This window comes from Heterodontus francisci, chromosome 29 (genome assembly GCF_036365525.1).
Source record: "Heterodontus francisci isolate sHetFra1 chromosome 29, sHetFra1.hap1, whole genome shotgun sequence".
In the NCBI taxonomy this organism is placed as follows: domain Eukaryota; kingdom Metazoa; phylum Chordata; class Chondrichthyes; order Heterodontiformes; family Heterodontidae; genus Heterodontus; species Heterodontus francisci.
In genome coordinates this window covers 14,711,470-14,812,726 of record NC_090399.1, presented here as the reverse complement: position 1 = coordinate 14,812,726, position 101,257 = coordinate 14,711,470, and the positions used below count along the sequence as shown (strand labels likewise).

The 101,257-nt window shown below is 47.1% G+C and overlaps 1 protein-coding gene across 1 annotated transcript; it reads right to left on the bottom strand.

Annotated features, from left to right (window-relative positions):
- Nucleotides 1-2,663: 2,663 nt before the first annotated feature.
- LOC137346150 (N(G),N(G)-dimethylarginine dimethylaminohydrolase 1-like) lies at nt 2,664-78,185 on the bottom strand. Its single transcript, XM_068009487.1, has 6 exons — nt 76,929-78,185; nt 14,760-14,859; nt 12,689-12,762; nt 11,875-11,994; nt 9,337-9,480; nt 2,664-5,346 (listed from the first exon to the last, which is right to left on the bottom strand). Exons 1-6 carry the CDS (start codon nt 77,229-77,231, stop codon nt 5,230-5,232), a joined length of 858 nt encoding a protein of 285 aa, XP_067865588.1. The 5' UTR covers nt 77,232-78,185; the 3' UTR covers nt 2,664-5,229.
- Nucleotides 78,186-101,257: the final 23,072 nt, after the last annotated feature.

Sequence of the window (101,257 nt, the reverse complement as noted above, 5' to 3'; positions counted from 1 at the left end):
CACTCAACACCTGCCGTGCGTTTGTTACTAGAACAGGCACAAAGGACTGATCACTTGGATAGATATGAACAAATCAAATAGAGCTAGTATGGATTAATGAAGGCTAAAGCATGGAAACTAACTTAGCTTTTTAAAAAAAACCTATTTGTGGGATGTGGGAGTTGCTGGCTAGGCCTGCATTTATTGCCCATTCCGTAATGCCCTTGAGAAGGTTTCGGTGAACCGCCTTCTTAAATCGCTGCAGTCCAGGTCATGTGGGATGTCCACAGTGCTGTCAGGGAGGCAGTTCCAGGATTTTGACTCAGTGGACGGCGAAGGAGTGATGATTTATTTCCAAGTCAGGAGGGGAGTGTGGCTTGGAGGGGAACTTGTAGGTGGTGTTCTCCTGCATCAGCTGCCATCGACCCTCTAAGCGGTAGAAGTCACTGGCTTGAAAGGTGGCCTCCAAGGAACTTAGGTGACTTGTTGCAGTGCATCTTGTAGATGGTACACACTGGTGGGCCAGTGGTGGATGGGGCACTGATCAAGTGAGCTGCTTTGTCCTGGATGGTGTCAAGCTTCCCAAACATTGCTGAAGCTAAACACATCCAGGCAAGTGGAGAGTTTCCATCACACTCTTCCCTTGTGCCTTGTAGCTGGTGGACAGGCTTTGGGGAAGTCAGGTGGTGAGTTACCACAGAATTCCAAGCCTCTGACCTGCTCTTGCAGCCACAGTGTTTTGGGGGCTGGTCCAGTTAAATATTTGGTCAATGGTAACCCTCCAGGATGTTGGTATTGAATTTGAAGCAGTTATGAACAGGGTGGATAAGTGAGGGTCAATGGCTGTTATTGATATGGACTTCCAGAAGGCATTCAATAAGGTCCCATACAGGAATCAGTTGGCAGAATGAAAATGTATTGAATTGACAACCAATTGACATGAGTAGGGAATTAGGAGACGGGAGAGAGAGTGTAATATGTACTCAATTGGCAGGAGTCCCCTTAAAATCTGTACAGGGCCTCAGCTTTTTAAATGCATTTATGGAAAATGCAGATGAGGGAATACAAAGCTGTGCACTCAACATTGCTTAGGGCACCAAGTTAAGTGGCACAGCAAGTAATGTAAATGGGAGTCGAAAGTTACAAAGGGTTATTGACAGATTAAGCAAGTGGCCAAAGGTGTAATAGAGCCCATCATGGGAAAGTGATCATCCACTTTTTTGCTCAAGATGAGAGCATTTTCGAAATGGTGAGAACTTAGGAATTGTGGAGGAGCAGAGGAGAGTTTAGGACATGCACAGAAATCGCCAACGAAAGTAGATGATGCAAAATAAAAAAAAGCTGACTGGCATTTTAAAAAAGGGTGTAAGTGATAGTACAGTTGTAGGTCACATCTAGGAGTGGCAGAGTGGCACAGTGGTTAGCACCGCAGACTCACAGCTCCAGCGACCCGGGTTCAGTTCTGGGTACTGCCTGTGACTGTGTGGGTTTCCTCCCACCTCCAAAAGACTTGCAGGTTGATAGGTAAATTGGCCATTGTAAATTGCCCCTAGTGTAGAAGAATGGTGGGGATGTGGTAGAGAATATGGGTTTAATGTAGGATTAGTGGTTGTTGGTCAGCACAGACTTGGTGGGCTGAAGGGCCTGTTTCAGTGCTGTATCTCTAAATAAATAAAAATAAGTACTGCATTCAATTCTGGGCATCGTACCCGAGGAAGGATATACTGGCCTTGGAGAGGTTACCATCCAGGCTAAAAGGGTTAAAATTAACAAATTGCAGAGACAAGGGCTGGAATTTTACATTGCAGCGGTGGCCCAGCCTACTAGCTGAAATGTTGAGCGTGAGCCCGCCTCCGGCAGGCCTGGAAGCCATGCTGCAATTTTGAGTGGGCCAGGCCCTTAATTGGCATTGGTCGGGACCTCCGCCACTTTGAGGCAGGAAACCCCGCCTCCAAGAGCTGCCGGTCATTCAGAGGGTCAGCAGCTCTTCAGTCCCAGCAGCGCCACCAGGAGCAGTGGCCAGTGCTGGGACTGCACCCAACATGAGGGCGACGATGGATGTCACCCTTCTGTTGGGCTCAAGCCTCACTGGGGACAAGCGGCAGGGCGAGGCGTATGCGGGAGGTGGAGAACAGGGTTCAGGTGTTTTAGTGGGGCGGCCTGTGCTAATGTGGGGGGGGCCTCTGGGGCACAGGGTGCCCAATCAGGAGAGCTCCCCCTCCCCAAGTAGGAGGTCGCCAAGTATTACTGGATAGCCTCCTCAGGTGAAGTGCCCATCCACTGCCAGTAAAATACCAGCAGGGGTGGATAGGCACAGCACCCCCCACCTCCTAGCCCGCTCTTGTATTCCTTTGAGTATTGGTGACTAAGGGGTGATCTAACTCAGGCATGATGGGAAAATTATTTCCACTGGTGAGGAGAGTCCAGAACAAGGGGACAGAACCTTAAAAGAAAAACGCTATACGTTCTTGAGCGATATCAGGATGGACTTCATGCCCTGCCCAAAAGCTCTGGAGGGTCAGGGTCAATTGAAAATTTCTCAACTGAGTGATATGGTTTATGGGATGAAGGTAGATAACTCCCATGACCCATTTGGACAGCAAGGCAGACTCAAAGGGCTAGTGGCCTATTCCTGTAACACACACACACACACAAAAAACACAATCCAAACACTGCACACAGACTTTTGAGGCAGATTCTGAAATTTATTAAGTCAGAAGACTTGCTTACAAAGGAGACGCAGTACAAAAGCTGGATTTCAGGCATCAAGAAGCACCAAGCAATTTGGCTCTTTCACAACGCGTGATTCCAATCCAGAGAGGGACAAGGTAGCACAGCAGAAGTGGATCAAGCTGCATGAAAAGGACAGAGGATCGAAAAGACTGCTGAACTGACGTATTGAACTGCTTTTAGTGTACACGCCTTTGTGGGGGGGGTGGGGGGGGGACTGGGGATAGGGCAAGACGCACACACACACACTCAATCTTTCAATGTACGCATAACCTATCCTTTCTGGGTAGATGTGCAAGGATTGATGAATGTTTTTTTTTCTGTGCACACTGATAATTTCAGCCAGGGCAGTAGTTGGGAGCTCTGCAATTGGTCAAACTAACCAAGTCTGTCAGAGGTCGGGGAAACCATAGATGAACCAAGGTTCCCACACTAGCTCACCTTACAGCTCCCGCTGTAGCACAGTGTGTGAGCTTTCCTGCAAAGCAGCCAGCCACTATTCACTGGCTTAGGATCACAAAGAACGTGGGCACTTGGACTAGACCACTAAAATGAAAGGCCAAGGGGTTACGACTTGGGGATCTGATGCAGAATATACCATGTGGTCCATATTACTGCTGTTGCAAAGATAAAGAAACAAACGGGAAAATTCTGTTTATACTACACACTATTAATTTTCTCTGCACAAGAAACTTATCTGTATCCATATGGAGAGACTGCACCAGGGCAAGTCGAGATAAGGATGCTTTCAATTATATTGAATTGTATTGAGAGACAAAACACAGCAATATGACATGGGCTGAATTAACCCATGCACCACTCAAGTGATTGTTCCCATCAACAGGAAATTTCCTCAGAAGCTAATTACTTTGCAATAGACGATAAAAACAAGTACTCCATTTAAAAAGGGGGTCAAAGAGGGGCAAGAATTGAGCAGAGCTGTGCTTCTGTAACACTACTTTCTAACTCGAGATGGTGCTGTTGCACAGAGTGACAAAGTTAAAGTTGTTAATGTGGGACAGGGGAATGTTGAATTGGGTGTAAAACTGGCATTGCTGATCAGTTGTCAGTTATAGAAGCTGCCCTTTTCATTAAAAAAAAATTAAACCACTTGTACACCCAGACACCGGTTTGAAAACATATGCTCAACTGGAGTAAAAGTTCTAAATGCAATTTGAAGAGGTAACTGCCTCTCTTTACCAGAATAGTAGTCTCACCACCTCCCCCCTCCCCTCAAACCTCACACACTTGATTTATTCTAGAGAGCTTTGAATGCAGAAGGGGCAAAATATGAGCACCACATCTGTCCATTATTTTAGCACTGGGTCTACCCTGCTTCAAATAAACCTGTGCTCAAACAATGCAGAGACACAGGCACACTAATAATCACCAAAGGAGGTTTCCTGTGGGATCCAAACATCATAAAACACTCCCCATTTCCACCCCACCCCCAATTTAAGATAATCTTGCAAGTTTCCAAAAGGCACAAACTGATTCAAAGTGACTTTTCCCCATTCACTGACTTTTTTTTTGGCCAAATATAAAAATCAGCATGATTAGCAACCTACTAAATGACTAATATATTTAAAAAGGGAAGGCTGGACATTGCTTGTGTTCTTCGGGAATGTTAGAACACCATGTTAGTTTTGAAGCATTCTCTGCAGGATTTCGATGCAGTGATGCTGGATTAGCTCAGAGTGGGTTTGACCACAGCTGGGTTTGAGATGACTCCTAGTTTCAGGAATTTGAAATGTTGTCTTTTCATCCCTGGATATTTAACCCAGGTTTCTCCTGACCAGTTGCAAACTAGAAAACATTAAGAAAAACATTGAATACTGGAGTCCTGGGTAAATTGACCCAAAAAGGACCAAACATTTTGGGGAAAGCTGGGATGAGGGCAGAGAGGGAGACAGATAGAGAGAGGGGTGAAGTGTGGTGTACAGGATTGGACAGAGTAAAGCTTCAGCTAGATCTCACTCGAAGATTCATTGATATCAGGATCAGAAATCAAACACCAATCCCAGAAAAACAGACTGGGGGATCCAAAAGCAGGAGTAGAGCCAGGATTTCAGGGACTGTGAGGAGAGGACCACACCCGCTCCCTACTGGGAATATTGGGTGGGAAGTGGAGATGGGAATGTTTGCCCCCCACCCCCACGAGCAGAGCCCGTGTAGCTGCAGTAATACTGATGTTCTACCCCTAGGTGTCGCTGGTACACCTCCCATCTAAAATCTCATACAAATGAAGTTTTGCTCTGTTCAAACTTCCATCTGCTGCATGTTGGACCCTGATTAGGTTGAAGAGGAGCTTGTAGTCTCTAGTCTCAGACATGAAAGAACACAACTTCATTTCTGGTATGGGGGGGTTGGTGGGCAGGGGGGGGCGGGTGCTGTTCCTGATCCAAACATGCCCGTGCGTCCCTCATCTCCCCGGTATCCATCAAATCAGAGCCATTCCTATTCTATTCCACTGTGGAATTAAGGCAGGGGTGGGATAGGGGCCCCGCCCCCCAGTTGATTCTAGTACTCAAATTTCTTGTTGATTAAAATGGAGCAGGAACTCAGGGCTGCCCCCAGTTTGGCCACTTCTGTGCAGGAGGCTGGGATCAGCATGTAGTCCGGAAGCTTCTTGAAGGCCTGGAAATGAAGGTGGAAAAAAAAAATCCTTGTTTAAAAATAAAACGCAAAGCTAGCGGTTTCTAAGCATTCACAGGAACACCGTCCCATGCACAACAAGCACTTGATATCTCTTCCCTCAACAACTTCCATTTAAACAGTGCCTTTAACAGCCAAGTGCCCAAAAGCGGTAAACTAAATTTGACACCGAGCTACATTACTAATGCGCTCATGGGACATGGGACGTAGACGTCATGGGCAATGTTAGCATCCCTTCCAGAAGGTGGTGGTGAGACGCTGTCTTGAACGGCTGCAGTCCATGTGGGGTAGGAACACCCACAGTGCTGTTAGGAAGGGAGTTCCAGGATTTTGACCCAGTGACAGTGAAGGAACGGCGATATAGTTCCAAGTCAGGATGGTGTGTGGCTTGGAGGGGAACTTGCAGGTGGTGGTGTTCCCATGCATCTGCTGCCCTTGTCCTTCTAGCTGGTAGATAAGGAGATATTAGGACAAGTAATAAGGGCAGCACAGTGGCGCAGTGGTTAGCATCGCAGCCTCACAGCTCCAGCGACCCGGGTTCAATTCTGGGTAATGCCTGTGTGGAGTTTGCAAGTTCTCCCTGTGTCTGCGTGCGTTTTCTCCGGGTGCTCCGGTTTCCTCCCACAAGCCAAAAGACTTGCAGGTTGGTAGGTAAATTGGCCATTATAAATTGCCCCTAGTATAGGTAGGTGGTAGGGAAATATAGGGACAGGTGGGAATGTGGTAGGAATATGGGATTAGTGTAGGATTAGTATAAATGGGTGGTTGATGGTCGGCACAGACTCGGTGGGCTGTTTCAGTGCTGTATCTCTAAACTAAAAAACTAAACTAAACTAATCAAAAACTTGGTAAAAGAGAGGTGGGTTTTGAGGAACATCTTAAAAACAAAGAGAGAGAGAGGGAGGAGGGGTTTAAGAAGGGAACTCCAGAGCTATAGGGCCTCAGCAGTTGAAAGTATTGCCCGCAATGATGGACTGAATGAAATCAGGGACGTGCAAGAGGCCAGAATTGGAGGAGCGCAGATATCTTAGAGGACTGTAGGGCCAGAGGAGTTTAAAGAGATAGGGAGGGATGGGGGCCATGGAAGGATTTGAACACAAGGATGAGAACATTAAAAAAAAAAAATTGAGGTGTTGTCAGACTGGGAGCCAATGTAGGTCAGCGAGCACAGTGGGTGATGGGTGAATAGGACTTGGTGCTAGTTAGGCTACGGGTGGCAGAATTTTGGATGAGCTCACAGTTACATCCTCATGGGCAGCTGGTCACCTCCCTCCAGGAGGAAAATACCTAAAATAAAAAAGGTTCAGTCCGTTAAATAGCTATTTCAAATAGGCCCTTACACCTAGACGGACATTGGACTAATGCTTCCACCTGATAGTTGGAGTGAGAAGGGAGCCCAACCTGATCCCAGCTCGGTCCATATCCCATGGCCAGATGCAAGGAAGCGTGGAGTCACAAGCCTAGTGAGTGAAGAAGCTCCTTAACCATTCACCCATACCCCACGCAAGGCAATAACAGCAAGATACAGAGGGCAGCCAGCGGGAGTTTTCAGGAGAGGAGGGAATGAGATGTACCAGTGCAGTATTGAGGGAGTGCCGCACCGTCAGAGGCACCGCCTTTTGGAAGAGGTATTAAATGGAGGCCGCTTCTGCTATCTCAGGTGGACATTTTTAAAAAAAAATCTCATGGTACTATTTTGCTGAAGCGCAGGGGAATTGCCCCCCTGTTGGCCCGGCTCAGTATTTAACCCCTCAAATCAACATCACGAAAAAAAATAAAAAATTAAATCTCGTCATTTACTCATTGTTGCCTGTGGGATCAAATCAGCTGCTGCATTTCCCGACAATCATTGGCTGTAAAGAGTTTTGGGACACAAATGTTTGTGCATCAATGCAAGCTATTTCATGAGATTTGACAGCACAGAGGCCATTCATCCCATCTTACCTATGCTGGCCCTTAGAAAGAGGGACTCTGTTTAATCCCACATGCCAGCTTTATTCCCCCCCCTCCATGGCCCTGCAATTTAATCCTGTTCAAGTACGCATCCAATTGCATTTTTGAAATTGCTTATGGAATTTGATTCCACTGCCATCTCTGGTCGTGTGTTCTCGATCTGAACAACCCTCTGTGAAGATGTGCTTCTCATTTCCTCCCTCGTTCGTTTGCCAATTAATTTAAAATTGCGTCCTCTGGTGAGCAACCTACCCGCCAGGGGGTAAAACAGTTTCTCCCTACTTTCGCGATTAAAACCCCTCGATTTGGAATACCTCGAATGAGTTTTTCCACTTCCCTTTCCCTACACCTCTGCTTCAAACAAAAAAGATCAACTTTAGCGAGGGCTCGGGGGATAATTTACTGCCAGACAGGCAAATGCATTTTGCGCTGGCCTCACCCCTGCTCTGCGGACAGCAGAACATAAGAAAGTAACTAAGATTACAAACATCTTTTTTTTTGCACCTCCCCCCTCCCTATTAGTCATTGCTAGTTCTACAGAGTGACGAAGCCAAGTGCAAAATGATGGCTGACTTGCTTTTACATATTTGATCAAAACTCAGCTCGCTAGATACATCCAAGTGCTGGAATCAGGGAGGGAATTACTTTTAAAAACTCAATCACATCGCCCAATAGCTCAGTGGTTTAAGCACAAACTGTAACTGTTAACCCCTTTCATACATCAGCAAAAAGAATTGTCACTGGGGTTAGATTGTCACCTTAGTGACAGTACTTAGCAGCAGGATAATGATCTCTCAGCCCCGAGGACTGCTAATAGTGCCAGGACATGTTCCTGGCATTCCTCGGCACTTCCCAGGTACAGCGTTTGTTCACACACTGCCACACAGGCGAGCCCTTTTCAAACAGATGCTCTATCAACCAGTCAGCCAACCAGGTGGGCATTAGGAGAAATGTCAGACTTGAAAAGGAGCCGTCCGTGCAGGATAGGCTCAATAGTCTTCAACATTATCATAAATTTCACAACACATGGGAGCAGCAAAAGCACCAAGATAACTTGGGATCATACAATGAGTCACATACTGCCTGTTCACACTTGTGACTGAGTGATCTCCAGAAAAGAGACAGACAGACACAGACAGAGACACAGAGACAGACGTATCTCTACCATGTTCCCGAATAGCTTTCAAACATCTGTGGATATTAACGCAAAGTAGACACGTTGCAGCTGTGGTGCTAATTGAACACTGCATGGGTCACAGCTTTCATTTAATTTATGCTAAAAAAAAACTTAGCAGCCTTTCAGAAAAAGAACAGCCCGTCCTCGCGTCTGAGAGAAGCCAGGGCCAGGAGAACAGTGGGCTCATGCTCCATGGGGTAAAATTGAAGCAGGGAGCTTCTGGGATCCACCTCCTAAATGCACCCTCTTCCCTGGACTGATGCCCTTGCAGTGCTGCTCTGCTACCGCAGGTGTCGACGTTACACTTAAGGAGACTTAGGAAATTTTCAACCACTTAAAGGGGAATGCACATTGCTGTCGATGTACCCCTACCCTGGTTTAAAGGGGAATGCACACTGCTGTCACCGTTCCCCTACCCTGGCATAAAGGGGAATGCACACTGCTGTCACCGTTCCCCTACCCTGGCATAAAGGGGAATGCACACTGCTGTCACTGTTCCCCTACCCTGGCTTAAAGGGGAATGCACGACTGCTGTCACCACACGTCCCAAATCACTGCCACTTTAGAAACATTGCAGGAGGTCCCAATGGTTGTGGTAAAACCACCAAATACTGCTTCTCCTTTTCTAACTATCTGAAGCTTACTCTATTTGTGGTAAAAAGCATCAAAATAATGGAGGAACAGTTCTATCCCCTCTTACCAGCATCTACCCTCCCCCTTCAATTCTCCCTCCAACAACCAAAGACATCCTGACAGGTCAAAGTGGAATAATCCCAGGGAGCGGTCATTATAAATCCACAGCTCTGGTCATTCACCCAGGCAAAGAAGTCAAAATAATTTACTTTGGAACTTTCTGGAAACTCCTCTGCTGTCCGATGGACCAGGGTGTTGCTCTTATTACCAATTCGTGCGTAGATGCAATTGGCTGCGGCATCATCTGGCACACTCAGCTTGTCATATTGATAGTCCGTCAGCTCCTCCATTGCCTGGCAGCAAAGAGAAAAAATTGTGAGCAAAGATGACACATTCTGAAGACCGTGGGCCTGCTTCAGTAATCCTTCAACTACAAGCCTGGTGACACTACTCTGTCTCATCATCTTTCACCCACAGTGCAAGTACAGAGTAAAATTCCCTCTATACTATCCCAAATACTCCCAGGAAAGGTACAGCAAGGGGTTAGATACAGAGTAAAGCTCCCTCTATACTATCTCCACTAATCAGTCCCAGGGCAGGTACAGCACGGGGTTTGCTGCTGCCTGATTGGGACTGCTAAGTGCTGAGTGCAGCAACAAGCCTCAGCTGACAGTGCTGCAGTCAGTTGTAGGTGGTGCAGCTGGGGAGAGGAGCTACCACAGGAGAAGAAAGAGCTGCAATTTTTCAACAACTTTTAATGGAAGAGACTTTGCAATCAGGCTGTGTTTGGAGGCGGGTGGAAAGTACCTGACATTTTCTTTGCTTTGGACTGTTGGGGGAGGTGGAAGAGGCCACCAATTCTAAAAGGATCTGTGCATTTTAAGCACACAGGGAAGCTCCCTCCCCGCCCCATTCGCCCAGCCTGAGTCAGCAGAATCTGCCTGGCTAAGGAAAGAGAAGTAGATAATGCCTGGGCGGCTTTCAGCTGACCCAGGTGAAGATGCCTCCCCTAACCGGAAGAACAGATGGCAGCTCAGAGACTGTTTGAAGGCGTCTGTGCTCACCACAATAGTGCAACCAAGCCATCACTCTCAGCCTGTCTCTTTGTACTACATCAGCCTCTCCCCAATTTATTTAGTTTATTATTATTGCTTATTGTTCTTTTTTTCTCCTCACAAAACTTTGTAATTGGTGGGCCTGCAATTGAGGTTGGGCATAGCTTGAACCCATGGCAAGTCCATCTGTGCCAGTGGCGAGGCCCTCTAACATCTATGCAGCTGCAGCCTCTGTGGCCCCGTCACCCTTTCAATTAAATCACTTCCAGTCATGGTAAAGAGCTATGCCCACACTAACATGTCTATTGATGCCTGTGTAAAGGCAATGGCCAAGATTGTTGGCCCTACAGCCATTGCTGCAGCCTCGAAGATGTATGGAAAGGCAGTGTTTTTCTTGAAGACCAAGTGGGCGGTGTCCCTGGCCCTTAATAGAGGGCTCACCATGGGCAGGACTTTCCTGCCACTGGACCCCCTGGGGGCCACTGCACAGCGCATAATTCTATCCAACGCCCCGCTCTTTATTCCCGGTGAGCTCCTCTCCCCACCTGCACCATGTGGGGGAGGTGAGGTCGGGGATCACCCCAGTCCGGAAACCCCTGTGGAGGTGGCTCTGCACGGGAGTCCTCCCCCTTTACATCGGGGACCTGAGGTGGAGTGCGCTGCACAGGGCAGTCCCGTGCAATAGACTTTTAAGTAAGTTCACGGACTTCCAGGCTGCCTGTAATTTCTGCGGCCTGGACGAGCCCATGTTCCATGTCTATATGGAGTGTGCGAGGTTGCAGCCCCTCTGAGTATTCAAAGGGGCTCCTTCTCAATTTCTGGTTGCAATTCAGCCCCATACTCCTGATCTTTGGGCACCCAGTGAGGAGGGGCGTGGGCCGGGAGGAGGATCTCCTCGTCGGTCCACTCCTGGGCCTGGCCAAGGTGGCAATTCACAGGTCCAGACTGCGGGCCATCGGGGTGTCCATCCTCCCACATTGCCTGCCCCTCCTCCGAGGTTACGTTTATGCCCGGGTGTCCCTGGAGAAGGAGCATGCGGTGTCCGCCGGTACGCTAGAGGCCTTCCGCGACCGGTGGGCACCGCAGGGACTGGAGCGCATCGTCGACGCAGAGAATGGCATTTTAATTTGAGTTATTGTTTATTTCTGTTTTTAATAGTTATTTTAAAAAATATAAGTATGTATATAAAGGGGGCCTGAGCAATAACGGCCCCCTCGACATGAAAAATATAAAAGGGGCCTGGGGTATAAAGACCACCTTATGAAAAAAAAAAAGGGGGTTAGATACAGAGTAAAGCTCCCTCTACACTGTCCCATTAAACACTCCCAGGGCAAAATGAGAAAAAAAAAAGGGGGTTAGATACAGAGTAAAGCTCCCTCTACACTGTCCCATTAAACACTCCCAAGGCAAAATGAGAAAAAAAAAAGGGGTTTGATACAGAGTAAAGTTTCCTCCCACTAAATTGTTCCTCCGACAAATGGCAGCGAAAACCTTCATTAAAAAAAACCAAGTTAGATACAGAGTAAAGCTCTCATCACACTGTGCGATCAAAACACTGCCAGAGAGAGAGAGAGCGAGAACTGGAGAATTACTGAAGGGAGGGGCAAAATAAATGGGCCCTGCTGGAACTGGCAATGAGGGGCTCTGGTCTTGGAGAAGAGGACAGTTGTGTTGGCGAGGGGTACATCTTACCTTGACTGTCTTTCTGGCAGCTTCACTATTGCCGATGACAATGGTGCTGGGACCTCCCATGCTGCAGAAGCTCTTCAAATGATGGGGTTCGGGAATGTGCACGATGGAGACGGTGAAATCCTGGACAGACAAGAACGAGCAAACCATTAACACAAACTTTACCTCGCGAAACAAGAGCCCCACCTGTTACAAATCAGCCCACACACTCTGTCAATTTGATGATTCAATGTCCCAATTACATCCAGATCATCAGTAAATAGATTCCCAATTCCTCTTTACCTCGCACGCCTCCAAAATATATTTCCCCTCCGGGACTGGATTCAGACAGAGACTTCCTGGCAAGGAATAAAACTGGCAGCGATTTGGATTATTTTCATTTAATAATCAATTCTAGAGAGAGAGTGTTTGCTCCAACGTTCACTTTACGCCTGAATAAGTTGAAAATCCACCCCATAGTGGATATTTTCTTTTACACAACTTTTCCACTAACCGAAGAAAAATCCACATGACCTGATCTGGGTTCTGATGAAGGGTCACTGACCTGAAACGTTAACTCTCTGCTTCTCTCTCCACAGATGCTGCCAGACCTGCTGAGTATTTCTAGCACTTTCTTGTTTGGGAGACCCGATCTGGGGTCTCCCCCGCCATTTTCAGACTTCGGTCCCCAGTTTGAGTTTCTCATCCTACATTCCCACAAGTCACCCTCGAGAAAGGTTCATTGGAATGAAACTGAACAGCCTGCACCCCCGACCCCACCCCCCCAAAACACAAAGAGCTACTTGATCCCAGGAGCAGAGGTGGTCTCACGTCTCACCTTGAAAGCATCTGCCACATATTCCGCTCCTTTGCGATTGGTCCATTTCGAGATCCCAACGAAGAATTCACGCCCTGGAACCGAAAGAACGGGAGACGAGTATCCGGGGGTGGGGTGTTGTGGGAAGGATGGGTGGGAGGGGAAAAAACACCAAGAGGAATTAAACAGCACCACATAGGATTGGGAGAGGCAGCAACAACTGGCAGAATAAGCTAAAAGGCCGATGAAATACAGCAAGTTGCAGTGATTTGGAAGGAGGTGTCCGGAGAGGAGGCGGAAGGAGATTCAACAGTCGCTTTGAAAAGGGAATATTGGAAATGGACCAATCTGGGAAAGAGCAGGGGTGTGAAACTAATTTTACAGCTTTTTCACAGAGGAGGCACAGGCCCGACAGGATGAAGAGCCTCTGACCACAATTCTACCATTCTCTGACGACAAACTGGGTGGGAGGGAAACTGGTGGAGGAGAGGGATGACATTTACCCTCCTCCTGCCAACCCGCCCGGGAGCAGGGATGCCAAGTCCGTCAGGATGCCTGCTGTCGACTGCCAGCGAGCAACCCCCCCCCCTGTTGAAAAGGGTGCACAGACACCCAGTCTCTGATCCCCATCATCGAACATGCTGCCAATAACTCAGCATTCAGGCCTGTACAATAAAAGGACGGCGACATGCCAGAGGTACCAGGAAGGCAGACAACACTGCAAGCTGCTTCAATTCGAGGAAGCAAAACCAATTCAGGGATGCCACCTCTTGTACAGAGGGCAGAGACTGTTCCCAAATTCTCCCCACCACCCCCCTCCCCCACCCACAAGAAGGGTCTTCACCCATCCAGTCATGTCAGCATTTCACGCAAACCACTTCCTCATTCTAGTCAGTCCAGAATTGAACTGTAAAAAAAATAGCCTTAGCTAAATGTGCTACTTCCTGAGTGAGTAACAGAGGAGAGAGGTGCAGAGTGGGTGGGGGTGGGGGTGGGGGAGGGGCTCAGTTTATCGATGCAGGACATCACTGATACTATACTATAAAAGGGCTTCAGCAAGTCTCATATGGGACAAGTCCTCTCCGTCGACTAAGGGTCACAAGACAAACAGTCTCAGTATGGTGGTCACGATCCCATTGCACATAAATTTGACAATTTGATTTGAAGAAGCCACAGGCTGAACATGCTGCAATGTCACACGGGTTCACGAGGAGGTGCTAGAGATTGGGGACAAAGCATACTGAACGAGCAGCACACAGGGAGCTTTACTCTGTAACCTGTGCCACACCTACCTTGGGAGTGTTCACAATGGGAACACTATTCCCCAGAACACACATCATTCACCACAAGCGTCAAGGGAAATTACTACTGGAAGGGAGATGGACTACTACTAGCAAAGCATGCAGTGGGTGAAGTACAATGAATTACTGAGCCCAGTGTGGTTTCTGAAAATCAAAACAACTCTGGATTTAATTTTTAAAATGAATAAAAGCAAATGCTGATAACCTCTCCTATTGGCTTTCTGGAGAAGTCACTGCCAGAGAAAGACTGAATTGAGGAGATGAGCGTTCCCATCCCCTTCCTGTGCTGAATTAACTGGCTTGAACCAGGACAACAGAACGAGGCTTTACTGCTGACACGTCGAGGAAAAGGGCAAAGTCAACTTATTTATCACTGTCCAGCAACTGCTGCTGGAAAATGCAAGTGTGGGCAATGGGATGAGAATCATAGGAAATAGGAGTCGTCGGCCTTTCGGCCCGTCCAGCCGCTCCGCCATTCAAACAGATCACGGCTGATCAACGGTGAGGACCACTGAGATGCCCTCACAGTTGAATGGTCAGCCAACACTCACCGCATGGCTGCATACATAGGAGAATGGCCTATGCTTGTGGTATCGAAGAGCTACTGGCATCCAAGAAGCCATCTCCCAAAAAGGTCAGGATATTCTCTGGAGCTGCTCCCATCCAGCTGTGGTTAACTTTGCCACAAGTGCAGTGGAACCTCTGTTTACATACAAATGGAGTTCCCGGCAGTGGAGCACGAGTAATGGTGGGGAGGGGTGGGGGTGAAGAGAGACGTAACCAGCATTAACCTGTGAAGAAGACATCGCTGCCATCGAGTGTGGCTTTCTCGTCCGTCACCTCGAACACACGCAGCTTCAGCTCTTTCAGAACATTCTTCACCGTCTCCACCTGCAACACGGGAAGCTGCCGATCAAAGCCCTGTCCCATACAGAACAAAACTACCCGGATCATCACTGGACAATCCCAGTCACCCTCCCCCCAAGCAGCGTTCTCTTCCAGTCACGTGTAGAACGCTACCAACTACCTCAATGCACAAGACCGAGAAGCAGGAGGCCATTCGGCCCCTCGGCCCAGCTCTGCCATTCGATAAGATCAAGGCTGCTCTGATTGTGGCCTCACTCCCCACTTCCCTGATGCCACCCACAACCCTTCACTCCCTTGTCTTTCAAAAAAAAAATCTAGCTCAGCCATGAATATATTTAATGACCCAGCCTCCACTACTCTGAGAAAGAGGAGAATTTCACAGTCTAACGACCCTCAAAAAGAAAATTCTCCTCATCTCAGTCTTAAATGGAAGACCCCGAATTTTTAAAAACGATGTCCCCTAATTCTAGACCAGGTTTGTTCAGCATATGGCCTGTGGGCCAGAATCCAGCCACCCAAGGGTTTCCATCCAGCTGCAGGTGTAAAACTGTCAGGCACCTCAGCAGGCAGCTATAGGTTTGTTAGGACCCCGCGCCCACACAACATGGTTGTGCCCAGCAGAAAGGAAGTGTTCGCAGCCTCCCTCTAATATCCACATTTATAGTGAGCGGGGAGCGGGCAGCGTGAACTGAGACACACGCGGACGGAAAGCAGGGAGACAGACAGAGGGTGGGGTCCAGGGAGGAAGAGGGAGGGGGAGCAGAGGAGAAAGAGGAAGAAAGAGAGAGGGGGAAGGAGATATCAAGATCACTTCTGACAGGTGGACATCTATCCAAACTACTCTGCATCGCTACATCAAGTGTGCGGCAGAGATTGACTACTTATGCACGCAAAAATAATGCCAGGAATGTCACTAAATCGGTGTTCAATATAGTGACGAGAAAGTAAGTCAATAAATTAATCTTCTCATTTAAAGCTTTTTCACAAAAATGCACATTTATTGTTGTTTTGATAGTAAGATAAATTTTTAATGCCTTTATCTTTCTGAAATTCTCTCACTGGCCCCCCCCCCATGTAGGACGAAGATTGTAATATGCACCCCCCCCCTCCCCACCTACACCACCACGCAAAGAGGTTGGACACCCCTGTTCTAGACTCTCCTACAAGGGGAAACATCCTCTTGGCATCGACCCAGTCAAATCCTCTCAGGATCTCAGATGTTTCAATAAGATCACCTCTCATTCTTCTAACCTCTCATGGATACAGGCCCAACCTGTCCTCATAAGATGACTAATCCCTGGGACGAAGGGGTTGAGTAAAGAAATGATAGAACTGGATTACAAAAAAAAAAGTCACCTTTGTAGAATCATAGAATGATTACAGCACAGAAAGAGCCCATGCGGCCTATTGATCCTGTGCCAGCTCTCTGCAAGAGCAAAACCTTTCCTAAAAAAAAACACACTGAAAATGGATGGTAAGCAACTCCCCAAGTGCTTAGAGGGCAAACACAAATGATCCATAAAACCAGAAGAGGTCAGGATTCAGTCTCCAGTCTGTGTTGCACCACGTGCATCTTTCGGAAGAGACGCTAAACCGAGGCCCCGCCTGTCCTTTCAGATTCTATGGGCATTATTTCAAAGAAGTGCAGAGAACGGTCATCCTTGCCAATATTTATCCATTCACCAACAATTAAAAGACAGCTGAGCTGGTCATTCTCAAAGCAATTTGTGGGACCTTGTTATTTGCAAATTGGCTTCTGCATTTCCTGCATAACAATGGTGATCAATGTCAAAAAAAAACATCGTAAACAGAACTTCATTAGCTGTAGCGCACTTTGGAAAGACTGCAGGTTGTGGCAGATGCTAGCAAGGCTATCTTTATTGTATACAGGCCGTGCACATTAACCATGAATCGAGCTTGACCCCAGTCAAATAAGTCGATAGATATTGCGTTGCTCAGCCACATTTTGGTAAACTTCAGGTCAAATTGACACTGGAACAGCTACACATCTACTTCAACTTCGCACCCCCCACAAAATCCCACCGCACTCCCCAAAAAGCTTCAAGTACAGGGAAGCTATACCACAGTAAAGTCTAAGAGAACCTTAGAGAAGTGGAGATTCAAAAGATAAAGTCCGAGCTAATCCTGCCTCAGTCCAGGCCAGCAGCCAATGGTCACCATGGAGATCAGATATGGCAGCATGAACACAAGTCAACTGTAAGTCAACGACTTTGCGGCATTCCCAGGCATCTGGCCTGGAACACGAGGCCGCAGACAGCAGAGTCAAAAACCTTTCCCAGAAACTGGTACATGGAACTGATCTTTATTGCTGCAATGTATTCAAACAAAGATGGTGGTCAGGCTCAATCGTTGGCTTGGAGTTTTGCGCCCAATTCTGGGCACCACACTTTGGGAAGGACATTGAGGCCTTGGCGAGGGCGCAGGGGATATTTACAAGAATGGCAGCAAGGCGTTTTGACAAGATTAAATGAGAAACTGTTTCAGTGGCAGAAGAGTCAGTAACCAGAGTGGTGCAGATTGAAGGCAGAAGAAGCAGAGGCGACACGAGGAAAATTTTGAAGCACAGCTAGTTTTTCATGATCTGGAATGCACTGCCTGAAAAAGGAGGGGTGGAAACTGATTAAGAACAACTTTCACAAAAGGAATTAGAGTAAGTATTTGTAGAACTGTGGAGAAAGAGCAGGAGGGATTAATTGGATAGCCCTCAAAAACTAGCACAGGAGCAAGTGGGGCAAATGTCCCCCTCCTCCACTGTATCATTCCCTGAAAACCCAAACACACTGAATGCCTACACGTACATACCTACATATACACATATGGGATCAGTCAACCAGTTTCTGCTGCCAAATAAAAGTTTTATTGGAAAGTAAGGAGAGTCCTTTGCTGATGGGGCATAAAAGGAAAAAAAATGGAGAGAAGTTTGGGCAGCAGGGTTGTTTCTCCTCATCCTCCTTCCCTCCCTCCCCCCCCCCACACCCACCCCACTGATCCCACCACGGCAGATGGAGAAAGTAGAGATGCACTGTGAGTTCAACTAGAATCGTGGAAATTTTACAGCACCCGGAGGAGGTCATTCTCCCCCATTATGTCTGTGCCAGCTGTAAAAGAACAATCCAGCCTAATCTCACATTGCAGCTCTTGGTCTGTGACCTTGTATGTTACGGCATTTCATGTGTATATCCGAGTAATTTCTAAATGCGATGAGTGTTTCTGCCTCTACTGCCCTTTCAGACGGCGAGTTCCAGACCCCCCTCACCACCCTCTGGGTGGAAAAATTCTCAGCCTCCCACCAGTTACTTTAAATCTATGCTCCCTGGTTATTGATCTCTCTGTTAGAGTGGATAGGAAGGACTTATTTCCCTTATCCAGGCCTCTCAATTTTATACGCCTCAAATAAATCTCCCCTCGGCCTCCTCTGTTCCAAAGAAAACAACCCCAGCCTGTCCAATCTTTCCTCATAGCTAAAATTCTCCATTCCTGGCAACAGTCTCTGTACCCTCTCGAGTGCAATCACATTCCTCCTGTAATGCTGTGACCAGAACTGCACAGAGTACTCCAACTGTGGCCGAACTAGTGTTTATACAGTTCTCAGCCTCCCTACACATATATGCTCCACCTCAGCCAATAAAAGTATCCCATGTGCCTTCTTACACACCTTGTCTACCGGTCCTGCTACCTTCAAGGACTCCATGTATTTCAAGGTCCCTCTGTTCCTCTACACTTCTCAGTATCCTACCATTTATTGTGTATTTCCTTGCATTTGGAAAGCAGTTACCACCTTTAGCCAACTCGCGAAATGCACATTGTATAACACCAAGCTGACCCTTATGACCCAAGCTCATGGTTTATAAGACCTGTGTTCTCAGCACCTTGCTGTATGGCTGTGAAACATGGGTGACTTACAGCTACCAGGAAAAAAGCTCAATAATTTTCACTGTCTGTGGCACATAATGGTTTATCCTGGAAGGACAAAATCACAAATGTGGCAGTCCTCTCAAAGGCAGAGCTCCCAAGTGTGTTGGCAATAATCAAACAGAGGCAGCTTCGGTGGATCGGACACGCCCACAGGATGGACCACAGTCGCATACCCAAGGATCTTCTGTATGGTGAGGTAGCTGGGGCCAGACGAACAGCGGGGCGTCCAAAGCTCCACTTCAAGGATGCTTATAAGTGAAACATGAAGGCCCTAAATGTCGACTATCGCACGTGGGAACTCCAGCTGGTGAAACAGGGAAATGGCGACATGTCCTGTGGACTGGTGTGCACTACCACGACAACCAGTTGCTGCAGCAGCTTGGCAACAGGCGCCAATGTCAAAAATAACATTCAGCGTCACTTGGCAGCTTCACGTGAGGCACTTGTGGCAGAACCTGCCTCTCAAGGATTGGCCTTCACAGCCATCAGCAAAAGTGCACCAAGAGAAGACACCCCACCTTAATGGATTGGTCGCTGCGTGTCCATCATCTTTCGGAGATGGAAGGATGCCAACTAACTAACCTTGCCTTTGCCCTCCCCGAATGCATTACCTAACACTTCTCTGGATTAGTTTCCATTCAACACTTTTCCATCGACTTGACCAGTCCACTGATAACTTTGTCTAGTCTGATACTTTCTTTCTCATCAAACACATGACCAAATTTCTGTATCTTCTGCAAACTTCTTCAATGTAGAGGGCATGATTAAGTCTAAATAATTGATATACACCACGAAAAGCAAGGGACTCACTACTGAGCCCTGCAGAACCCCACTGCTTTCCAGTCACAAAGACACCAGTCAACCATTACCCTTTGCTTCCTGCCACTGAGTCAAATTTTGGATCCAATTTGTCACTTTCCCTTGGATCCCATGTGCTTTTACTTTTCTGACCAGTCTGCCATGTGGCACCTCATCAAAAGCCTTGCTAAAATCCATGTAGACTACAAACGCACCACCCACTTCGTTACCCCCTCAAAATAATATTTCAATCAAGTTAGTCAGACATAACCTTCCCTAAACAAATACATGCTGACTGTCCTTGATTAATCTGTACCTTTCTAAATGAGTTATACTGTCCCACAGAATTTTTTTCCACTAATTTGCTCACCACTAAAGTTAGGTGGATGGGTTTGTTATTACCCAGTCAATCCCTTTCAACAACATTGGTTCCTCACCTGTTGCCAGAAAATGATAGTCAGAGCCTCTGCTATTTCCTCCCTTGCTTCTCTTAATAGTCAGAGATACATTTCACCTGGACCTGGCACCTTATCTGCTTCCAAAGAGGCTATACCCCTTATTATTTTCTCTCTTGCCAGGTTTATCCCACCCAATATTTCACACTATTATTAGACTAACATTCACACACGCGTTGTGGATGCATTTTAAGCAAGGGTCATTAAATAGTGTTCAGGAGCAGTAACGCTGACCGATTTTCCAGCTCTCTAGCTCCAGTTAACAAAGATACATTACAGAACCTAGCTGACATCAGCCATTGCATCACAGACCAAGGATCAAGCATTGGCTTCACCTATTTGACACCACCAATCTGACCGATGTCTGGAACCGTTTGCTTCTAAACAAACCAGAGAGTGAATACAATAAACTTATATCAAGCAAACAATATTGTCATCACCATGTGGGACAGACAGACAATATCACAAGACATCAGCATGGCAGTGACCGATTCAGCTCGAACCAGCAGCAAAATTCAAAAATCTTTTGAGACAACCTATAAGCCAAATTGTTCTATATTTTTCACCCTCCCATTACCCACAGATTCCAATTTTAGGCCTTCACCAAAGGCCCATTTGCTGATTAGACTAGGCAGGGCTCTCAACCCATCATCTGCTGAAGGCCTCACCAAGAGGTTAGAAAACTGTACCGATTTGGCATACACCTCTCCCTGCTGGGCGGAAGGGAAGGGTTAATCATACAACCCCACCTCTTGATCCTTGAACTTTAACCTTGAGCGATAAGAGTGCTGAAAACAAATGTTAAAATTTAAAGAAGCTTGAACCAGGAACTGGCAGAGGTCATTTAGTTCCTCAAGCCTGTTCCGCCATTCAATGAGATCACGGCTGATTTGTGACACAACTCAATATAACTGCCTTTGCCCATATTCCATAATATCTTTGGTTAATAAAAATCTAAATCTCATATTTAGGAACATAAGAAATAAGAGCAGGAGTAGGCTATTTGACCCCACAATGTCATTCGAGAAGATCACGGCTGATCTGATTGTGGCCTTAACTCCATTTTCCCACCTGCTCTCCCCATAACCTTCGACTCCCTTGTCGATCAAAAATCTGTCCAATTCAGCCTTGAATATATCCAATAACCCAGCCCCCACTTCTCTCTGGGGAAGAGAATTCCAAAGGTTAATGACCCTCAGAAGAAATTCCTCCTCATCTTAAATGGGAGACCCCTTTATTTTGAAACATTGCTGCCCCAAGGGGAAGCATCATCTCAAACGCCCTCAGAATCTTACATGTTTCAATAAGACCACCTCTCAATCTTATAAACTCCAATGAGTATAGGCCCCACCTGCTCATCCTTTCCTCACAAGGCAACCCCTTCACCCCAGGAATCAACTTAGTGAACCTTCTCTGAACTGCTTCCACTTCAAATATATTTCTCCTTAGATAAGGGGACCAAAACAGTAGGCAGTACTCTAGGTGTGGCTTCGCCAACACCCTGTACAGTTGTAGCAAGACTTCCCTACTTTTATACTCCACCCCACTTACAATAAAGGCCATCATTCCACTTGCATTCCGAATTACTTGCTGGACCTGTATGCTAACTTTGTGATTCATGTACGAGAACACCCAGATCTCTTTGTACCGCAGTATTCTGCAGTCTCTCTCCATTTAAGTATTCTGCTTTTCTATTCTTCCCACCAAGTTTGCATCCTCACATTTTCCCACATTGTGATCTAGCATCAAATGCCAATTTCTTGACCTGGCCGATAATTTGCTTTCAGATCCCCCAGTTTCAACCTTAACTACCAGTCTCTTATGGGGGACCTTATTAAAAATGTTTTCTGGGTGTTCATATAAATACCAACCGTAGATATTCCTCTGTCCACTATTTTACTCACCACTTCAAAAAAAAAAATTCAATCGGCGGGTGTGTCAGGCATGACCTACCCTTTACAAATCAATGATCATGGAGACACAGACCTACAATAGGAAACAAAAGGGGAAGGCACAGCAGGGACTTTAAAGATTAGCAATGAGATGACAAACTAGTCAAGGTCACCCATGGAAAGAAATAGCAGGCCATCTCAAGTCAGCACAGCTGGGCAGGGAACCATTCTCCATTCTCCCAAAGCCATGAGTAGGCCGTTTCACTGTGCACTGAATTAACCTCACGAAGAAATGGCCAAAAACATTTGCAGTATTTCCCTAGACTCCCATTTCACGCCAACCATTAATCAACACGTTCTCGAAAAACTTTCCAAAGGCAGTCCAGCATCCTCAAAAAAAAAATTCACCAACTCCCAGAACAGTCCTGCTCGAAAAGTGCTGAGGCCTCAACTTTTTACAATTTAGATAGGGGCCGAATGTATGGTTGCTAAATTTGCTGATGACACAAAGACAGGTAGGAAAGTAAGTTGTGAAGAAGACATAAGGAGGCTACAAAGGGATATAGATAGGTTAAGGTGAGTGGGCAAAGATCTGGCAAATGGAGTATAATGTGGGAAAATGTGAAGTTGTCCCTTTTGGCAGGAAGAATTAAAAAAGCATATTATCTAAATGGTGAGAGATTGCAGAGCTTTGAGATTCAGAGGGATCTGGGTGTCCTAGTGCATGAATTACAAAATGTAAGTATGCAGGTACAGCAAGTAATTAGGAAAGCTAATAGAATGTTATTGTTTATTGCAAGGGGAATTGATTACAAAAAGTAGGGAGGTTATGCTTCAGTTTAGAGGGAATTGGTGAGACCACATCTGGATTACTGTGTACAGTACTGGTCTCCTTAATTAAGGAAGGATGTAAATGCATTGGAAGCAGTACAGAGAAGGTTTGCTAGACTAATACAGGAATGGGCGGGTTGTCTTATGAGGAAAGGTTGGACTTGTATCCGCTGGAGTTTAGAAGAATAAGAGGCGACTTGATTGAAACAAAGAAGATCCTGAGGGGTCTTGACAGGGTGGATGTGGAAAGGATGTTTCCTCTTATGGGAGATTCCAGAACTAGAGGTCACCGTTTAAAAATAAAGGTAAGACAGAGATGAAGAGAAATTTTCTCAAATGGTCGTGAGTTTTTAGAACTCTCTTCCTCAAAAGACAGTAGAAGCAGAATCTTGGAATTGTTTAAGGCAGAGGTAGATAGATTCTTGATAAGCAACAGGGTGAAAGGTTATTGGAGGTAGGCAGGAATGTGGAGTTGAGGTTACAATCAGATCAGCCCATGATCTTGTTGAATGGTGGAGCAGGCTCGAGGGGCCGAGTGGCCTACCCCTGCTCCTAATTGGTATATTCATTTGTAAAAATGACAGATAGCAAGGTTGTGCTCAGTTCACAGGGTGAACGAGGGCACCCAAATGTCTGGATTAGATCACAAGTTACCGCACAGAATTTCCAGTGGAGACTGGCATTTAGCCCTACTTGTCTATGCTCCACATACATCCCCCTCCCAGCTTAGCCCGATCTACTGCAAGATTCACAGTGGATGTGGCAAATCCATCCCATCGCACTTCGAAAGAAGAGGACGTTTGCTCCATTTTAAATGTGAAATGATTCCTCAGTTGCAATGTTGTGGAATTATTTATCTTTGTACTTTAAAAAGTACCCTCCTCAAGGGGGAAAAAAGAGAGAGAGAGATTTGGACCCAATCTGAAGTAACCATGAATTCCAGTCCAGTTTTGACTGGGGGGGTGGGGAGGGGGAGTGGAATTTAGAATTTTAGCAGTCACCCTAAAAATTACTGCCACCACCCACCCCCGAACTGGTGCCACATTTGGTTTTCTGGGGGTGGGGGGGGGGGGGGGGTGGCGTGGGGAAGAGGGGCAAGGGTTGGGTGAATGCTCCCTGTGGAAGTCATTTTTATATATAAACTGCTGGACTTGACCATAAACAAACAAACAGTTATGAGACATCAAAAGGCAGAAATAGACTCAGCTTTCCCAGAGCGAGTTTAAAAAAAAAAGTGACTGGAAAAGACAAAAGCGGCACCACAATAACATTACATCACCAGCAGAGTTATAGCAGCCTCCTCCCTCCAGCAATGAGGAGGATTACAGGCACCGCACCTTTAACTGAACTCTGCAGACCACTGAGCTCAGGGATGCCAACAGTCCCTTTAAATGCACCATCTTCCAGTTAGAGTGTGTGTGTGTCTGTGCTGGAAAACATGCCACCAGTAAGAGAGAGTAAGAGGCTGCAACACATTCCCCAAGGGAAGGCCTGCTGTTTATCAGCTGATTCTTCAATGTGGAGCAGCTGCTTGCAATTCACCCTCAGCTGCCTAGTTGACAGAAATAATATACAGACAATGGAACGCAGGACGACGACTTGGCACCACTGCAGAGAATACCATTTCAGCTCAATCCTTCTGTACTTCTGCACTCAACGTAGTTAGCCAGTCAGCTATAGACTGTCGCTCTCTCTTCCCTCAGTTCTAAAACCATAACCAACATGGCCATTCTGCTGACTTGTCTTTTTGTCTCATCTAAGCTCTTAATGGCCTTTCCCGCAATTTCCTCCTTGCATCATTACTGCATCGAAAGCAAGACTCATTACACTGTCTTCACTTTGGCTCATTCCTCCCCAGGACTTGTGCACTTCGAACACCAGGCTCAATCCACAGGCTTTTAGAAACCGTAAAGCTTCAGTAAGAAAATAACTTGCATTTTTGTAGCACCTTTCACACTCACAGGAAGCACTTTCAGAAGCATAGTCACTGTTGTAATTTAGGGAACACGGCAGCCAATCCGTGCACAGCCAAGCTCCCACGAACAGCAACGTAATAACCAACACATCATCTGTTTTTAAGAGTGATGTTGGTTGAGGGATAAATATCAGCCCAGGACACCGGCGAGACCTCCATCAGCCTCTACTCTTCTTCCAAATAGCAGCCGTGGGATCTGTTGCGTCTAGTCAAGGAGGCGGAGAGGGCCCCTGTTTAACATCTAATCTGGGAGACAGCACTTCTGACTGTGCAGTGCTGAAGTGGGAGTTGAACCCACAAACTGGTGAACAAGAGGTGAGAGTTCTACCAACTGAAACACAGCTGACCCTATTACCCAACTAAACACTGCTTTATTTGACAGATCTACCAGATTCTTTTACTGCCAGAAATTAAGGTGCGCGGGGCAGCGAGAACGTGGGGTCTGTAACACCTGTACACTGCACCCGGCATTAGCCACACCCACCCCTCCGTCCCAATTCAAGATCGAGAGCGCTGTACAAAACAAGCCAGTCGCCCTGAATCCAATTCGAGCGAGACAGGCTGATTACCAGCCTCTCTCGCGGGTCTTCCCAGTAAACGGAGTGCAGAGTTGATTGGTCCTTGGGGACCTGGTGCAAAGTGGAGCTCAGCAAAGCAGATGTGCCCTGTCAGAGCGAAGCATTAAATTGGGCAGAACAATGAAGCCCCAGCTCACCGAAACTCATTAAAAACAGCCACCAGAGGGACAACCAGGCCCCTGGAATTGTCTCTGCATCTTAGGGTAGGGAGGTTATGTAGCCTGTTGACAAGGAATATTCAAAGGGCCCTTGGATGTCAACAGGCAGAAAATCGAAGACAACAAATATCCCGATAAGCCGCTTTGCGTGGATCTGCCAATGACCGGGCGGGCTAGAAAATCTTGCCTTGTGCCACTTAATCAGAAAGACTGACTGCCAGCACATGTGAAACTGTGTCCTAGCAATAACTTACATTAAATGCCCAAGGCGCTTCAGAGATGCAATCAAACAAAGTTTGACATGGAGCCACATAAAAGGAGACATTAGAACAGCGAGCAAAAGATTGGTCAAAGAGGTAGGTTTTGAAAAAAGGTGAACGCTAAAGGAGGAGCAAAGAGGCTTAGGAGGCAGAGCTTAGGGCCTAGGCGGCTGAAGGCACAGCCTCCAGTGCTGGGGGTGAAGGAAGAAGTAGTAGTGAGGGGATGTCCAAGAGAAATGCAGAGTTTTGGGAGGGGAGAGGTCACGGAGGGATTTGAACACAGGGATGAGTATTTTAAATTCAAGGTGCTATTTGACTGGGTGCCAGTGTAGGTCAGCCAGCACAGGAGCGATGGATAAGCACCTCCAGCAGTTTATAAAACACTCCCTCAATAAAAACACAACTGTATGTGTGTTGATGGGCTGAATATCTGGTCAAACAGCTTCGAAACAACACTTTAAAGTCAAGTGGCTTCTCAGGAGGATTTCAGTATTTTAGCCTATAAATGACAGCTTGTTCAATAAACGTCACCGCACAAAGCACGAGCCCTTCTCGGGTCAGGACCTACACCATAAAACATATAATAAATGATGGATCCCTATTACATTCTCCGTACTAGATCAGCCTCCAGCTTGCAGCACTGCACTTCCAAGTTTGAACATGTTCATCGGATAAAGTTGCAGATCAATGCCAAGAATCACTCAAATCGCAGCCAGAGAGTGAGCAGCAGCAGCAAAGAGGGACAATGTGATCTGGGAAGTTACACAGAGAAAAGAACTGCATAGAAATAGACAATAAGCATTTTACTCGTTGTTCTTGATAATCTTAGTGACTAACAAACCATAGAAACAATGGGCTGAATTCAAGTCACGCTGGGAAGAGAGGCAGGCGGGGGGTGGGGGGGGGTGCCAACGTGCTGTTTTCCATACGACATTCCCAGTGCCAGCGAATTTCAGCAGGGCAGTTCAGAAATCCCACCCAATCCATTAACCACGGTAATTAACACTCTATGAGCCATTAGCACTCTCTCTGGACTAATGCTTTGTCTTTTCGTACAACTATTACCCTTCCCTTTGCCATTGCTGTTTGTCATTTTTATAAATGACCTGGAAGAGGGTGTAGAAGGGTGGGTTAGTAAATTTGCAGATGACACTAAGGTCGGTGGAGTTGTGGATAGTGCCGAAGGATGTTTTAGGGTACAGAGGGACATAGATAGGCTGCAGAGCTGGGCTGAGAGATGGCAAATGGAGTTTAATGCGGAAAAGTGTGAGGTGATTCACTTTGGAAGGAGTAACAGGAATGCAGAGTACTGGGCTAATGGGAAGATTCTTGTTAGTGTAGATGAGCAGAGAGATCTTGGTGTCCAGGTGCATAAATCCCTGAAGGTTGCTAACCAGGTTAATAGGGCTGTCAAGAAGGCATATGGTGTGTTAGCTTTTATTAGTAGGGGGGTCGAGTTTCGGAGCCACGAGGTTATGCTGCAGCTGTACAAAACTCTGGCGAGACCGCACCTGGAGTATTGCGTGCAGTTCTGGTCACCGCATTATAGAAAGGATGTGGAAGCTATGGAAAGGGTGCAGAGGAGATTTACTAGGATGTTGCCTGGTATGGAGGGAAGGTCTTACGAGGAAAGGCTGAGGGACTTGAGGTTGTTTTCGTTGGAGAGAAGGAGGAGGAGAGGTGACTTAATAGAGACATATAAGATAATCAGAGGGTTAGATAGGGTGGATAGTGAGCGTCTTTTTCCTCGGATGGTGATGGCAAACACGAGGGGACATAGCTTCAAGTTGAGGGGTGATAGATATAGGACAGATGTGAGAGGTAGTTTCTTTACTCAGAGAGTAGTAAGGGCGTGGAATGCCCTGCCTGCAGCAGTAGTAGATTCGCCAACTTTAAGGGCATTTAAGTGGACATTGGATAGACACATGGATGAAAATGGAATAGTGTAGGTCAGATGGTTTCACAGCTCGGCGCAACATCGAGGGCCGAAGGGCCTGTACTGCGCTGTAATATTCTAATTCTAATTCTTTGATCCGTGACATCACTTGCTCAAAACCTATTCCGTTTCTAACCTTTGCCAGTTCTGATGAAAGGTCACAGACCCGAAACCCGGTTTTGACGGGGAGCGCACGGGCTGCCTGAGGCACACCAGGTGCAGGGAGGTGGGGAGACATTCATGCCCGGCCCAGGGACTTGGGTGGGCCCCATGAAAGGGTGAATGGTGCAGAGTGGGACTTGGCCATTGGCACAGGTCCCATCGGTTCAGCACAGGTTGCGGGGAGAGTGCTAAGTAAGCACTCGGGCAGTGCAGGAGCCATAAGGGAAGGTGGCAAGGTTGCCAAGTACATCAAGGCACCCAGTGAGATTCATTAACAGAAAGGGCTTCCGCTCTCTCAACATTCAACTGGTCTGTGACCACAAGAGCTTTTTGCATGAAGGAGTTTGCTTTCCTGGCAGCTACCACGATTCCTTCATCCTCCGTCAGTCCAGGTTACCTTAACTCTTCACTCCACCACCTCCCCACACCCCGCAAACTTTGTCGATGGATTCTAGGGGGACAAAGGATACCCCTTGAAGAGATGGCTACTCACCCCTCTACGAGAACCAGAAACCGAGGAGCTACAACCAAAACCACTCAGTTGTATTAAACCGTTACGGGAAAAAAAAAAGCACTGTGGGTGTACCTACACCACATGGACTGCAGTGGTCTAAGAAAGCGGCTCACCACCATCTTCTCAAAGGCAATTGGGGATGGGCAATAAATGCTGGCCTTGCCAGCGATGCCCACATCCCTCTGACCCAGATGTGGAACTCACTTTGAGCTGCCTGTAAAAACACTTCCATTGAAGATACAGCCCGGAGCAGCTCAACTCTCATCACTAATGAAGGATGCACGCCAGTCCAGAGGTTTCACGGTCACTGTTCATGGACTTTTTCTCCTCTTCACCACTTCATTCCCCTTCTCTTGAATTACCATTAATAAAAGGTTGCTCACACGGGTGAGTCACCTGTCAATATTTACAGCGTTCCAAAAGTAACAAAGTGCATATTTACAGTCACCCACTCCATACTCTGCCCGACACGGTGGTCTGTATGCTCACACACCTCAACGCGGTGCTGCCCTTGTGCCCTCAGGAGGTGGAAGCAGCCTGCTCACTTATCTCGGCTTGTGTTTGAGGTGCACGTGGCGGTCGTCCTCATCGTGGAGGTGCCAGTGCGGGCACCTCCAGAGGCTGCTGTCCCGGTGTTATTACAGGGGCAGCCTCCATCCCTGGGCATGGGCCTGGGCATGCCTGGGCCCTGACGCACAGATGCTCCTTCAGTCAGAGGGACCAAGGAAGCCGATAATGATGAAGGCATCCCGTGAGGCGTGGCACCTCATGCTCCTCGGACAACAGCCTCAGCCCTTGGCTGGTGCTTCAGATGGCTGGAGGGGGGCCACCAGCTGGGACACAACTGGCATCCCTTCCAGACAGACCTGCGCCAGAGTCAGCATGCTAGATTGTGTGGCCTGCATCCTGCTGATGTCAGTGCGCAGTTCCTGCATGCACTCAGAGTGCTGCCACATATGGCTCTACATGAGGTTGACCATTCGGTCAATGGAGAAACTCGTGCTCAAAACCCTGAGTTATGAAGCACACACACGAGGTGAACAGACTCCTTCATTCTCTGCCCATGGCCCCACGTTGCCTCAGGGAATGTGGGAGCACATCTATTGCTGCTGGTCGAGGTAGGACCTTTAGCCCTGTGACTCCCGAGGCCCTGCATCTGTGCCTGTCCTCCATCCTCCAATAGAGACTGCCCACAGCTGCCCATGCCTCTGGCACCTCCTCCTGCACACCAGTACCACCCTACCAAACCCCCCAAGCTGTGTGTGAGGGCCCACCGAGGTGACTGTACCTGCACTGGCAGAGGGTGAGCTTGTAAAAGGTGTGACAGTGTTGTTCTGAATTTGGACAGTGCTACACCGGGCCTGGTGATAGAGGGAGTTGGCCTCATTGCCCTGACATCTACACCTGTAGGAGAGATTAGATTAGATTAGAGATACAGCACTGAAACAGGCCCTTCGGCCCACCGAGTCTGTGCCGAACATCAACCACCCATTTATACTAATCCTACACTAATCCCATATTCCTACCGAACATCCCCACCTGTCCCTATATTTCCCTACCACCTACCTATACTAGTGACAATTTTTTTATAATGGCCAATTTACCTATCAACCTGCAAGTCTTTTGGCTTGTGGGAGGAAACCGGAGCACCCGGAGAAACCCCACGCAGACACAGGGAGAACTTGCAAACTCCACACAGGCAGTACCCGGAATCGAACCCAGGTCCCTGGAGCTGTGAGGCTGCGGTGCTAACCACTGCGCCACTGTGCCGCCCTAGATCATAGAGCAAGCCTTGGAAAGCTGAAGCCTCTGCAGTGCTGAGTGGTATACAGTCGGGAGGGAGTTGCCCTGAGAGTCCACAACATTGACTCCAGACCCCATGAAGTCTCATGGCATCAGGTCAAACATGGAGAAGGAAACGTCCTGCTGATTACCACCTACCGCCCTCCCTCAGCTGATGAATCAGTATTCCTCCATGTTGAGCACCAATTGGAAATGGAAGCAAGGGCACAGAATGTACTGTGGGTGGAGGACTTCAATGCCCATCACCAAGAGTGGCTCGGTAACACCACTCCTGACCGAACCCTAAAGGACATAGCTGCTAGACTCAATATGCAGCAGGTGATGAGGGAACCAACAAGAAGGAAAAACATACTTGACCTCATTCTCACCAATTAACCTGTCACAAATGTATCTGTCCATGACAGTATTGGTAGGAGTGACCACCGCACAGTCCTTGTGGAGACGAAGTCCCATCTTCACACTCCATAGTGTTGTGTGGTACTACCAGCATGCTCAATGGAATAGATTTCAAACAGATCTAGCAACAAAAAACTGGGCATCCACAAGGGGCGATGGGCCATCAGCAGAAGAATTGTATTCAACCACAATCTATAACCACATGGCCCAGCATATCCCCCACTCTACCATCACCATCAAGCCAGAAGACCAACCCTGGTTCAATGAAGAGAGCAGGAGGGCATGTCAGGAGCAGCACCAGGCATACCTCAAAAATGAGGATTCAACCTGGTGAAGCTACAGCAAAGGACTACTTGCATGCCAAACAGCAGAAGCAGCATGCACTAGACAGAGCTAAGTGATCCCACAACAAATGGATCAGATCTAAGCTCTGCAGTCCTGCCACATCTAGTCGTGAATGGTGGTGGACAATTAAATAACAGGAGGAGGGGGCTCCACAAATATCCCCATCCTCAATGATGGGGGAGCCCAGCACATCAGTACAAAAGACAAGGCTGAAGCATTTACATCCATCTTCAGCCAGAAATGCCGAGTTGATGATCCATCTTGGCCTCCTCCTGAAGTCCCCAGCATCACAGATGCCAGACTTCAGCCAATTCGATTCACTCCATGTGATATCAAGAAACGACTGAAGGCACTGGATACTGCAAAGGCTATGGGCCCTGACAATATTCTGGCAATAGTACTGAAGACCTGTGCTCCAGAACTAGCTGAGCCCTTAACCAAGCTGTTCCAGGATAGCTACAACACTTGCACCTACCCGACAATGAGAAAAATTGCCCAGGTATGGCCTGTACACAAAAAGCAGGACAAATCCAACTCGGACAATTACCGCCCTGTCAACCTACTCTCGATCAGTAAAGTGATGGAAGGTGTCATTGACAGTGCTATCAAGCGGCACTTGCTCAGCAATAACCTGCTCACTGACGGGCATTGGATTCCGCCAGGGCCACTCAGCTCCTGACCTCATTACAGCCTTGTTCCAAACATGGACACTCCAGAGGCGAGGGTCGTTGCCTTTGACATCAAGGCAGCATTTGACGGAGTATGGCATCAAGGAGCCCTAGAAAAACTGAAGTCAATGGGAATCAGGGAGAAAACTCTCCACTGGTTGGAGTCATACTTAGCACAAAGGAAGATGTCTGTGGTTGTTGGAGGTCAATCATCTCAGACCCAGGACATCACTGCAGGAGTTCCTCAGGGTAGTGTCCTAGGCCCAACCATCTTCAGCTGCTTCATCAATGACCTACCCTTCATCATAAAGGTCAGAAGTGGGGATGTTCGCTGATGATTGTACAATGTTCAGCACCACTTACAACTCAGACACTGAAGCAGCTCTTGTCCACATTCAGGCTTGGGCTGATAAGTGGCACGTAACATTTGCACCACTCAAGTGCCAGGCAATGACCATCTCCAACAGGAGAGAATCTAGCCACCTCCCATTGTCATCAATGACATTACCTTTGCTGAATCCCCCACTATCAACATCCTGGGGGTTATCATTGACCAGAAACTGGACTGGAGTAGCCATATAAATACCGTGGCTACAAGAGCAGGTCAGAAGCTGGGAATTCTGCACCAAATAATTCACCTACTGACTCCCCAGAGCCTGTCCACCATCTACAAGGCACAAGTCAGGAGTGTGATGGAATACTCTCAACTTGCCTGGACGGGTGCAGCTATAACACTCAGGAGGCTCAACACCATCCAGGATAAAGCAGCCTGTTTGCTTGCACCCCACCATCTACAAGGTGCACTGCAGCAACACTCCAAGGCTCTTTCGACAGCACCTTCCAAGCCTGTGACCTCTACCAGCTTGAAGGACAAGGGCAATAGATGCACGAGAACACCACCACCTGCAAGTTCCCGTCCAAGCCACACACCATCTTGACTGTATCGCTATTCCTTCACTGTCGCTGGGACAAAATCTTGGAACTCCCTTCCTAACAGCACTGTAGATGTACTTATACCCTAATGACTGCAGCGGTTCAAGAAGGCAGCTCACCATCACCTTCTCAAGGGCAATTAGGGATAGGCAATAAATGCTGGCCTTGCCAGCGATGCCCAGATCCCATGAATGAATAAATAGAATTAGACACTTTGCAGACTTCTGGATGCAACACGAAGTTGATCAATTTCCGATCAAAACCGCTGCGCCCATTTTGTTTGTATTTTTTGGCTTTGTTTTTGAACAGTGGCTGTTGGTAACGCTTCTGTTTTCCCATTTCACAGAATGACAATCATTACAGCATGGGAAGCAGCCATTCGGCCCATCGTGTCTGTACCGGCTCTCAGAATAAGCAATTCACCTCCGTTCCATTCCCCTGCCTTCTCCCCATAACCCTGCAGTTTCTTCCTTTTCATATAACTGTCTAATTCCCTTTTGGATGCTTCAGTTGAACCTGCCTCCACCACCTTCACAGGCAGCGCATTCCAGACCTTCACCACCCGCTGTGTGAGAGAGATTTTCCTCATGTCACTTTTGCTTCTCTTACCAATTATTTTAAATCTCTGCCCTCTCGTTCTTGATCCTTTCACGAGTGGGAACAGTTTCTCCCGATCTGCTCAGTCCAGACCCCTCATGATTTTGAATACCTCTATCAAATCACCTCTCAGCCTTCTCTTCAAGGAAAATGGACCCAGCTTCTCCTAACTACCTTCATAACTGAAGTTCCTCATTCCTGGAACCATTCTACTGAATCTTTTCTTTATTCTCTCCAATGCCTTCACATCTTTCCTGAAATGCGGCACCCAGAACTGGAGCCAATACTCTAGCTGAGGCCGAATTTATGTCTTATACAAGTTCAACATAACTTCCTTGCTCTTGTACTCTTTGCCCCCATTAATAAAGCCTAGGATACAGTATGCTTTATTGACCGCATTCTCAACCGGTCCTGCCACCTTCTATGACTTACGCACATATACACTCAGGTTCCTCTGCTACTGCACCCCTTTAGAGTTATACCCTTTATTTTATATTATCTATGTTCCTCCTCCCAAAATGTCTCACTTCACATTTCTCCACATTGAACTTCATCTGCCACTTGTCCACCCATTCTTGTCTAAGTTCTTTGCACCTCCTCTGGACACATCTTGTGCTTCTTTACTTTTCTCATTACCGCCCCCTTTTGCCTTGCACCAGCATCCCTTTTGCTATTTAGTCTCTCCTGTCTTCCACATTATCACAGGCCTTCTCTTTTTGTTCTATCCGCCCCTCTTTCTCCACCTCTACTTGTCACATCCCGACCTGCTTCGAACGGACAGGCCGAGTAAGTTGGGCCTATAGTCTCTGGCGCTTAGAAGAATGGGAGGTGATCTCATGGAAACATACAAGATTCTGATGGGGCTTGACAGGGTAGACACGGAGGTTGTTTCCCAGGCTGGAGAATCTGGAACACAGTCTCAGGATTAAGAGCCAACCATTTAAGACTGAGACGAGGAGAAATTTCTTCAGAGGGTTTTAAATCTTTGGAATTGTTTCTCAGAGGGTTGTGGATGCTCCACCATTGAATAGACTCAAGACTGAGAGACAGATGTTAATCTCTCCAAGAATCGAGGGATATGGGGAGTAAGCAGGAAAGTGGAGTTGAGGCAGAAAACCAGCCATGATTATACTGACTGGCGGAGCAGGCTCGAAGGGCTGCATGGTCTACTTCTAGCCCTGTTTCTTATATTCCTCTTTTCCAGCTCTGATGAAAGGTCATTGACCCAAAACGTGAACTCTGTTTCTCCAACCACAGATGCTGCCAGACCTGCTGAGTATTTCCAGCATTTTCTGCTTTCATTTCAGATTTTCACATCTGCGATATTTTGCTTTTGGATTTGACAGAGGTCTACATGGACCTGGAGGGAGTACAAACTTTCATTCCAATTCAAATTAATTCTCCAATATACTGCAAAGTTCAGCATTATATATGCGATTAGGAAAGGAAAAGCCAAAAAAGATTTGCTCGCAAACTAGACAGTGGTCCAGGTTTAAACTAGTGAAAAAAAAGTCAATTTAGAACAGATGTTAAGAAGTCCCTCACACAAATATTGGAATTCTGCAAAGTTGCAGAGAGGAAAGACTCAATCATTTAAGAAACAATTGTGCACAGTGATGGGGTCATAGCATCATAATGGCACGGAAGGAGGCCATTCAGCCCATCGAGTCTATGCTGGCTCTCTGTACAGCAACCCAGTCAGTCCCATTCCCTGGCCCCATCCCCCTATCCCTGCAAGTTCATGTCCCTCAAGTGCCCATCTAATTTCCTTTGGATATCATTGCCTCTGCTTCCCCCACCTCACGGGTAGCGAGTTCCATTTCATTACCACTCGCTGCATAAAAAAGTTCTTCCTCACGTCTCTTGCCCAAAACCGTAAATCTCCGTATAAGGACTAGAGGACAATCAGCTTTTCTTTGTCTACCATATCCAAACCAGTCAGAACCTTGCACCCCTCTCTCAAATCTCCCCTCAGTCCCTTTTGCTCCGAGGAGAACAACCCCAGCTTCTCCAACCTAACCTTGTTGCTAAAATCCCTCATCTCAGTAAATCTCCTCTGCACCCTCTCAAGGGCCCTCATCCTTCTTAGAGTGTGGTGACAAGGACTGGTTGAAATTCTCTAGTTGTGGCCTAACCAGAGCTTTATAAAGGTTCAGCATAACTTCCCTCCTTTTGTACTCTATGCTTCTATTTATAAAGCCCAAGATCCCATATGCTTTTTTAACTACTCTCTCAATATGTCCTGCTACCTTCAAAGATCTATGCAAATGCACCCCCAGGTCTCTGCACACTCTTTAGAACAGTACTATTTAGTCTATATTGCCTCTCCCTTTTGCCAAAATGCATCACCTCACACTCCTCTGTATTAAATTCCATCTGTCACTTGTCTGCCCATTCTGCTCGCGATTCAGGTCCTGTTACAGTTGATTGGCATCATCCTCACTGTTTGCCACACCTCCAAGTTCAGTATCATCGGCAAATTTTGAAATTTAACTCTATTCTAATATCCAAGTCGTTTACGTACATCAAAAAAAAGCAACGGTCCCAGCATTAAACCTTGGGAACACTACTGTCTACCATCCTCTAGTCTGAAAAACAGCCATTTACCACAACTCCCTGTTCTGTCCATAAGCTATTTATTATTTTTTTTAGATCCAAGTTGGCACTGACCCTCAATTTTGGCAACCAGCCTTTTATGTGGTACTTTGTCAAACGCTTTCTTAAAATCCATCGAGACAACATCCATTGTTTTTCCTTCAACAACCTTCTCCGTTACTCACTCAATCATAAAAATTCAATTAGTCAGCCACAATCTGCCTTTTACAAATCTGTGCTAGATCTCCCTAATTAAATCAAACATCTCCAAATGCCTGTTGATCTTTATCCCCGGATTATTGTTTCCAAAACCTTACCCACCACAGATGTTAAACTGATTGGCCTGTATAGTTACTCAGGGTGTAAAAAGATTCTGTGAATAAGGATGTCACATTTCCACTCTCCAATCCTCTGGCACCTCTCCCATATCCAGGGAAGATTGGAAGACTATGGTAAGCCCTACTGTTAACTCCACTCCTACTCCCTTTAGCAACCTGGATGCAATCCATCTGGACCAGGTGACTTATCCACTCTAAACATAGTCAGCCTTTCCAATGCATCCTGCTTATCATGAATTTTCAGAGTATCCATTACCTCAACCATGTACACTTCTACCAATATTTTGTCAGCACATTCTTCCTTAGCAAACACTGACACAAAGTAATCATTAAGTATTCTACCCTTACCTTACACCACGAAGCATATATCACCCTTTGTGTCCCTAACAGGCCCCCAACCCACCCCTTCTATATACACGCCGGTAGAAGATTCTGTGTTCCCATTTAGGTTGACTGCCATTCTATTCTCATTCTCTCTTTGCCAGTCTTATTTTCCTCTCTTTTATATTCTTTCATAGGATGTGGGCATCGCTGGCAAGGCCAGCAACAGTAGCTTGCTGGGCGATTTCAGAGGGCGGTTATGAGTCATCCACTTTGCTGTGGGTCTGGAGGCACATGTAGGCCAGACCAGGTAAGGACAGCAGATTTCCTTCCCTAAAAGGACATGAGTGAACCAGATGAGTTTTTACGACATTCGATGATGGTGCCATGAAATGGAGACTAGTTTTCAATTCCAGATTAACTGATGGAATTTAAATTCCACCAGCTGCCGTGGTGGGATTCGAACCCATGTCCCCAGGGCATTATCCTGAGCCTCTGGGTTACTAGTCCACTGACATTACTACTACGCCACCATCTCCTACTCTTCACCTCCACTCGAATTTATTGTATTTGTCCTGGTTCTCACTTGAAGAATTCACCTGGTGCATCAAACACAATCTTTTTTTGTTTCATTATATTCTCGATCACCATCATCCAAGACGACAATGGGTGAGGCACATCAGTGGCTTTCAGGAGCGGGAGTGAATGAGAGAGTAGTTTCTTTAAGTGGGCCTATGATTGTTTAGCGCTAGGGAATGGAATCTCATTTCAGGCAACAGGTTCAACAATAAACACTCCCAAGTCAATCATGTTACAGCCAGTTTCACTATACCCTAGCCCAATAACTTCAAAAATCAGCCCAATAACTGCACTGGAGCAACATTCGAGACCAATGATTTGGAAATCAGTCAATTCGGTACCAAGATAAGGAGACATTTCTCTTTGGTATAATAGGCCTACTGGGAACTCTGTTGAGAACACAAGAAGAACATAAGAACATAAAAAATAGGAGCAGGAAGAGGCCATTCGGCCCCTCAAGCCTGCCCCGCCATTCAATAAGATCATGGCTGATTTGCCCCAGACCTCAACTTCTCTTTTGTGCCAGCTCCTCATAGCCCTCAACTCCCCAATATCTCAAAAATCTATCTACCTCCTCTTGAAGTACTTTCAGTGATCTAGCCTCCACAACTCTCTGGGGTAGAGAATTCCAGACATTCACTATCCTTTGCATTTTGGTTTTAAATACATGTCCCCTTATTCTGTAACTATGTCCCCTAGTTTGAGAGTCCCCCACTAGTGGAAACATCTTCTCAACAACTACCCTGTCAAGCCCCCTCAGAATCTTGTACGTTTCAATAAGATCACCCCCTCATTCTTCTAAACTGTAATGAATAAAGGCCTAACCTGTTTAGCCGTTCTTGCTAAGTTAACCCTTTCATCCCAGGAATCAGTCTAGTAATCTCTTGAACTGCCTCCAATGCCAGTATATCCTTTCTTAAATACGGGGACCAAAACTGTACACAGTACTCCAGGTGCGGCCTCACCAACACCCTGTACAGTTTTAACAAGACTTCCCTATTTTTAAACTCCAACCCGTAGCAACAAAGGCCAAAATTCCATTTGCCTTCTTAATTACTTGCTGCACCTGCATGCTACCCTTTTGTGTTTCATGCACACCAAATCTATTTCAAATAGACCTATTTCAAGGGACAAGAATCACGACTTGTGTTTATACAAGTCCTTTCAAATGTAGCAACAAAAAAAAAATCCATTGTGCTTTACAGAAACGTTAACAAAATTTAACACCAAATCTATTAGTGTTGGATAGGTGATCTAAAGCTTGGTGAAGAAGTCGATTAAAGGAAGAGATGTGGAGATGCAATTCTGGAGCCGAGGGAATAGTCGCCAATGGTGCAGTGAAGAAAACTGGGGAAGCGCAAGAGGCCAGAATTGGGAGGAATGCAGAGTTTGGGGGATGTGGGGCTAGAGTGGTTACTGATGTGGTGGGGTGGGGGGAGGTGGGGAGGTGCAGGGGGGGGATATTAAATGAAGAATTTAATCAGGGAGATGAGAATTTAAAAAAATCAAGACTAGACTGGGAGGTAATGTAGGTCAGCAAGCACAGTGGGTGGCGGCTGGTGGGGGAAAAGAGGGTTGGAGGTGGGGTGATGGGTGAACAGGACTCCGCACCGTCACCGGGCGAGATTCAGCACATGTGGCTTTTTAGGGTACCACAAAAATCATAGTCCAACCAAACTAAAATGCAGCTCAACATAAGCAGAAGCTCCCAACAAAACAAATTCCCAATTAAAACCACAATGAATTTAATCAATGCCTATAAAGAGACACATTTGAGTTCCTACAGCCAGCAGGTAACTGGAAGGTTCATCCCATCAGTCTAGTCAAGGTTGAACACACCTCCTGAGGTTAACATTGCCCCACCCCCACCAGTCCTACAAGCTGGCGTCTTGCTGGGTCTCACTCAAAATAGAACCAGGTTAAAATTAAAATCAGAAAAACAAGGGAGAGAATGTCTCAGATCCAAAACACAAAATGCTGCAAATACATTGGGCAGTCAGCATCTGTGGCAGGCGGGTTAAAAAGTTTCAGGCCTAAAAGCTTTGTAGGGACCCAATGAATGGTTATCGGCCTGAAACTTTAACCCTGCCTTCTTGGGATCGCACTAATCCCATCAGCCCCAGGATTTGGATGGGATCAACATCCATAGCTGGCGTAACATTGAGTCATAAAATAGTAAGGAGATCCTTAGATTCAGTCCTAGTTCGTGCAGAGTCAAGGCAATCTCAGCAGGCCTAGCCGCAGAGACAAAGGGAGAAAATTCACATGTCCCAGTATTCCAACTCCTTAACCCTGCCGATTTGGCCAAGTTCAGGTTGTGATGCTGCCCCTTGAGGAATAACCACCACGTGCTGCGTCTTGCAAAACAGAAATTGAGCGCGCTGCCCGAGCCGGTGGAAACGAGGGGTGTGAAGAGCACATCCAGAACATAGCCTTGCACTTCCTCTAGTGACCGCTTAAGTCTCAAAGTGACGTGTGGCCGACGACCTAAAGCCACATAATTGTAGGTAGTTTTATCTGGCAGGTCCTGTTAATATTTATTACAGAGTGCGACTTCAGTTTGGGGGAGAATATCTACCAAGTGCTTTTGGTGCTTTGGCCCAGATGCTGGGCCTGGGTGGGAACAGGAAATACAGCAGAGAGGGAGGATTACACGCCACTCACTGAAGCTGGCAAATTTTCATTCCGTTCATTTAAAGGCAGGCAGGTTCAGACACCCCTAGCGCACAATCCAGATTTTCCTTTGAGCATCCCGCGCAGAATTCATCCCCCTCTGAACAACCAAATCCCGAGGTCACTGCCTCCAACCACCTCTCTATTTACATGGCAAAGAGATTACTGCACTTTGGAGCTAGAAATTCTGGCCATGACTCTTGCCTCAAGGTAAGGTGATCATGGGTTCAAGTCTCAATCCAGAAACTGGAACACAAAATCTAGGCCACCACACCCAGTACAGTACCGCACTGTCAGAGGTGCTTTCTTTCGATCAAGACATTAAACCCTTGCGGATGGATGTCAAAGATCCCACAGTAGGATTCTTCCCCCCACCTCCCCCCCCCGCCTCTCCCTCAGTTATTATTTAGCTCTCAACCAACATCATTAAACACCCAGATTACCTGGTCACTTAGCACACCGCTTGTTTGTGGGATCTTGTGTGCACAAATTGGCTGCTGCGTTCCAACACGTCAAGCGTGCTTTCAGTGCCTGGGATCTACCGAGGGGGCCCCCATGTAAAATGTAATTTTTTTTTTTAAAAACATCGCTTTTCATAGAAATTCCTCCCTGAAACTTTGGAGCCAGGGAGGAGCATTGGCAGCTGCAGCTAACATTCCCACTGTCTGCAATCATTCAGAACTGATCTCACAATCAGACGCACCCATCCCCTCTGCTGGAGTCCAAACTGATTCCACGGAGAGGTCCCCTCGGGTCTTGGCAATAACTTATCATGTTGATGATGGGGTTAACATCCCTCAATGCAGTGTCAAGATGGAGAGAATTATCTGAATGGGGTAAAGAGGCCGTGAAAGGGTTAACACTACCCCCTTCCACGTTTTCCGAGAAAGATGACTTTTGGAGGTTTGTGCACTGGGGGTGAAAAAAAATAAAAAGAACCCATGGAAAAAAATACTGAATTACAAGTTAGCTCTCCAAGCTCCCTCAAGAGTCAAGCATGAACAATCTGCTCAGTTGCTGACACTGGTAGGGATTTGTTCAACGAAAAGCTAAATCCTGCTCAGAAAGTGATTGTGGTTACGAAGGTTCTTTGGCCTCCTTATCTCGAGAGACAGTGGGTAAGCGCCTGGAGATTGTCAGTGGTGTGTGGAGCAGCGCCTGGAGTGGCTATAAAGGCCAATTCTAGAGTGACAGGCTCTTCCACAGGTGCTGCAGAAAAATTAGTTTGGCGGGGCTGTTACACAGTTGGTTCTCCCCTTGCGCTTTTGTCTTTTTTCCTGCCAACTGCTAAGTCTCTTCGACTCGCCACACTTTAGCCCCGCCTTTATGGCTGCCCGCCAGCTCTGGCGAACGCTGGCAACTGACTCCCACGACTTGTGATCAATGTCACAGGACTTCATGTCGCATTTGCAGACGTCTTTAAAGCGGAGACATGGACGGCCGGTGGGTCTGATACCAGTGGCGAGCTCGCTGTACAATGTATCTTTGGGGATCCTGCCATCTTCCATGCGGCTCACATGGCCAAGCCATCTCAAGCGCCGCTGACTCAGTAGTGTGTATAAGCTGGGGATGTTGGCCGCCTCGAGGACTTCTGTGTTGGAGATACCTGATGCCAAGTATTCTCCGGAGGCAGCGAAGATGGAATGAATTGAGACGTCGCTCTTGGCTGACATACGTTGTCCAGGCCTCGCTGCCATAGAGCAAGGTACTGAGGACACAGGCCTGATACACTCGGACTTTTGTGTTCAGTGTCAGTGCGCCATTTTCCCACACTCTCTTGGCCAGTCTGGACATAGCAGTGGAAGCCTTTCCCATGCGCTTGTTGATTTCTGCATCTAGAGACAGGTTACTGTTGATAGTTGAGCTTAGGTAGGTGAACTCTTGAACCACTTCCAGAGCGTGGTCGCCAATATTGATGGATGGAGCATTTCTGACGTCCTGCCCCATGATGTTCGTTTTCTTGAGGCTGATGGTTAGGCCAAATTCATTGCAGGCAGCCGCAAACCTGTCGATGAGACTCTGCAGGCACTCTTCAGTGTGAGATGTTAAAGCAGCATCATCAGCAAAGAGGAGTTCCCTGATGAGGACTTTCCATACTTTGGACTTCGCTCTTAGACGGGCAAGGTTGAATAACCTGCCCCCTGATCTTGTGTGGAGGAAAATTCCTTCTTCCAAGGACTTGAACGCATGTGAAAGCAGTAGGGAGAAGAAAATTCCAAGAAGCGTGGGTGCGAGAACACAGCCCTGTTTCATGCCACTCAGGATAGGAAAGGGGTCTGATGAGGAGCCACCATGTTGAATTGTGCCTTTCATATTGTCATGGAATGAGGTGATGATACTTAGTAGCTTTGGTGGGTGTCCAATCTTTTCTAGTAGTCTGAAGAGACCACGTCTGCTGACGAAGTCAAAGGCTTTGGTGAGATCAATGAAAGCAATGTACTAAGGAACGGGAGAGAAACAGTGGATATATGGGCCTTGATGGAATTGCTGTGCAGATTTACCAGAATGATAACTGGACTCCAAGGGTTAAATTACGAGATGATATTACACAAATGAGGGTTGTATTCCCTGGAATTTACAAGGATCAGGGGTGAAGTGAATTGAAGTTTTCAAGATATTAAGGGGAACTGATTGGGGAGACACACAGACACTAAAGGACAGGTACCCAATCCCAACCCGACGGCATGTGTCGGGTCACACTTCCGGGCCCAGCATTTGGGCTCGGGTCAGGTCGGACACGCTCTATCACCATCTCGGGCAAGCGGCTCCACTGTTAATGTAATTTTTGGACTAGTAAGGTGATTTTGTTAGTTATTTTAAGCTTGTGCAGATAAGCAACAAAGTGAGAAATGGAAGGTAGGTTAACTGATGGTCGGGTCGGGCGCGGGGAAAAAAATGGAAGGACTCGGGCCGGGTCAGGTTTCATTTGCAGACCCGAGCCGGCCTTTCACACACACACAGACACTTCCCGCTGGTTGGAAGTCTAGGGCTGGAGGCATAGTCTAAAAATTAAAGCTAGATCCTTCAGGCGTGAAATTTGGAAACACTTCCACACGCAAAAGGGTTGTAGAATTTTGGAACTCTCGCAAATGGCAACTGATGCTGGATCAATTGTTAATTTTAAATCGGAGATTCATAGATTTTTGTTGACAAAAAGTTATTTAGGGATATGGCGCAAAGGCAGGTATGTGGAGTTAAGTCAGAGATCAGCCGTGATCTCGTTGAATAGTGGAATAGACTTGAGGGGCTGAATGGACTCCTCCTGTTCTTATGTTTCGAACAGAACTTCAAACTTGCATGGTTGTGGTCAATGAATGCTGAAGACAGAGCCTGAGCTTTCTTTATCTACTACCCACCGCCCCAAGAACGTAGGGGCAGCCACTGCTTACTGAACAACTAATCTCAACCACATGGGTCTGCATCACGATCCATCTTAACCACATTATCCACATTTCTGATATAACTGTGCAGCAAAGATTCTATTTATAAAAGCAAAATACTGCAGATGCCGGAAATCTGAAATAAAAACAAGAAATGCTGGAAATACTCAGCAGGTCTGGCAGCATCTGTGGAGAGAGAGAAGCAGAGTTAACGTTTCAGGTCAGTGACCCTTCATCAGAACTGGCAGATATTAGAAATGTAAAAGGTTTCAAGCAATAAAGCGGGGGGTGGGGCAAGAGATAACAAAGAGAAGGTGTTGATAGGACAGAGGGCCACAGAGAATAACTGACAAGGTGGTCATGGAACAAAGGCAAACGCTATGTTAATGGTGTGCTGAAAGACAAAGCACTAGTACAGAGAGGGTGTGAATAGACTGCAAAGCACAAAGCAAACCAAGCACTAACTATTAAAAAAAGCAGAAACTGTGGGTAGGCACGGTAGAAACAAACTAAACTAAAATAAACCAAATGAAAAAGAAAAATGAAAAAAAAAAACTATAAATAAAAAGGGGGCCTGTCATGCTCTGAAATGATTGAACTCAATGTTCAGTCCGGCAAGCCGTAGCGTGCCTAATCAGTTAATGAGATACTGTTCCTTGAGCTTGCATTGATGTTCACTGGAACACTGCAGCAAGCCCAGGACAGAAAGGTGAGCATGAGAGCGAGGGAGTGGGTGGGAGGGGTGGTGTGTTGAAATGGCCAGCAACCGGAAGCTCGGGGTCCTGCTTGCGGACTGAGTGGGGGTGTTCCGCAAAGCTGTCACACAGTCTCCATTTGGTCTCCCCAGTGCAGAGAAGACCACATTGTGAGCAGTGAATACAGTATACCAAATTGAAAGTACAAGTAAATCACTGCTTCACCTGAAAAGGAGGAGTGTTTGGGGCCTTGGATGGTGAGGAGAGAGGAGGTAAATGGGCAGGTATTACACCTGCTGCGATTGCAGGGGAAGGTGACGAGGTGGTGGGGGTAATGGAGGAGTGAACCAGGGTGTCGCGGAGGGAATGATCCCTTCGGAATGCTGACAGGGGAAGATGCGTTTGGTAGCGGCATCACGCTGGAGGTGGCGGAAATGGCGGAGGATGATCCTTTGGATATGGAGGCTGATGGGGTGGAAAGTGAGGACAAGGGGAACCCTGTCGCGGTTCTGGGCAGGAGGGGAAGGGGTGAGAGTAGAGGTGCGGGAAATGGGCCAGACACGGTTGAGGGCCCTGTCAACAACAGTGGGGGGGGAATCCTCGGTTGAGGAAAAAGGAAGACATATCAGAAGCGCCGTCATGGAAGGTAGCATCATCAGAGCAGATGCGTCGGAGACGGAGAAACTGGGAGAATGGAATGGAGTCCTTACAGGAGGCAGGGTGTGAAGAAGTGTAGTCGAGGTAGCTGTGGGCTTATAATGATTATTAGTAGACATCCTATTTACTTGGCTGGCTTCAGAACACCTGGGCTGTGGAGAGCAGACAGCGTTCTCATCCTGATCATGGATCAGTGAATTCGAATGGAAAGATGGGATTGGGTGATGCAGTGGTGTTACTGCTTTCCTGACACCCCACACAGTCAAGAACCATGCAGGCACGGTGGGGTTTTCTGCCTTTCTGAAGCTCGAGCTCTATATTCTGGATGGGAATGAGAGACTTCCCTCGGCACCCTCCCCCCACTCAATTACACATCAACATTTCCTGGCCATTTGTGGGGGAAGGTACTTAGGTCAGTCATTCCTGCCTTCGGAAACACTGGCTGCATCCAAAGCAATTCAGGACCTTGTTGCCGAGGCTTTCGCTGGTTAGGATGGGACGGCAAAAAGGTAGCAAGTGCCTTTTAAACTAGATAGGAGTCTGTGCCAACAGGAGGAGACAATAAAACACTAATGTTTCAAAGCTGGATTTGATGCCAAAATATGTATTTCAGGATTGACTTGGATTAAGGAAGGACTCCCATCCACCTCCCCTCCCACCAACCCTTAAAATAAATCTTACCCACAAGTTTAAGCAGAAACTCTATCCAAAGTTCTCAAGTCAAGCACCCGTTAAAAATTAAGGACAATGCAGGTAGATCACAAATCATCACAGCTACATCAGAAAGGCCTGAATAAAATGAATCAGTCCATCACTTCACCCCCAACCCTTTCCCCCATTACAGTGGCCAGTTTAACTCCTAAAAGGATTAAAGTCAGTGGAGGTGAACTCCCTAATGAACTGTGGACTACAGTAAATATTAGGTGGCAGAAAACAAAGCAGAACAGTACAGCACAGGAACAGGCCATTTGGCCCTCCAAGCCTGCGCCAATCTTGATGCCTGTCTAAACTAAAACCTTCTGCACTTCCGGGGACTGTATCCCTCTATTCCCATCCTATTCATGTATTTGTCAAGATGCCTTTTAAACGTCCCTATCGTACCTGCTTCCACCACCTCCCCCGGCAGCAAGTTCCAGGCACTCACCACCCTCTGTGTAACGAACTTGCCTCGCACATCCCCTCTAAACTTTGCCCCTCGCACCTTAAACCTATGTCCCCTAGTAACTGACTCTTCCACCCTGGGATAAAGCTTCTGACTATCCACTCTGTCCATGCCGCTTGTAACTTTGTAAACCTCTATCATGTCGCCCCTCCACCTCTGTCGTTCCAGTGAAAACAATCCGAGTTTATCCAACCTCTCCTCATAGCTAATGCCCTCCAGACCAGGCAACGTCCTGGTAAACCTCTTCTGTACCCTCTCCAAAGCCTCCACGTCCTTCTGTTAGTGTGGCGACCAGAATTGCACGCAATATTCTAAGCGTGGCCAAACTAAGGTTCTGTACAGCTGCAACATGACTTGCCAATTTCTATACTCTATGCCCCGACCGATGAAGGCAAGCATGCCATCTGCCTTCTTGACTACCTTATCCACCTGCGTTGCCACTTTCAGTGACCTGTGGACCTGTATGCCCAGATCTCTCTGCCTGTCAATACTCCTAAGGGTTCTGCCATTTACTGTATAAAACGGAGGAGAAAAAAACAATCATAGGGAGAACTTACAAAACCAAACAAAAAAGTAATTTTATTCTGGAGTAGAATAACCTGGTGCCGGTTATGGCCAGATGCCCATTTTGAGAATAAAAACATGTGACCTGAACCTGTCCCGTTTTCAGCCGGATTGTCCGGAAGCAGAGCCACGATTCAGAGTTTGTAAGATTTCTAGATCAGTTTTGGGTTTAGAGTTTTGATGGTGGAGGTTCGGAGGGACAATGAGAAAAAAAGAGAAGGGACACGACGACAACCAAGAAATCAAGACATCGCCATCCCCCACCCACCCATAACCATTGAGGAGATAACCACCCCCAGCATCCCCCTGCTCCAAACCATGACCCTGCTGAAAAAGCAGATTGGTCTTCACAGGCTGATATGGCTCATCGCCTACCGTGTTATAATCTATCTCAGCTACACAGCTGGGCTCAGAAACCCCATTTAATCCACTTACAGCCACCAACACAAAATAAATGTTTTAAAAGGGAGGTCTTGACTGCAAAACCAAATCAAGAGACATGAAACACACAGCTACAGCTCAGTTGGACAAGGGGAGATGGATCACATGTTTGATGCTTGGCCTGTTGCCCTGGGTACCTGATCTCAGCCCCCTTACGCTAAGGAGTGCAACAGCAGTAAATGGCCAAGCTTCCTGTAACTACCACTGGGAAGTTGTCAGGACATCAAAAGAAACTTGCTCTAGCATCTTTCATAACCACTGGATGCCCCAAAGCACGTTACAGCCAACAAGGTACTTTTCGAAGTGCAGTGAGACAGCGAGTAATAATGCCACAGAAGGTGGCCATTCGGCCCATTGAGTCCGTGTCAGCCCAGAGCAATTCAGACAGTCCCATTCCCCGGCTATATCCCCGTAGCCCTATAGGTTTATGTTCCTCACGTGCCCATCCAATTTCCTTCTGAAATCATTGATAGTCTCTGCTTTCACAACCCACGTGAGCAACGGGTTCCAGGTCATTACCAGCTGCTGTGTAAAAAAGTTCTTCCTCACATCCCCCATGTATCCCTTTCCCAAAATATTAAATCTGTATCCCCTAGTCCTTGTACAGTCAGCTAATGGAACAGCTTTTCTTTGTCTACCTTATTTAAACTGGTCATAATCTAACTAAATTCTCATCCCCAGAATCCTTCCAGTAAATTGCCTCTGCACCCTTCAAGGGCCCTCACGTCCTTCTTGAAGTGTGGTGACCAGAACTGAATGCGATACTCCAGTTGAGGCCTAACCAGAGCTTTATAAAGATTCAGCATAACCTCCCTGCATTGTACTCAATACCTCTATTTATAAAGCCCAAGACCGCATATGCTTTGCTACCTACTCTTTCAATATGTCCTGCCACCTTAAAAAAAAAAATCTATGCACATAAATCCCCAAGCCTCTCTGTTCCTGTGCACTCTTCAGAACTGTTCCATTAAATCTATACGGCCTCTCCCTTCTGCCAAAATGCATCCTCACATTTCTCTTCATTAAATTCCACCAGTCACTTGCCTGCCCATTATGCTAGCCTATGTCCTGTTGCAGTCCATTAGTATCATCCTCACTGTTTGCCACGCCTCCAATTTTGGAGTCATTGGCAAAATTTGAAGTTTTACTCTGTATTCCAAAATCAAAGTAATTATGTATATAATCAGAAGAAGCAATGGTCCCAGCACTGACCCTTGGGACCCACCACGGTCAACCATCCTCCAGTCTAAACAAAGCCATTTACCACGACTCACTGTTTTCTGTCTTTAAACCAACTTTTTATCCAAGTTGATACAGACGCTCCTTTTCCATGAGGCTCAATTTATTCACCAGTCTTTTATGTGGTACTTTGTCAAACACTTTCTTAAAGTCACATAGTTAACATGGGGCAGCACAGTGGCGCAGTGGTTAGCACCGCAGCCTCACAGCTCCTGTGACCTGGGTTCAGTTCTGGGTACTGCCTATCCGGAGTTTGCAACTTCTCCCTGTGTCTGCGTGGGTTTCCTCCGGGTGCTCCGGTTTCCTCCCACAGCCAAAGACTTGCAGGTTGATAGGTAAATTGGCCATTGTAAATTGCCCCTTGTGTAGGTAGGTGGTAGGAGAATGGTGGGGATGTGGTAGGGAATATGGGATTAATATAAATGGGTGGTTGTTGGTCGGCACAGACTCGGTGGGCCGAAGGGCCTGTTTCAGTGCTGTAACTCTAAATAATTAAACATCCATTGTATTCCGTCATGAACCTTCACTGCTTTTTCATCAAAACATTCAATGAAATTGGTCAAGAACGATATGCATTTTGCAAATCTGTGCTGGTTCTCCTTCATTAACTCAAAATCTCTCCAAGCGCCTGTTTTTTTCTCTCCCCAATTATTGTTTCTAAAACCTTATCCACAACTGATGTTAGACTAACCGACAGGCCATTACTGGGAATATAATTATGCCCTCTCTTTGAATAAGGGCACCATATTTGCCACTCTCCAATATCTAAAGACTGAAAGATTATGATAAGCCCTCCTGCTATCTCCATCCCCACTTCCTTTAGCAACCTGGGCTGCAAGCCATCCGGACCAGGTGTCTTATCCACTTTCAGCATCGCGGCCTTTCTACCACATCTGGCCTATCAATTTTCATCCCATCTACTTCCTCTACCATTTACACTTCTACAGATATTTGGTCAGCATCCTCTTCCTTAGTAAACACAAATATAAAATACTTATTGAAGTATTCAAACCTTGCCCTGCACCTCTAATCATATATCACCTTTTCTGTCCCGAATAGGCCCCACCCTACTCTTAATACATGCGTACTATTGACATGCTTGAGAGGATTTTTGGGTTCCCTTTTATGTTAACTGCCATTCTATTCTTATATTCTCTTTGCCAGTCTTATTTTCCTCTTCTCTTCCCCTCAACTTATTGTATTTAGCCTGAATCGCGCTTGAGAATTCACCAGAGATGCATGATACACCTTTTTTGTTGTTTCATCGTATTCTCTATCTCCTTCATCATCCAAAGAGCCCTGGCTGTGGTTCCCCTGCTTTTTCCTCTTGTTGTAATGTATCCCAAAACATATTCTGTTGTTCTCTTACCATCTTTCCGGTCAGTCTTTGGTGCCATTTTCAATCCCCTCTCATCCCACTGAAGTTAGCCCTCTTCTAATTTAGAAGTTCGATTTCAGATTGCTCCTTGCTCTTCTCCATTACCTTCTTTGGCTTCCTTATCTCGAGAGACAATGGGTAAGCGCCTGGGGGTGGTCAGTGGTTTGTGAAGCAGCGCCTGGAGTGGCTATAAAGGCCAATTCTAGAGTGACAGACTCTTCCACAGGCGCTGCAGATAAAATTGGTTGTCGGGGCTGTTACACAGTTGGCTCTTTCCTTGCGCTTCTGTCTTTTTTCCTGCCAACTGCTAAGTCTCTTTGACTCGCCACTCTTTAACCTCGCCTTTATGGCTGCCCGCCAGCTCTGGCGATCACTGGCAACTGACTCCCACGACTTGTGGTCAATGTCACAGGACTTCATGTCGCGTTTGCAGACGTCTTTAAAGCGGAGACATGGACGGCCGGTGGGTCTGATACCAGTGACGAGCTCGCTGTACAATGCGTCCTTGAGGATCCTGCCATCTTCCATGCGACTCACGTGGCCAAACTATCTCAAGCGCCATTACCAATCTAAACATTAATGATGCAATGATCGCTTTGACTCAAGTGTTCCCCCTACAGATAACTAGTCCACCTCATTTCCCACCCCCTCCCCCAAGATTCTGCAATGCCTCCTTCCTAATTGGACCAAGAACATACTGGTCAAGGAAGTTCTCCTGAACACATTTGGAAAATTCCTCCCCCTCCTTAACCTTTACACTATTATCCCCAGTTGATATTTGGATAATTAAAGTTCCCCAATATCACCTCTCTATAGTTCTTACACAGCTGCGATTTCTCTACAGATTTGCTCCTCTCTCTCTATTTGAAGGTTTTCAACTCTAACGAAAAATATTCTGTCTTTGTACCCTCAAAGACATCCTGCTCAACTTTTCCTCATAAAACAACCCCTTCATTCCAGGAATCAACCTTCACTGAACTGCCTCCAAGGCAAGTGTACTCCTTCTTAAGTAAGGAGACCAAAACTGTGTGCGGTATTCTAGATGCGGTCTTACCAATGCCCTGTACAGTTGGAGCAAGACTTCCGCATTTTTATACTCCATCCCCCTAGGGTTGCCAACTCGCATTGGCACATTCCTCGAGGTTACATCACATGAGCTCCTGCCCCCACACTCTCACCATTGGATGCCCAACATGCCCATCCTTGTGACGCCTTGCCTTTCCCTGGCCAATCATAAAGCGTTATAAAATAGACCATTAGCCAATTGGATGATTTTTGACTGTCAAGCAGCCTACCTCCTCACCTCCCGCATACCCCCTCCAACTGCAGTCCATCTTCAATATTTTAAAAACTAGAAAAGAAAGCATTAAAAAAAATTTCAAAACAATTTAATGAAAACTTAATCCCAAGGCCTTTACGTTTCACCAGGTTTGCTCCCAGCAATGCTCTGGAGGCCCCAGGGCAATCTTGAAGGGCCAGAAACAGGTTCCAAAGGGCTGACAGGGCCAGTAGGTCGGTAGCACAAGAGTGAATGGTTTGAAGCTGAAGAATTTAAAGGCATTTTTCCATTGTGAGCTGCAAGCTCAGGGATACCGTGACAACCTCAATCAATTACTGAAGTTACTTAGAGCCAGGCAGAGTAATATCCTTCTCCAATTACAGTTATCGACACACATTGAGCAATCGCTCCCTGCAAAAGCCAGACTGCTTGCAAGATAAGTGACAGAAAAAGATTTTTTAAAAACAACAGAGTGCCGGCCGAGGTCAGGCGGCAGCCACTTCCACCTACAATAATTCAACCCAGGCTTTTAGGCCTGTTTGCAGTTGTCATGGTTACCAACCAGCTAGTTGATAAAAGTCTAATGCTTCACATTAGAGTCACTCAAGAAAAACTGACCCCAGGGTGGCACATCCAAGAGAATTTCAGATTCAAATGGCTATTGAGGGTTTTTCTAAAAAAAAAATTATAAGGATTGGCTCTCATCTGTGCTTTTATAAGTGCAAAGACTTAACTGAAAGGGTGACTGGAAGGTTTTTACCACAAGTGTGTCTCAGCAGTAAATAATCCATTTCAAAAATAACATTATGTTTGATTGCAAGTCAATGATGCATTATGTTAAGTTCACTCAATCTCTTGGTGCTCCCCCGCCTCCCTAATGAATAAAGACATTTTTAAAAAAACAAGTATTCAAATCACATAGCATATCTCAATAAAGAACACCAAAATATATATTACACGTGTAGAAACACAGTCGCTCACAACATCCGCTCCTCAAAGGTCTGCATGCAAGGATCCAAAGGATGGCCACTTGGGTCTTGAAGGGCCAAAGACCAAAGTGTCCACCTTGATGACCAGAGGACAGAAAATGGCATCTTTGATGACTTTTGGTAGTTGCTCTTGATTTTAAAATTCACATCCCTCCATAACCTCGCTCCTCCCTATTGCTGATCTCCTCCATCCCCACAACCCGCTAATATCTGTGTTCATCCAATTCTGGCCTCTTGAGCATCCTCAATTTTAATTGCACCACCAGCCTTCAGCTGCCTAGGACCCAAGCTTTGGAACTCCCTCCCTACTGCTCTCCACTTCTCTTTTGACCATTAAGACATTCCTTAAAACGGACCCCGATCAAGCTTTTGAACATCAGCCCAAATATGGGGTGGCACAGTGGCGCAGTGGTTAGCACCGCAGCCTCACAGCTCCAGGAACCCAGGTTCGATTCTGGGTACTGCCTGTGCGGAGTTTGCAAGTTCTCCCTGTGTCTGCGTGGGTTTTCTCCGGGTGCTCCGGTTTCCTCCCACATCCAAAGAATTGCAGGTAATAGGTAAATTGGCTGTTATAAATTGCCCCTCGTGTAGGTAGGTGATAGGGAATATGGGATTACTGTAGGGTTAGTATAAATGGGTGGTTGTTGGTCGGCATAGACTCGGTGGGCCGAAGGGCCTGGTTCAGTGCTGTATCTCTAAATAAATAAAATAAATATATCCCATGTGTCTCGGTGTCATATTTTGTTTTTTTAATACTCCTGCAAAGTGCCTTGGGATGTATTAAAAAGCAATATACAAGTTGTTGTTCCTCGTGTAACTTCCAGCTTCCCATTCTGAAAAATTCCCCCATTTGGAGGGCGATGTCCCAGTTTCCAAAAGTCCTCTGCATGAAGAGTTTGCAATAACCTACAACTTCTGCGAGGCCTAAAACCAGTGCCTCAACCCCCAGCCAATTTGGCTGCAGCCTTTTGAGTTCAGCAACACAAGAATGAGTTTTGAAAAAAAAAACTTCCAAAAAAAAAAACTTACCTCAGGTTGACAGGTATGTTGAAGGTTTCTTTGTGTGAAGGACTGGACAGAATTCAAGGGAGTTGTCTGGAGGCTTTGAGTGCAAGTATTATAGAAGAGCTTTTCCTCTTGTGGTCCCTCTTTCCAGAGCAGGATTGTGGAAAGCAGGCTTTGGCTTGTTCCCAATGTTCTACAGTTATGAACTGCCAGAAAGAGTGCCCAGGACTGGCCATTGTTACCATTGCCTTGCTTTGGTTTTGACAATCCCCAGAGTCAGGGTCACCCACCACTGCCAAAAATGACCCTATGATCCGGTGTATGAACTTTTCTGCTCGGTACCTGGGTAAATGACAACAAGCTCCAGGAATAGCAGAATCCTTTGTTGGCACTCTCCCTACAATCACCTGCTCTTCAAAAAGGTAGGATGAACATACACTTACTAGACTGAAACTGAAGCTCCAAACCAACAAATAATTGATTATTGAACAGTATAGAACAGTAAATGGTACTTTTATTTTTTTTATATATTGAAGTGGGTAGAGAGAGGTCACTCGCTTTAAAGAGCGCAAAATAAAACAGGAGCCACAGTTGGCCATAGGTTCCCTTGTACCCGCTCTACCATTCAAAAGATCATGGCTCATTGTCTACATCAACTCCATTTTCCTGCCCGGTCTCCACATACCTTGAGGCCCCTTGGTGGCCAAAAATCTATTGACCGCAGTCTTGAATCCATTCAATATATGCCCAAGCATCCAAAGCTCTCTAGGGTAGAGAATTCCAAGGATTCCCAACCCTCTCAATGAAGATATTTCTCCTCAGTCTCAGTATTAAATGGGTCACCTCCTTATCCCGACACTATGGCCACCCTGGTCCTAAACTTTCTAGTTAGCCTTTCAGTATCAACCCTTATAAGCCCTTAAGAATTTTATACCTTTCAAAAGAGATCACCTCTCATTCTACCCTCCAGAGAATGCAAGTCCAGTCTACTCAATGCTTCTCTCTCAATATCAGTCCTCGTAAACGTGGATGATCCATCTCGGCCTCCTCCCAAAGTCCCCAGCATCACTGATGCCAGTCTTCAGCCAACTCAATTCACTCCACGTAATATCAAGAAACGACTGAAGGCACTGGATACTGCAAAGGCTATGGGCCCTGACAACATTCCGGCAATAGTACTGAAGACCTGTGCTCCAGAACTAACTGCACCCCTAACCAAAAGCAAAATACTGCGGATGCTGGAAATCTGAAATAAAACAAGAAATGCTGAAACCACTCAGCAGGTCTGGCAGCATCTGTGAAAAGAGAAGCAGTGTTAACGTTTCGGGTCAGTGACCCTTCTTCAGAAGTTTTTGTTTTTTTTTTTTTAAACACAGAGGGTGGTGTGTGCCTGGAACTTGCTGCCAGGGGAGGTGATGGAAGCAGATACGATAGCGACGTTTAAGAGACATCTTGACAAATATATGAATAGGAAGGGAATAGAGGGATATGGGCCCCGGAAGTGCAGAAGGTGTTAGTTTAGGCAGGCATCAAGATCGGCGCAGGCTTGGAGGGCCGAATGGCCTGTTCCTGTGCTGTACTGTTCTTTGTTCTATTGCACCCCTAACCAAGCTGTTCCAGTACAGCTAAAACACTGGCATCTACTCTGGGCAATTTTCAACATTACCAGTATGTCCTGTACACAAAAAGCAGGAGAAATCCAACCTGGCCAATTACCACCCTATCAGTCTACTCTCGATCAAAGTGATGGCAGGGGTCAACAGTGCAGTCAAGCAGCTCTTGCTCAGTTTGGATCCCACAAGGGTCATTCAGCTCCTGACCTCATTACAGCCTTGGTCCAAACAGAGTCAAAAAAAGAGCAGAATTCAAAGATGAGGTGAGAGTGACTGCCATTGACATCAAGGCAGCATTTGACCGAGTATGGCATCAAGGAACCCTAGCAAAACTGAAGTGAATGGGAATCAGAGGAAAACTCTCTGCTGGTTGGAGTCATAGCTAGCTCAAAAGGAAGATGGTTGTGTTGTTGCAGGTCAAACATCTCAGTTCCAGGACATCACTGCAGGAGTTCCTAGGCCCAACCATCTTCAGTTGCTTCATCAATGACCTTCCTTCAAACATAAGGTCAGAAGTGGGGATGTTCGCTGATGATTGCATAATGTTCAGCACCATTTGCAACTCCTCAGATACTGAAGCAGCCCGTGTCCAGATGCAGCAAGACTTGGACAATATCCAGGCCTGGGCTGATAACTGGCAAGTTACATTCATGCCACACAAGTGCCAGGCAGTGACCATCTCAAAGAAGAAAGAATCTAACCATCTCTCCTTGACATTCAGTGACATTACCATTGCTGAATCCCCCACTAATATCCTGGGGATTACCATTGGCCGGAAACTGAAGTGGACCAGCCATATAAATGCTGTGGGTAGAAGAGCAGCCAGAGACTGGGAATTCTGCGGTGAGTAACTCACCTCCTGGCTCCCCAAAGCCTGTCCACCATCTACAAGGCACAAGTCAGGAGTGTGATGGAATACTCTCCACTTGCCTGGATGGGTGCAGCTCCAACAATACTCAAGAGGCTCAACACCATCCAGGACAAAGCAGCCCACTTGATTGGCACCCCATCTACAAGCATTCACTCTCTCCACCACTGACGCACAGTGACAGCAGTGTGTACCATCTCAAGATGCACTGCAGCAACTCGCCAAGGCTCCTTAGACAGCACCTTTCAAACCCACGACCACTACCACCTAGAAGGACAAGGGCAGCAAATACATGGGAACACCACCACCTGCAAGTTCCCCTCCAAGTCACACACCATCCTGACTTGGAACTATACCACTGTTCCTACACTGTTGCTGGGTCAAAATCCTGAAACTCCCTCCCAATCAGCACTGTGGGTGTACCTACCCCACATGGACTGCAGCGGTTCAAGAAGGCAGCTCACCACCACCTTCTCAAGGGCAATTAGAGATAGGCAATAAATGCTGGTCTAGCCAGCGACACCCACATTCCATGAATGAATTAAAAACTTCTTGCACGGTGGAGCAGTTTACAGAAAAGGCAAAGACTTGCATTTCTACAGCGTCTTTCTCAGCCACCAGACATCTCAAGGCACTTTACAGCCAATGAAATACTTTTTGAAGTAGAGCCGCTGTGGTACTGTCATACACAGCAGCCAATTTTCATACAGTAAGCTCCCACATTCAGCAATGCGATCATGTTTTTGTGTTTCTGATTCAGGGATAAATATTGGCCAGGGCACAAAGGATAATAACCCTGCTCTTCTTTGAAATTGAGCCATGCGATCTTTCCCATCCACTCATGAAGGCACATGGGGCCTCAATTTAACATCTGATCAGAATGGCAGTACCTCCAACAGTGTAGCACTCCCTCAGCACTGCACTGGAGTGTCAGCCTTGATTTTTTTGCGTTCAGATCCTGGGGTGGGTCTTGAATCCATAACCTTCTGACTCAGGGGCAAGCATATTACCAATTGAACTATGGCTACCATTGGAAACTTAGTTCGACTCTCACTGTGAAACCACCCTTCACTGTAGCCTGCTTTTTGAAGTGAGCTTACTCACAGAAGCATGACAAACACCTTTGAGGCTGACCGGAAGCAAAAGGCAGTGGACGCCTGGATTTCATATTACATTCGATCTACAGCCTCCAACCTCATTGGTTGACAATGACAAGGATGCTTTGATGTCTCTGAAATTCACACTTCCTGCAACTGTTACCACCAAGTAAGAAAGCTGTCTAGGGGTCTTTTACTGTCTTCACCTGGTCTTATTGTAAGAGCGTTTAATTTTTAAACACACTGTTTTGAGCTCCCCCCTTGGTAAATCCTTGTTCACCGCTTTCCAATAAGGGAAGGAAATGAGCATAAACAGGTTTTAAGTTTAAAAAAGAAAAGTGAAACTTATTAAGACTTAAACTCGAATTCGATTAATGCCCAGGGTCATACAACGTGCTTACACTAGCATGCCTATGGGATAACCACATGCAAATAGGGACAGAAAAGAGAAGAAAAATAGAGGTTTGAGGCAGTCTCTGAAGGGGGTTTCTTGTTACTGTTTCTGTGTTTCCAGTTCGCCGTAGAGTCCTTGATTGTCAACAGCTCTTACTTTTCATCGGGGCCCAGTATTCTTCTTAAACCTTGTTCACGTAGGGGACTTTTCTATGAGTTTACAGGTCTTCCATGGTTTCCAAAGCTGGTGAGAATGAGGGGAGAACAGACAGGAGAGATGTCTTTTCCAGTTCGGGAGCGAACAGCTTTCTGAGTTCAAAATTCTGTGGCCAGTTCAAATTCAAAAAACCAACAGCCAGCCAGCCATGTAATTAAACTGGTCTGATCACTTCTGTGTATTGGGGAAGCAAGGACTGGGTCCCCTTGTTCCAACACTGTCTGCTAGCATGCAAATGTCTTTCCAGTCAGGGGCCTGGCAATTCCTTGTGATAGGCTCTCTTTTCTTCCAAGCCACAATTTTAAGTTTTAATGTTCATGTGGCGAAATAATGTGCCCCTCAGTCTTGGCAGGTGGGGTGGGGGGGCTTGCCTGACATGACCAGAACGGTTTTGATGAAAGGTCACAGACCTGAAATGTTTGGGTGTTCAGGTCCACTGTTCCCTGAAGGTGGCAACGCAGGTAAATAGAGTGGTCAAGAAGGCATACGGCATGCTTTCCTTCATCGGACGGGGTATTGAGTACAAGAGTTGGCAGGTCATGTTACAGTTGTATAGGACTTTGGTTCGGCCACATTTGGAATACTGCGTACAGTTCTGGTCGCCACATTATCAAAAGGATGTGGATGCTTTGGAGAGGGTGCAGAGGAGGTTCACCAGGATGTTGCCTGGTATGGAGGGCGCTAGCTATGAAGAGAGGTTGAGTAGATTAGGATTATTTTCATTAGAAAGACGGAGGTTGAGGGGGGACCTGATTGAGGTGTACAAAATCATGAGAGGTATAGACAGGGTGGATAGCAAGAGGCTTTTTCCCCCAGAGTGGGGGATTCAATTACTAGAGGACACGAGTTCAAAGTGAAAGGGGAAAAGTTCAGGGGGGATATGCGTGGAAAGTTCTTTACGCAGAGGGTGGTGGGTGCCTGGAACGCGTTGCCAGCGGAGGTGGTAGATGCGGGCACGATGGCGTCTTTTAAGATGTATCTAGACAGATACATGAATGGGCAGGAAGAAAAGAGATACAGAACCTTAGAAAATAGGCGACATGTTTAGAGAGAGGATCTGGATCGGCGCAGGCTTGGAGGGCCGAAGGGCCTGTTCCTGTGCTGTAATTATCTTTGTTCTTTGTTAAGAATTAGAACATTACATCGCAGTACAGGCCCTTCGGCCCTCGATGTTGCGCCGACCTGTGAAACCATCTGACCTACACTAGAAACTGGGTTTCTCTCTCCATAGATACTGCCAGACCTGCATTTATTTTTATCTCAGATTTCCAACATCTGCAGTATTTTGCTTTTGTACCTCCTGCAACCTCCTGGTTTTTACTTTGACAACTCATTATCAATTCTACGCTTTTCTGTTCAGACCTTGGTGTTAAAGCCTCATCTTTGGTTTCTATGAAGCACAGAATCTAAATGCAAAGTTTTGAAATGAGCAAAATGCACCTTTGTTTCAGTAACATTGCCTCTCACTTGTTGGGGAACTGGACATGCGGTCACTGCCCAGAGAGACAGCCGAGAGCGAGCACACGCCCATGACCAAACTTCAGCTGCAGCCTGGAGTTCAGTCTCTCAGGAGGAGACATTCAACAGAGCCAGTCTGCCCTGCTGGGTGGGGGGTGCAAAATAATCCCATGGCGCTACTCGGAGAGGAGCAGGGGCATTCCGGATCACTATTGATCAATCAACCAATATCACAAACAGATTACCTGCTCATTTATCACAGTGCTGTTTGCGGGAGCTTACTGTGCACAAAATTGTCTGCCGCATTACGGCAAATCAGAAAGTACTTCTAAGGTTACGAAAGGTGCTATATAAATGCAAGTCCATTCGTCCAGCATCCTTCGGGTTTGCAACATTGCTGGGAAGGGATTCTGGAGTGGGTAGTACAAAAGATGGCCTAAAATAAGTTTCGGAGTTTTGGATGCACCGCACAGTCAGCAAATAATGGTAGTCATGTCAGAGGATTACAGGATTCATCAATGCACTGTAGTTTCTGAAGTCAGTAGAATGATTCTAGGGATCTACATAACTGTAGATAGAACATGGTTAGCATGCAATGCTGTTAATCTACTCTAGTGAGCACTAGTATTTATTTATTTATTTAGAGATACAGCACTGAAACAAGCCCTTCGGCCCACCGAGTCTGTGCCGACCAACAACCACCCATTTATACTAATCCTACATGAATCCCATATCGTCTACCACATCCCCACCATTCTCCTACCACCTACCTGCACTAGGGGCAATTACAATGGCCAATTTACCCATCAACCCGCAAGTCATTTGGAGGTGGGAGGAAACTGGAGCACCTGGCGGAAACCCACGCAGACACAGAGAGAACTTGCAAACTCCACACAGGCAGTACTTGCCTTTTTTAATTAAACCACCTTAGCCCTGGTAAATTCCACTTAACCACACCACACTGGTGGGGGATCAGTGTGGAAAGAGAACGATGGACAAGCGTCAGCTGTTTTTCAGCCAGGAGGGTGGTGTCCACTAAGGTTTACTACTAGGACCACTCCCATTTTGATACACGTTAATAACTTGGACTTGGGGCATAGAGGGTACAATGTCAAAATTTGCAGATGGCAAAAAGCTTGGAAGTGTTGCAAGCAGCGAGATAGACTTCAAGAGGACAGACAGCCTGGTGGAATGGGCTGACACGTGCCAGATGAAACTCAATGCAGGAAAGTGTGAGGGGAAGGAGGAGAGCCAATAGAATGTGAAAGGCACCATTTAAAAAAAAAGAGGATGTAAGTAATCTTCCGTCTGAGCTGCGCAGCCGTAACCCGTGCAGGGAACGCGCGCAAGTCGACCCTTTAAATTAACACGAGTGTGCAAAAATTTAAAGTGCCTCCGCACGACAAAAATTAGAGGGTACGCTGGACGCAAGAAGAGAAACTGGAGGGAGTTTGTCCACAAATCTCAAAATGACAGGAGAGGTTAGCAAAAACAGTTAATAAAGCCCAGGAATCCCCAGACTTCATAAGGAGGCATTGAGTACAAAAGCCAGCTTAACCTTTATAAAAAACACTGACTAGGCCTCAGCTGGAGCATTGTGTCCATTTTTAGGCACTTTCGGAAGGATGCCAAGGCCTTAGAGAGGGTGCAGAGGAGGAGATTTACTGGAATGGTTCCCCGGATCCACATAACTGTAGATGGACTGGAAAAGATGGGACTGTTCTCCTCGGAACAGAGAAGGCAAAAGAAAATGTTTAAAATCATGAAGGGTTCAGACAGAGTAAATAAAGAGAAACTGTTTCCAATGGCTGGAGGGTCAATAACCAGAGGGAACAGCTTTAAGGTTACTGGCAAAAGAACAAGAGGGGGTGGGGGGGGGGGGGGGGGGAAGTAAAAGGTTTTATGGAACAGGGAATTCATTGGGGGGGCGGGGCAGAATGATCAAGGAGAGTGAAACTAACTGGATTGCTCTTTGACAGAGATGGCACAGCCTGGACAGGCCGAATGGCCTCCTTCTGTATTGTATGACAACAGTCCAGCAGGAAGTTAGAGGTGGAGAGAACGGGAACAGCACCAATACAGATCAGCGAGTAACCAGAGCCGCCATCAGCCAGTTTCGTTTGCAGTCAACAGACCAGAAATAAAGACAGCAAAAAGATTAAAATAAACTTATAAAACTTGAACTTCTCTTTTAACTAAGAATAGCGCTCGAGATAGGCGCTAGTTCTTCTCAAAGTGTTGAGAGCTGCCAGTACTCTTTTCTGACCATGTGAATTCCTGCGTTCATAGGATTTTATTTAAAGACAAAGCTTGTGGTAAACCCATTTAGAGCATAGTCGAAACCTGAAGCCTGCTGGTTGGGGTTGGGGGTGGGGGGAAATCGCATGTATGCAGCTTCTCGGCTCAGTGGCCCTCAGATCCCCTCTTCCCTGTCCTACAGGCCTGGGGCCCCACAGTACCCACCATTTCCTCTGCATTGAGAAACCTGCTTCTTAAAAACAATGTATACAAAAGGACTGGTGTGTGTTTGTGCGTGAAAATGGTGCTCAGTGAAGCGAAGAGGGATCACACTGCTGGCACACTTCCAGGGAACTCTGCATGCTGACACTGGGTGTCTGTCCCATTACTCAGCACTAGCATCAGTCACCTGGAGCACAGCACCGTGCATCGTATTAACTCTATACATTTCCAGCTTCCCCGCTTATCTTTCCTGCTCGACAGTCAGAGCCTGGGGTGGAGGTGCAGTGGTCGACCAACTGTAGGCACAGGCAATATAAAAATACACTTCCCCTTTCAAGAATCGTGCCATGTGGGTTTGCTCACATCACAAGGCAGCTCGCCACTTCGACTCAAGAGGTCCCCCAGTGCAACAATTACACGGGATACTGAGTCGGTTCATTGCTGCTCCATCCACTCGCCCCTGCCCCTAACCCAGTTCTGGGAACGAGCGAGTTAAAAATCAGCCTGAACCCCTGCTCCAGTGCATCTGCAATCGGAAAGCACACAGCTGCTGAATCCAGCCAAGGGTGGGACTGGGCTCAGCTGCGATGCCTGCCACAGTTGAATAACTGGCAGTCGCTCACCGCGAAGAACGGCCACTTGGATGGGAGGCTGACTGCACCAGCAGTCATGGGAGTCAGCGCCTTCAGGATGGGGGCGGGAGAGGAGATAAAAATGCCTGCATATTTAAACTGCTCGAGTTTCATTGTCCTTTGGATTATAAAATGCAGCACAAGGGGTTATAAATAGCATGAGAGTCACACTACAGCCCACGCCGGTGTCTCAGTCTCTCCATACTGTGCCTCCGGCTAATGGACCACAGAACTTCAGATGGGATTCGATGAAGTCGGGCAAGAGGAAGCATAAAGTACGAGGGCCGAGTGGCCCGCATCTGTGCAACATTTCACCGTGACGCTGCCAACACCCTCTCCAAGCCCCTGAAGTCAGTCAGTCAGTCAGTGAGTGAGTGAGTGAGCGCTCAGCACTACAGATCTGCTATCAGGGGTCAGGGGACATCACCTTGCTGTTTTGTGCCGGCTGCCCAGTTTCAGAGAGCTCAATGGAGGGGTCGTGACCTCAGCACAAGCACATGATCTCGAACCCTTCGATTCACTCCGGCCCCTGGATGTTTCTGTTTTATGAAAAGCAGCTGTGTGGCTGCAGCCTGGAATATTCCATGACAAGAGAATCAACAACAAAAAAAAAACCGAGTCCAAAAATGAAAGTCCGCTGCTACACAACTTGGTTAACAAGTATAGGACATGGGATGAAAATAAAAAGCATCAATTCACACCCTTCCAACACATTAAAGCTGGTGTTTCGATCAATATCAGCTGCTGTATAACGTGCATTAAAAGATTCAGTCATGTACATGGCTGAGGTGTTCTTCAATGTTAGTGACTGCACACTGCGTGAGATGGGGAGATCACGCAAGCTTTGCTCCCTCCTCATCTCTGGCAGACCACGGGTCTTACAGGCTAGGATTTGCTACACTTGTGTGCCAGCCAGTCTATGATATTCTAGTTTATTAAAACTAGGTGAGGGTGAGGCAGTAAAGGACACTGGATAGCCCCAGCCACAGGCTGCAGAAAAGGGAGTAATTGTCGCTTGCAATTGCTTGACAGCGGCCAGATTTCCAGAAAGTCAGTCATGAATCAAGTTTGAAAATAAAATAGATTTAATAATAATTGCATTACAGATGCTTGCACCGCTGTCCAGAGTCAAAATGCCGGAAACAGGCAGTCAACATTTAAAAGAGAAAGAAAGGCTGGCTAACACTTCCAGAGGGAGCCCTCGATCAGATGTCATGCCAAGTGTCGGCCTGTTAACCTCACCAAAGTGGTGCCCCCCCCCCCCCCCAAAACTATTATCTAGTTTTTGTGTGTGTTTTCCAATGCTCCATACATACCCCACTCAGGAGCAAAGGAGATTTGATAGGAGGTGTACAAAATTAAAACAGGTTTACATAAAGTTAGACTAGGAAAAGTTGTTCCATTAACTGATGGTACAAGGACTAGGGGACATAGATTGAAGGTTTTGAGCAAGAGATGCGGGGGAGGGGGGGGGGGATGCGAAGAATTTTTTAAAATATAAACACAGCGACTGGTAATGACTTGGAAGTCACCGCCCACGAGGGCAGTAGAAACGACAAAATTATTTCAGAAATGAAATCGGATGGGCACCAGGAAATAAACTTGCAGGACTCCAGGGATCGAGCAGGGGAAGTGTGGTAGACAGATTCTTGACAAAGAAGGGGCGCAGTGGTTAGCACCGCAGCCTCAAAGCTCCAGCGACCCGGGTTCAATTCTGGGTACTGCCTGTGTGGAGTTTGCAAGTTCTCCCTGTGTCTGCGTGGGTTTCCTCCGGGTGCTCCGGTTTCCTCCCACATGCCAAAGACTTGCAGGTTGGTAGGTAAATTGGCCATTATAAATTGCCACTAGTATAGGTAGGTGGTAGGGAAAAATAGTGACAGGTGGGGATGTGGTAGGAATATGGGATTAGTGTAGGATTAGTATAAATGGGTGGTTGATGGTCGGCACAGACTCGGTGGGCCGAAGGGCCTGTTTCAGTGCTGTATCTCTAAAGGGAGTCAAAGGGGATTTGGGGGTAGGCGGGAAAGCGGAGTTGTGCCCACAAACAGATCAGCCATGATCTTTTAGAAAGGCACAGCAGGCTCAAGGGGCCGAATAGCCTACTTCTAGTTCCTGTGTTAATACAAGTGGGACTGACTGGACTGCTCCATGGAGAACCGGCATGGAATCTCAGGGCCGAATGGCCTCCTTCTATGTTGTAAATGACTCTACCCTTCCACCCAGCTACCTCTCAACTGAACACTTTCGCAGCTCAGAGGCCAAGGTAAAAAGGTCACATTAATTCAGGCAAAAGACGCAACAGACTGGGGCTGTCCCCTCAATAAGATGAGGGTGACCAGCAGGTCCTTGAAATTCTGAAGGGATTCGATAGGGTTGACATAGATAAGGCATTCCCACTTAGAACCATAGAAAAGTTACGGCACAGAAGGAGGCCATTCAGTCCATCATGTCCGTGCCGGCCGAAAAAACTGGCTGCCCGATCTAATCCCACCTTCCAGCACCTGGTCCGTAGCCTTGCAGGTTACAGCACTTCAGGTGCATGTCCAGGTACCTTTGTAAAGAATTGAGGGTTTCTGCCTCCACCACCATTCCTGGCAGTGAATTCCAGACACCCACCACCCTCTGGGTGAAAAAGGTTTTCCTCATGTCCCGTCTAATCCTTCTACCAAATCACTTGTGGAGGAGTCCAAAACTAGGGGCCGTTGATGTAAAAAAAGTCACTAAATAAATCCAGGCAGAACCTTTACCCCAGAGAGTAGAACATGGAGTATTTGAGGTGAACAGCATAGATGCATTTTACGGAAAGCAAGATAAACACTAGGTCGAGCTGAAATAGGGTGGGAGGAGGCTTATGTGGAGCATGAACACGGACAAAAACTAGTTGGGCTGAATGGCCTTTTCACATGCGGTCACATGCGGTAAAATTTCTATGCAGCACAGCGTGCAAATTTCTTCCACAGCAGCCATCGTGGACTCTTAAAACCAAAAGATGGTACAGCAGAGACCGACTTGATCAAGAATCTCTTCCCGCCCAACTGACAGCTTTTGAATCAATTGGTCATAGTCTTAAAACTGGGGTAGATTTTCAACTTTACCACCAGGGCATTAAAGACAGCTTCCTTCCTGCACTCTGTTCCGACAATGTTGAGACACAGCTGCTCACTGTTTTCTGCAACTTGGGAACAAGTTTAAAGGCAAAAGGATGAAATTCAGATTCTCCCTGGCACACCCTGAGGGACAGACATGTGCTGCCCACTTCTGAAGCTGGCATGAAAGCCCCGCTGTGTGCTTTGAGACTCCTCTCACCCTGCTCAACCAATTTTGGATGGGAGCCCGTGATTGAACAGCAGTGAAATAATAATTAGCTGCACTTTTGACCCTGGACGGAGGGAGAAATGGGCAGATCCTTCAGCACACAAGGGCCCACTTTATGGGATTGCATCCGCGATCAGCTCAAGTCTTGCGACAGAGATCATTTCAGACAGAAATCACATTACTCAGTCCCAAGTGAAATCAAAAAGGTTTCATTCAATACTAGTCATGGGGGGAGGGTGGTCCACTGTATCCCTCACAGGATAGTAACTCTGCTCAGACTTCCTTTCCCATTAGAGGCTTTTAAATTGTCAAGCTTCCCATCATCTACCCACTACTTCCATAGAATTAACAGGACACAAACCTTCTGTTCGGCCCAGCTAGTCTATGCTAGCATTTATGCTCCACACAAGCCTCCGCATCTAATCCCATCAAGAAATCCTTCCATTCCTTTCTCCTTCAGGAGGAACCTAGCATCCCCTTCAATGCATCTATTCCATTCACCTGTACCACTCAATGATTTCAAGAGGAAATTGGACAGGCCCTTGAGGGGCATGAACTTGCGGGGCTACGGTGATTGAGCAGGGGAATGGGACTGAGTGGATAACTCTACAGAGAGCCAACATGGGCTTGATGGGCCGAATGGTCTCCCTCTGTGCCATAATTACTCTACTCCCTGTGGTAGCAAGTCCCACAACATAACCACTTTTGATGAAGAGGTTTCTCCTGAATTCCCTACTGGATTTATTGATGACTATTGTGCATTTATGGGCCGATTTCAATTTTCTCATCTCTCGTTCTGAACAATCCTACCCTTGGAATGCTCCATCTTTAGTGCCCCATACTGCTGGCTTTGTAAATAATGTCCGAAAAGTGGTCATCTCCCTCTCCATAGCTGCATTTGCCTTTTCCATCTATGTCTATTTGCAACACTTTCGGTCATAATCCCTCAACTATGTGCATGTACCTCTCCAGTTAAAGTCTGTGTGTTTGCACACTGCCCCTGGCATCCATGAGTGAGTCAATCCTTAATATTGACATAAAATCCAGCCACATTGGAACAATGTACAGATGCCTGCAGGAGCCACACCCCAGGAACAGCACCATTGAAGTATCCATGCATGCAAGTTACACGCCCTCCCATGTCATGTCAAATCAGGAGATGACCAGAGAAGCCATAGACAAGTGGAACGAGGAGTCAAATTAACCAGTACGTGGGTAAGAACAGGAGCAGGCCATTCAGCTCCTCAAGCCTATTAAGAACATAAAAATAAAAGAAATCGGAGTAGGAGTAGACCTAACGGCCCTCTTGTCTACTCCACCATTCAATATAATCATGGGTAATCCTTGGCCTTGACTCCACTTTCCCGTCAGCTCACCATATCCCTCGATTCCCTCAGAGACCAAAAATCTGTCTATCCCACCCTTTGAGTTAAGAAATATCTTCTCATCTCAGTCCTAAATGATCGTCCCTTTATCCTAGGACTATGCCCCCATCTTCTAGATTCCCCAGCCGGGGGGAGCGGGGGGTGGGGGGAAGGGAGAGGGGAAACAGCTCCTCAGTCTATCCTGTCAAGCCCCTTTAGAATCTTGTATGTTTCAATGAGATCACCTCTCATTATTCTAAACGCCAGAGAGTATAAACCCAACTTACTCAGTCTATCATAGGACAAACCTCTCATCCAGGAACCAATCTAGTGAACCTTTCTAAAAAAAAATTAATTAGGTCATGGGATGTGGGCATCGCTGGCTAGAACATTTATTGCCCGTCCCTAATTGCCCTCGAGAAGGTGAGCTGCCTTCTTGAACCGCTGCAGTCCATTTGGGGTAGGTACACCCAAAGTGCTGTTAGGAAGGGAGTTCCAGGATTTTGACCCAGCGACAGTGAAGGAACGGCGATATAGTTCCAAGTCAGGATGGTGTGTGGCTTGGAGGGGAACTTGCAGGTGGTGGTGTTCCCATGTATTTGCTGCCCTTGTCCTTCTAGTTGGTAGAGGTCGTGGGTTTGGAAGGTGCTGTCTAAGGAGCCTTGGTGAGTTGCTGCAGTGCATCTTGTAGACGGTACACACTGCTGTCACTGTGCGTCAGTGGCGGAGGGAGTGAATGTTTGTGGATGGTGTCGAGTTTCTTGAGAGTTGTTGGAGTTGCACCCATCCAGGCAAGTGAAGAGTATTCCATCGCACTCCTGACTTGTGCCTTGTAGATGGTGAACAGACTTTGGGGAGTCAGGAGGTGAGTTACTTGCCACAGAATTCCTAGGCTCTGACCTGCTCTTGTAGCCATGGTATTTATGTGGCTACTCCAGTTCAGTTTCTGGTTAATGTTAACCCCCAGGATGCAGATAGTGGGGGATTCTGCGATCCTAATGCCATTGAATGTCAAGGGAGATAGTTAGATTCTCCCTTTTTTGAGATAGTCATTGCCTGGCACTTATGTGCCATGAATGTTACTTGCACTTTATCAGCCCAAGCCTGGATATTGTCCAGGTCTTGCTGCATTTCTACATGGACTGCTTCAGTATCGAGGAGATGCGAATGGTGCTGAACATTGTGCAATCATCAGCGAACATCCCCACTTCTCACCTTATGACTGAAAGAAGGAGAGATGAAGCAACTGAAGATGGTTGGGCCTAAGGCACTATCCTGAGGAATTCCTGCAGTGATGTGCTGGAGTTGAGATGATTGACCTCCAACAGCCGCAACTACAACCTGTACTTCCTCCAATGCAAGTACGTTCTTCCTTATATTCCACCAATGAAATCATGGCTGATCAGTATTCTGACTGCATTTACTCAGCTTGGCTCAAAATCCCTCAGTAGCAAAGGCGAGCAAAAATTGTCACATTTATTATTGAGCTAGCATTTGTTTTGTGCGTATAAGTTCTATATTTTGCATGAAGACGGGTTTCCTAACTTCTCTTCCAAATGGAGGGGCTCTGCAAAGTTTAATGAGTGCTGACAGCCCTCAATTAGATCTATTGAACAGCTAGTTAGTTGTTATTAAGCTCCAACTGGGCACTTTGAGTGAGGATTAATGGGATCTGACATTCTGTTCCATTTATTGCTCTCGTTGAACGTAGATTCTGATTTTGCCACAGACAGTTTAACAATGCAAACTTTCAGTTACAGTTTCACTCAAGCTAATGGAATCAGAGGAGAGATTCAGAGCATTTAAATGCTCAATAGCAAGAGTAGACAACTGAGTTTTAAAAATGGAAAACTTCTTATGCAAGGCTACCCATTGTCACAGGATCAGAAATGTCACAGCTTTAATCCTGGATTCCTGCAGTTAGCCAGGAGTCCTGATCATCACCTGCCGGATAATATACGCTGGTGAATTTTGGATTGGGACCCTTGCAAGGTGAGAGTATTAAGGGTTACGGAACGAAGACAGTTAGATGGAGTTAACATACAGATCAGCTATGATCTAATTGAATGGTGGAGCAGGTTTAAGGGGCTGAATGGCCTACTCCTGTTCTAGGTTCAACTATGATATCTCCCTATCCACCTCCAACAAGCATTCATATAAATGCCTTTTAGTGTAGAACAGGCTCACAAGTGCTTCAGATGTGTAATCAGATAAAAAAGAATGCCAAGACAAAGGCATTAGGAAAAGTCCTCAAATGGTTGGTTTCAAGAAGGGTCTTAAAAAGGAAGAAAGGTGACAGTCTTTTGGTTTCTCTTATTATTCATTCATGGGATATGGCGATCACTGGCAAGGGCAGTATTTATTGCCCTTGGAGGTGGTGGTGAGCCATGCACTTGCTGTCCTTGTCCTTCTAGGAGATAGATAGATGTCACAGCTTTGGAAGGCGCTGTCAAAGTCGACAAGTTTCTGCAGTGCACCTTGTAGATGCTACATACTGCTGCCACTGTGCCCTGGTGGTGGAGTGAATGTTGAAGGTGGTGGATGCTGTGTCGATCGAGCGGGCTGCTTTGTCCTGGATGGCGTCGAGCTTCTTGAGCATTGTTGGAGCTGCACCCATCCCGGCAAGTGGAGAGTATTCCATCACACTTGTGCCTTCAAGATGGTGGACAGACTTTGGGGATTCGGGAGGAGAGTTACGCACCACAGAATTCCCAGCCTCAGACCTGCTCTCGTAGGCACAGTATTTATGTGGCTGCTCCAGGTAAATTTATGGTCAATGTGAGCCCCAGGATATTGACGGTGGGGGAAACTCAGCGATGGTAATGCCATTGAATGTCAAGGTGGGGGTGGTACTGGTTAGAAGTTGGAGATGCTCATAGCCTGGCACTTGCGTAGCACAAATGTTATTTGCTACTCATCAGGCCAAGGCTGAATGTTGGCCAGGTCTTGCTGCATGTGGGCACAGACTGCTTCATTATCTGAGGAGTTAAAAGTGGTACTGAACACTGTGCAGTGAACTTCCCCATTTCTGATCTTATGATGGAGGTAAGGTCATTGATGAAGCAGCTGAAGATGGTTGGGCCTAGGAGACTGCCCTGGGAACTCCTGCAGCGACGTCCTGGGACTGAAATGACTGGCCTCCAACAACCACAACCATCTTCCTTTGTGTTCAGTATGACTCCAGTGAGTGTAGAGTCCCCTGTGCCCCCAGTTCCCATTGGCTTCCATTGGACTAGGGGGCCTCAATGCTACACTCTGTCAAATGTTGCCTTGATGTCAAGTGCTGTCACTCTCACCTCACCTCACGAATTCAGCTCCTTTGCCTACGTTGGGACCCAGACTGCAGTGAGATCTGGAGTGGAGTGGTACGGATGGAACCCAAACTGAGCAAAAGGTATCACTTGATAATACTGGCAATGACAACTTTGATTTGATTTAGATTTAGAGATGCAGCACTGAAACAGGCCCTTCGGCCCACCGAGTCTGTGCCGACCATTAACCACCCATTTCCATAACTTCAATCACTTTGCTGATGATTGAGAGAAGGCTGATGGGGCAGTATTTGGCTGCATTGGATTTGACCTGCTCTCTCTCGGCAGGACATATCTGGCCAATTTTCCACATCGTCAGGTAGATGCCTGTGTTGTAGCTGCTGTCCTGCTGGTGGGACAGAACATACAGAGAGATGGTGATGGAGGAGTTTGGGGCATTGGCTGTAAGGTATGATTCAGTGAGTAGGACTATGTCAGGCTGTTGCTGGACTTGTCTGGATTTTGAGAAGTTATGCTGAGCCTTTATAAAGCTCTGGTTAGGCCACAACTAGAGTATTGTGTCCAGTTCTGTTCACCACACTTTAGGAAGGATCTAAGGATCCTTGAGAGGGTGCAGAGGAGATTTACCAGAATGGTTCCAGGGATGAGGGAATTTAGCTACAAGGTTAGGTTGGAGAAACTGGGGTGGTTCTCCTTGGAGCAAAGGAGATTCAGGGGAGATTTGATAGGGGTGTACAAGATTATGACGTATAGATAATGTAGATAAGGAAAAGCTGTTCTCAATAGCTGATGGTACAAAGGGGATACAGATTTAAGGTTTTGGGCAAGAAGTGCAGAGGGGATGCGAGGATGAATTTAAAACAAACAAAAAAATACAGCGAGTGAAACTCACTGCCTATGAGGGTGGTGGAGACAGAGACAATCAATGATTTCAAAGGAAAATTGGATTGGCACTTGAAGAAAATTAACTTGCAGGGCTATGGGGATAGAATGGGGGAAATGGGACTGATTGGATTGCTCTTCGGTAACCTGGTATGGATTCTATAGGCTGAATAGGCTGCATGGACTCTATATCCTTCTGTGCCATAAATGACTATGACTAAGTCCCTATACATTAGTGAAGAGGGCTTTGCAGCATTGACTGGCCAGGGTGCGCCTTTGTCATGTCTGGTGCCCCACTCAGTTTTATTCTAACTGACTTTTGCAGCGTTTGATACAACTGAGTGGCTTTCTGGACCATTTCAGAGGGAAGCTAAGAGTTAACGACATTGCTGTGGGTCTGGAGTTACATATCAGCCAGACAGAGTAGGAATGGCAGATTTCCTTCCCCACAGGACATCAGTGAGCCAGATGTTTTTTTTAAAAAAAAACAACAGTGCAGTAGGTTCATGGTCACCATTACCAATACTAGCTTAAGTCCAGATTGTCAAGGAGCGAAGATGGCCAGCACCCAACAGGAAGTCAACATCCTCAGGAGAGGAAGCACAAAAACCAGAAATAAAAATTCCCATGGGATCATACAAGATCTGACCTGCTGAAGAAAAAGTGTGGAATCTCACCATCTCAGACAAGGTATTTGTTTGTTTTGTTGCATACTCTTCACATTCAACACAATGCAACCATCAGCAAGATAACCAACTGACCTTCAAGAGGAAACCATTCCAATCCTGCATCATTTCTTAAGCAGTTACCACCCTAACCCTCACGCTATGCCTCATTTATCCCTCTGCTCACTGGCCTATATTGCCTCCCAGTCCAGCAGCCCATGCATTTTAAAAATTCTCATCCTAGTTTTCAAATCCCTCCATGACCTTGCCCCTCCCCATTTCTTGTGACCTTCTCCAGCCCGACAACTCTCCAGGATTTCGGCGCATCAGTAATTTCATCACTCCAGCATTAGTTTCAGCTTCCTGCCTCCTCTGCACTGCACCCACCCTCCCTTCCACGCCAATCCCAGCACACCCACCATCCCTCCCAACACCTCTCCTCCTTTAAGATGCTCCTTAAAACCACTCTTTGACCAAGCTTTTGGTCAATTGTTCCAATATCTCATGTAACTCAGTGTCAAATATTATTCTCCAACCCTCCTGTCTAACACCCTGGGACATTTTGCGACATTAAAAAAGGTAATATAGCGAGGAAGAAAAGGGGAAAATCACTTTCAAGCGAGCCAGCACACCAGTGCCTTGCCAGCAGCCCACAGACCCATACTGCATTAATCACAGAATCATTACAGCACAGGAGGCCATTCAGCCCATCGTGCCTGCACCGGCTCACCGAATGAGCAATTCTGCTAAGGTGAATAGACCCTTCACCTCCACTCTATCCAGGCCCCTCAAAATTTTGTGCATTTCAATCAGATCTCCCCTCAGCCTTCTTTGTTCCAACGAGAACAACCTCAGCCTATCCAATCTTTCCTCATTTTTCCATTCCTGGCAACACCCTCGTAAATCTCCTCTGTACCCTCCTTAGTGCAATTACATCCTTCCTGTAACGGCTGTCATTCATTGTCTGTCGACTGTTGTGGGGTTGTGGAAAGTGCTAATTAAATGCAATTTCTTTCTGTGTTGCTAAATACATTTTTACACATAGTTGTCAGTCTCTAGTTCAAACAGATTACATTGATGGCGTTACTTGATCCATTTGCAATTAACTGACATTTACAGGGCCCAATCTGTATCCACTGCTGACTTATCACTTAGCTGAACTGGTGTCTCAGAGAGGCTGCTGAATTAAGGGGAGGTAGTGGCATAGTGGTATTGTCACTGGACTAGTAACCCAGAGACCCAGGGTGTTGCTCCAGGGACGTGGGTTCAAATCCCACCGCAGAAGGTGGAATTTGAATTCGATTAATAAATCTGGAATTTAAAGCGAGTCTAATGATGGCTGTGAAACCATTGTCGATTATTGTAAAAACCCACCTGGTTCACTAATGTCCTTTCGGGAAGGAAATCTGCTGTCCTTGCCTGGTCTGGCCTACATGTGACTCCAGACCCACTGCAATGTGGTTGACTCTTATATGTCCTCTGAAATGACCTAGCAAGCCATTTAGTTGTATCTAACCACTACAAAGTCAATAAAAAGGAATGAAACCAGACAAATCACCCCACATGGACTGCAGCGGTTCAAGAAGGCAGCTCACCACCACCTTCTCAAGGGCAATTAGGGATGGGCAATAAATGCTGGCCTGGCCTGTGACGCCCACATCCCATGAATGAATTTTAAAAAACGACTAATCCCCACTGGGAGTTGGAGTGAGGCAGTCTGATCTCCTATCCATCAGAACAAAACTCTGAATCCATCAGAACAAAAAAGTGGGAAAAGATATTAGTTAGACATAACGGAAAAGTGACACTAAAAATGAGGATGAGAATCACAGAATCATTACAGCACAGAAGGCCATTCAGCCCATCCTGTCTGCACTGGCACTTTGAAAGAGCAACATCCTCAGTTCCATTCCCCTGCCTTCTCCCTGTAACCCTGCCCATTCTTCCTTTTCATATAACTGTCTAATTCCCTTTTGAATGCTTCACTTGAACCTGCCTACACCACGTTCTCAGGCAGCGCATTCCAGACCTTAACCACTCGCTGCATGAGAAAGTTTTTCTCATGTCACTTTTGCTTCTTTTTCCAGTCACTTTTAAATCTGTGCCCTCTCGTTCTCGATCCTTTCACGAGTGGGAACAGTTTCTCCCTCTCCACTCAGTCCAGACCCCTCATGATTTTGAATAACTCGATCAAATCACCTCTCAGCCTTCTCTTCTCCAAAAAAAACAGTCCTAACTTCTCCCATCTATCTTCATAACTGAAGATTCTCATCACTGGAATCATTCTTGTGAATCTTTTCTGCATTCTTTTCAATGCCTTCAAATCCTTCCTAAAGCATGACATCCAGAACTGGATGCAACACTCCAGCTGAACATAACAGAAGCTCAATGTAACCTCCTTGCTCTTGTACTCCATGCCTCTATTAATAAAGCCCAGGATACTGTATACTTTATTAACCTCTCTCTCAACCTGTCCTGCCACCTTCAATGACTTATGCACATGCGGCACAGTGGCGCAGTGGTTAGCACCGCAGCCTCACAGCTCCAGCGACCCGGGTTCAATTCTGGGTACTGCCTGTGCGGAGTTTGCAAGTTCTCCCTGTGTCTGCATGGGTTTCCTCCGGGTGCTCCGGTTTCCTCCCACAGCCAAAGACTTGCAGGTTGATAGGTTAATTGGCCATTATAAATTGCCCCGAGTATAGGTAGGTGGTGGTGAAATATCGGGATAGGTGGGGATGTGGTAGAAATATGGAATTAGTGTAGGATTAGTATAAGTGGGTGGTTGATGGTCGGCACAGACTCGGTGGGCCGAAGGGCCTGTTTCAGTGCTGTATCTCTAAATAAAAAAAATATATACACTCAGGTCCCTCTGCTCCTGCACCTCCTTTAGAGTTGTACCCTTGATTTTATATGGTCTGTGTTCTTCCTACCAAAATTAATCCACTTCATATTTCTCTGCACTGAACGTCACCTGCCATTTGTCTGCCCATACCACCAACCCGTCTATCCTTTTGAAGTTCTACGCTATCCTCCTCACAGTTCACAATGCTTCCAAGTTTCGTATCACCCGCAACACTTTGAAATTGTGCCCTGTACACCAAGGTCTAGGTCATTAATATACATCAGGAAAAGCAAGGGTCCCAACACTAACCCCTGGGGAACTCCACTGCAAACCTTCCTCCAGCTGGAAAAACATCCATTAACCACTACTCTTTGTTTCCTGTCACTCAGCCAATTCCATATCCATGTTGCTACCGTCTCTTTTATTCCATGAGCTATAACTTTGCTCTCAAGTCTGTTGTGTGGCACTGTATCAAATGCCTTTTGGAATTCCAAGTACACCACACCAACTGCATTGCCCTCATCAACCCTCTGTTACCTCCTCAAAAAAAAACTCCAGCAAGTTAGTTAAACATGATTTCCCCTTAAGAAATCAATGTTGGCTTTCCTTAATATACCCACATTTGTCCAGAAGAATGTGCTGCGAATAAGCTGCAAGTTCAATATAACATGAAACATGATTGAAAGACTTACACACACTGATCATTTCTACTTTAAACACAAGTCAACCACCCTACTTAAAGGATATGGCTACCCACAGATACACAGCTTCCCATGTCCTAACTGTTTTGCCTTTGTAAGCTGCAGAGAGCAGTACCACTGAGTCTCAGGTGCCACGTCCAAGACAATGCAACTCAGTCTGCTACCATTAATTGGCTTGCATGGACAAGTGACTGATACCAAGGGACCTTATACTCTCTCATTTAGGGTTTATCCACCAATGAAGCAACAGCCCTTTCCAATGCCCCAACGAAATTCAGCCAAAGCAATTCAACAAAGGACACAAGAGGGCAAATAGAATGGAGTCACCCAGGCAGATTGCTAGCTACACGTGGACCCACAGACCCAAGCTAGGTCACTCCAGCTGTAGGGATGGGCAATGAATGCTGACCTCGCCAGCGATGCCCACATCTCGTGAATTTATTTTTAAAAGTACTTGGACGTAGCACCTGAGACTCAGTGGTACAGCTCTCTGCAGCTTACAAACTTGTATTTTTTTTTAAAAAGATACTTTCTCATATTTTTGAAGAGGTCATTGTTTACCTGAAAAGCTGGTCAAATGTGTTTCACCCTTTTGCTTGGCAGAAAAGAATCACTTTAGTTTTTAAAATGTACAAGCAAACATGCCCTGCATTTCGATTGAAAGAGCAGGGCACAATCCACTGGTCTTGGACTGAGAGCAGGGTGTGTATCTGCCCGTTGAACTCTCCCTGAACCAGTGGGCACCGCATGATACTGCCTGTGCCTGTGTGATGACAACATCAATGTGATATTTGACTGTGTGTCTGGGAGTAGAACTTGCACAGTTACTTGTGCAGGCTTTAGACTCAAAAGTCGAGCTCATCACTTTAGAAGAGCAACTCAGCAATTTACAAAGAGACTGGAAGCAGAAATAGGAAATAGAAATAGTCAGTTCAAAATGAAGGAGAACCAACATGGTTTTTGGTCGACCCGTCAAACTGCAGAGCTGCAGTAGTAACTCCTGGTTTCGGATGTTGGATTGGATAGAAATGAGGAAAGAGCAGTAAACCAGAGTCTATTAGAACGGGTTAGGACACACTGTTTAACACCATCATGCCGATTCTCCCCGTACACACCCCTACCTCCACATGGAAGTGAAAAGGTGATGACATTTAGCAACGTGCCCAGTGTTTGGTAGACAAAAGAAAAGTGAAAAGTTGCCTCAAGCACTGGTTAGGTCTGCAATTCTTAACAAGGAGGGGGTCCCCTAGGATGTCAGCACTATGGAGCTTGCCCAGTCTATATCTGGCAGGACACCAGACATCTGCACAAGCACATTTTTTTTTTTAAAAGCAAATCCTGGAAATTTTCCAGATACTGTCCTCTCCTCCCACACACCCAACAGGGATCCAACACGTGTGGGAACCAGGGGAGGGCGACAATTAATGGAATCAATTAATTTTGTATTGTCGTGGTCCACTGGATAAGGATAACCGCACAGGAGTCAAATTTGATCCCAAACTAGTCATTGGAGGTGAAGGCCAGTCCTTCATGTTAAAAGTTAAGGTGCTTTGAAAAAAAAAGGACATACTGAAAATTCTGCAAAACTAAGGTGCATAGCTGCCCGTATGTCAGTCATACAGCACAGTGGTGCAGTGGTTAGCACCGCAACCTCACAGCTCCAGCGACCCGGGTTCAATTCTGGGTACTGCCTGTGTGGAGTTTGCAAGTTCTCCCTGTGATCGAGTGGGTTTCCATCAGGTGCTCTGGTTTCCTCCCACATGCCAAAGACTTGCAGGTTGATAGGTAAATTGGCCATTATAAATTGCCCCTAGTATAGATAGGTGGTAGGGAAATATAGGGATAGGTGGTAGGGAAATATAGGGATAGGTGGGGATGTGGTAGAAATATGGAATTAGTGTAGGATTAGTATAATTGGGTGGTTGATGGTCGGCACAGACTCGGTGGGCCGAAGGGCCTGTTTCAGTGCTGTATCTCTAAAAAAAAAAATCCCTGCCCATGGAGATACCCTTCACGCCAAAGCACTGAACCGAATGTATTCTAACAAAGCCTGTGGGTTTTCTCCTGCCCCCTACCTCTACCCCCGCCCCAACACACACGAGTAGCTCCTGCCAAGCACACAGTCCCAGGCACTTGCAGATCTGGCTGTCAGTCCCTTGCCGAGTTCAGCTAATATCGAGTGAGGACAACAGTGCTCCTGGCTTAGAGAGGCAGTAACACAGCCAGGGTTCCTGCTCCCAGGTGAGTCTTTGCTGGAGTGGGCGCCCTTACTGATGGTAGGAGAAGCTGGGGTTAGACTCCGCTCAGTTGCCAGGCTCACCTACAACAGCGGCTTGTACAAACTACTAGAACTAAGAAACTGTAAATCTCAACACAAGTCAGCAGCGAGACAGTAGGGTAACACATCCCAACCTTCCAATTCCACTTCAGGGGCAGTCGGTGTTAAAAAGTGATGTGAACACAGACCCTGGACCAAAAACAAAGTCAGGATTTAATACAACACAAGGGCTCGGCCCTCGGAGTCTGCAGAAACAAGAAATTAACTTTAACCCTCTGTACCATCAGACAACTTAGAAAAGCCAAGAAATTGGGAAGCAGAGATATGATCAAAGAGAGTGAAAAGTTGAGGGAAAGTTAGAGGATCTCTCAAAAACCGATATAAATGAGGGAAAGCGGGGACCAGAGAAGGAATGAAAGTTAAAGGCCAAAACAAAAGCTGCAAAGGGGGCTGGGGAAGCGAGATAAGGCACAAAGCAGAATGTGTGCCCTCTCTCTCTCTTACCTCTTTCCTCCTGCTCGGGTCCCAGGGGCGGGTGAGAAGGGCCGTGTCACCGTGAACCACCACAATGTCCTCCACACACACACTGTGAGGCAGCCCGGGCTCCTCAGCCACCGGCAGCTCAATAACCTGCAAGCCCAGCTTCTGCCTCAGGATCCCAGCATAAACCCCCAGCTGCCGCTGCAGTTTGGCCACGTCCAGAGGCGAACCCTCCTCCTCCTCTTTCTCTCTCTCCTGTTCCTTCTGTCCCACCGTGGCCGGGATCCTCCTGACGATGGCGTGAGTGTATTTCCCGAAAGATGACATGATTCCCGTTGTAAAAGCTGCCTTCTCCGGGCAGGATCAAATCCAGACAGGCTCTTTACTCCTTGGAGGTGTTTTTTTAAAAAAAAAAACTGGTTTTGTTTTGCAATACACAGATTGCTTCCAGTCCAATTTCAACTGCAATTGACCTGATCAGTTTCACTCAGAATTTAATGTATTGTAATTGTTTAATTTGTTTCTATTTCTGTTCTGAATTGTCTTAATTTCTCCCCGTTTCGTCTTTCTGTCTCCCTATTCGGCTCCAATTGCCCCCGTGTCTATTTCCCACCCTCTGTCTGTTCCTATTTGCTTTATTCGCCAACCCACCTTTTCCACATGAAAATCTGGCCGATTTGCATTTGATCTGCACACGAACATGAATCTCAGAAATCCCTTTCTTTCTTTCCCTCCGACCCTCCCAGTCCCGTTCCTCTTCCTCCAAAGTCCACAAGCCACCTCTGTCTGATAATCCTATTTCGACCCCTTCCCTCCTAACGGCTCCCGGATCGCACTTTAACTGAAAGAAATTGGTTTTTCCTCTTCGCCACTCGCCCCGTCAACAAGAGTTTGTTTTTTTTTCAATATAAAGCCGATTTTGACTTGTCTTTCGCAAGTTAAATCGTCGCTGACTCCCTCACCTCTCACCAAATCCCTTCTTCCCCACTCGGTCACAGTAATATTCCTCCTACTCTCTGATAGCAAGGCAGCCTCTGTCCTGTCCCAATATCATCCCTTTCTTCCCATCAAATCCTCTCTCATTCTTCTGATTTTCTTTTTTGTTGTTGTTAATTTGTCCTTCCTTTTTCTCTCTTCCTGCCTCCTGGTCTCTTTGATCTGCTTTGAGGAGCTGCAGTCAGTGTTTTAAATCGCTCTGATAACGGGCTGACTGATCGCGCCTTTTATGTTAAGCATTTCCACCGGCAGTATTAACAACAGGAGAGAGAGAGAGAAAAAAAACAGTAAAACCGAGTGGAAATAAAGGCAGGGTAGGAAATCTGAAAAGAGGCAGCGCCACCCTCTGCTAACTCGACAACCTCTTCAAGATTAGCACTCAATAACCATTTAGTCAGACAGAATTGGCACTGAGACTGGGCCCTTCACAATGGATGGGCGCTTCAATCCAGTATTCTTAAATTGGCGGCCCAACCGGTGCACAGAAAGCTTCCACAAACAGCTCTGTGAGAATGGGCCAGATAATCTGTTTTCCGAGTGTTGGTTGTGGAATGAACGTTGTTTAGGACGCTGGGGAGAATTCTACCCCTCCCAAATCCCTCCCCTCTTCTAAACAGTGGCCACGAGTTCTTTTACAACCACCCTAGAAGGCAAATGGGGCTTCGATTTAACATGCCATCCAAAAGGTGATACCTCCAGGAGGGGAGGCCAGTACTACACTGGATTGTCAGCTTAGATGACATCCTCCGGTCCCTGGACTGTGGCGAAGAACCATAGAAAAGTTACAGCACAGAAAAAGGCCATTCACTCCATCGCATGTGACTCTGCGGAGTGAGAGACTGGGACACTGCAGAGTGAGGCTGTGGGAAACTGCAGAGTGGACAATGCACAGTGAGGCTGCGGACTGAGAGAGTGGACACTGTGGAGTGAGGCTGCAGACACTGTGGAGTGAGGCTGCAGACACTGTGGACTGAGACAGTGGACACTGTGGAGTGAGGCTGCAGACACTGTGGAGTGAGAGAGTGGACACTGGAGCGAGGCTGTGGGAAACTGCAGAGTGAGAGTGGACACTGGAGTGAGGCTGCAGACACTGCGGAGTGAGAGAGTGGACACTGCGGAGTGAGAGTAGACACTGGAGTGAGGCTGCGGACACTGTGGAGTGAGAGAGTGGACACTGCAGAGTGAGGCTGTGGGATACTGCGGAGTGAGAGAGTGGACACTGCAGAGTGAGGCTGTGGGAAACTGTGGAGTGAGAGAGTGGACACGAGTGAGAGAGTGAACATTGCGGAGTGATGCTGCAGACACTGCGGACTGAGTGAATGGACACTGCGGACTGAGTGAATGGACACTGCGGACTGAGTGAATGGACACTGCGGAGTGAGGCTGTGGGACACTGCAGAGTGAGAAAGTGAAAACTGCAGAGTGAGAAAGTGGACACTGCAGAGTGAGGCTGCGAGCACTGCAGAGTGAGGCTGCGGGCACTGTGCAGTGAGAGAGTGGACACTGTGGAGTGAGGCTGCGAGCACTGCAGAGTGAGGCTGCGGGCACTGTGGAGTGAGAGAGTGGTCACTGCGGAGTGAGAGATTGGACACTGTGGAGCGAGGCTGCGGGCACTGCGTAGTGAGAGAGTGGACACTGTGGAGTGAGGCTGCGGGCACTGCAGAGTGAGGCTGCGGGCACTGTGGAGTGAGAGAGTGGTCACTGCGGAGTGAGAGATTGGACACTGTGGAGCGAGGCTGCGGGCACTGCGTAGTGAGAGAGTGGACACTGTGGAGTGAGGCTGCGGGCACTGCGTAGTGAGAGATTGGACACTGTGGAGCGAGGCTGCGGGCACTGCGTAGTGAGAGAGTGGACACTGTGGAGTGAGGCTGTGGACACGGAGTGAGAGAGTAGACACTGTGGAGTGTGGTTCTGGGACACTGGAGTGAGTGAATGGTCACTGTGGAGTGAGGCTGTGGAACAATGCAGAGTGAGAGAGTGGACACTGTGGAGTGAGGCTGTGGAACAATGCAGAGTGAGAGAGTGGACACTGTGGAGTGAGGCTGTGGGACACTGCGGAGTGAGAGAGTGGACACTGTGGAGTGAGGCTGTGGGACACTGCGGAATGCGAGAGTGGACACTGCGGAGTGAGCTGGTATGGGGGAAGCAGCAGGCTGGTGGGCACAGTAGAGTGAGGTTGGATGGGTGGGGTAGGAGCAGGCTGGAGAGACACAGCGGAGTGAGGTTGTATGGGCGGGGTAGGAGCAGGCTGGAGAGACACAATGGAGTGAGGTTGTATGGGCGGGGTAGGAGCAGGCTGGTGGGACACAGCGTAGTGAGTTTGTATGGGGAGGGGTCGGAGCAGGCTGGTGGGACACAGTGGAGTGAGGTGGTCTCGGGGGTAGGAACAGGCTGGTGGGACACAGTGGAGTGAGGTGGTCTCGGGGGTAGGAACAGGCTGGTGGGACACAGTGGAGTGAGGTGGTCTTGGGGTAGGTACAGGCTGGTGGGACACAGTGGAGTGAGGTGGTTTCGGGTTAGAAGATGGCTGGTGGGATTCAGCGGAGTGAGATGGTCCTGGGGGTAGGAGCAGGCTGGTGGGACACAGTGGAGTGAGGTGGTCTCGGGGATAGGAGCAGGCTGGTGGGACACAGTGGAGTGAGGTGGTCTCGGGGGTAGGAGCGGGCTGGTGGGACACAGTGGAGTGAGGTGGTCTCGGGGGTAGGAGCAGGCTGGTGGGACACAGTGGAGTGAGGTGGTCTCGGGGGTAGGAGCAAGCTGGTGGGCACAGTGGAGTGAGGTGGTCTCGGGGGTAGGAGCAGGCTGGTGGGACACAGTGGAGTGAGGTGGTGTCGGGGGTAGGAGCAGGCTGGTGGGACACAGTGGAGTGAGGTGGTCTCGGGGGTAGGAGCAGGCTGGTGGGCACAGTGGAGTGAGGTGGTCTCGGGGGTAGGAGCAGGCTGGTGGGACACAGCGGAGTGAGGTGGTCTCGGGGGTAGGAGCAGGCTGGTGGGACACAGCGGAGTGAGGTGGTATGGGGAGAACTGCGCCATTGTGGACTCCAGCACAATAGAGGTGTGTCGAGCAGGCTGGTGGGACACTGTCATGCAGTGAAATGAGCTGGTGCATGAGTCGTCTGCATCTGGCAGTGCCCACTGTCAGCGCCCAGTATCATCTGGCTCTGCGAGCAGCGGCCGATTGCCCTTTGCTCTTTCAGCCTCTCTCTGGTGATTTGATCCACTGTGATCATCAGTTAAAGTATTGCGAATTTCCCCACCACTGTAAGTTGGAGCTTCGCCAAGTTTTTCGATTTCTTACCTATTCCACTGCCTGAACACCAGGCATTCCAGGCTCCATCCCTGGAACAATTGATCTCTTGGGTGTATCTTTCATTTATTCATTCATTGGGATGTGGGCATCGCTGGCCAGGCCAGCATTTATTGCCCATCACTAATTGCCCTTGAGAAGGTGGTGGTGAGCTGCCTTCTTGAACCGCTGCCGTCCATGTGGGGTAGGTACACCCACAGTGCTGTTAGGAAGGGAGTTCCAGGATTTTGACCCAGCGACAGTGAAGGAACGGCAATATTGTTCCAAGTCAGGATGGTGTGTGACTTGGAGGGGAACTTGCAGGTGGTGGTGTTCCCATGCATCTGCTGCCCTTGTCCTTCTAGTTGGTAGAGGTCGTGGATTTGGAAGGTGCTGTCTAAGGAGTCTTGCTGCGTTGCTGCAGTGCATCTTGTAGATGGTAAACACTACAGCCCGTGATAATGCAGGAAAAGTGGCCTTGTTCTGGCTATGGACCTGCCAATGTTTCACTCACTGGACTGTAAAGGAATGCAAGGAGGAAATTCTTTTATGCAGAGAGTCTATGACCTGGAACTCACTGCCTACAAGAGTGATGGAAGCGGAGACAATGAATGATTTCAACAGGAAATTGGATGGGCACTTGAGGGAAATAAACATTCAGGGCTGCGGGGATAGAGCGGAGGAGTGGGACTGACTGGATTGTTCTACAGAGAGCTGGCATGGTCTTAATGGGTCGAATGGCCTCCTTCTGTACTGTAATGACTCGACAATCTACGGCTGTCGGTGTCTGGCTATCCAAGCAAGCTCTGGATGGGAGTCTGTCTGTACCTCCATGTTGTTTTATTTATGGACAGAAATTTTGGGGTACGCTCCTCGACAGGTGCCTATTCCGATCTGCCTTACTGCCCGGTACTCACTGCTCCCAGGTGGTCCGACAGCCCTGAGACAGGAGAAAGAAAGTCCGCCCAGGTATCTCTCACCTCGTCCCCAGCATTGTCACCACCTGCGGAGGGGGGCATTTGTGAAAAATGGCAGCAATTTGTACAACATGCAGTCAGTGTCGGAATTCCCTCCATTGAATCAACCAACCTATCATTAGGGCGAAGAGTCAGTGCTCAGATTAGGAGTGTTTGTGAGTTAACTGGAAAATCTGTGATTTTTCTCCTCGGAACAGAGGAGGTCAGGGGATATTTAAGGGAGATGTTCCAAACTGTGAAGGGTTTTGAGTGAGTGGATAGGGAGAAACTGTTTCCACTGGCAGGAGGTTTGATAACCAAAGAACACGGATTTCGGACAATTGACCAGGGAGGAGATGGGAAGACATTTTTTTATGGAGCATGTTGTTATGGCCTGGAATGCATTGGCGGAAAGAGTGGTGGAAGCAAAGTAACTGCCTGCCTGTCTGTGAACACACAAGAACACAAGAATTAAGAGCAGGAGTAGGCCATTCGGCCCCTCGAGCCTGCTCTGCCATTTGATAAGATCACGGCTGATCTGATTGTGGATTCAACTCCACTTTGCTGTCTGCCCACCACAACCCTTGACTCCCTTGTCAATCAGTCCCTTGTTGAACACTATTTAGTATTACACCTGGCTACTACTCACAGAGCCATGGTTCAATAATTATGTGTTAAAATTCCTCCATGGCCTCGCTACTCCCTATCTCTGCAATCTCGTCCAGCTCTACAACTCTCTAAGATCTCTACACTCCTCCAATTCTGGCCTCTTGCACATCCCCAATTTTCTTTGCTCCACCATTGGTAGCTGTGCCTTCAGATGCCTCAGCCTAAGCTTTGGAATTTCTTCCCTAAACCTCTCTGCCTCTCTCTCTGTCTCCTCTTTTAAGACGTCCCTTAAACCCTGCCTTTGGTCACACGTCCTGTTAGCTCCTTATGTGGCTGGGTGTTAAATTTCTGAATGGCAACACACTTGTGAAAGTGCCTTGGGGACATTTTACTATGTTGAAGGTGCAATGTAAATGCAAATTGTTGTTGTGTTCCTGCTTGGTTGGAGATTGACAGATTTTCACACTTTGCGCTGAGAATGCTTTGCAAATCAAACTAGGCGTGTCATTTGTTCTTGAGGCTTTACATAAGGTGGTTTAACAGCTACAGCACCTCAAAGGTCAGTGACAAGCTCTGCCGAGTAAATGTCACAACGATCTCGCCGTACGAGTTCCCAGGCATCGGAGGATCGGCCGCAGCCTGAGAGGGCGACGTGGAACATGACCGCCCTCGAGCCAAGTGAGAATATGTCAGCGTCTGCCGATGACCTGTGGGGACCTTCGCTGACCATCGGAGGGAGGGGCACAGCTCCTCCAGTGAAATAAGGGGGTCATTTTAACCGTACCTGCCTGCGGTGATTCAAGTCAGACACCTGTTTTACACTAGTTCTCATGCCAATGGAGTTTTAAATCTTGCCACATGTCAGGTTAGATTAGAATTAGCCCCCATTGGTGACATCAGAGCAAGTCTGGCTGCTCTTGATCGTGCAGCCAGAGTGCTGTAAGGTACCTAGCATGCAGGTGCAGCAAGCAATTAAGAAGGCTAATGGTATGTTAGCCTTTATCGCAAGAGAATTTGAGTACAGGAGCAGCGAAGTCTTGCTTCAATTGTATAGAAGCTTGGTTAGACCGCACCTGGAGTATTGTGTGCCGTTTTGGTCCCCTTACCTTAGGAAGGATATTATTGCCATAGAGGGAGTGCAATGAAGGTTCACCAGACTTGTTCCTCGGATGGTGGGACTATCCTATGAAGGGAGATTGGGGAAACTGGGCCTGTATTCTCTAGGGTTTCGAAGAATGAGAGGTGATCTCATTGAAACCTACAAAATACTGAAAGTGATAGATAGGGTGGATGCAGCTAAGATGTTTCCCCTGGTTGGGGAGTCTAGAACCAGGGGACACAATTTCAATATAAGGGGGAAGCCACTTAGGACAGAGATGAGGAGAAATTTCTTGACACAGAGGGTTGTGAAGTTTTGGAATTCTCTACCTGAGAGGGCTGTGGAAGTTCAGTCATTGAGTATGTTTAAGGCAGAGATTGACAGATTCCTAAATACAAATGACATAAAGGGATATGGGATAAAAACAAGAAATGCTGGAATCACTCAGCAGGTCTGGCAGCATCTGTGGAAAGAGAAGCAGAGTTAACGTTTCGGGTCAGTGACCCTTCATCGGAACTGACAAATATTAGAAAAGTCACAGGTTATAAGCAAGTGAGGTGGGGGTGGGGCAAGAGATAACAAAGGAGGTCTAGATTGGACCAGGCCGCATAGCTGACCAAAAGGTCACGGAGCAAAGGCAAACAATATGTTAATGGTGTGTTGAAAGACAAAGCATTAGTACAGATTAGGTATAAATACACTGAATATTGAACAGCAGCAAGTGCAAACCTGAAAAAAAACAGTGGGTAAGCAAATTGAACAAACAAGGATGAAATAAAATAAATGCAAAAAAAAATTGTAAAAAATGTAAAAAAGAATGTTAAAAAAAAGGAAGAAAAAATAACTAAAAATGAAAGTAAAATGGGGGGCTGTCATGCTCTGAAATTATTGAACTCAATGTTCAGTCCGGCAGGCTGTAGTGTGCCTAATCGGTAAATGAGATGCTGTTCCTCGAGTTTGCGTTGATGTGGGATATGGGGACAGTTTGGGAAAATGGCATTAAAGTGGATGATCAGCCATGATCGTATTGAATGACGGAGCAGGCTCGATGGGCTGAATGGCCTACTCCTGCTCCTATGTAACAGCGGGCAGCTTTATATAGCCTTGTTCCAGTGCAAACGCACACTAAATTATGCTGGTACAGTTTCGCCTCCTGGTCTGTCGTCTAACTGTTTGACGGCACTGAAGCAGACGGCATTGGTAGTGGTTGGGGTGGTTAAATCGTGTGTGGGATGGGGGGGGGGCGGTTCTTCATGCCAGGTCTGCATTTTACCAGCGGCGGACAGCAAGTCGAGTGAGGACAGCCCGCACTTTTTCAAAACAGGCAATTGAGAGCTTGTTAAGATTGTGTGGACCCAATTGAACAGCATTTTACATGCCTATCCGGATGTTACAAGGAGTGTATGGGGGCCACCGGGGCTTCGGGGCAATGAGGTCATTGCTGCAATCGGCGGCCACGAGGGTCAGGGAGTTCACAGGAAGACTGGTGCGGCACGGCCGGTGTGTTTAGCATGGAGAAGGGGGAGTTGAGGATCCAGGGATCTGGGGTCGAGCCTCCAGGTGCCATCTAGCTTAGGGGGAGGTGGGGGGGGAGAGTCAATTGAGAGGCGGCTGAGAGGGGGGCTGGGGTGGGCAGTGGTGAGGAGGCAAGTGGCAGAGTGGCTCCTTCAGACTGGCAGTGCCCATGTGCCATGGGCATCATCCATTCAGAAGGTGGGTCCTCCGAAGAAGGAGAACCTGAGAGGGAAGGAGGTGCGGGCACACGGCTCCAGTCAGCAGGGGAAACCTCGGGATGCGGAAGCGGCAGATGGCCGCCTTGGTGAACCCGTTGCCCTCGCCAGTGGCAGGTCCACACTGCGGGCAGGATGGGCTGAGGCTGCAGCAAAGGTGGGCACAGGCTGCTGGGCAAGATGACACCAGCACATCCAACCGCGTCAGCTGACGATGTAGCCGGTGCCTCAAGACGCCGCATCCGGCCAGTGAATGGTCAGTCACCCCGCCTGCTGACCATTAATTGGCCAGCTGGTGCGATAATGCTCCGGGAACAGGCACCCCACCCCCCACCCCCCTCGCCCTCCCCGCTGGGTCACATCAAACCAGTACATCACCCGCTCTTTATAGAACCCATCCCAATTTTCATTCCACAATTTCACTGTTTCATTTACCCCCCTCCCCCACTCCATATTCTTTAACTTATCTAAGACACTAGTTTGGCCTCAGCTGGAGTATTGCATCCAATTCTGGGAGCTGCACTTGAGGAACGATGTGAGGGCGTTGGAGAGAGTACAGAAAAGATTCACGAGAATGGTTCCAGGGATGAGGAATTTCAGTCATGAGGATAGATTGGAGAAGTTAGGACTGTTTTCCTTGAAGAGAAGGCTGAGAGGTGATTTGATAGAGGTATTCAAAATCATGAGTGGTCTGGACTGAGTAGATAGAGAGAAATTATTCCCACTCATGAAGGGGTCGAGAACGAAAGGGCACAGATTTAAAGTATTTGGTAAAAGAAACAAAAGTGACATGAGGAAAAACTTTTTGACGCAGTGAGTGGTTAAGGTCTGGAATGCGCTGCCTGAGAACGTGGTGGAGGCAGGTTCGATTGAAGCATTCAAAAGGGAATTAGACAGTTATATGAAAAGGAGGAATGTGCAGGGTTACAGGGAGAAGGCAGGGGAATGGAACTGAGGAAGTTGCTCTTTCAAAGAGCCAGTGCAGACAAGATGGGCTGAATGGCCTTCTTCTGTGCTGTAATGATTCTGTGATTGTCATCCTCATTTTGTTTTAGAGATACAGCTATACACTGAATTCAATTGATAAATCTGGAATTAAAAGCTAGTCTAATGGTGACCATGAAACCACTGTCAATTGTTGTAAAACCCATCTGGTCCACTAACTTCATAGAGTGATACAGCACTGAAACAGGCCCTTCGGCCCACCGAGCCTGTGCCGACCAACAACCACCCAGTTATACTAACACTACAGTAATCCCATATTCCCTATCACCTCCCTACACTAGGGGCAATTTACAACAGCCAATTTACCTATCACCTGCAAGTCTTTGGCTGTGGGAGGAAACCGGAGCACCTGGCGAAAACCCACGCAGTCACAGGGAGAACTTGCAAACTCTGCACAGGCAGTACCCAGATTCGAACCCGGGTCCCTGGAGCTGTGATGCTAACCACTGCGCCGCCCGTGTCACTTTTCCGTTATGTCTAACTAATATATTTTCCCACTTAAAGAGTTTTGTTCTGATGGATAGGAGATCAGACTGCCTCACTCCAACTCCCAGTGGGGACTGGTCTTTATTTTTTTATTCATTCATGGGATGTGGGTGTCGCTGGCCAAGCCAACATTTATTGCCCATCCCTAATTGCCCTTGAGAAGGTGGTGGTGAGCTGCCTTCTTGAACTGCTGCAGTCCATGTGGTCTGTCTGGTTTCATTCCTTTTTATTGACTTTGTAGTGGTTAGATACAACTAAGTGGCTTGCTAGGTCATTTCAGAGGACATATAAGAGTTAACCACATTGCTGTGGGTCTGGAGTCACATGTAGGCCAGACCAGGTAAGGACAGCAGATTTCCTTCCCGAAAGGACATTAGTGAACCAGATGGGTTTTTACAACAATTGACAATGGTTTCATGGCCATCATTAGACTAGCTTTTTAATTCCAGATCGAATTCAATCGAATTCAAATTCCACCTTCTGCTGTGGTGGGATTTGAACCCATGTCCCCAGGGTCTCTGGGCTACTAGTCCAGTGACAATACCACTATGCTACCACCTCCCCTTAATTCAGCAGCCTCTCTCAGAGACACCAGTTCAGCTAAGTGATAAGTCAGCAGTGGATACAGATTGGGCCCTGTAAATGTCAGTTAATTGCAAATGGATCAAGTAACACCATCAATGTAATCTGATTAAACTAGAGACTGACAACTATGTGTAAAAATGTATTTAGCAACACAGAAAGAAATTGCATTTAATTAGCACCTTCCACAACCCCACAACAGTCGACAGACAATGAATGACAGCCATTACAGGAAGGATGTAATTGCACTAGAGAGGGTACAGAGGAGATTTACGAGGGTGTTGCCAGGACTGGAAAAATGCAGCTATGAGGAAAGATTGGATAGGCTGAGGTTGAACTCCTTGGAACAGAGACGGCTGAGGGGAAATCTGATTGAAATGTACAAAATTTTGAGGGGCCTGGATAGAGTGGAGGTAAAGGGTCTATTCACCTTAGCAGAGAGGTCAGTGACCAGGGGCATAGATTTAAAAAATTAGAGGGGAGATGAGGAAAAACTTTTTCATCCAGAGGGTGGTGGTGATCTGGAACTCACTGCCTGAAAGGGTAGTTGAGGCAGAGACCCTCGACTCATTCAAAGGGAGTCTGGCTATGCACCTCAAGTGCCGTAATCTGCAGGGCTACAGACCAAATGCTCGAAGGTGGGATTAGAATAGGTGGATCGTTTTTCGGCCAGCACAGACACGATGGGCCAAGTGGCCTCTTTCTGTGCCTTAAACTTTCTATGATTCTAAGTACTTTAGAAGTGTGGTATTGTCAGAAATAGGAATGCAGTATACAATTACTAATCCATACTAACCAATGCACTACCAGAAGATATTCAACCCCACAGAGTTTCATTTCTGCGTAAATAAATTAACCGCTCCATTAAAATAGTGCCCAGAGAAATTTAACAAAAACACAATCGAAATGGCACACGGTGAATGAAACTGCTTCCAACCACCACGCCCTGACCTGAACTGTTATTTTTATTCGCAATACCGTCTGCTGTTCAACTCCAGTACTGCAAGAATAATTGAGAGGTTTTTTTTCTCCATTGGAGCTCACAACACGTTGAGGGGAATTTTAACCTGAAAGACGGAGTGAGATTGAGAGATGGTAAGATGGGCTGAAATTGACGGTGCTGCAGGAAGCAACCCGCCGACTTCTGTCTTTACCTTCGCTGCGTTCCGCTGTGTGCAGAAAACCCCCTCGGGAGAGATGGGTTGCCAGTTATGATCTCTAAAAAGGAAATTAGCAGATGCTTTAACTTGGCTTTTCCAATTTAGCTCTGACTGCGCAGGTTTCCCAGGCTTCCTGGAACTCACCAATCAAAACAAAGCAAGGGGACCAGTGGGAATTAAGGTGGCTGGGTAAGTAGCAGGCAAAACTATCCTGTACGTGCTCAGATCGCACGCCTCCTTCCTCGCCTAAGTGAAAGGCTGTTGCTCACAGGATTTGTTCTGAGAGTGTGCTTTCACTGCTTTGGAGGTGCTTCCCAATACTTTGGAGAGGTTATTTCTACTGCCTTGGAGTTTTGTGTTGCTTATCTACACTTCCCATCTGTCAAACATCAGTGCAACACGGCTGCCGCTTATGCATCTTTACCTTGGAGCTCAGATGAGGAACCAGAGGGGCAGCAGTAGCCTTCTCCTTACCCAGCTGTTGCTCCACATGAGAGAGGGGATGAGCACAGGGGTGCAGTTCACTGGAGGTGATACCCCCAACACAGAGTATAAAGGCAGAGGATCAGCTTTCTGGACATGACTCAACATTAGTCCCTCAGGATGGTCAGGGTTTCCCATCAGGTGATCGCTGGCATATGCAGACCTCCTGGAGCAAGAACCTCCGGCTAAGTGGAACAGGCGGGCACACGATGCCAGTGGCTGTAAAAGTCATCACCTGCCCTTGATGTCCTCGGCTCCATCTCCTCCAGTCATCTGCTAGCGATATTTGTAGAATCCCACAATCTGCTGCCCATAAGTGCATCTCACAGGTGACCAATGCCATGTAGGGGGTGACGTAGTGGTAATGTCACTAGACTAGTAATCCAGAGACCAAGCTGATGATCTGAGGACATGGGTTCGAATCCCACCATGGCAGATGGTGAAATTTGAATTCGATTGATAAATCTGGAATTAAAAGCTAGTCTAATGGTGACCATGAAACCGCTGTCGATTGTTGTAAAACCCATCTGGTCCATTAACTTCATAGAGTGATACAGCACTGAAACAGGCCCTTTGGCCCACTGAGTCTGTGCTGACTATCAACCACCCACTTATACTAATTCTACATTAATCCCATATTCCCTGCCTTCCCTTAATTCTCTTACCACCTACCTACACTAGGGGCAATTTACAATGGCCAATTTACCTATCAACCTGCAAGTCTTTGGCTGTGGGAGGAAACTGGAACACCCAGCAGAAACCCACACAGTCAAAGGGAGAACTTGTAAACTCCACACAGGCAGTACCAAGAACTAAGCGTGGGTTTCTGGAGCTGTGAGGCTGTGGTGCTAACCACTGCACCACTGTGCCGTCCATTCCTGGTCTGGCCTACATGTGACACCAGACCCACAGCAACGTGGTTGACTCTTTAAAAGAATGCCCTCTGAAATGGCTTAGCAAGCCACTCAGTTCAAGGTCAATTAGGGATGGGCAACAAATGCCTAGCCAGCGATGCCCACATCCCACAAACGAACAAAAAAATTGTTTGCCAGGGAGTTACGTGCACTTCGCAACCGATGAGCCCAGTCAGAATGAGGTTCAGGACGTCAGGGACTGCACAGACATGGGGCTCACAGATCACCCCGGAGTCTCCGTCAACTGCAAGGGCTCCCACTCCATCAATGTGCAGCAGATCACCAGGCATGTTTGTGCAAGATTCCCAGGGAGCTATCATCAAGCCTCCCTGAGATATTCACACTGGGAAGCAGAGTTAGTAGTTGGCTCCTTTTGGAGACTAAAGGCATGGCTGATAATATCCATTAGGAGCCCAGGCATTGTTTCCCAGGAGGCATGCAATGACACCACTTGACCACAAGAGCGCTCATAGAGCAAGCAATCAGGATATTCCTCAGCTGCCTGGACAGACCTGGGGGTGGAAGAGGGGCAGAGGGGCACCCTTCAGTCTGCACCAACCTGGGTATTGAGAATGATAGTGGTTGCAGCACCTTGCACAATGTAGTGCAACAGTGAGGAGCAAAGCTCCAGGAGGAAGGTAATGCTGAGCCCACTGCCTCTTCAGAGGAGCAGCAACAACGTGAGGAGCATGGCACTTGATATGGCGACGTGGTGCATATAGCATGTCCGGGACGGACAAAATTCTGCCATGCTTCAGTTAGACTGAAGCACCGACCCATCTGGAAGCCAAATTCTGAACCTCGCCCACCCGCCCCCACCAATCCCGTAACACAGGGCCTTCCGACACTCAACAAATCACTGCTGTCACAGACACTCGACTTTAACTCCTCTTTAACAATCATTGCAACTGAGAAGGCCACTTGCCAGGCAGCAGGCAAAAATGGACAATACGGGAAAATGGTGCAAACAAGTAGTTTTTACTCTTCCAGAAAAGTTAAGCAGGAACTTAACAATCTAACATGCAGTGAAACACCCACGTGCATACCCTTGTGCAACTACAATCCCTCACTCTTCCCTTTCCTGCAATTCAAACGTGGGCCCCTGTGCTTACAGCAGAGCTAGAGGCAGGCTGTTCATATCCCTCCTCTGCCTGCTCAGATACACCTGGCTGATGTCCTCTGGGTTTTAGAGCCCATGAGGATTCCACCAAAGACTTCCCCACTTCCACCTGTGCTGTGCAGACTCGGCCATTGGGGCAGGAGGCAGTACCTGGGGCACTGACTGAGGGGCAGGCGACAAAGGATGAGACATGGGAGTGGCTTGAGCAAAGTCCCCACCTCCGCCTGCCCGTTCTCCATCTTCCCTCTCATGGCCCATCCACACCTCCCTGTCAGCAATAAGCTGGCGAGGTTTTTCATCAATCCTGTTTAAGGCAGCACTCTGAGTGCATAAACCATTGGTGAGGACCAGAAAGCACTCACTTGACTGCTGCGTCTGATGCTCCATGCAGGTGACCTCCCTTTCCATGGACGTAGACATCATTGGGAAGGCTTGCGACATCATGGCACTAATGTTAGTGGGGGGCTCCTCCAATCTCTCTCTCTAAGTGCGCACTATGAGCCTGGAAAGGCTGACAGCACCTCACACATTTTCAGCTGCTACTCCAGAAGTATCCTATTCATCGATGACCCCCAACACTCAGCATCTGTGCCCAACAGAGCAGAGTTGGGAGCTTCCTGCACCCTCCGATGGGAACTCTCCAATGCTGTGCTTGTTATTAATTGTGTTTAATTGTATGCAGGTGGCGGGCACCTGTGCTCCTATAGCGAGCTACAGTCTGAAACTGTGGTTGTTGGGTTAGGAGGTGGATGCTTGTAATGTGTAATTCTGTAAACAAATATAAAAATGTGTAAAGATTGGCTCCAGTTCTATCCTTTACCAACTGGCTTTCTAAATGATAACACCTGTCTCCACTACCTGCCTTTTTTTTATTTGTTCCGGGGATGTGGGTGTCGCTGGCTAAGCCAGCATTTATTACCCATCCTTAAATGCCCTTGACAAGATGGTGGTGAGCTGCCTTCTTGAACTGTTGCAGTCCATGTGGGGTAGGTATACCCACAGTGCTGTTAGGAACATAGGAGCAGGAGTAGGCCATTCAGGCCATCGAGCCTGCTCCGCCATTCAATATGATCATGGGTGATCATCCACTTGAATACCTTTTTCCCCCAGGGAAGGGAGTTCCAAGATTTTGATTCAGCGACAGTGAAGGCGATATAGTTCCAAGTCAGGATGGTGTGTGGCTTGGAGGGTAACTTGCAGGTAGTGGTATTCCCTTGCATCTGCTGCCCTTGTCCTTCTAGGTGGTAGAGGTCATGGGTTTGGAAGGTGCTGTCTAAGGAGCCTTGATGCATTGCTGCAGTGCATCTTGTAGATGGTACACACTGCCTCCACTGTGCATCAGTGGTGGGGGGAGTGTATGTTTGTAGATGGGGTGCCAATCAAGCAGGTTGCTTTGTCCTGGATGGTGTCGAGCTTCTTGAGTGTTGTTGGAGCTGCACCCATCACACTCCTGACTTGTGCCTTGTAGACAGGCTTTGGGGAGCCAGGAGGTGACTTACTCGCCGCAGGATTCCTAGCCTCTGACCTGCTCATGTAGCCACGGTATTTATATGGCTGGTCCAGTTCAGTTTCTGGTCAATGGTAACCCTCAGGGTGTTGATAGTGGGGGATTCAGCGATCATAATGCTGTTGAATGTCAAGGGGAGATGGTTAGATTCTCTCTTGTTGGAGATGGTTATTGCCTGGCAGTTGTGTGCTACAAATGTTACTTGCCACTTATCAGCCCAAGACTGGATATTGTCCAGGTCTTGCTACATTTCTACACAGACTGCTTCAGTATTTGAGGAGTCGCGAATGGTGCTGAACATTGCGCCATCATCAGCTAACATCCCCACTTCTGACCTTATGACTGAAGGAAGGTCATTGATGAAGCAGCTGAAGATGGTTGGGCCTAGGACACTACCCTGAGGAACTCCTGCAGTGATGTCCTGTAGCTGAGATGATTGACCTCCAAAAACCACAACTATCTTCCTTTACGCTGGGTATGACTTCAACCAGCAGAGGGTTTTCCCCCTGATTCCCATTGACTCCAGTTTTGCTAGGGCTCCTTGGTGTCATACTCAGTCAAATGCTATCAAGGGCAGTCACTCTCACCTCACCTCTTGAGTTCAGCTCTTTTGTCCATGTTTGAACCAAGGCTGTAATGAGGTCAGGAGCTGAGTGGCCCTGGCGGAACCCAAACTGAGCGTCAGTGAGGAGGTTATTGCTAAGCAAGTGCCGCTTGTTAGCACTGTCAACGACACCTTCCATCACTTTACTGATGATTGAGAGCAGAGTGATGGGGCGGTAATTGGCCGGGTTGGGTTTGTCCTGCTTTTGTTGACAGGACATGCCCGGGCAATCTTCCACATTGCCGGGTAGATGCCAGTGTTGTAGCTGTTCTGGAGCAGCTTGGCTAGGGGCGCGGCAAGTTCTGCAGCACTGGTCTTCAGTACTATTGTCAGAATGTTGTCAGGGCCCTTAGTCTTTCCAGTATCCGGAGCCTTCAGTTTCTTGATATCACGCGGAGTGAATCGAATTGGCTGAAGACTGGCATCTGTGCTCTGAGGTGCATCCTCAGAATGAGTGACCTCCTCCGAGGAGTCTTCGTCCTCCTCCTGCACCACTGCCTGAAGGGCCCCTGAAGGTCCTGTTGGAGATGAAAGACATGATTTAAAAATGTCAAGCTAAGAAGGTGTTAAGTCATCATTGTGCTTGTTGTCATTTTTCAATGGCTGCTGATACCAAGTTGACATGAGTGAGCATTGTATGCCAGGTGGCTGTGAGATTTTTAATTCTGTGACCAGGTAGCTGGGAGACCCCCCCCCCCATCTCACCATCTCCATGCCCAGGCATGCTGAGATTAGAGTTATCTCCACACCTCCTCCTCTGCGATGGTCGATGAATGGAGGGCCACCTCCAGTTCTCTGCCTCTGCCTCCCCCTGATATTCTGTGCTCTTTTCTCCTCCAAGGAGAGAAAGAAGGGACCAGTGAATGCGAGAAGTTGCATGTGTTGAGAGGATGGAAGGACAGCAACATGGGGGGCAGGGCCACTGAGGGATGGGCGCGACATTGTATGAAGATGAGGGCGAGTGCCAGTGCTGGATGATCAGATGGGAATGTGTGGAGGTGGCTAGACAGAGAGGGATGGGTGCACCAGCAAGGTGTGTTGGCATGAGGAGTGAGGTGCAGGAGAAGTCTTGGGTGAGGATGGTTGGGATTAGACGCACATCAGGATATAGTTGAAAGTGCCATTCCGCTCACCTTTCCTGACCTGATGAGGTCATTAAACCTCTTCCGGCACTATATCCAGGAGCGTGGGACCACACTGCTGCTGCTGACCTCTTCAGCAGTATCCAGCCATGCCTGCTTGTTCTCTGTGACTGGCTTCTTCCACCCATCAGCAGGAAAAAACACTCCTTGTGGGCCCATACTGCTCTAGGGAGGCATCAGTGAAGTGAGGTGCTGCCTTGCAACTCTCTGAGTCCTTTGCTGCATTTCTTACTCTGCTTAAACGCCTCAATTCTTCTTCAACTTTCATCCTCTAATTCTGGGCTCTTTAGCACCCCCAATTTTATTTGTTCCACCATTGGTGGCTGTGCCTTCAGTTGCCTTGGCCCCAAGCTCTGGAATTCCCTCCCTACACATCTCCACCTCGCTTTCCTCCTTTAAGGCACTCCTTAAAACCTAGCTCTTTGACCAAGCTTTTGGTCATCTGACCTAATATCTCCTTTCGTCACTCAGTGTCATACTTTGTTTTATTACGCTCCTGTGAAGCGTCTTGGGATGTTTTATCACGTGAATGGCGGTATATAAACGTAAGTTGTTGTTGTTGTTGGTCATCATCACGCCTGCTCTGGCTAATTGGTCGGGAAACTCGGACGTCAGACGTGAATGCAGCAGCTGGGTTATAAAGCTCCGGATTCCCCACGCGCTGCTGAGCTTCCCCGCTGCCAGAGCATCGAGCAGTTAAAATCCAGTCCATTCAGCCCGTGCTGTCTCTTTGAAAGCACTATCCATTTAGTTCCATTCCCCACCTCACATTCCGCACCCCACCGCCCCCCCCCCACTGCTCCCCGTACCCCTGCTCTTTCCCCAAATATTTCCTTATTAAGTATTTATGCAATTCCCTTTCAAAAGTTACTTTTGAATCTGCTTCCACTATCCTTTCAGGCAGTTCATTCCAGATCACAACCACTTGCTACATCCAAAAGACAGCGCCTCCGACAGTGCAGCTCTCCCTCAATACTTCACTGGCGTGTTGACTTGCATTTCATGCTCATGTCTCTGGACTGAGATTTGAAACCACAACCTTTCTGACTCAGAGGTGACACCCTAATAAGGCGGTTTCTGAGAGGTGATCTTATCGGAGTGTACGAGGTTGTTAAGGGAATGTAAAAGGTAAAGGCAGGATATAATTCCAAGTTAAATTTTGACAGTAAGGTGAAATGACACAGGTTGGAACTTGCTCAGCAAACTGGGGACTGATGTCAGCAAATGATTCTTCACACATAGATATACAAAACATTTTTTTTTATTCTTTCATGAATCGCAGAAAACCAGTTTGCAGGTGCAGCAGGTAATAAGGAGGGCAAATGAAATTTTGGCACTTATTGGTAAAGGAATAGAGTATAAAAGTAGGGAAGTGTTGCTGCAACTGTACAAGGCATTGGTGAGACCGCACCTGGAGTATTGTGTACAGTTTTGGTCCCCTTACTTGAGGAGGGAGTTGCATTGAAGGCAGTTCAGAGGAGGTTCATTAGATTGATTCCAGAGATGAGGGGTTTGTCTATTGAAGAGAGATTGAGCAGCTTAGGCCTTTACTCTCTAGAGTTTAGAAGAATGAGAGGAGATCTAATTGAGGAGTATAAGATGATTAAGGGGATTGACAAAGTAAACGTAGAGAGGATGTTTCCTCTTGTGGGGCAATCTAGAATGAGAGGTCATAGTTTTATGATAAGGGGAGTAGATTTAAAACAGAGATGAGGAGAAATTACTTCTCTCAAAGGGTCATGAGTCTGTGGAATTCACTATCCCACAGTGCGGTGGATGCCGGGACATTAGAGTAAATTTAAGGAGGAGATGGACAGATTTTTAATTAGTAAAGGGTTGAAGGGTTATGGAGAATGGGCAGGAAAGTGGAGTTGAGGCCGAGATGCGATCAGCCATGATCGTATTGAATGGCGGAGCAGGCTCGAGGGGCTGAATTGCCTACTCCTGCTCCTAGTTCTTATAGGATGCAGGTGTCACTGGCCGGCCTGCATTTGTCGCTCATCTATAATTGCCCTTGAACTGAGTGGCTTGCTAGGCCATGTCAGAGGGCAGTTGAGAGTCAACCACATCACTGTGGGTCCTGGAGTCACATGTAGGCCAGACCAGGTAAGAATGGCAGATTTCCTTCCCTAAAGGACATTAGTGAACCAACTGGGTTCTTAACACCAATTGATGGTCACCATTAGACTAGCTTTAATTCCAGATTTATTAATTGAATTCAAATTTCACCAAGTGTCTTGGTGGGATTCGAACCCATGTCTCCAGAGCATTAGCCTATGCCTTTGGATTACCAGTCTAGTGACATTACCACTACGCCACTGCCTCCCCACTGGGAGTGCTGGGAACAATCTCCCAAAGCAATGGAGGCTAAAACACTGGAATCATTTAAGAAACAATTAGGTTCAGCAATGGAGGAGAAACCTGTAGCTCTCTCTGCATGGATGAATTAGGATGGTCCAAATGGCCTTCCGCATCCGTAATCCTCTTGTGCTCTCACGTCCCGTCCTCTTTGCTCTATGAACACATTTCTTTCCCCGATCTCCTCTATCCTTTCTCTTTGGCCTTCCTCATTACCCTGTCTTGTTTTATCCTTCCTTTTCTCTGTTGCTCCGTCTTACTCTCTCACTCAGTCTCCCTTCATTCCTTCTCTTCCTCTGGGGCTAATTTTGACTTTGAGCTGAAGCAGTTGTTAGCAAATTGGCAGCTCATTTCATGTCTCTCTCCACTGAATTCACTGAAATAAAAAGGGAGAGATATGCAAAACAATCTGCCCAATTGCTGTCACCCGCTTTACGCTATCGCCCTAAGCCAAAATTAGCATCTTCCTCTTGCTCTCAATGCCTCTCGCCAATCTGTGTTTCAGTGCAGTGTCCTGACTGTAATCAGCCTTGTGCAGCTGCAACATGACAGTGAGTTGACAAATATCGGAGCGGAGTCTTGGGTTCACAGAGAGGACACTGATCTAAGACACAGCTCAAACTGTGTGTCAACAGGATGCATCTCTCCCAATTCCAGGGAATGCATAGCCACATATCGTACAGATATGGGCAAACATAGAGAGTTGCCAGTGCGGCCTGCGTTCAGGACACAAGGCATCATTCTCCTGCCTTCTCACTACTCCTGCCCTCGTCTCCTGAAGGCACTGAGACTTGCTGCGGCTAGTTTCACGAACACTGGCCACCCAATACTACCTCGCCAAAGAGGCTGCACTTCATGTTTGGAATCAGACAGTGGATGTAGGGTGGGCTATTTGACCATGGAGGGCACACTCTTCCAGGTTTCTCTCCCCTCCCCATGGTTCAATGGGCTATTCCAAAGCTTTTCCCAGGAGCATAATCAGACAAAAATTTGACCCCAAGCCACGTCAGGCGATATTAGGACAGGTGACCCAAAAGCTTGGTCAAAGAGGTTGGTTTTTAAGGAGCATCTTAAAGGGGGAAGATAGAGGCAGAGAGGAAATTCCAGAGCTTGGGGCCTCTGCAGCTGAAGGCGCAGTCGCCAATGGTGGAGCAATGAACATTGGGGATGCACAAGAGGCAAAGCTGAAGTGGCAGCAGCGACATTACAATTGGCCTCAGTACCTCTTGGTTGTGTCGCCTTCAGATACAATCCGCAGAGCAGCGATCAACAAAGCCAACCAAACATTGAATGATATGGTCAGAACAATAGAGTACAATTCCGAGGAATTATTGATCAAACTGGACAGTTTTTGTTCCGTTCTTATATTACAACACTGACCACACTTCAAAAAGTACTTCATTGGCCTGTAAAGCGCGTTGGGACGTCCCGAAGTCATGAAAGGCGCTATATAAATGCAAGTCAGTCCTTTTTCCCTGGTAAGACTTCACTTTGAGCATTGTGTCCAGCTCAGGTTGTCAGGTTCACGGAGGACATTCAAGTTTTAGAGGCAGCCTGAAGAACAAGCTGCCAGCCTCAGGAATCTGAGTTATAAGAAAAGACTGGGTAGAGGGTATTTGAGATTTATAGATATGAAGGCACAAAAAATGGGGAAATGGGAAAAGAAAATCCTGGAGATTAATTCAAATTACATTGTTAGAGTAGGACATAAGTTAAAACTTGTGAAAGGTGAATTTAAGCCAAATCTCAACAAGAGCAGCAATAACTTGTATTTATACAAACAAATATATAAACTAGGAGCAGGAGTAGGCCACTCGGCCCCTCGAGCCTGCCTCACCACCCAACAAGTCCATGGCTGAACTGATTACTCCACATTTCCACCCACCCCCGATAACCTTCCACCCCCTTGCTTATCAAGAATCTATCTAACCCTGCCTTAAAAATATTTAAAGACTCTCCTTCCAAAGACTCACGACCCTCTGAGAGAAAATTTTTTTCCTCATCTCTGTCATAAATGGATGACCCCTTATTTTTAAACAGTGACCCCTAGTTCTAGATTCTCCCACAAGGGGAAACACCCTTTCCACATCCACCCTGTCAAGACGCCTCAGGATCTGAAATAAAAACAAGAAATGCTGGAAATACTAAGCAGGTCTGGCAGCATCTGTGGAGAGAGAAGCAGAGTTAACGTTTCAGGTCAGTGACCCTTCTTCAAAACTGGCAAAGGTTTTAAGCAAATAAAGTGGGGGTGGGGCAAGAGATGACAAAAGTAAAGGTGTTGATAGGACAGAGGGTCACAGTGAATAACTGACCAGAAGGTCATGGAGCAAAGGCAAACGGGATGTTAATGGTCTGTTGAAAGACAAAGTGTTAGTGCAGAGAGGGTGTTAATGGGCAGAAAAATGAACAGCTCTTGCCCAAAGCACAAACATGAAAAAGACAGTGGACAGGCACATGGTAAAAAAATTAATGATGAAACAGGCTAAAATAAATAAAAAGAAAAGAAGAAAAAATTATGGAAAATAAAAAGGGGGACCCGTCATGCTGTGAAATTATTGAACTCAGTGTTCAGTCTGGCAGGCTGTAGTGTGCCTATGCGATAAATGAGATGCTGTTCCTCAAGCTTGCATTGATGTTCGCTAGAACACTGCAGCAATTCCAGGACAGAGATGTGGGCATGAGAGTGGGGATGTGTGTTGAAAAGGCAAGCAACTGGAAGCTCGGGATCATGCTTTTGGACTGAGTGTAGGTGTTCCACAAAGCGGTCACCCAACCTGTGTTTGGCCTCCCCAGTGTAGAGGAGACCACATTGTGAGCAGCGAATACAGTATACTACATTGAAAGAAGTACAAGTAAATCGCTGCTTCACCTGAAAGGAGTGTTTGGGGCCTTGGATGGTGAGGAGAGAGGAGGTAAAAGTGCAGGTATTACACCTCCTGCAATTGCAGGGGAAGGTGCCGCGGGAAGGGGACGAGGTGCTGGGGGTAATGGAGGAGTGGACCAGGGTGTCACGGAGGGAACGATCCCTTCGGAATGCTGACATGGGAGGGGAGGGGAAGATACATTTGGTAGTGGCATCACGTTGGACGTGGTGGAAATGGTGGAGGATGATCCTTTGGATGTGGAGGCTGGTGGAGTGGAAAGTGAGGACAAGGGGAACCCTATCATGGTTCCCCTCAGGATCTTATATGTTTCAATCAAGTCACCTCTTACTGTTTTAAATTCCAACGGATACAAGTCTAGCCTGTCCAATCTTTCCACATCAGACAGCCTGCCCATTCCAGGTATTAGTCTAGTAAACTTTCTCTGTACTGCCTCTAATGCATTTGCATCCTTCCTTAAAGGAGGAGACCAGTACTGTACACAGTACTCCATATATGGTCTCACCAGTGCCCTTTATAGCTGAAGCATAACCACCCTACTTTTGTATTCAATTCCCCTCGCAATAAATGATAACATTCTATTAGCTTTCCGAATTACGTGCTGCACCTGCATACTAACCTTTTGCGATTCATGCACGAGGACACCCAGATCCCTCTGTATCTCAGAGCTCTGCAATATTTCACCATTTAGATAATATGCCTTTTTTATTCCTGCCAAAGTGGACAATTTTACACTTTCCCAAATTATACTCCATTTGCCCACTCACTTAACCTATCTATATCCCTTTGTAGCCCACTTATGTCCTCTTCACAAGTTACTTTCCTACCTATCTTTGTGTCATCAGCAAATTCACCAACCATACCTTCGGTCCCTTCATCTAAGTCATTTATATAAATTGTAAAAAGTTGAGGCCTGAGCACAGATCCCTGTGGCACACCAGAAAATGACCCATTTATACCTAGTCTCTGTTTCCTGTTCGCTAGCCAATCTTCTATCCATGCAAATATGTTACCCCCTACACCATGAGTTTTTATTTTCTGCAATAACCTTTGATGTGGCACCTTATCAAATGCCTTCTGGAAATCTAAGTACAATACATCCACCAGTTCCCCTTTATCCACAGCACATGTAATTCCCTCAAAAAACTCTAGTAAATTGGTTAAACATGATTTCCCTTTCACAAAACCATGTTGACTCTGCCTGATTATCTTGAATGTTTCTAAATTCCCTGCTATAACGTCTTTAATAATAGCTTCTAACATTTTCCCTAAGACAGATGTTAAGCTAACTGGCCTGTAGTTTCCTGCTTTCTGTCTCCCTCCCTTTTTGAATAAAGGGGTTACATTCGCTATTTTCCAATCTAACGGAACCTTATCCAAATCTTAGGAATTGCGGGAAATTAAAACTAACGCATCAACTATCTCACTAGCCACT

Bases quoted from the DNA above. Each gene is read 5' to 3' on its own strand.
- LOC137346150 (XM_068009487.1), bottom strand. From the start codon at position 77,231: ATGTCATCTTTCGGGAAATACACTCACGCCATCGTCAGGAGGATCCCG. The intron at 11,995-12,688 runs GTGAGACGTGAG...TTGTCTGTCCAG, and splicing joins ATGTGGCAGATGCTTTCAAG to GATTTCACCGTCTCCATCGT. The intron at 9,481-11,874 runs GTAAGATGTACC...CTTTGCTGCCAG, and splicing joins CTGCCAGAAAGACAGTCAAG to GCAATGGAGGAGCTGACGGA.